At 37.4% G+C, this 144,179-nt stretch overlaps 2 protein-coding genes, 1 long non-coding RNA gene and 1 pseudogene across 8 annotated transcripts; 3 read left to right on the top strand and 1 right to left on the bottom strand.

Annotated features, from left to right (window-relative positions):
- The first annotated feature begins 6,377 nt into the window (after positions 1-6,377).
- Positions 6,378-7,678, top strand: LOC5565586. Its single transcript, XR_002501972.1, has 2 exons — positions 6,378-7,188; positions 7,246-7,678. It is a non-coding gene; the product is annotated as an uncharacterized LOC5565586 (long non-coding RNA).
- A 6,025-nt stretch (positions 7,679-13,703) lies between these two features.
- LOC110678829 lies at positions 13,704-23,455 on the top strand (annotated as a pseudogene).
- A 25,083-nt stretch (positions 23,456-48,538) lies between these two features.
- On the top strand, positions 48,539-74,236 carry LOC5565265 (E3 ubiquitin-protein ligase HRD1). Of its 3 annotated transcripts, none has more exons than XM_021852278.1 (7): positions 48,539-48,639; positions 48,771-49,096; positions 61,237-61,482; positions 61,551-61,930; positions 61,996-62,372; positions 72,941-73,143; positions 73,215-74,236. In XM_021852278.1, the coding sequence occupies exons 2-7, from the start codon at positions 48,968-48,970 to the stop codon at positions 73,698-73,700; spliced, it is 1,821 nt and encodes a 606-aa protein (XP_021707970.1). In that variant the 5' UTR covers positions 48,539-48,639; positions 48,771-48,967; the 3' UTR covers positions 73,701-74,236. The 3 variants fall into 3 exon arrangements, with proteins under 3 accessions (XP_021707970.1, XP_021707976.1, XP_001649607.2); XM_021852284.1 differs by having other exon boundaries at positions 48,615-48,669; positions 73,215-74,129; XM_001649557.2 differs by having other exon boundaries at positions 48,637-49,096; positions 73,215-74,129.
- A 6,481-nt stretch (positions 74,237-80,717) lies between these two features.
- Positions 80,718-143,263, bottom strand: LOC5565264 (cyclin-dependent kinase-like 4). 4 transcript variants are annotated; one of them, XM_021852262.1, is made up of 7 exons: positions 143,056-143,263; positions 95,662-95,730; positions 88,302-88,608; positions 83,941-84,106; positions 83,629-83,879; positions 81,188-81,283; positions 80,718-81,127 (listed from the first exon to the last, which is right to left on the bottom strand). In XM_021852262.1, exons 1-7 carry the CDS (start codon positions 143,058-143,060, stop codon positions 80,873-80,875), a joined length of 1,149 nt encoding a protein of 382 aa, XP_021707954.1. In that variant the 5' UTR covers positions 143,061-143,263; the 3' UTR covers positions 80,718-80,872. The 4 variants fall into 4 exon arrangements, with proteins under 4 accessions (XP_021707954.1, XP_021707965.1, XP_021707948.1 ...); XM_021852273.1 differs by having other exon boundaries at positions 95,662-95,715; XM_021852256.1 differs by lacking the exon at positions 143,056-143,263 and adding an exon at positions 127,161-127,864 and having other exon boundaries at positions 95,662-95,715.
- Between the last annotated feature and the right edge of the window lie 916 nt (positions 143,264-144,179).

The following is a 144,179-nucleotide window of genomic DNA, read 5'->3' as shown; positions in this document are numbered from 1 at the left end:
ATTACTATGGAGAAATTTTGAAAAATGTTCTACACGCGTTAGGACTGAATGTAAGTACAGGTTTATCATCCCATAGTGAAAACTCATTCTTTCAACTCTAATGCTCTAATTGCTGAAGAAGCAAATCCCCTTTAATCTAAATTTGTTTGGGATTTTTGTAGATGTTTGTAGGGCTATAATCCCATATAATAGCAAACAAATTCATGAATATCTTTTCTCCTATCCGTCGGATTGAGTTGCTTTCTTCAACAAATGTCTTCTTTATGGTATGAAGAATGAGTTTTCACTATGGGATGATAAGTTTGTACTAACATTTCAGTCCTGACGCGCTTGGACAATTAAACAAAAATCTCCATAGTAATTTCCATATAAACCTACATTGTCTTTGGGTTACCATTAAATCACCACCTAGAAAGCTGAAAATTTCACAGAATACTATTTTTATGATATGGATAGTAAGGGAGATCTAGGAGATTGGATTGTCGAACTTTTTTCAATTTTGAATCGCCCTAGGCAACACTTGGGAAAATCTGTAAATGCGGGAAAAGTCGTGAAATTTGCAGGGAAAGGTCAATCGGCAAATTCAGACAGAAATGAAGTTGCAGCTGAAATTTTTAGATCTTTCTGTGGAGTTTAAAGTCAAATAACCAAGGATATGACCAGGAATTCCACTAAAAATTACTCTATTTCCTAAGAAATTCCTACATGGATATTATGAAGTATTATGGCATTTCCCTGAAAATTCATCCGGAAAGTCTTTCATCCAAATCTCTTTTTTTTAGATGTTATAGAAATTTACCCCAGATTTCTAAAATATATTCCCTATGAAAATTTTCAAGGATCTGGCAGAATTCTATTTTTTTTTTAATTGAAAAAATTGATTTTGAAAATGCTGAGAAATTCTAGGCATTTCTTTAAGGATTTTTGTTTTTGGAGCTCCAAAAACAAAAATCCTTAAAGAAATGCCTAGAATTTTTCAGCATTTTTAAACAAAATCCACAATAAATCGATAGAACAACTGAGGGAATAGGTAATTGCTAAAAAAAATGGAAGAATACTGGTAGATATAGCACAGTAACAGTGCAATTTCGAAAATCCCTACTATTGTGTTTAAAAATATTTTCAGAGTGGTAATTTTCATGAACAATTCATCAAGAAATGCTTATGACTATTATAGGCCTCATTGTTTATCATGCATTCATTTAGGTTTGAGCGAGCAGGACAGCTCGCTGTAGCAATTCTCTAAGTAATTCTTGAATGAATTCCAGAAGGAAATTGCACGCTAGACAGGACGCAATCATCTACTCCACAAAACGAGTTTTGATTCTGCAGTGTAGCTGGCCAACCTGAAAATTAAATCTAGCACAACTCCTTTTGGAGGAACCATGAAGGAAATCCGAAGGAGAGCTACTCCTGAAGGTATTGCCAGCAGAGCTCCGAAGAAATAACCGGAAAACTTATGAAGCAATTTATGAAGGAATTTTCGGAGGAACTGTCACGGGAATTCATGAAGGCGCTCCCGGAGTTGTTCTTTGAGGAACTCCCAGTGGAATTCTTGAAAGAACTTACAAAGAAATTACTGGAGGAACTCTTAAAGAAATTCCTGTAGTGAAACCTGTAGGGATCCTTGAAGGGATACGATGTAATTGCTGCGGGAACTCAGGAGGAATTATTTATGGAACACTGAAGGAATTTCTGTAGGAACAGCGAAGAAAGCTTTGAAGAAATTTCCGGTCGCACACCAGAGGAATCCCTTGAGGAATTCTTGAAGAAATCACTTAAAGAACTTATGTAATAACCCCGGAATTTCTGGATTAATTACCGAGAAATGCCTCGTAGAACTCCTGGAACTTATCGTAAAAATCGTGAAATCTCCGGAGAAATTATTAGTGGACTGATACGAAAACTTAAGCAAATTTTGGGGAAACTCTCGGGATGGGATTCCTCAGTAATTCCTGAAGAAATTCAGAAGTATTTTTTGCAGGAATTCCCGGGGATGCCTAAAGGTACTTTGGAGAGATTTTTTAATTAACTCTGATGGAACTTCCGGATAAACCCCGGCGAATTTCTGGAGAAACTGCGGAGTAATTTGCGTTGGAATTACAGGAAGAACTTCTGATGAATTGCTGGTGGAGCTTCAAGTAAACTCCGAGAAAAATCACGAAGAAGCTGTAGAAAAACCCGACGGAAATTAGAAGAAAAATTCCCGTAGGAACTCTGAATTAATTCTCCGAGGTACTCCGGCCGAATTTCCAGGATGCAATCCAAATGGATTATTGGAGGAGCTCCGGATGAATGTCTAGACTCTAGAGGAACTCCGAAATAATTGGTGGAGAAATTCCGAAGTGTATGTTGACGCACATCGCGGAATTCAAATTTTAATGGATCTTCTTCACTTTTTCTTCAAAATTTCACGCAACAACTTCCTTGCGAATATAATGAGGAATTCCTAACAACAACAATTGCAGGGTTTGTACAGGATCATATCTCCTTCTTCTTCTTCTTGGCAATACTGGATCATATCTACAGTGATTAAATATTATGAAATTTTTATTCGGCAGCTTATATCTCTCAAATCTTTTAAAGGATTATTTACTGGATATTCTGTTCCTTGCAGAAATCCCTGGAGGAATTTTCCATAAAACTGCAAAAATACTAGAAAGAATCTTTAGAATATTTCTTTGTAAAATTCTTTGAGATTATCTGAAGATGTGATATTTCGTCGATGAGGGTGTGAATGAGTCAAAACGTAGTCTGAAATACTCAGCGAATATTGGAAAAAACAATGGTCAAGCTACCATTCACCGTGCATTTAAAAAAAATTCTGACCTCAAAAAATTGTATATGTTTTCCAAATTACTAGAAGCGAACTAGAATACCACTACGAAGCGTGCAATTATACCATAATTCAGGGAAAAATCTAAAATCAGTGATGCATAACAAAAAATATCACTGAGAAAAATTTACACGTCAAGGTCGTGTGTTTTACTTATAGATTTGCGCAAAGAGGAAAACCACATGATTTGAGTGTGGTAGCCATATGGATTTCATCATTGATTTCACGGTATAATAACATGTGTATCAACATTAGGTTGTCATGTGAAACAAACATGAATTTCCAAATATTAAATCATGAAAACCAACTGATTTGCTTATTGAATTCGAAATGTAGTAGCTTTAGATAGTCATGTGTGATAGAACATAAATGTCATGGGACTGAAAGAAGAAATTTGGTAGAAAAACTTTTGCTCCCCAAAATATGGATCCGAGGCTCATCTGCTTGTCGCAAGCTCTCTTGATTTTTTTTTCAAACCCGTGAGCCAGCAACAAGCGGGGCGCCACAAATCCATAATTTGGGAAGCCAGGGGTAAGCATATTCCATTTTTTTCGAAACTGAAAGCCAGGAAAATCTCTTAGTGGAATCCGATTTTTCTACTAAACTATACATTATAATCAATGTTTTCTTATAGAAAGGTAGAATTCTCGTATATCGGTCAACTTCACTAATAAAAGAAAAATCGAATTCACAAATTTTCATCTAACACTTTCAGCTTCAAAATTTGCTTCTTCTCTTTGGAAGCATGATGATGACTGTCGTTCGACACGAGGTCCAACCGCAATTCAGTTCACTATGCATCCCATGGGTTGATCACAAACAATTTAGAAGCTTTGAACATGGAAATCGATAGCATAGCTCATGGATTTCATCATAACAATCTCATTGCGCAAATCAATGAATCGACCAACTTGAACATGATGATTATGACACAAGATAACCATAAGCAAAACACACTGAATCCGTGTTGGGGTGATGATCTATGCGTCCATAGGTTGACACATACGAATCTGAAGAGAAAGCTTCGGGAACTTATGTGGAAAAAATATGGAATCCCTGTTGTCGGTTGATGAATCAATCCATGAAGCAAAACACAGGAATTTAATGTGTAACACACACGAAGTTTGCAAGAAAATCATAGCAAATCGATATGGACGTTCATGAATAAATCCATAATTTTAAACACACAGATCGAGCGTGTGGATTTTTATCAGTGTACTCAAAACTTGTGTTTACAAATATCATGTTAAGGTCGCCTCGTACCGTTCTATGTCACCATTCATCGTGCACGCTGGTGCACCGTTTACCGTGCGTATAGTTTTCGTCAGGATTTTATTTTGTATCTTGAAGAAACGTTGTTAGTGGAGCAAGTATGTTGCTAGTAGAAATCCTTTATAAGAGAGATTCGCGGAAGCTGACATTTCTGTCAAAGTGTGAGCCAATCGAGCAGCGAGAGCTGTCAAAGTGTGAGCCAAACGAACATGCGTTATGTTTGTTTTGAACTTTTCTTGAGGAGTAATGTTATCCACTTAAATTTATTTCGGTAGAAGTAATTTTGCATGAAGCAAAATAAATGAAATATTTTTCTTTTTTTAATTTTTTTTCAATGCGATTTTTAGTTGTTGATTTTTTGGGCTGTTTATTAGTTTGAATGTGTAGCTCAAAGATCTATAACGAAACAAAATAATATTTTTAGCGATGATAAAGTCATGTCCGTGTTACAATATTGTTCTCGACGCCGAGCAAAATCAGCACTGCTGGTCTGTTGCCAAATATTTCCATTTTACTTCCGCGTATCTCTCTATATAGGATCACTAGTTGCTAGTAGTGTGCACACTCATTTTTAAGGGTATTCAAATCTTATTTTACAATAAAAGCCATAGAAAGTTGAAAAAATGGGTGAATCATTATTTTTTCATAAAAATCGTTATAGGAGGTTTGACTGTATTGTCCAAACCATTTCATATTCGCTCAAAAACTAAATATGAAGTAGTTAAATCACGACCTAACAATTAATCCAATATTACCCAATAATTTCAAGCCTTTTAGGCGGCATCCACAAATTACGTAACGCTCTAGGGGGAGGGGGGAGTAAGCTCTAGCGTTACGGCTCATACAAAAATTTTAAATTTTTTATACAAAAAGCGTTACGGAGGGGGGAGGGGGTAAACAATTTCCAATTTTAGCGTTACGTAATAAATGGACGCCGCCTTATACTAATGCACGGTAATAGGAACCATAAGTATTGAAAAGGGTCCATTCTCCGTGCATTTGTGTTTCGACTGAAACACAATAAACAAATCTTAGGGCAACTTCACCGGTGGTCCATTTTTTGGTCCAAATTGATTCCAAAAATGGAACTGTCAAAATTTATTAGACCAGTAAAAATAGACCAAACTTCACGTGCATGCACCGGTTGTTTTATTTTCCTGCTCCATTTCGGACGTGATAAACAAAACAAATCGAAATTGTAGAAATTCACGTCGGAGCCATTTTTTTTTCATAGCTGTTCGCGTTAGAGTTATCAATTTAGAGTTTTTTTCGCGAATATATTGGAACACATTTCGAAAAATTAGTGCATTTATATTTCACTCCCAGTGGCATTTACTACGTCAAATCATTACTCCCAAGTTAACGCAACGATGTCGAGAAAGCTAGCCATTCTTGCTCCAAAGGATGACTGTAAGATTCTGCCCGTCCGTCTCTCTCCGTTGCCAGCAACACTATCCCGTCTCTTTGTTTACACGCTCGTTCAGATCTACTCAAAAGTGAGTAGATTTCGACTCACTTCGGAACAAAGTGGAACTGCTCAAAAGTGAGTAACACCATCGTTACTCACTTTAGAGTAACATAGTCAAATGTCAATATGGAAGTAACACTTACTCACTTCGTTTAATCTGAAATTTGCGAAAGTGAGTAGATGTCACTCACTTCAGGATATAATAATTTTGGAAATAAATGTATTATGTTATTTATAAAATCAGAAGAAATATACAAAGAACATAACATTTATTAATTATCTCATACATAATACATAATAATAATACATATTAACAAGTAAAAAAATTGTGATATTTGTGTTGAAATTTTCACTGCTCTGGAATGGATCCCCGGATGTTATAAATATCTGGGGCATTGATGAAAGTCATGGAGGATGTAGTTTGACCGATCCAGTAGCCTTCCCGGTTAGACTGTAAAGAATTGATAATTAGTCCAATAAAAAGAACGACGGTAAAACTTACAGTTTATTTTTTTTTTTGCGGTTATTTGATCAAAACCTTGGTAATTTTCAATCCGACCTCGCTTCACTTGATATCAGGATTATTGACTTCGCAGCACTAATCTGGAGTTCGCCGGTTGGACTTCCGAAGCGCTCTGCCGGCTCGGCTTTTATCTCGACTGTTTTTGAAAACAGTCCGACATCACGGCGACGGAAGAAATTTCACCCCGCATAGAAAAATACAGTTTGCTTTTCATTCCAAACAGTATGTTTATTTTAACTGTAATTGTTAATGTATCACAAGCAGTTGCTCTTATGTTGAACAATATAGAACCAAAAGCTTTTGACTGTATAAAATGATTTTTATAACGTATTCCAAACAGTAATCCTTTGTTGCAATGTCCACTTATTGTTGGATAATATGGAGCTCAACATTCGCGAAGTATAGTTGAAATGTAAGATAACAGTTTGTCTAACGGTTTGGGCTTGATTTTTCGTTACACACTAATACAGGGACATTTAACTATATTTTACTTTTTTGCAACAGTTTGGCAAACTGTTAAATACATTATTGCGTTCAATGTAACGCTTAAAAATTTTCACCAACAAATTATCATTATTATTACGACTATGAGATGCATATTGGCTGTGTAAATTTCAGAACAATAAAAAATACATTTGCTTTTTTACATAACTCGACCGATAAAGTGGGAAAACATTAATAATATGCGTTGTTCTTCTTTCTTTAAAAAATCGTTCTATGCAATAAAAACTTCATGCATTTAATGAATATGAAACTGTGTTAATTGTTTTGCGGGTGTATGTTTTCGACAGCCTGTGAAAAAAACAAAACATCAACCGCTTGAACGTTTTTGCGGTCGATTTTACAAATCCTAGTAGAATTAAGTTTTAAAGTTATCTGAATACATCTTTGTGGACGATTACGTGACAAACAGTATTTTGCTGAATTCCTCATCTCAAATGCAACGCAGGTACCACCGTTGGAAGCAAACAAATTGCTGCAAAACCAGCCTGCAAAATGACTTGTGTTGTCGTCTGCATGAGCTCTGTCAGCAACAAAATTGATCGTTGATAGGAAAAATGGAATTGGACCAACTAAAACCAGTGGCAGGTAATCACTTTGGTAACTTAGATTTTTGTAACAACTGATCATCTGTCGAATCCGCAGGACTGGTCCAGCTGGAAACCTTTTTGTGATGTATTCTGCCGGATGTCGTTCAAAGCTCATCTCGCCACACGGCTCAACTGGAAGTTTTATGCGCGCATCGACCTGAGATGTATGGCAAGAGTTTTACATGTCAGCCCGGCCCGGCGGAAGGTTTTCTCTCGAACGAAGAGCTACAGTGATGGTGCATCTGGTGCATGATAAATTTAGGATTATGTGATGAATAATAGTGTTTATGATGTTTTTATCACTACAGAGTGGTGAAAATAGTGTAATATAAATTAAAATAGTGACAGTGTCGGTCAGTTTTTTACTGCTATATATAGAAATAAATATATAAAAATTACTACGTCCGGAACGTGTGACAGAACCTAATAAAATGCAGTTATGTACTTAATATGATCGGATAATTAAATTGTGATAGATATTTTTTCGATCTATATGTATGTTTTATTGATTTAGTTCGAAATATTCGCGTAGGAAAATGGATTAATCAAAGTGTGAAAATTTATGTTTGATTGATTTTTTTTAATGTTTGCATTAGTACTGTAAAAATCGCTGCAATGTGGCAAAGTAATTAAAAATTGACTTTCTGCATTTTGATTTATCTATTTTTTATGCGAATCTGTATCCACCATTTATTTTCATATGATATAACCACAACAGAACAGTACAGCATACGTTAAAAATACCATACCATACCATACATCAACAACATAACGTACAGTGCACATTTCTAATTAAACTTTATTGTTCAACTTTTTTTTTTTTTTTTTTTTTTTTTTTTTTTTTTTTTTTTTTTTTTTTTTTTTTTTTTTTTTTTTTAAGGCACTCCGTGCTCGTGGCCACTGCTGTGCCGGAATCAGTTTTGTCTGTATCTCCCTTACCGATACAGTTCTATTTTTAACTAATCTATATTTACATCTGCTTTCACTCTCTTCTGCTCACCGAGCAGGTAGGAGAGTGCTCTGCTGTTGGTCCAATCGATTTCCATAAGCCATAGTCCATTGCTCTTGCGGTGGTTCGTTTTGCCGTGTTCCTGAGTCGTTTGAGGCTAGCTGCCTGCGAAGTGGGTCAATTTGTCTCAGTCACCATCCGATACTGACGGAGGATGGATGTGCTCCCCTATGCACGGTCCTCCGTGCGGCGTCTTCTGGTGGCTGGACGGGTTATTTTTTGGAGGGGCTGGGAATTGAATCCATGACCTTCCGCTTATGAAGCGAAAGCTTAACCTCAAGGCTACGGACCCCCCTATTGTTCAACTTTATCACGACTGTTTTGATAACAGTAAATTGGCCAATAAATGGATAGTATATCAACATCTTGGCAAACAGTAAATGAAAAATTTTGTTCGAGAAAATCGTCGTTTTCAAATGGTTACATAACTTAACCGCCTATTCCCCACATTGTTATTTTCCCAAATACCATTTCCCGAACTGTAAAAATCGTTCATGGTACGGTTGGTTTATTGTTACTTTGGATGTTATATAGAACTGTTCATAAATTGTCGCAAATAGTTGCGGATAGTTTCGGAAACTGTGGCTGTATTGTTCCGGTTTATGCGGGACCACAACGGAGGATTTGTCAGTTCGAGCGCGCGAAATTTTCACAAGTCTTTGACGTTTACAAAGTGAGTCAAATATGTTTGTGTTTACTCAAAAGTGAGTAAGGCCGTTTTCTTTCATGGTTGAGTAAAAAGTTACTCACTTTGATAAAATAAAGTTACTCACTTTTGACAGCTAACTTGAAACTTCAAAAGTGAGTCAAAGTTACTCTCTTTTGAGTAGATTTGAACGAGCGTGTATATCCCTCCTGTCAGTGCCATGCAAATCAAGGTTAATTGAACTAAAGGTATGCACCATTAGATGACGATGCGATACATCACAAGGTATATGCCAAAAGAGGTACTCACTCTTAGCACTCCTAGCAGTATACTACAATCTCCCCTTTTCAATAAAAATGCAAACAAACCTACTGGTAATATTTAAATAGACTAACATAATTTTGCACGTGTAGCTCAATATTATTTCCTATTGGTGCTGTGGTTACTATTGCCTCTTTAAGTTACATGCATCACTTGTACATGCGCTTCAGTATCTTCTGCTGATTGAAGTATGAACTCCTAATCATAAACAAGTTTTGTATTCAGGTGTGTATTATCTAAGAAGCATGACAAAAATCTGTCTATCTCTCTGAAGCAGTTCTCTACAGTACCTCTCTTATTTTTCATAGCATGCTATCCATAAGTCATAAACTCCAAACAATATTTGAAACACAAACACACAGACATAGCTCATGTAAAACAAATGATTCATCGTTTCACAATGAAAACATCGCACTAAAAATGCTCGACAAAGTTTAGTTCATAGTTTGCCTGATACGTTTAATACAATACAAACTCCCATGCAAGCCATGTACATTCGTAAGTTCAGTAACTTCACGTTAGTCAATGTAAAAATGATTATTATGGATCCGGCAGAAGTAAGGACAAACTTTTTTTTTTATTTGATTTTTATCAATCTCTAAGCATCGCGAATAATATTTGAATAGCGCGCTGTGTTCATAAGCATCGTGAGAATGCAGCGCCAAACTTAAAAACTGATTTTAAAGAGCGGCGAGTCACACTGGCTCGATCTGGTTTGGTGGCGGCGCGACAATACAAATCAAATTCATCAACCACGCGTTCCAAGCCCAGCTATATTGTGCTCTGCAAGATAAATCCACGTAATGCGTTTATCTGAAAATGTCGATATACCGTCGCAGTGATAATAAAAACCACCAAATGTTTCAGATTTAGCTAATTTGAAAAATTTGCGTCCATAAAGAACGACAAAATCCAAGCCTACTTGAGTTTTGACGTTGCGTTTGAATTGCGCGCATTTCTTCTACGCGTTACCGCCGCCGCTGGATGTGAATTTAAAATGAGCGCCGCAATAACACTTACCGACATCCAAACGCCATACATAGTTTGCTATTGATTTCTTTTGAGAAAAAAACAATTTCGAAACGCATATGTACTTTGCTCTGAAGTTCACTATCACATCCAGTGGAGGAAGACGGTGAACAAATTCTGTTAAAGTGTTGCAAAATAATGCTTGTTTTGCTCTGGTCTCCGATACATGAAATATTGAGCACATCGGTCGTTGTTTGGTCGGGAGCGTATGAGCGTTGTTCCAGCTTAACTTTGGTTTATTCATGGTTGATTTTCACCATTGATTACATCCACATAGTTTAAAATACAGCACCTTTTTGTCGCACAAGAGTATATTTACCAACATAAGCTTGATACTCTCCAACTTCCATCAATATTATTCAAACGCTATTTTGTAAAACATATCCCTTAAGCAAATGAACGTCGCTTAGGGTTCTGGACAACTAGATAATGCACATTCACTTGAAAATCACGCTTTTTTTTCTGAATAAAATCTCCAATACTTAACAGCCCACTAGTTCAACCAAAGTCTATAAGTATAATACATAATATTGAACGTCGAATGCGTAACCCGCTATCATGAACAACCTACCACAGACAAACAGACGTCACACTCTCATCATTGTCCATCGACCACCTTTTTAACGGTCGGTTCAAAAATATGTTAGGTGGCCAATCCGCCACCCGCAGCGCTTGCTTCGTTTTTGTTCGTGTTTGACGTTTACACACTACCGCCATCTGTTGGCCCGTCGGCCAAACACGCTGATTTTAGCATTGGGCGTACATGTCCTCGTGACTATGATTTTGATCGAGATTTGTTCTATGTGTTACGTCTGTTTGTCTGTGAACCTACTATAGATCTCTGTTAATAGGTTATTAATCACTTAACCATAAATTATCACATTCTGATTACTTTGACTGATTCTACAATTTTACCAGGAAGTTTTCTGAACTTTTCTTTGTACAACTTATTGGAATCCCAACTGAATACATAATAGTGGAAGATATTTTCGATTGAATCCAGGAAATAAACTTAAGTATGAATTAATATCGAAAGGCGTGCACATGTTGAAATTCTCATAGATACGAATGCAAGCTACTTTTTTACATTATGTTGTTTTTATCCATTGATCCTTATATCGGGTTTCGTTCAACAATCATTTGGCATTTCGTTCGATCAATGACTTGTAAATTAACTCCGTAATAACTTCAAACATGACGCCACCCTCGTTAAGTTTTTCTGTGAATTGATTGTAAGTGTAACTGATTATTTGACGCGTACATCAATTGGTAACCCCTACAAAGCCAACTCATGCTAATGCATCTACTGCGTGCCTAAACACCATTTATCTATATTTCTGAAGCAAATTATAAGAAAACCAATCAAAGCAATTATCAAATAGATAACGATCTCTCATAAGGGGCAGATGACTTTTTGACATCCTGCAAAAATCGATACTGCATCAGATCCTTCGACTGCTTTTAACATTACCACAACTATGAACAGCGTTTCAAATCTGTCAAATATTTTTATGCCTTCTCAAATTCAAGCTAATGAATATTTCAGCAATCAATAACAAAGCTTGTATTCGGTCTTCCCTCGACCCAGATACGACTTTGTCCATCTCACTTACATAATTACCTTACCTTGATTGCAACCAACCGAGCTTAGCTGTACAACTTTGCAACATAACTCAGGTGTTCTGTAATTGCTAACAACCTCAACTTCTTATCATCATTAAAGGAAATTCAGTCACGTTCGCCGTACCGAGTATTTGCTTTATAGAGGTCTACAAGCAAACTGCCACGAATACCAACGCACGATCCATCTTTCACAAGTCGATTTCCTGATAATGAAAACGTATCGATGTTTATACGACGTTCTTTGAGCTCTCGGTCAACGTCAGTCCAACAATGAAATGAATGTTCAGCAGTAATTCTGTATGTTTGCTTTTTCACAGCAAACAAAAGAAATGTGACAGTCCCACAGTAAACAAAGAGAATTGTTTTTACAACATTGCCCTACTACGCAGACATTTGACTTGGTATACAGAGCTAAGTAACATTTGAACTCACGAACACTTGTATACGCTCGTCATACACAGTTTGTTTTTGTTTTCCCCTGAGAAACTTGCACACGCTTTCCAGACTAATCGAAATGCAGTATTATTCAATTTAAACAATTTACACCCAGATTCTGGTTGTTTTTGAGACAGAGTGCATATTGTTTTCCTATGACTTTCACATCCACATCTACACTAGGGCACCCATACCATTAAACGTGATAACCACTATTACTGCCAACCATGTGGAAATTTATCACCTACCGCAACGTCTATGCAGTCAAATTACGCATAGCAACCGCTTTCTCAGTTAACCAATCAAAACTCTTCCTGTCCATGACCTTATTATCCACTGGAAACCACTCTTTCAATCACCTGTCCATCTCATTTTATTGTGCTAAGAGTACACGCTTTTAGCACAGACATAAAACTTTAGTACAAGGGACATCTTTTCCTTGATCTCTTTTTTCAATATGATGACTTGTATGACATATTACGTTCAGAGCTTTGAAAACGAAAAATATGCTTTTTCGCAACCCGTCATGTCGTCATCAAACCAAATATATCGATCATTGAATAAACTGGAGATCAACTGCGTACTGCAAAATATTTCGAGTGGACAAGTCTCTCCACATCACCGGTACTCAAACAAAGATCGCTACTTGCTCTCCCGCACGACTCCAGTACAAAGAATGTTCCTCTGACTTCCCCTACAACACAATTATAAAAACCATCCTCCGTCAAACAGACGCCCACGCAACAGAAGAAAAACCTTCTAGGTCCCATGCAATTCAGTTACATTCTTATAGTGGTTTTCACACAATTTAAATAAGCTATCTGTCTAACAACACATTCCTTTACAACATTGAAGCTCGCTATGCAAACAAAAACAATCTCACTCCAATGATAGCGTCCAACCATCCAAAAACTCAATTCGTTGTACTCGTTCAATTACACCTCTATGACAGCCAAATCGCGCTTCTGAACCTATACGCAACTCTGAACTATAATCTGCATCGACTCCGTTCAATTGTAACCCTCCGTGGAAAAAAACCGACTGTTCTTTTTCGGCTTCATTTCATCAAATTTATTAGATTCACAACGCAAGATACTTCATGTTATGCACGTCGTGAACTCTTGCATATTCTATACGAATGGCAATCAGCCATATGCATTCTCTGTATCTCTTTAGGAGCATTCTACCTCTTCTACCATTTAGAAATCCTGCTGATTTCCGCCATATAAATTTCATCAGAATAATTTCTGTTTTCCAAATATGCCATCCGGAGAATTCTACCAATTCTCGCAATTTACACCGGGAAATTCTTGCACATTTCCGCCAACGCCATGAGAACCAATCTGGTTCTCTCGAACTTTGCCCCCGGGAGAATTCTATCAATTCTCGCTTTTCATTCAAGGGAAATCCTACAGATTTCCGCCATCGCCATGAGAGTCACTCTGATTCTCGCAAAGTTCGCCCCCGGAGAAATCTGCTCAATTCTCGCTTCGGAAACATTCCGCATGTTTTCTGGCACTTTCTCACACCAGATTTGCACAAATCGCACACTCCTCCGACTTCACTTTGTGAATCCAATCACCAACAGTTAATTTTCTGCTAGGTAATTGCATATTTACCTCATTTTTTTTGTCCTCGTCGCCAGCTGTAAGATTCTGCCCGTCCGTCTCTCTCCGTTGCCAGCAACACTATCCCGTCTCTTTGTTTATATCCCTCCTGTCAGTGCCATGCAAATCAAGGCTAATTGAACTAAAGGTATGCACCATTAGATGACGATGCGATACATCACAAGGTATATGCCAAAAGAGGTACTCACTCTTAGCACTCCTAGCAGTATACTACAATGACAACGTCACCAAGATGATGGCCGCGACTACTCACTTCGGATGGAGTCGTAAGCGCCGCCCGGACGGAATACACATCATCAACCTGGGTCGCACCTGGGAAAAGCTACTGCTTGCTGCCCGTTGTATGGTCAGCATCGAGTACCCCGGAGAGGTCTTCGTCATATCGTCCCGTCCCTATGGACAGACGGCTTTCCGTGAACTGCGTCTGCTGATCATGACCAGCCTGTCATCGAATCTTCCTAAGTCAACATTCCGGTCATTGGCTTCTGCAACACCGATTCGCTGCTGAAGTTCGTCGACATTGCCATCCCGTGCAACAACAAGTCGCCGCATTCCATTATTCTGATGTGGTGGCTGTTGGCCCACTGCGACTGCGTGGCCAGATCACCCACGACAAGACATGTGTCCCACTTAGTGGGATCGACGACTATTCTTCTACCGCGATCCGGAGGAGGCTGAGAAGAAACAGGCTGCCCTGGAGGCCGTACCTGATACCAAGGATCTGTACCTGGAGGAACCGATCGTGGTCGATGAGACCAACTGGGCCAGCGAGGACGCCGCTTTTCCAGTTGCCGCTGCTGCTCCTGCCGTGGCCGCTGCTCCAGCTGCCCTGCCACAGTGCAGGCTGATGACAAACGAAGACAAGACCCAGACTGCTGGATTGTGGGGAGGCGGCGGTGGATTCTAAGTCATAGCGGATTGGGAAGGACACTACGTGTATTTTATGTAGGTGGTTCAGGTGGAGATTCGAATACAACAAAAGGGATTATGTGGTAAGTATCGGAGACGGCGCAAAAAACGATGATCTGAATCAGATAATTGTTTTGAGATATAGGGTGCCGGTGCCATTAGTGGACTACCTAAGCTATAAAAAATCATAACAAAATAACGAAAAGTCCTAACAGAGATCTTTTTACGTCAACAGATACCTTTCAACCTCCACTATATGGGAAAAATATAAAAAGAGTGATAAAACTAATATGTTAACATAAAATCGCTTGAGCCACTATTGGTGCACGTGTTCCAGTAGTTGCGCTAGTGCTCCAGTAGTAGACGTTCGGGAATGATACTAGGAATTTCAAACAAAATGGTAAATTTTTACAGAGGTTTAACATTTTTCCCTCGGAACAGCAATTAATATCTTTAGAATGAAGCATAAAGATCATCTCTAGGGCTTTTCTTCATTTTTATACATCCATTTTACAACTGCTTCCATCCGTTGATCCACTACTGGAACACGACGGCTACTACTGGTGCAAGGGAACAAACTTTTTGCATAACCTTAATTATTTATATGTCTTTTTGATATAATAAAAAGCTGAAATTTGGCAAATCGATTAAACTGGAGCCGATCTATCTACCAAAAATAGCACATGTCGTTTTTATCGAAAAATGTTCGTTTTATTCCATAGACCAATCTACTGGTACATTACAACCATTGGTACCGGCACCCTATTCAAAAATTACTACTGAATGTTTGGGACTCATAGGTGAATATTTGAGCTTACTATGAAATTCCCCCTTGATTAGCACGGGGGGACGCCATTTGGCTTAAAATAATTTGGAATAACGGTCGTTTGGCATAATAGTCATTTGGTATAATGGACGTTTGGCATAATCATTGAAAATTGAGTTGCTATGGTTTTGGCATTACCATTGCTAACATTCTCATATGTTATTTTCCCTTCTTTTGGTCATAGGCTGTTGTTTCTCATTACGTTGTTAAACTAGTGGTTTGCATTGTGACTACTAACATTTTCATTGACAATTTTGCCTTCTCTCCTACGTTGGCATTATAACTACTAACATTTTCATCGACGATTTTCCCTTCTTTTGATCACCAGATCTTCTTTTAAGTAGCACTATTGAAATTTATGATTTCTTTTCTTTTATGCCAAATGACCATTATACCAAACGACTTTATGCCAAATGGCTTTATGCCAAACGACTTTATGCAAAACGGGGTAGCCTCGAAGTCGAGTCTAGTACACTACACTGAAGACGGCCTTACAGTTGAGGTCGAAATACGCGTATCTGTCAAAGGATACAAACTCTAGTGGAATCAAATGGTATAGCACTAAATTCGGTTTTTTCATCTACTTATAGGTATTCTACTAAACAGCTCGAAGATTTATTATAACTATAATGTTTGTAAATTAAAAAAAACTGAAAATATTTCCTTGTAACTAATGAGAACTTAAAGCTTTTGGAAAAATACTCGTAGACATCAGCAAACGTTGAATGTTTTTTCGGATTTTTGAAATTCTTTGAATATTTCTAAACAGTTAGCGAGAAGAAAGAGAGAGAGAGAGAAAAAGAATCCGTTGATATAAATTTCAAATCAACTTCGTTCAATCTAAAATGTTTGCGAAGCATTTGAATACGTTTACATGTTTGGTGAGTGCTTCTCCGGTAGAATATTTGAGCTAACACAAATATTATATGTTGACTTGTGTGTGAATTAAATGCTGGTTCATTTATGAGTCCGAGGACTATTTGAAAAACATTTTAGCAATATGCGAATGTACAAATATTCAGAATATAAATACATGTTTAAGTTCTCAAAATGGATCTAGGAAGAATATTTGCGCAAAGTAAGACTGATTGTGAACTATTTCAAACTAACAATATTTTTCTAAATCATTTAAAGCATCTACCATGGAAGAATATCTGGATTTTCGATTTTGCAACATTCATGTTATGATATACATACATTGCTAGAGAATATTCGAGAAAAATATGGAGTTAATGTATTAAAAAAATAAAGGCATTACAGTCTCTATTTATGTGAACATTGAATCCCAGTAGCGGCTGCAAAGCTTGAATTTTGTTCAAATTTATATTTTTTATCGATCAATTGAAGCAAAATGAATATTCTGTGCGGTTGTGCTAAATAAATATGGTATTTATGCAGCAGTGATCAAAATAAAAAAAAAACATATGTGAGCGTTATATTCTCAATGCCTACTATTTCTATATTGGACAGTTTGCCTTTATGGGCAGTGATAATGTTTATGAATAATTTGAAATCCAGACAATATTTTATTATTTCAACGGGAAGCTTTTTAGAAAATATTTCTAATTTTTAAATATTTTCAAGTTAATGCAGTTGTGTCATCAAATTAAAAAAAGGAAATTACTCTTATAATCTATATGCAGATATATTTAAGGAAAAGTTCTAAAAATATGTATGTTGTTTTTTTCAGAAATTTCTTCATGATTTCTGTCCAAAGAATAAACTAGGAATTCCTCCTGGAATCCATCGATAAATTACTCAAGAAATATCTTCAGTCACATTCCGAGGAAAATGCTCTTATTATCCAAGAAAATTATGTTGAATTGATTACTGATGAAATCCATTCAAGTATTGCTCCAGAAATTCTTCAAGAGTTTATTTAAGGTGTATTTTTGGATTCATTCAGATTTATCTCTTGAGGGGCCCAAACGCAAAAGGGTGTAAGTGACATGTCGGTTCCAATTTGAGTACAGTATGGCCCATAAAAAATGCGAAAATTGTTTGAACGTGGATAAAGCATCCACAAGCGTAATTTTCATAGTTTTTGATAGTGAATGTAATTTCTGATTATTGTAGTATATTTTGGCACAACTTCGCTATCCAGGACCATTTTTGTCATATTTTTCTCACTGTATATTCAATGTATGTATATATGTAAGTGTCGATTTTAAGTTAAGTATATTCAAAAATTGTACTGTTTCGTTTCCAAGCTTTCCAACAGTATTTGTGGTGATTTTTACTTCCAATAAACAAATAACACAAATCAAAGAAAGCTTGTTTTGCCGAAAAAAAATTCAAAGCAAATTTTCTCAAAACTAGTTTTTCATCACTTACCAGGGTATGGATAGAACTATGTATTACAATTACAATTACTGGGTTTTTCTCACTTACACTTCTTTTCTTCCAACTCACTTCAAATATTTTAATTTTACCAAAGATTTATGCAAGAATTTCTTTAATGATAAAAAATGATTGTGCCAAGAATTTCTTTTATTATTCCTTACAATAATTTGGGAAGTAACATTTTAAGGAATCTATGAAGGACCATTTTGAGGAATACGCTTCTCTGGGTCCTGTTGTATGCTCAATTGAATTATTAATTATTAAAATCTTCGTTGGATTCTATAAACATAACATGCACTTCTTCCATTTCCGATTCCGTTAAATTTATTCCTAGAGTATTTTCTGCATAAAATGTTGGAAGAAATTCATCAAGACAAAATACTTCGAAAAACATGCGAGAAGAAACTTTTACACAAACCACTTATAGTTTCTAAGAGTTGGAAAAAGCTTGCAAAAAAACAGAATAAATATCTGAAACCCCTGTTATTACTGAGAACTGAGAACAAAAAATGTCCTTTACCCGTACGTACTTCATCTAGCGGAAATCGAACCCACGACCCTCAGCTTCGTCTTGCCGAGAAATTAATGGAAAATTTTCTTAAAGAATTTTAAAAGGAGTTCTTGAGTAAATACTAAAAGAAGTCAACAAATATTTTCAAAAGAAATTTAAAAAAGTGGGTAAACTGTGGAATATCTAGACTAGAAGAACCTTTTTAAAGATAATATTTGACGAACCAATCGCCTTATAAATGGCTTTGTATTGAGTAACTTAAACTTCTACAGGAAACATTCTGAACAGTTGCATAATAATTAATATTTGTAGAAGTCCTGTGAAGGTTCGATGTGTATTATTGACGAAATCTTCTAATTAATTCTAGTATGATCTTTACAAAAAGCCGGATTTTAAATTGGATAATTCTCAAGGAGTTTTATAATGACGCAATTTTTTTTTTAAATGTGAGTGCTGAAGACAGTATCTGAATATTTTAAACAAAATGTTAACTTTTGTATCAAATCAGATTGTATTTTCATTGATCAGGAGAAGAACAAGTCTTTATTTTTAATGTAATTTAGCGACTTTTAACTTTTTTTGTTTCTTTTTTTCCTTGTAGTGAATCCTAGATAAATTTTTTGGAAGCTTTTGAGAATCCTAAAAATAATCTTTACGCAATTATTCCACAGGAATTTCTTCTCTTTTTTTAAAGAAAAGCTCCGGAAACTCTTTTGGTGTTTTTTTTCCAGAGATTTCTCCTGAAAAACTGCTTTGGACTCCTCCAGGGATCCCTCTTAAAATTCTTCCAGAAATTCATCCATAAATAATTCCAGATTTGTTTTCCAATATTTTCTACAGAAAATTTCCAAGAGATTCTTTGAATTCTATGGTGATTACTTTAGCAAATATTCCAGAGAATTTAGAAGAGTTCTTCTAAGAAATTCCTCAAAGGTTAAGTCCACAGTTCTTTAAGAAATTCTTGTTGGAGGTTTTCCACAAAGAATACCTCTAGAAGTTCCGAAGACGTTTTTCTTAGTTATTATTTCAGTCATTTTCATATTGATTCCTTGCAGAATTTATCCACGGTTTCTCCCAGGAAGTGCTCTGCAAAAATGTCAGGATGAATTCAGACAATTTCCTCGAGACATTTTTTACAGAGTTTGTCGAGGACTTCCTGAAGGAATTTGTTTAAAGGGTTGTTAAAAGGTTTTTTTTTATAGATTTGATTAATATTTTGAAGAACATCTCTGGAAAGTTTTTACAGTTTTTACTACTCGATAAGTTCTATTTAAAAGTTTCTTAAATTCTTTCATCGATGCTTAGAAGAATTTCTCCAGAATTTGCTCCTGGAAATCATTGGTGCACAACAAAATTATCACAAGTATTACCCTGATTTTTCCAAAGGCAATTCCAAGATAACCTCCAAATATTTTTACACTTATTCTTCCACCAATTTCTCCAGTTTTTACTCTAGAAGATCCTAAGGTTTTTTTTCTGGTATTTTTTTAAAAGTTTCCAGAAATTTTGCATAGAGTTCCCCTCAAGTTCCTCTTCAGGATCCTATCGAAGGTTTCTACCAAGAGTTCTAGAACTTTTTCAGTTAGTTCTCCGAAGAGTTCCTTTAGGAATTTCCCCAGGAATTCTTTCAAGAATTTTCATTGGAGTTCTTTAATAATTCTACAATGAGTTTCTCTAGGAACTTCTGGAGAAAAGAAAAAAAAATCAGCATTTTTTCAAGGATGTTTCCAGGATTTGCTCTTTGGAATTTCTTCAGGTATTCACCCATAATTTATTCTAGGAATTCTTCCAAGAGTATCTTCAATTTCTCAAAGAGTTCTTCTAGGAATTGATTTAGAAGTTCCTCCAGGAATTTCCATACATTCTTAAAATAATTTGTCCAAGAATTTCCCATTGAGCTTCCACAAATTAACCCAGGATTTCCCCGCATGAAGTTCTTCAAGTATGTTAGCCTGGAATTTTATCAAGATTTCATGGATGATTACTTTCGAGAAGTACTGGAACTCATGGTGAAATTTCTGAAAGAAAATCTGGTAAAATTGGTAGAGGAGATTATGGGGAAATTCCGAAAGAAACTCTTGAGAAAGTCTTGAAATAACTTCTGATAACATCGTTACAAATCAATGGGGGAATTCCTAGGGATATTTCTGGAGGAACTCTTGGTGGAATTTCTAGAGGAGTAATTGGGATTATTCTTGAAAGATTTTTTGAGTGAATTTCTAGAACAATTTATTAGATAATCTCTTAAGGATCTCTTCAAAGTATTACTGGAGAAATTTCTTGAGAAACTCATGAGGGAAGGAACTCTTAATGAATTCCTGGAGGCACTACCGGATAAATTTCTGGAGGAAATCCTGCAAAACTCCTTTGAAAGTTTTGACTGGAATTCGTGAGAGAGAGTCTTGAATGAAGTCTGGGTAGTATTCCTCGAAAAGATCTTGAAGGGATTCTTTAGAGGGAACTTCTGGAATAATTTCTGAAAACTCCTTCAACAATTTCTGGAAGACGAACTGGAGAAACTACTATGGAAATTATTGAGGGGAAATCTTGGAGACATTACTCAAGGAACTTTTCGAAAAATGCTGAAGGAACTCTTGGAAGTATTTCTTTCAAATCTTGTTGTAGAAATCCTGGAAGAACTCCTAAGGAACTTAAAGAATTCATAAAGAATGCAAGATCTTTCAGAGAAATCCCTAGGAACTCCTGTAGAAATTCCTGTAGAAACTCTTAGAGAAATTTTATCTTGCTATTGGGGTAATATCTGGAGGAACTCCTGGAGCAATTCCTAGAGGAGCTATTAGGAAAATTCTTGAAGGGACTCCTGGGAGAATCCTTTCAAGGGGAACTCGCCGGGAAATGTATGGCAACTCATGAGGCAAATCATGGAAAAATATTGAATAGAAACATCTGGGAAAAATACCTAAAGTAATTCTTGGAGGACTTTCTTGAAGAAAATTTGAATTGCGCAGTGCAAGACAAAAGGGATAATTTGTTATTATTATTATTATCTTCTGAACGACACTGAAGACCGCCTCACAGTTGAGGTCGAAATACACGTATCTGTTAAAGGATACAAACGAAGAACTCTTGGAGGATAGATTTTCTGGAAGCTCTGAGAGAATTCCTGGAACAACATCTGGGGAAACTGCTGGGAAAATACTGGAGCATTTCCTTATGAAACTCCAGGTAGAATCCCTGATAAAATTATAGGGAAAACCCTTGAGATAATTTTTTAAAGTTTTCCTGTGAAAATTCCTAGAATAAATCATTGCAAATTACTTTGAACACCCTACCTGGGAAAATTTCCAGATTGGAGGCAGACATATGTCGGCATTATCTTAAAAAATCCATGTAAACTTCCAAACTAAACCGCTGGAAATTGCTCCAATTTAAAAAAATAAACATATATTATTTTATAAAATCTTAGCAATCTCACTCAAAGTTTTGAATCAGAGTTTCAAAACATCTTGCAGAAAGTTTAAGTACTCAAACATATTGGATTCATAATTTTCTTTAGTTGATCAATAATAATTCAATAAATCCGAAAACTCTTGCCAACAATGCTTCAATTTAGAACCTCTAATGTATCATTACTTATCAATTCGACTAAAACAATAATAAGTAAGGTGATAAACACGCTTCAACATGTGCGGCTTTTCTTCATACTTACGTTAAACTTATTTGCTTTAATGAACTATTCATTTTCATGAAGAAAAAAAATCGAAAGATTAGCAATTGAAATACTTTTAAATAGGGTAGTATGATGCACAAAAGGGGTATATCTATATAAATGAAAATGCAATAGTGTTTGTATGTCACGAGTTGGCTTGAGAACGGGACGATCGAATTGAACAATTCTTTCACTTTTGTTTATCTGAAGAGCTCTGACGTGTTGTGTGGAATAATATTTTTGAAAATCTTCCGAGAATGTTGTGAAAACGGAAAATGCAAATTTGACATAAATCCGGATTTTTTTTTCAAAGCCTCTGCGGCTGGACAACAAAACGTATGCCGGGACAGCTAGTTGTTCATAAATATGGGCTTGGTAACTTTTAAAACAAACATCCGTCGAAGTGAATCAAAACTGTCATTATTACGAATGAATACAAACCGTCCTATAGACATAACTGAGGGGGTGTAAGTGACAGAAACCCTCTCAGAAACCTAGTTTTTTTTTCATTCCATGCTTATTGTATGCAAGCCATTCCTATTGGACGGAGAATGACCTATATATAGGTACTGTTAAAAAGAGAAGAAATATAAATACCGAGCTCGCCCAACTCTACGGTGAACCCAGTATCCAGAAGGTGGTCAAAGCTGGAAGGATACGATGGGCAGGGCATGTTGCAAGAATGCCGGACAGCAACCCTACTTCGGATCCGGTTGGTACAAGAAGGCGTGGAACGCAGCGAGCTAGGTGGGCGGATCAAGTACGTATCGATTTGGCGAGCGTGGAGCAGAACCGAGGATAGAGAGATGCGGTCACGAACCGAGTATTGTGGCGTGAAATTGTTGAATCAGTGTTATCTGTTTAGATGTTAACTAAATAAATAAACAAATAATATATTTTTATCACATTCAATAAAAACGGCCAAAGGGTCACTTTTTTGTTTTAAAAGGCGGGAAAATTTTGAAAATTATACCAGAAAAACCGGGAAAAACGCGGGAATTTCAAAATGGATATTTTCTGGCCACCCTGTCATTTTATTCGTAATGTCACGAATGTCTTGAAATATCTACCGTATACGGTATATAATCTCTATTATGAAATTCCTCCAAAAATAAAAAAAAAGGTTCTACTGTACTACTACTAATATTTTTTCATATTCTTTTCATTTTCCAGATGAGGCAAACGGCTTTGGCTTTGAATCGATGCATCATCACGGAAACACTTTTGCGACTACGTTGTATGTGTTCTGATAGTCATTGCTTCATTATATAAAAGACTGGAAAAATTAATAAAAAAATTGTATTTTTGTTGAAAACTCCCTTTATTTTTTTCAAGTGAATTCTATTATATGGCTTATTAAAATGCATTTCAATTTTATCTTCATTATCAAGTCTGGAAGAATTCCTGGAGGAACTTTTAAAGGAACACCAAAGGAATTCCTGGAAAGACTCAAAAATTATTCCTGGAGAAACTTCGAAAGAAGTCCTGAAGAAACTCCGAAGTAAATCTTGAAGGAATTCCGAATAAATTCTTGGGGGTATGCTCGGAGTAACTCTGGAGGAACTCCCGGCAGAACTCTTGAGGATTTTCCAGAGGAAGTCTGGGATAATTCCTGGAGGAACTTTTAAAGGAACACCAAAGGAATTCCTGGAAAAACTCCGAAGGAAGTCCTGAAGAAACTCCGAAGTAAATTTTGTAGGAATTCCGAAGAAATTCTTGGGGGTATGCTCGAAGTAACTCTGGAGAAACTCTCGGCAGAACTATTGAGGATTTTCCAGAGGAAGTCTGGAAGAATTCCTGGAGGATCGTTTAAAGGAATACCGAAGGAATTCCTGGAAAAACTCAAAAATTATTCCTGGAGAAACTCCGAACGAAGTCCTGGAGAAACTCCGAAGTAAATCTTGAAGGAATTCCGAAGAAATTCTTGGGGGTATGCTCGGAGTAACTCTGGAGGAATTCCCGGCAGAACTCTTGAGGATTTTTCAGAAGAAGTCTGGAAAAATTCCTGCAGGAACTCCGTAGGGATTGCTTCGAACTGCAGGAACTCTGAAATATTTTTGGAGAAATTCCCAGAGGAACTCTTAAGGTATTCGTGGAAGAACGTTTAAAGGAACACCGGAGGAATTCCTGGAAAAACTCAAAAATTATTCCTGGAGAAACTCCGAACGAAGTCCTGAAGAAACTCCGAAGTAAATCTTGAAGGAATTCCGAAGAAATTCTTGGGGGTATGCTCGGAGTAACTCTGGAGGAATTCCCGGCAGAACTCTTGAGGATTTTTCAGAAGAAGTCTGGAAAAATTCCTGCAGGAACTCCGTAGGGATTGCTGCAGGAACTCTGAAAATATTCTTGGAGAAATTCCCAGAGGAACTCTTAAGGAATTCGTGGAAGAACGTTTAAAGGAACACCGGAGGAATTCCTGGAAAAACTCAAAAATTATTCCTGGAGAAACTCCGAAGTTAATCTTGAAGGAATTCCGAAGAAATTCTTGGGGATATGCTCGAAGTGACTCTGGAGGAATTCCCGGCAGATTTTTTGAGGATTTTTCAGAGAAAGTCTGGAAAAATTCCTGCAGGAACTCTGAAAATATTCTTGGAGAAATTCCCAGAGGAACTCTTAAGGAATTCCTGGAGGAACGTTCAAAGGAATACCGAAGGAATTCCTGGAAAAACTCAAAAATTATTCCTGGAGAAACTCCGAACGAAGTCCTGGAGAAACTCCGAAGTATATCTTGAAGGAATTCCGAAGAAATTCTTGGGGGTATGCTCGGAGTAACTCTGGAGGAACTCCCGGCAGAACTTTTGAGGATTTTTCAGAAAAAGTCCGGAAAAATTCCTGCAGGAACTCCGTAGGGATTGTTGCAGGAACTCTGAAAATATTATTGGAGAAATTTCCAGAGGAACTCTTAAGGAATTCCTGTAGGAACGTTTAAAGGAACACCGGAGGAATTCCTGGAAAAACTCAAAAATTATTCCTGAAGAATTCCCGGCAGAACTTTTGAGGATTTTTCAGAGGAAGTCTGGAAGAATTCCTGCAGGAACTCTGAAAATATTTTTGGAGAAATTCCCAGAGGAACTCTTAAGGAATTCCTGTAGGAACGTTTAAAGGAACACCGAAGGAATTCCTGGAAAAACTCAAAAGTTATTCCTGGAGAAACTGCGAAGGAAGTCCTGGAGAAACTCCGAAGTAAATCTTGAAGGAATTCCGAAGAAATTCTTAGAGGTATGCTCGGCAGAACTCTTGAGGATTTTCCAGAGGAAGTCTGGAAGAATTCCTGGAGGAGCTATTAAAGGAACACCGAAGGAATTCCTGGAAAAACTCAAAAATTATTCCTGGAGCAACTCCGAAGGAAGTCCTGGAGAAACTTCGAAGTAAATCTTGAAGGAATTCCTAAGAAATTCTTGGGGGTATGTTCGGAGTAACTCTGGAGGAATTTCCGGCAGAACTCTTGAGGATTTTTCAGAGGAAGTCCGGAAAAATTCCTGCAGGAACTCCGTAGGAATTGCTGCAGGAACTCTGAATATATTTTTGGAGAAATTCCCAGAGGACTCTTAAGGAATTCCTGGAGGAACGTTTAAAGGAACACCGAAGGAATTCCTGGAAAAACTCAAAAATTATTCCTGGAGAAACTCCGAAGGAAGTTCTGGAGAAACTCCGAAGTTAATCTTGAAGGATTTCCGAAGAAATTCTTGGAGGTATGCTCGGAGTGACTCTGGAGGAATTCCCGGCAGATATTTTGAGGATTTTTCAGAGGAAGTCTGGAAAAATTCCTGCAGGAACTCTGAAAATATTATTGGAGAAATTTCCAGAGGAACTCTTAAGGAATTCCTGCAGGAACGTTTAAAGGAACACCGGAGGAATTCCTGGAAAAACTCAAAAATTATTCCTGAAGAATTCCCGGCAGAACTTTTGAGGATTTTTCAGAGGAAGTCTGGAAGAATCCCTGCAGGAACTCTGAAAATATTTTTGGAGAAATTCCCAGAGGAACTCTAAAGGAATTCGTGGAAGAACGTTTAAAGGAACACCGAAGGAATTCCTGGAAAAACTCAAAAGTTATTCCTGGAGAAACTGCGAAGGAAGTCCTGGAGAAACTCCGAAGTAAATCTTGAAGGAATTCCGAAGAAATTCTTAGAGGTATGCTCGGCAGAACTCTTGAGGATTTTCCAGAGGAAGTCTGGAAGAATTCCTGGAGGAGCTATTAAAGGAACACCGAAGGAATTCCTGGAAAAACTCAAAAATTATTCCTGGAGCAACTCCGAAGGAAGTCCTGGAGAAACTTCGAAGTAAATCTTGAAGGAATTCCTAAGAAATTCTTGGGGGTATGTTCGGAGTAACTCTGGAGGAATTTCCGGCAGCACTCTTGAGGATTTTTCAGAGGAAGTCCGGAAAAATTCCTGCAGGAACTCCGTAGGAATTGCTGCAGGAACTCTGAATATATTTTTGGAGAAATTCCCAGAGGACTCTTAAGGGATTCCTGGAGGAACGATTAAAGGAACACCGAAGGAATTCCTAGAAAAACTCAAAAATTATTCCTGGAGAAACTCCGAAAGAAGTTCTGGAGAAACTCCGAAGTTAATCTTGAAGGAATTCCGAAGAAATTCTTGGAGGTATGCTCGGAGTGACTCTGGAGGAATTCCCGGCAGATATTTTGAGGATTTTTCAGAGGAAGTCTGGAAAAATTCCTGCAGGAACTCTGAAAATATTATTGGAGAAATTTCCAGAGGAACTCTTAAGGAATTCCTGCAGGAACGTTTAAAGGAACACCGGAGGAATTCCTGGAAAAACTCAAAAATTATTCCTGAAGAATTCCCGGCAGAACTTTTGAGGATTTTTCAGAGGAAGTCTGGAAGAATCCCTGCAGGAACTCTGAAAATATTTTTGGAGAAATTCCCAGAGGAACTCTAAAGGAATTCGTGGAAGAACGTTTAAAGGAACACCGAAGGAATTCCTGGAAAAACTCAAAAGTTATTCCTGGAGAAACTGCGAAGGAAGTCCTGGAGAAACTCCGAAGTAAATCTTGAAGGAATTCCGAAGAAATTCTTAGAGGTATGCTCGGCAGAACTCTTGAGGATTTTCCAGAGGAAGTCTGGAAGAATTCCTGGAGGAGCTATTAAAGGAACACCGAAGGAATTCCTGGAAAAACTCAAAAATTATTCCTGGAGCAACTCCGAAGGAAGTCCTGGAGAAACTTCGAAGTAAATCTTGAAGGAATTCCTAAGAAATTCTTGGGGGTATGTTCGGAGTAACTCTGGAGGAATTTCCGGCAGAACTCTTGAGGATTTTTCAGAGGAAGTCCGGAAAAATTCCTGCAGGAACTCCGTAGGAATTGCTGCAGGAACTCTGAATATATTTTTGGAGAAATTCCCAGAGGACTCTTAAGGGATTCCTGGAGGAACGATTAAAGGAACACCGAAGGAATTCCTGGAAAAACTCAAAAATTATTCTTGGAGAAACTCCGAAAGAAGTTCTGGAGAAACTCCGAAGTTAATCTTGAAGGAATTCCGAAGAAATTCTTGGAGGTATGCTCGGAGTGACTCTGGAGGAATTCCCGGCAGATCTTTTGAGGATTTTTCAGAGGAAGTCTGGAAAAATTCCTGGAGGAACACCGAAGGAATTGCTGCAGGAACTCTGAAAATATTCTTGGAGAAATTCCCATAGGAACTCTTAAGGAATTCCTGGAGGAACGTTTAAAGGATCAGGAAGGAATTCCGAATAAATTCTTGGGGGTATGCTCGGAGTGACTCTGGAGGAATTCTCGGCAGATCTCTTGAGGATTTTTCAGAGGAAGTCCGGAAAAATTCCTACAGGAACTTCGTAGGAATTGCTGCAGGAACTATGAAAATATTTTTGGAGAAATTCCCAGAGGAACTCTTAAGGAATTCCTGGAGGAACGTTTAAAGGATCACCGAAGGAATTCCTGTAAAAACTCAAAAAATATTCCTGGAAAAACTCCAAAGGAAGTCCTGGAGAAACTCCGAAGTAAATCTTGAAGTAATTCCGAAGAAATTCTTGGGGGTATGCTCGAAGTAACTCTGGAGGAATTTCCGGCAGAACTCTTGAGGATTTTCCAGAGGAAGTCTGGAATAATTCCTGGAGGAGCTTTTAAAGGAACACCGAAGGAATTCCTGGAAAAACTCAAAAATTATTCCTGGAGAAACTCCGAAGGAAGTCCTGGAGAAACTCCGAAGTAAATCTTGAAAGAATTCCGAAGAAATTCTTGGGGGTATGCTCCGAGTAACTCTGGAGGAATTCTCGGCAGAACTCTTGAGGATTTTCCAGAGCAAGTCTGGAAGAATTCCTGCAGGAACTCCGTAGGAATTGAGAAGAAAATCCGGGAGGATCTTCAAAGAAATTCCTGAAGGAGCTTGGAGGAATTCCTGGAAAATCTTGAAGGAATTGCTGTAATAAACCCCTGCAAAAATAGCTGGAGGTAATCCGTGGTGGAAATCCCATGAGAAAATGCTGGAGAAATATCTGTAAAAATTCCTGGTGGAAATCTTTAGAGGAATTCCTAAAGAATATCCCCGGATGAATTCATGGAGCAATTCTTCGGTGGAATTCCTGGAGGGAATCCCGGAGATATTTTGTAAGAAAACCTCGCAGGAATTCCTGGTTGAAATCCCATGTAAAATTCCAGGACGAAATCCCCGGAAGATTTTCTGGAGAAATTCCTGGTGAAAATTTCAAGAGGAAATTCTGCGTGAAATCGCCGGTAGAATTTTTGGGGCAAATCCCCAGAGGAACTCTTAGAGGGAATCCCGAAGGAATTCCTGTAAGAAAACTCCGCATAAATTTCTGGAGGAAATCCACGAAGTAAATTCTAGTCAAAATCTCATTAGGAATTCCTGGATGAATTTTTGGAGATAATTCTAATGCAAATCTTAATCTTAACCAGGAGGGAATCCCCGGAGGAACTCTTGGAAAATATCTTCGGAAGAATTTCTGAAGAAAATCCGCGGAGAAATTCAGAGATTTCATCCACGGGTGAATTTGCTGAAAAAATCCCCGAAGGATTTCCTGGAGAAAATGGCTGCAGGAATTGCATAATGAAATCCCCGAAAGAATTCAGAGACATTTCTGCAAAAAATCTCCAGATAAATTCTTTGAAAAAGTCCCTGGAGTAATTTCTGTAGAAAATCCTCGGAGGAATTCCCTAATGAATTTACAGACGAAATCCCCAGAAGAATTCTTGGACGAAATTCTCCGAGGAAATGCTATTGGAAATCCACATGGAGAAAATAACCAGAAGAGTTCTTGGAAGAATCTCCGGAAGAATTTCTGGAGAAAATCCCTAGAGCAAATTTCCGGAGGAATTCCTGGACGACATTCCGTGGAGAAATACCTGGTGGAAATCTCCAAATAAAATCTCTGAATAAATCCCCGAAGGAATTTCAGGATAAAATGTCTGGAGAAATTTCATAATGAAATCGCCGAAGGAATTTCTAGACAAAATCCCCGAAAACATTTATGCTGAAAATCCCTAGAAACATTCTCGGATGAATTCTCTGGAAAAAGCCCCGAAGCAATTTCCGGAAAAATGCCTGAAATTTCCGAAAGAATTCCTGTATAAATCCCCAGAGGAATTCCTGGAAAAAAATCCCCGGAGAAATTCCTGAATGAAATGAATGAACCAAAGCGGTTACCACCACCATTATCCAAACGAGGGAACTTATTCGCGTTCGATCGAGCCTGGTCCAAAGGTGTCAAACCGGTTTCTCGCTGAATTCCCTCATCGCCTGCACTGAACACGCACACTGAACACGTTTAGGTTTTGATAGCATTCTTCCAGCGCGTTGGCTTCTTCGGGATTTTCGGACACCCGGATCAAAAGATCCTGCAGCACTGCACGCAGGGTGACAATCAGCGCAGCCTGGTGGGGATCCATTTCAAAGTTCATCCAATCATCGATGCGAACCATGTTGTCGACCCATTCCACCTTCTTGCTACCGAACAGCAGGATATGGATCGGGGAAACCATGGGCATCTGCTTACAGAACACGGCTCTGGTACGAATCTTTTCCCGGAACACGTACATCGGATACGGGAAAGTCTGCAGTTGACCGAAGTCTTGTGGATCAGGGCGGCCTTCGATTCCGTGGTCAGCACCTTACGTTTCTCCTTGTGAACGCACACGTTCGGATACAGACCAACGCAAAGCAGCGATAGGGCCATATCTAGGCGGGGATCGTCATCGTTTTGATCGAAGCCCATCTCAACCATGGTCTCTTCGAGGAACCCAGCCTGCGATAGCAGTTCCAACAGTTGGCGCTTGGCTTCCGATATGACTCGGAGCGTCGATAGCTGCAGTCCCTTCCATTCGCACTATTGGATTTCCGCTTCCTCGCCCCACATCCGGTAAGCAGTCAACATGGCAACGTAGTCGGAATTCCTCTTTCCGCTTAGCGCCTTCTGGTGGATCATCAAACGGCGTTGTCCAACGTCCAGTTGGACGTTCCCGACGGAATCCTTGAAGGAAATCCACGGAAGGATTCCTGGTGAAAATCCTAAAAGGAATTTTTTGGGGGAAATCCTGAGAATTCGTGGTGCAAATCGACGGAGGAATTTGGAAGAAATTCACGGATAAATTTCTGAATAAAGTACATACCCGAAGGGATTCCTGGAGCAAATCCCTGGCGTAATTCTTGCAGCAAATCCCGGACGAATGTTTGGAAGAAAACCCCAGAGGAATTCCTTCTTTAATCACTTTTTTTCACTTCGTATATTATTCGCGACGATGAAGGAACAAAAGATTTCACATGTGCTTTGCAAAGTACACGCACCAACGGAAAACCTCGTAAGGAACTGTCATCGAGTGCGTGAAAAAAAGCAAAAATATCTCTCTCCTTGTTTTTCTGTGTCAAATCAGATTTGGAACAGCTCAAATCTTGTTCCAAATCCGACCAAAAATGGACCAGGCAGTTAGCGTGTTCCAAAAAAATAGACCAGAAAACTGGTATAAAATAAAATTGGAACATAATTTGCAACACCGGTGCAAGCTCCATTTTTGAAAGTGGTCCAAAAATTTGGAACCAACCGGTGATTTGGACCACCGGTGAAGTTGCCCTTATTTGCATAAAATCTCATGGTTCATACGATGAAATACATCTTGTAGATACTTCTATCTACAGCGAAAACTTGTTGAAGTTATGAAAAGTTTGATACTTTAACGTTAAAATGAAAAATGTTAATTTCTGGCGTTTCTACTAAGAGTCTACTAGAATCCCATTATTAAACAGAATTCACATGATTTTGACTACATAAACTAGGTTTTTCAAAATGTTTTGTGACAAGAACTACTTCATTACATCATCTTCTTCTTTCTGGCATTACGTCCCAACTGGGACAAAGCCTGCTTCTCAGATTAGTGTTCTTATGAGCACTTCCACAGTTATTAACTGAGAGCTTTCTTTGCCGATTGACCATTTTTGCATGTGTATATCGTGTGGCAGGTACGAAGATACTCTATGCCCTGGGAATCGAGAAAATTTTCTTCACGAAAAGATCCTCGACCAGCGGGATTCGAACCCACGACCCTCAGCATGGTCATGCTGAATAGCTGCGCGTTTACCACTACGGCTATCTGGGCCCCTACTTCATTACATCAGTTTTATCTTATTTTGCTGCCAAAAGAATAATTTGTGGAAAATGTATGAATATTCTGTAGGAATTTGTAGAGGTGCACGGTGAATGGAGGCCGCACGGTGACTGGTGACTTAACGGTACTATTTTAAAGATAAATTCTTCTCAGATTTCAAATGTTATAAACAAAATAAAATAATTTTAGGATAAGTAGCTTCTTTTAACAGGGTGTCGATTACCTGGAAAAACCTGGAAAGTCAGGGAATGTCAGGGAATTAAATTTCTGACCTGGAAAGTCAGGGAAAGTCAGGGGATTTCACTAGAGGTCAGGGAAATATATAAGGACTGTTCATTTTATAAAGTGGACACTTCGTTTATGCTATATCTTTTTCATTTATTTATAAAATCGAAATCGGTTTTCTGTGCATCGTTCAACTATTATTCTACAATGCTATGAAAATATAAGATCTTAGAAAATGCTTTTGGTTGAAGAGCTAAATAGTTTTTCCAAAAACTCCTAAGAAAAGTTGTTCGTCAAAGTTTAACATTATTTTTCGCAAAACAAAAATCCTCATTTTTATGAACACATTGCATGTTTGTATCCTTTACTACTCTACTAAAGGTACAGCTCAAAAAAAAAATCTATTATATTCCTATTATATTCCTAAATCGTGAGTTTAAACCGCAGTCTTAAGTATAAATTTTGCTCGTTATGGTCGTTTTGCTGAAAAGTCTCATACTTTTAAAATCATGTAAGCATATTTATCGATTTACAGCAAGTTGTGAACGTTTTTTTTCCGAATATTTGAATTCGAAATCTCAGAATAACATATTATGGAAATAATATGTGGAAAATAAAATCGATTTTAATACAGCAGTGTTGCTTATTTTGATGATTGTCAATGTACTTCGAAAGATCTTCTTCAAATAAAGCAATTGTTTTTCTATTGTGCTTTAAATGTGACGTTGGGACTAAATAAGTAACTCTGTGAAAGCGTAAGTTATTTTTCATATTAACCCCTCAACCGGCAGCTTCATTTTTTACCGCAAAATTCAAATTCAAATCGTTATAACTTTTTTGTTTTTCAGTATTTTTGCACCATTTTTTTACAAGCTCTCAAAAAAATCTTCTAGTTTTAGGATCTGTGTCGATCATTGGTCATCTGGTTTTCAAGATATTCCAAAATTCCTTGGGGGACCGACCCGTAACTAGAACCCCCCGTTAATTTCTCAGGCTAAATACATAATTTTAATCGTATTCGGATATTCACTCTTCGGAACAATACATTAATGAGAGTATGTTATGAATAAATGAAGCAATTTGGTGCAGCCGTCTTTAAGTAATGGCCATTTAGGTTCCTGGAACCACGCTGGTAAAATAAAGATCTTTAAAACTTATAAAAACATCATATCGTAATTTTCAGATATCTCCAAGAATACTGAACCGATTTGAATGATTTTTTCAGAGAAGCTCCTTATTACCTGGCATTATATAGCCCATATATTATTTTTTTGATAAATTGATCAAAAACAAAATGGCCGCCAAAGGCATTTTATATGGAAAATATCGGTCCCCCAAGGGACAACGGAATATCTTTAAAACCAGATCACCAATAATTAATATCGACACAGATCCTAAAACTAGGAGAGTTGTTTGAGAACTTGTGCAAAAATATTGAAAAACAAAAAAGTTATAACGATTTTAATATTTATTTTGCGGTAAAAATTAAGCTGCCGGTAGAGAGGTTAATACTATATTAGCACTTCCGTCAGGACGTAATTTAAACCAAAAAAAAACTATTCATATCAGTTCCCTTCACATTTAAAATAATTTTCTCAAAAAATATCGAGGAAAAATGATTTTATTATATCTGTTATATGTTTGCTCCAAAAATAACTTGATTTTTTCCATCAGGCTTCTGATTGATGATGCTTCCAAAGGAAAAGCCTTTTTTGAAAAAAAAAAAAAAAAAAAAAAAAAAAAAAAAAAAAAAAAAAAAAAAAAAAAAAAAAAATAGATTGTCGAATTTTCTAGCCAATTTATAACAATCTTTGATTTTCATAACCTCCAAACTCGACCGTTCTAAGCTTTGTTCCATAATCGTGTGAAATTTTATTATTTTGAAGATTTATTTATTATCACAAAATTGTACAATACTAGTCGAACGACGTACAGAAAACCGATTGAAATTACATTGATAAATTAAAAAGGATATAGCATGCACAAAGTGTCCACTTTATAAAATGAACAGTCCTTAAATACTACATCATCAAACAAGTTAATTTTCTGCAATTTAATTCGATGTCTGCATAAAGTACGATTAATGGAAAAAAATGTTATCAATATTTCAAAAAAGCAGTACATCGTTGTAGAGTGAACTGTACTTTACTACTTATACTTATCCCCAGAATCTAAAACATTCTGAAATAAAAAGCATCAATCTTCAAAGTTGACGTAGATTGCTCCAAAAATATTAAGTCTTAAAATTTCATAAATCAACTCATTTCCTAGTTCCGCTCATTTTGCTCAGGATCTTGAGAAAAATGGAACTCAATCCATCAAATTATGTCAATCTTCACGAGTTTGCTCAAAATATCTTAGCAAAATGATAAATAGAGAAAAACAATGAGGATTTTCATTTTCAAGAGCATATTAAGATAATGCCACAAAGTGCAATTACACAGATTTTTTTTGCATTTTGTTATCTATTTCAATTTTTCAGAAATATTCAAGTGTTACTTCAGGATTTTTACCAGGAGTTTACTCACAAATATGTACAGTTTGTTTTGCTAAGATTATACCCAGGATTTTTTTTCAGATATTCTAAAGATCATCAGATCAACCAAATTTCTTTGGGAATTCCAGAAAATGCTTGGAATCTAAAATTTCTGCTATTTGGTTTGTAGGATCTGCTCGATAATCCGTGAGATTACTTGCAGATACTCATTGAAAATTCTTAGAGGAGTTCCTCCGAGCTTTGCTAGAGGCACGACAAATTGAAGAGTAATATTAGAAAACTTATTTTTAGCGCGTTATTCAATCTTAGATAACATTATGTTAGAAAAATCTTGATGAATTCTTCGGGGGATAAATCGGATCGGAATCCTAATAAAATAAATAAATAACCTGTAACGAATCATCGTGAAAGGTTATTGGAAGTATTCTATGAAAAAAAATGAATACATCTTGCAAAAATTTCTTTGCGATTCCTGAAAAAAAAATCCTTTGAAGCATTCCTTAAATTAGATCCACAAAAAGGAAATAATTTTCAGTTATCCTCGGCTAGTTTTCAAACTTTAATTAGTAGAACGTTCTGCTTTCACCCATGGTGATGATAATTACAAAAAAATGTCAAAAAAACTAGATAAAAATTGGGTGGAAAAGGTATCGGGCAACATGAAAAGTTTTGCGAAATCTAGTGAATACAATATTCCTTATGGCTGACAATCGTTCGTATATGTTAAAAGGCTCTTCCTTGATTAACCTAGCAATAAAAAACTTCTCAGGGTTCGTTAATTTGCACAAAAATTAGATTCTTCCACTAAACAAAGTTAAGAAGTTTCGGGGAGAAATATTAGAAAAGTGCCTAAAGAAGTATTAGAGGAATACTATAAAAAATACGATTGAGTATTAAAAAAGGATTTTCTGAGAAATCTCTGTTGAATTTCTTGAAGCGATTCTCTAAGAAAGTCCTTTGATAATGGCTGGAATTTTAGGAAGGAAGCACTTGCACTACTAAAAAACATGATGGATAATCTTGATAGTGTTGCGTCGTATATACAAAAAATGGTATAATCAAAAAAGCGGAAGATATCAAAAATAGTCGTTTAAGCCAGAAATTTGTGAACTTATATCTGACGTAGTTCGCGTACATCCTGTTTTTACATTTTTAATGTATATTTTGCGCTTGATGGTTTCAAATGATTATGGTCATTAGGTGACTAAGAATTATCTGAGCTTATACTCATTTTTTACCGCTTTTTCCATACGAATCAAGTTTATATCATTTAAATTAAGTTTGAGAAGTGACTTAGAATTTCCTGAGCTTATACTAAATTTTTACCGCTTTATTCATACGAATGAAATTTATATCATTTAAATCAAGAATATCAAGTTTAAGAAGTAAATACTCAAGTGCTCAGTTTTATCATATCATCTTGAATAAACGCTCGAAAAAGTTATCTGTCAGGTTTATTTGAGTAAGTAAAAGCTTTTGCTCAGTTTATTCATACGATCTAAAACATACCATGGTCTGGAATTTTTCTGGAAAACGACTGGAAGGTCAGGGAAAGTCAGGGAATTTTATTTTCAAAATTGAGTCGACACCCTGTTTAATAAATCACCGAGAAAAACTTGAATTTTTTATTATTTTGTGTGTAGAAAAAACACGAAAAATGACCACGTGGTTTACGGGCAGCCCCAAAGGTATCTTTGAAATGTATTCGAATTATTTCTTTCTTTCCTGGTAGAATCATCTGAGAAAACCAAAAAGGAATTACTAGAATAATACTGGTATAACTTTTGTTGGGTTATTGTATGAATACCTTTAAAAGTTCCTTATGAAAGACTTGGAATGATTTCTGAGGGATTCCTTGATGAAAATTTGAGGAAATCCCAACACGTATTCCGAAAATTACAAAATTCTTGGTCCAATTAGTTAAAGGTAATCCTAGAATAACGTCTTAGGAACACTCCGGTATTAAAAGATTCAAATAAAACGATATGGCACATTGCAAAACAATTAGAATCAAACGAATAACTAGAGCTGCACTCACGAAGAATAGTAAACGCCGCGCGGCGATTAATTTGTTCCCCATAGGGCACTTCCTTAGCCGAGTGGTTAGAGTCCGCGGCTACAAAGCAAAGCCATGCTGAAGGTGTCTGGGTTCGATTCCCGGTCGGTCCAGGATCTTTTCGTAATGGAAATTTCCTTGACTTCCCTGGTCATAGAGTATCATCTCATCGTACCTGCCATACGACATACGAATGCCATTTTTCGCAACTTAGGCACAGAAAGCTCTCAGTTAATAACTGTGGAAGTGCTCATAAGAACACTAAGCTGAGAAACCGGCTCAGTTCCAGTGGGGACGTTAATGCCAAGTAGAGGAAGAAGAAGGGCACTTGCAAAGTTTTACGAGGCCTTCCTCTGAGGGAATGACGCGCCATCCTTGAGCAAGGAATGATTCAAATATTTCAAAATTTCCTTCCAGACCCCTCTTACGCACTTTTTTCCAATATGATCCTGATATGAACACATGTCACACTTTCGTAAACGAATCGCCCCACCACCCGCCAAATCATGGACGGCATTTTTGAATGATCCCCATTGTTATTCTCTCTTACGAATCAAGTAAACGGGGTGAAAAAAATGTGGGGACCAGATAGCCGTAGTGGTAAACGCTCAGCTATTTAGCAAGACCAAGTTGAGGGTCGTGGGTACGAATCCCACCGGTCAAGGATCTTTTCGTAAAGAAAATTTTCTCGACTTCTCAGGGCATAGCATATCTTCAAGATATCACATGATAAACACATGCAAAAATGGTCAATTGGTAAAGAAAGCTCTCAGTTAATAACCGTCGAAGTGTTCATAAAAACATCAAGCTGAAAAACAGGCTCTGTCCCATTTGGGACGTAGCGCCAGATAGAATAGAAGCGCGGCGCGTCATCCCCTCAGGGGGAGACTGCGCAAAATTTTGGCAAATACCCCAATAGATTCACCTACTTGGTAATGCACAAGCCTGAATTCAAATAATTTGAATGAAACTTACATCTTCACATGCATTTCTTAGCCAGTCGATAGGCCAGGACGTTACGACTCTCGTCGGGATGGAAAACTCACGAAACAACGACCACAGTCGATATACACCGACTCTCGGAATACAGCGAGAGTTCACTCGAGTTCATTCCTAGTGACCATTCTCACTGCATTCGACTGTCGGAATCGCTCACTCTAAGTGAGACGACTATTCTCCCCTCACGCCAGTCGTGGAATAAACACAAAAGTACAAGTGAGAGTGAGGTGAGAATTGTCGGTTTCGTATAGCGAGGTGACAGTTCTCGACTCGATTGAAGTGACTCTCCATTTTGGGTTTATTCTACGACTGGTGTGAGGTGAGAATTTTCGGTGTCGTATAGCGAGGTGACAATTCTCGACTCGAGTGAAGTGACTCGCCGTGTAAATCAAATGGAGAGTCACTTCCCTCGAGTCGAAAATTGTCACCTCGCTATACGACACCGACAATTCTCACCTCACGCCAGTCGTAGAATGGCATTATACTACACAAGAAAATATATTCTGTTTATTTAACCAAAGTTGTAGTATTTATGACTAGAAACATTCTAGATTTGACATTTTTGGCATTACCATGCAGGGTGTCTACTACCTGGAAAAACCTTGAATTATCAGGGGATTTCATTCAACCTGGAACCTGGAATTAGTAATCGTGCTTATTCTGCGCGGCGCGTGAGGTGAGACGAGTCGAATGAGGTGACAATTGTCGACTCGCTCCCATTTGATTAACATTAGTCGTCTCACGTCACTCGCGGTGAGAGCAAGTCGTCTCGACTCACACGCCGCGCAGAATAAGCACGAATACATGGTAGAATATGTTCTTCTTGTGACACAAAATCTTTGTAACCAAAAAAAAATACACGTTACTAACGATGTTAAGTCCTTTATGTGCTTAGCCATTTTTATGTATTCAGCATAAAGCATGTGCAATGAAGCAGAATTTAAGATGGCCAAATTGGTAAAGGCAAGTACAGTTTTCAGTTCCAGTTGAGTGTCATTAATAAGCTTATGAAACATTGTTGTGAGCATTCCAAATTTTCCTACATTTTTTTGTTGGCCTATTCTACAGAAATATTAAACTTTGTAGGGAAGAGCAAAGATTACAACATTTCTCACGTAAGCACTTTTTAGAGCCTTGGTTACTATTTTAAGTCTCTTAAAAGTATATTTCAAGCGTGTGCTAGAATAAGGGCGTAAGTCGCATGATCGATTTATCTTCGTCGATCCTCTCTTCTGTGAATAAAGGTGACAAGATGCGGGTTTGTTGACATTTTTTTACTTTAGGACGCTAGGTAGTAATGCAATCTTGCCTCCTGAGGTGAAAAACTGCTGACAAACTTGCGTCTTTTCGTCTTTATTAACGGAAGAGAGGATCGATGAAGAGAAATCGATCATGCGAATAGAAATATTAGTAGTAGAACGCTAATGGCGCTGTTCTCACAAAACTGAATAAGGTTATTATCACCTTTAACTGTATGTTTTCATTGTTTGTTCGATGCCATGTTGTAGTGGATGATTTTGAAATTTATTTGACACTTTGAGGACCGGTACTCAACTGTCAGCGCGTGGCAAACTAGATGTTGGTAACACGAACAGTAGCGACATTAGCATTCTTAGGTTAATGCTTCTACTATCATGCGACTTACGCCCTTATTGTAGCACACGCTTGATTTGTGATGTACGGTCTCAGTCTCAATTTCAATTAAAATGGTCTCTAAAGTCACTTTTTACCTTAATCTACTTGCAGTAGATCCTTAGACGCGACTATTTCACAAGTTATTAATAACTTTCACTCAGATCCCGAGGAATGATTCAAGAATTCTACACGGAGAAATATTTTTACCTAATTTTTGAGTTTACTTTACCCAAAATTAAGTATATCGATTATACTTTCAACCCAAAATCTCTCGGTTTTCTCTTTCTCCCACATGAATGTTGTCAAAAATAGAGAGAGCTGCATCTACCCAATGGGGGTACTTTGGCCCAATAAGCCAAATTTGGGTAAATGCAACTTTTCTATTGTTTGGGTCGAAAGAACTCAATTTTGCGTTAAATCAACCCAAAATTGAGTATATTTTTCTAATGGAATTAAAGCCAAACTACCTAGTGGGGACCTTGGAAATTTAGCCAAAATTGAGTTATTGGGCTCAACTACGGAATTGCGTTGAAACAACCCAAAATTGAGTTGAATTCCGTCTCCGTGTAGTGATTTCTCCAGGGATTTCTTCTGGAATACTTTCAGGTATTCCTTCAGGAATACCACCATCGATTTTTCAAGGGATGCTTAGAGGATTTTCTTCAGAATTTGGCCAGTAATTTTCGCAGATATTCCTTTATTAAAATCATAGCAATTCTCCCAGGATTTCTTCTACATGTTGTTTTACTGGTTCTTTCATTGGTTTCCAGTTGTTACTTCTAGGAGGATTCCGACGAATTCTACAGGAGTTCTTCCACAATTATTTATTCCAGAGTTATGAAAAAAATCATACTACTACGCATTTTTTTCTCATTTATTCCAGGAATTTTTATAAGGGTTATTTTAAAAACTCATTTATCATTACTCTGAATCGTATTAATTGCCCCAAAACCTTCTTCCGACAATGTTCGATGAAATCTATTATAAACTTTTCCAAATAATTTTCAATAAATTCAACCTGGTATTCCTCATCAAGTTTCTCTAGAAATTTATCTCGGCATTTTATCAAAATATCATTGCTATCATTTTTTTAAATAAAATTTCCACATCTTCGTGTATTCTTCACAACTGCATTCAAGGTTGCACACCAGTCAATAATATTATTACAGTCAAATCATTCATACATTAATTTCTTCGGTGATTGGTGCTTCAAAAAGTCATGTAGGACATTATTCAGAGCTTCGAATGTTTTTTCAGTTAGATTAGCAATTTATCAAGAAAATCCTAGAAATAATTTCATCAATGACGCGCCATCCTTGAGCAAGGAATGATTCAAATATTTCAAAATTTCCTTCCAGACCCCTCTTACGCACTTTTTTCCAATATGATCCTGATATGAACACATGTCACACTTTCGTAAACGAATCGCCCCACCACCCGCCAAATCATGGACGGCATTTTTGAATGATCCCCATTGTTATTCTCTCTTACGAATCAAGTAAACGGGGTGAAAAAAATGTGGGGACCAGATAGCCGTAGTGGTAAACGCTCAGCTATTTAGCAAGACCAAGTTGAGGGTCGTGGGTACGAATCCCACCGGTCAAGGATCTTTTCGTAAAGAAAATTTTCTCGACTTCTCAGGGCATAGCATATCTTCAAGATATCACATGATAAACACATGCAAAAATGGTCAATTGGTAAAGAAAGCTCTCAGTTAATAACCGTCGAAGTGTTCATAAAAACATCAAGCTGAAAAACAGGCTCTGTCCCATTTGGGACGTAGCGCCAGATAGAATAGAAGCGCGGCGCGTCATCCCCTCAGGGGGAGACTGCGCAAAATTTTGGCAAATACCCCAATAGATTCACCTACTTGGTAATGCACAAGCCTGAATTCAAATAATTTGAATGAAACTTACATCTTCACATGCATTTCTTAGCCAGTCGATAGGCCAGGACGTTACGACTCTCGTCGGGATGGAAAACTCACGAAACAACGACCACAGTCGATATACACCGACTCTCGGAATACAGCGAGAGTTCACTCGAGTTCATTCCTAGTGACCATTCTCACTGCATTCGACTGTCGGAATCGCTCACTCTAAGTGAGACGACTATTCTCCCCTCACGCCAGTCGTGGAATAAACACAAAAGTACAAGTGAGAGTGAGGTGAGAATTGTCGGTTTCGTATAGCGAGGTGACAGTTCTCGACTCGATTGAAGTGACTCTCCATTTTGGGTTTATTCTACGACTGGTGTGAGGTGAGAATTTTCGGTGTCGTATAGCGAGGTGACAATTCTCGACTCGAGTGAAGTGACTCGCCGTGTAAATCAAATGGAGAGTCACTTCCCTCGAGTCGAAAATTGTCACCTCGCTATACGACACCGACAATTCTCACCTCACGCCAGTCGTAGAATGGCATTATACTACACAAGAAAATATATTCTGTTTATTTAACCAAAGTTGTAGTATTTATGACTAGAAACATTCTAGATTTGACATTTTTGGCATTACCATGCAGGGTGTCTACTACCTGGAAAAACCTTGAATTATCAGGGGATTTCATTCAACCTGGAAAAAACCTGGAATTAGTAATCGTGCTTATTCTGCGCGGCGCGTGAGGTGAGACGAGTCGAATGAGGTGACAATTGTCGACTCGCTCCCATTTGATTAACATTAGTCGTCTCACGTCACTCGCGGTGAGAGCAAGTCGTCTCGACTCACACGCCGCGCAGAATAAGCACGAATACATGGTAGAATATGTTCTTCTTGTGACACAAAATCTTTGTAACCAAAAAAAAAATACACGTTACTAACGATGTTAAGTCCTTTATGTGCTTAGCCATTTTTATGTATTCAGCATAAAGCATGTGCAATGAAGCAGAATTTAAGATGGCCAAATTGGTAAAGGCAAGTACAGTTTTCAGTTCCAGTTGAGTGTCATTAATAAGCTTATGAAACATTGTTGTGAGCATTCCAAATTTTCCTACATTTTTTTGTTGGCCTATTCTACAGAAATATTAAACTTTGTAGGGAAGAGCAAAGATTACAACATTTCTCACGTAAGCACTTTTTAGAGCCTTGGTTACTATTTTAAGTCTCTTAAAAGTATATTTCAAGCGTGTGCTAGAATAAGGGCGTAAGTCGCATGATCGATTTATCTTCGTCGATCCTCTCTTCTGTGAATAAAGGTGACAAGATGCGGGTTTGTTGACATTTTTTTACTTTAGGACGCTAGGTAGTAATGCAATCTTGCCTCCTGAGGTGAAAAACTGCTGACAAACTTGCGTCTTTTCGTCTTTATTAACGGAAGAGAGGATCGATGAAGAGAAATCGATCATGCGAATAGAAATATTAGTAGTAGAACGCTAATGGCGCTGTTCTCACAAAACTGAATAAGGTTATTATCACCTTTAACTGTATGTTTTCATTGTTTGTTCGATGCCATGTTGTAGTGGATGATTTTGAAATTTATTTGACACTTTGAGGACCGGTACTCAACTGTCAGCGCGTGGCAAACTAGATGTTGGTAACACGAACAGTAGCGACATTAGCATTCTTAGGTTAATGCTTCTACTATCATGCGACTTACGCCCTTATTGTAGCACACGCTTGATTTGTGATGTACGGTCTCAGTCTCAATTTCAATTAAAATGGTCTCTAAAGTCACTTTTTACCTTAATCTACTTGCAGTAGATCCTTAGACGCGACTATTTCACAAGTTATTAATAACTTTCACTCAGATCCCGAGGAATGATTCAAGAATTCTACACGGAGAAATATTTTTACCTAATTTTTGAGTTTACTTTACCCAAAATTAAGTATATCGATTATACTTTCAACCCAAAATCTCTCGGTTTTCTCTTTCTCCCACATGAATGTTGTCAAAAATAGAGAGAGCTGCATCTACCCAATGGGGGTACTTTGGCCCAATAAGCCAAATTTGGGTAAATGCAACTTTTCTATTGTTTGGGTCGAAAGAACTCAATTTTGCGTTAAATCAACCCAAAATTGAGTATATTTTTCTAATGGAATTAAAGCCAAACTACCTAGTGGGGACCTTGGAAATTTAGCCAAAATTGAGTTATTGGGCTCAACTACGGAATTGCGTTGAAACAACCCAAAATTGAGTTGAATTCCGTCTCCGTGTAGTGATTTCTCCAGGGATTTCTTCTGGAATACTTTCAGGTATTCCTTCAGGAATACCACCATCGATTTTTCAAGGGATGCTTAGAGGATTTTCTTCAGAATTTGGCCAGTAATTTTCGCAGATATTCCTTTATTAAAATCATAGCAATTATCCCAGGATTTCTTCTACATGTTGTTTTACTGGTTCTTTCATTGGTTTCCAGTTGTTACTTCTAGGAGGATTCCGACGAATTCTACAGGAGTTCTTCCACAATTATTTATTCCAGAGTTATGAAAAAAATCATACTACTACGCATTTTTTTCTCATTTATTCCAGGAATTTTTATAAGGGTTATTTTAAAAACTCATTTATCATTACTCTGAATCGTATTAATTGCCCCAAAACCTTCTTCCGACAATGTTCGATGAAATCTATTATAAACTTTTCCAAATAATTTTCAATAAATTCAACCTGGTATTCCTCATCAAGTTTCTCTAGAAATTTCTCTCGGCATTTTATCAAAATATCATTGCTATCATTTTTTTAAATAAAATTTCCACATCTTCGTGTATTCTTCACAACTGCATTCAAGGTTGCACACCAGTCAATAATATTATTACAGTCAAATCATTCATACATTAATTTCTTCGGTGATTGGTGCTTCAAAAAGTCATGTAGGACATTATTCAGAGCTTCGAATGTTTTTTCAGTTAGATTAGCAATTTATCAAGAAAATCCTAGAAATAATTTCATCAAGCATCTAGGAGTTCTAGAACATCGTAGGGAATTCATCAAGACATACTTAGAATCCACGTAAATTTCATCTGATATTGCTGAAGGGTTTTCTTTAGAAATTCCTCCCAATTTTTTGCAAAATGTTCTCCAAAAATACTGAAAAAGTTCCTTGACATTTCTCTAGAGACATTCCTTGATAATTGATTGGGGAAAAAAAAAATCAATGAAAACTTCCTTGGAACTTTGAAATATAAATGGAAGAGTTTTAAAGAGCATCTTCAAGCGATCGAAAATGTTCAAAAAAGTCTTAGGGAAATTAATGCATACATTTTTGGAAGGCTTGGAACTTACTTAAAAAATGAAACGATCTTTGGAGGGAAATGATCATTACAAAAATACAGATTGAATTGATGAATGTATCTAAAACTAAATTCTTGTAATAATTGCTCAGAAAATTCGTGAAAAATCACACATCGAACACCTGAAAAAATGTCTTAGAAATATTATTTAAGAAATGTCTGTTTAAATGGTAAACTGAACTCTCACGTCGTGGATCCTGTTTGATTTCTTTCTGTGTTTTTTGGACTGTTAAGTTGCTGTTTTCAAAACGGCCAGTCACTACCAGCCCTGATTTCCCCAACATATTTTCTATGAAAAAAATCTCGATTATTTTTTCAAATCGGCGTAAGTAACTTTCATACGGTTTTGAGAAAATTAATTAAAAAGAATCATAACCTGTCTTCTAAAACTGTTTTAAAATGAATCCCCTTTTTAACATTTTTTCGCCGTGTACATCGCTCAAATTTTGCATGCAATCAGCTCGCGGTCAAATACTAGGTAATTTCTATCGTTTCCCACGAAAATTGTATGAAAAAATGATAAGCCGTTTCATTCAGTTACTTTCGACGTTTTTGTACCAGTGTAAAACCGACTCAAGTAGTGTTATGTTTTGATTCGTGGTTAAGTAATTTTTTTTAAGGCACTCCGTGCTCGTGGCCACTACTGTGCCGGAATCAGTTTATCTGTATCTTCCTTACCTATACAGTTCTATTTTTAACAAATCTATATTTACATCTGCTTTCACTCTCTTCTGCTCTTTTTGCTCTCACACCGAGCAGGTAGGAGAGTGCTCTGCTGTTGGTCCAATCGATTTCCATAAGCCATAGTCCATTGCTCTTGCGGTGGTTCGTTTTGCCGTGTTCCTGAGTCGTTTGAGGCTAGCTGCCTGCGAAGTGGGTCAGTTTGTCTCAGTCACCATCTGATACTGACGGAGGATGGATGTGTTCCCCTAAGCACGGTCCTCCGTGCGGCGTCTTCTGGTGGCTAGACGGGTTATTTTTTGGAGGGGCTGGGAATTGAATCCACGACCTTCCGCTTATGAAGCGAAAAATTAAGTCACTTTGTCTCTCCATACAACGGAGCGGCGAAAGTAGTGGTTAGGTTGGGTGAAAATCTTACTTTCGTCGTTTTGTAAATTTTGAAATGGATCATTAAAATAACCGAAACGGCCGCTATGGACAGCATAGATAGCACCACCGTAGCCTTGTGTGTTTGACAGAACAACAATGCTGTCACAATGTTAAATCCCATATACAGTGGCGCCTTTGTTTTGATGCGGTGAGCACTGACAAAAACTACATTCAATGATCCATTGAACGTTCTTAAAGTGAGAAATCGAGTTAGAGCGGAACGTGTAGAAATTCGTCTGCCAGACACGTAGGATTGATAAAGTAAGTTTGTTCACTTTTATCACTTGAGTCCGTTTGAATAAGGTTTCGAGAAATACAAAACGCGTGATGTCCATGAATCTGAATCCCATTTTAAGAGAAAGGCTATATGTAGTTCGAATATCGACTATTTTCTTCATATTTGACTTTGATGATTAAGGCATTTTCAGGTAATTTAATAAGCATTCCTGGTTTCCGTGGAAATTAAATCAAAATCACCCTTTTTTCTTAAGTCGTTTACACATTTAGAATAAACATATATTTTTTTTCATTGATGTGAAAAATAATTTTTTATTTATCGTTATTTTTGTTTAAGTGTTCTGAAGCCAAACTCCTATCTTTGAAAATAAAGTTTGAGTCATCAAAAAAGAAAAATTCGTCAATCATTTATGTAGGTATTTTGTAGAATTTCTTTACCCTGGAATTATTGTTTAAAACCTGGAAATATCAGGTAATTTCATTTCCGTGAATGAGTAGACATCCTGTTATACTTTTGACTACACTGTGTTGTACGGTGAGTGTCACGGATTGAAATATAATGCTTTGTAATCGAGGTTATGGACCGGAGGGGAGGGGGAGTCCACGATGTTGTCATTTATGGACGTTGAATTGAGTTGACAGGTACTGGCACCATTGTTTTCAAGTTTTGTTGAAGAGCGAAAGAGAGAAAATTCCGCCGTGAAATGTCTAATTTTATTGTTTTGTTCCATGGAATTATCACTGACAAACAGACGTCATACTCTTGTCGCTGTCCATCAACCACCTTTTTAACGGTCGATTCACATATACGCCAGGTGTTCAATCCACCACTCACAGCGCTCGCACCGTTTGACGTTTGCTCACTGTTGCCATCTGGTGGTCCATCGGCCAAACACACCTATTCTAGCATTTGGCGTACAACTCGTGCTTTAAATCATAATCCATGTTAATAGAAGTAATAAACCATAGAAGAAGAATGTCGCTGGCGTCGCAGTAGGAACATCTTTTGCTGGCGGAGATAGGCGGGGCTATAAATGTCAACGCGAAAATGTATGCAGTTCGGCACTTATGTACCCAACATGTTTCTGAGCGAGAACAAAGGGAACACCAGCGACATTGTTCTTCTATGGTTTATTATTTCTATTTCCATGTTCTTGTGACTACGATTTTAGCACTAGTTGTTCTATGTGTTACGTCTGTTTGTCTATCATCAATATCATCATGACGCAATGCTTACGGATCACTGCAGCAAATAGTCATCTAATGCTGGTTAATGGGTTACATACATGGTCTGATTCGCTACTCACCACATAGTAACGACCATGCACTAGTGTCTATGCACGAAAAATCGCTAAAAGGTAAAGCGAACAATATTGTCGCACCGCCACCAAACCAGATCGTGCCAGTGAGACTCGCGACGCGCCTTAACTCGCCGCATTTTGAAATCAGTTTTTTAGTACGGCGCTGCATTCTTACGATTTTTATGAACACAGCGCACTATTCACATATTAGCTGCGACGCACGGGGCCCGAGAAAACAATAATTATAAATAAATGTTGGTCTTGATTTCTACCGGATACATAATATTTGTATGGCGAAATGCATCTAACGAATTATTTCTCAAAATTGGGAACTTATTTTTGAAAAAAAAAAAAAAAATTTGGTACCGGTTGTGCGTAATGATGATGGCTATTACGCCTACCAAATATTTTTTCGATTAAGGTGAGGATAAATCGAAGCCAAACTTCATATTTTCAAGAGCACAAATCTGGAGAACCAAACACCCGTTTGAGCTGAAAATTTAATCGATTGGTCACCACCAGCTAGTGACCAATCGATTAAGTTTCCAGCACGGGAAAAAATTCTGTGGTAAAAATAACTATTTTAGCTGACTATGCCCATTCTTGAAACTACCATGGAAATTCAGACCAATTTACTATATTTACGGTACACCCCACCGCATTACTGGTAAATTTGACAGAAATAATTTACAACAATCTGATTCCGACTACAGACATGGTAAAATCAAGCGCATTTCTGGTCTGCTGAAAATTGCCGGTGCGAGCGCTTGAGTTAACCCCCTAAAATGGTAGTTTTTACCGCACAATTTTTTTGCGTGAGCTTAAACGGATGTTTGGTTCTCCAGATTTGTGCTCTTGAAAATTTGAAGTTTGGCTTCGATTCATCTTCACCTTAATGCTTTCATATACGAGAAATTTGAAGGTAGATGCATTTCGCCATTAAGATTAAACGATAAAACTTCTGCTGATAAACTGTAGGAAGATTGTTTATTTTGCATGGGGAAAGATATCTAACTTCAAATATCTTGTGAATGAAAGCTTTAATCGAAAATATTTGGTAGGCGTGATAGCCATCATCATCACGCACAATCGGTATATTTTTTTCGATAATAGTTAGATAAATAGTGTAAATTGTCTTCTTGTCTTCTTTATGCAACAAGTTGCAAAATGATGATTTTTTTCAGTACGAGTTGTACATTAATACATAAATACAACGAGTGCTGAAAAAATCGAGTTTTGCAACGAGTTGCATACAACATTTTTTGCTATTACGAAAAATTCCGTTTAAGCTGGATCATTTCCAAAAGCACTAACAAACATTTCAACAGAAACCACGTGGGCGTACATCCATATCATATTATGAAATAAAAACAAGATTTCATTCAACATTTTTGGACCCCCTTTGTGCTTCACAGCGAATAAATCGCAAATTTCGCCAAGTCATTGTTTACCAAAGTCAATGTGCCCTTTTCTAGTATTTGTCCAGAAATTACCATTGATTCACTTGTCAAAACCATTGTAGTGCCCCTCGTTTGGTGATTGTCATTTATTTTCTTTTATTCGTTAACGGATGACAGTCAAACGATAAATATCAGGAAAAATATACGATTCAGTGTTTCTCACTGTGTACGTGGAATTTAAACATTTGTTTTTTACGTGATTATAACATTTATTACTGCCTTTTTATACTTAAATGCGAAAAAACATCGTTAACAATTCGTCGGGCTGTTGACTGATAATGAATTTTATTCTTTCAGGCGTCGTTCGATTCGAGAAATCAGCATCGACTCGCTGAAACTGAAAATCAGGACACTTCCCAAAACGAATGAAAAGTTGATCGCAAGCAGAAGCAGAAGCAGCAGCAAGTGGTTAAAAAAATCTCCAGGCAAAGGTCGTCAAAATTAACATTTTTTTCGAAAGTATCAGCCAGCTGGCTGGGAGTTGTGCAGTGAAGATGCGTGCCATCGGAATATCGGTCATCAGCCTTGCGCTGACTGGCCTGGTTATCGGAAATGCGTACTATCAGAAGAAGCAGTTTTACCCATCTGTGGTCTACATCACGAAATCAAATCCAAGTATGGCGGTAAGTGAATGCCCAAATGCATAGGATTACTGTCAGAGAACTGTTTCGGTTGTCTTCTAAATCGAAAACAATGGGTTGCGGCAGGTAGGGGTAATGGGGGCAACATGAGCAACCCCATAAACACTAGGTTTTAATGTCCGGTGACATTGTGCCCTTTTAAAAGATACATGAAATAGCCAACAAAACGAAAACCTTTAAAATATTCGTTTCAACGCTCGAAATATTCACAAAAATATTCAAATTTGTCTTTTGCTGTGAAATTTTTTTAATTTTGACAGATTTGATTGAAGCTTTCAATGGAATTATACCTACTTATCAAAAAAAAAAAAATACTTCTGATATTAGCGAACAAACTGCGAATTAAGATAGATTTCTCGCGTTCAGTATAATAAGGGCGTAACTACAATGATAGATTTTCTCTTTAGCTAATAACTTGGCCAGGCGACTATTTTCAACTTATATTTTGGATGCAGTATAAACTACTTATCGTCCTTTGTCATGTTGCATCGTAAAATGTTATGATAATCGGTTGGATTATGTGTACTAATCCAAAGACAAAATCGACGATCTCCAGGGCTAAAGTTGTCTGCATCTATATCGACACGTATGTTTCTCGATAAATAGATGCAAATAAATTTCTTCCATAAAAGCATTGCCGGTTAGTGGGCGTTGGATTGTAAACACACTAAATATGATATGATACTAAACGCGAGAGTTTGTAAATAAATTTGTAGGAAAACTGATCATTAAAAAAATCAAGGGACTGCGCTAAATTAGCCTACATGATTAAGGTAGGGTGTCCATCCATCCGGGAAATCTGGGAAAAGCAGGAAAAAAACCCGGGAATCCCAAATGACCGGGAAAAATACGGGAAATACCCGGGAATTCAGAGAACAGACCGGGAAAATATGTATTTTAATTTTTTGGCATGTTCTAAAATGTTGTCCTCTAAATCAATGAGGACAGGTTCGCGTTTTCAGAATTGTACGGTTCGAGCACTTATTCGAACTATGATTTTGATTTTCTTTTGAGATAAATAGGCTGAAATCATCATTTTTCGCTACTGACCCCTTTTTACAAATTTGTATTTCTACTGTGTGAAGGGGTGGAGATTAGTGTACAATTCCAGGATTGGTAGCACTGTAGCACAGGCCTGCCCAACGTACGGCCCCTCGTTTTGTGCGGCCCGCGGAGGGTTAGAAGATTCTTCTCATATTTGGCCCGTTGACTTTTCTATCAATTCGAAGTTAGAACTTAGCTAGACTAACTGTTTTAATTTACAATTTGGTTTAGTTAGCTCGGTAATTGTTTATATTGTTTATTTTTTAATTTTTTGAAAATCTGATATTAAAAAAAAATTAAAAAATATAAATGAATTATTTAATTTTTTAATTTTAGAGTCTGGGCATTTTGCAGCTAGATTTAAGCATTGTCGATTGCAGTTTTTATTAAAGTTAAAATGGTTCTACGTATGCATCCGTCTTGAGATAACGATTTGAGGTTCATTATGAGAAAACTACACAAATATCAGATTAATATTATTGGGATAACAACAAAAATTTTCTACCATGCCTTCTTCCAACATTCAATGATCATAACTGAACATAACTCTTTGCCATGAGGCTTAATTTTCAAACATAATTTCACTAAACTAAAGGCTTAAGTTGTCACAGAACATTGGGAGCAAATTTTACTAACATCTGGGCGTGATTCACGCAGAATCCTTGGCATAATTCAAAACGTAATAATCTGAAATCCTGGGCAAGGTTACCATATAACCACAGACAAACAGACGTAACACTTAGAACAAATCGCGATCAAAATCATAGTCATGAGGACATGTACGCCCAATGTTAAAATCAGCGTGTTTGGCCGACGCGCCAACAGATGGCGGTAGTGTCTAAATGTCAAACGCGAACAAAAACGATGCGAGCGCTGCGGGTGGCGGATTGGCCACCTACAATATTTTTGAATCGACCGTTTAAAAGGGTGTCGATGGACAATGATGAGAGTGTGACGTCTGTTTGTCTGTGATATAACACTATGTAAGATTTTGACAGAATCTTAAGCGAAAAAATGATAAAGTTTTGAGCAGGTTTCTTTTGGAAGACTGATAAGCATTCACGAAGTTTTCAAGAAAAGATTCCGAAATATATATTGTGCGAGATGCTGAAGAAATCCTAGCCACTTCTTGTAAAATTCAGAAAATTCCAATCAAGCTTGTTCAGGGTTTTAAAACGTTCTGGGTCATTCTGATAATAGTAAGTCGGGTTCTGGCAGAATTCGGAGTATGATTTTCATAAAATCCTTGGCATTATTCTCACTGGGTTTTATATTTCTGGAGTAGATTCTTTAAAATATGCTGGTATAGATTATTTCATAATTTTGAAAGGCACCTTAACAATATCCAGCAGGAAGTTTTATCTGTTTTTCGAATTCTTTAAAATAAATTAGCTCCAATCACTGTGTTGCGTCCGCTTAGAGAGTAGTTTAGTGGAACTGGCGACACTGCCATCTGCAAGTCGGTTACTCGATTGTGCTTCAATTGGTAGGTAGTGTGAAGGAATCGGTTGGAGTGTAAGTGTCTCTGGAAGTGACGATTGTGAAACTATCATGTAAGCTACTAAATTGTAATATGAATGAAAAGAAATGAATTTAAATAAAATATTGCAGCATTGAAGCTGACGTTACGCATACGCTGTTCTCAATATGTGTTTGATCGAATTAGAGACGACTTCTCCCAACACACTGATTTTTGTCAGATTTCATGAACTTCGTTTACTGACTTTTGTCAGACTTCAAGCAAATATTTGAGCATCCAAAAATGTGGCCCGCCACACAATTTTTTTTCTTCTATTTGACCCGCGGTTCAAAAAGGTTGGGCAGGCCTGCTGTAGCAGGTCTCTTTTTAGAGACTTGGTCTCTATTTTGATACAAGTCTTTAAAAATAAAGATGTAGGGTTGTGAAGGAGAAAATGGGGTCGTGACGGACTTTGGTTTCTGGTTGGCCGATTGCGCTGCAGAATCGTTACCCGTTCTGTGGCGTAGTTGGTTAACGCGCCTAGTCTAGCGTATTGGGAGTCGTGGGATCGAAGCCCACCAGAATGATTCTATTTTTTTTTACAATTTTACATCTCAATTTGTTCAAATTGACTTTTGTGTCTACGACCTTCAGGTATTTTCAAAACACCGTCGGCTGGTTAAGCCGTAATAGACATGACAACCCTAGTTGAGTTTAAAAAGTCTCTATTTGCTCTTTCGACCTCGATACCTCAAATTTACAACCATGGCCGTAATATATTTTCTAGGAAGTAATGATTTTAGATATTTGATCGCTGTATTTTGTAGAGATGTAGCGAATATCACTATTGAGCTTTCGGTCGAATACCCAATAGTTGATATATTATTATTCGGCCAAATAATATCTCAAAATTCGACCGAATAACACCCTGATGTTCGTCCAATTTCTTGAAAACTACATCTTTTTCCTAAACTAAAATAAAAGAGCATGTTTTTTTTACAATAGGGAACGCTTCTACGGTGAAGAACTAAACGCAGTATGAATGGAAATAAATTATCGTTTTATTGAGCTTTTGAAACCGTTTCAAGAAATTACAAAAATCGTAAATTGTGAGGATTTGTATTTCTGAAATTAGGGAGTTGTATCTTATTGATGGCATTTTTTTAATTATTTCGTTTATTTGGCAGGCTCGGGCATTGATGGCATTTTGAATTGATTGTTTTTAGAAACTAGGTTAATACGTCGCTTGTTTCTTTATTCACCTTCTGGAAGTGCTTCATGTAAAGTGGAGCGAATAGATCGCAGACACTGACTGAAGAACTTGATCTGTAGGTGTCGATAAACTATCAAAAGTATGGAAAGTCCTGACAATTGATAGGGTTTAGAAGAGTATAAATTTCCAAGGCGTACCTTACAGCCCTTGCAAGATGAGTGAAAGGTAGATTTGCAGAGAATGGCTTGTGTATTGAACAGCACCGTAGACACCTTAATGCCGTAGAACGGAGAAATTCTCACATATTAATTCCATTAAAAGGAAAATTTTATGTTTCATCACTAGAATTAAATAATTAAATTTGAATTTTCCTTCGTGTGAAACATAATGTTTACAATTTCGTTTGTTTTATTATTATTCGGTCAACGGATTTCATTGTTCGGCCGACCTAATATACGGCAAAATGAAAATAATACAGATATTCGGCCGGCCGAATATTCGGTACATCTCTAGTATTTTGTAAAGTTGATAGAGGTTGTAGGAATTTCGCAACGATACGACAAAGTATTTGACCCACTGGAAATTGTGGCCTTGATAATATCAATTATCAATAACTTATTAGCTAATAAATAAAGTAAAATAATTCCTTATATATAACAAGCAGCAAGTAGCTTCACTGCTGTAATAAATTGAATACCTAGCGTGAATTGTCTATCCAGCTTTTTACGCTCGCCATAAAAACAATATGCTATAAAATATATGACAGATGCTGACTATCAGCACTGAACTGAAACTTGGAAATATATCCTCAGCATGCCTTGACGAACCGTCAAATTTCATTGTTTTTCTTTCTGTCAATCAAACGAAAATTTTGTTTCAATTTGCGGAAATAATCTTATTCGTTATTGATCTTGTCCTTTGGTTCAGAAAGGGGTATGGGCGCGTTCTGCCAACTCGGTCGAGGCAGATTTCTTGTGTGATCAAGTTACAGCATGGACGTTCTAAAGTTCCAGAATGAAGTGTTGTGCTTGTGGGGAGCACTTGAAGATAGGATGGAAGGTCATTACTTCGCGCGTTCGTGCTCTACTTCTGATTATCTTAAAAGCTTTATACAATAATCGACCCTTAGCTTTTCTATCTAAATTAACAGTTGCAAATATAATAATCGTTCTGAGCTTACTAACATGTCGTCGCGTTAATTCTATCATAATGATCTTTCATCTACATCAGTCAAACCATTCTGAATGGCCGTTGAGAGAATATCACCAAGAACTTCTCACATGCAATAAAGCTGGATTATCCTACATTGAAACATCAAGGTTTTCGCCCTTTCGAATTCATTTATTTTTGTTTATCATTAGTTTCAGGGATTGTTATAGTGGGAATCCAAAGAGCGAATTTTGTATGACTTCAATGTAGGCCAATACTGCAATAAAGCATGTAACAATCACTAACATTCCATCTCTCTTTATCCTTGTTTCCATAGCTAACCCAACTGTTTCAACTGTCCGCAGAGGGAAGACTGGAACGTCTGTTGAGTGCCTGCGATTTGGGAGACATGCGGCCAATGCATTTTCTCGCGAAAATGATGGAGTTCGAACTCTTAGAATTCAAGCGAATGCAGTTCGCTTAATGCACCGCCACAATCTAAATGAAACCTACAAAAAACAAAAGAGAATGATTATTAAGCGATTAAAGCATTAACTATGCAAATCGGAATTAGATTTTAGTTTGAGTGACAGAAAAGCAACGAAAATTATTTTACTGAGTGATGGGTTACTAAGGATTTATTTTCGATTTTCAGTTCAGTGGTGATAGTCAGCTTCTGTCAAAGATTTTATAGCATGGCTAGCGCAAAAAGCTGGATACTTTACCACTTTGTGAAGACAATCAATGAGTGTAGAACTACCTATTAGCAGGGAGTCCATCCATCCGGGAAAAGCGGAAAAAAAACCGGGAATTACATATGGCCGGGAAAAAAGCGGGAAATACCCGGGAATTTGTAGGACACACCGGGAAAATTTGTGTTTCGAACATATGAATACCGGTTTGCTTCAATTCCAAATAATACTAGAAAATTTTGACAGAAGGCTTTCACAACGCTGCCCGTCAACTTTTTTTGCATCATGACTAGTTGGACTGATTTGGGAGGGATAGAGTTAACAATTTCTGGTGTTTTGTTTTTATCGAAATTCTTTAAAATAATCGTTAATTTCCTGGGAAGTTGTTGGGTACATTTTCTAACAATTCTTATCGATTTCTTGTGAAATGTTTGGTATAGTTTTGGTGGCAAAATGCTATACAAATTCAAAGTAGATTTCATGGAATACCAATAAGATCCTTAAAACATCTCTAGAAGGGGTACATAGGGATTGCTGTCAAGATTCTTGGTGACATGCAGTGTTTGGATTTTGATCCGAATAAGCCGATCGAACCATATTCGCAGAGCGTTACAGTTCGTGAACCAACACAGGTCGTGGCACATCGCAATCGGAGAGCCCTATGAATGTGAACATTCACTCGTTTGGTACGTGGCACGAGAGCGTTCAAGAGCAGCAACTCTCACAGACTGAAACAGTATCGAGCCATACGGGTGATTTTTGTTTTACATAAAATTGGTAATAACTTTCATATTTTTTTATAATACAGCTTCGTGGCCGTGCCGTTAGTGCTACCAAGCATTTAGCCGCATCGAGTCAAGGGATGTGGGTTCGATTCCCGCTTCAGTCCGGAAAACTTTTCGGCAGAAATGTATTTCGACTGTGCCACTGGGCGTTGCATGCTAGTCCGTTGTCTAGTGTGGTGCTTCCTTCAAAGGGTAAATCGTCCACTGGAAGCATTAACGTTCTTCTTCTTTCTGGCGTTACGTCCCAACTGGGGACAAAGTCTGCTTCTCAGATTAGTGTTCTTATGAGCACTTCCACAGCACATTAGACCGACTCGACAATTTAGCCGGAAAAAAGTGTTATCTCTGTTCTCGTCGAATTTAGACGTTCGATGTCTTCAGAGAAGTTATTCGTAATTGAGTTTTGCATCTTTTAAGGAAAAAGTTAAATAGGGTGGCCCATATTTGAGCTAAAATTTTGACTCAAATATTTTTGTTTGATGAAATTTGTGGCTACGCTCTTCTGCAAACTTTTAGAAAATATTATTTTGAACAACTTTGTCGAATACACTTTTGATCTAACTCTTCATTTGAGCTAAGTAAATTGATTTTGAAAGTATTAACTTAGGGTGGACCCAAAAAATCAGTTATTTTGATCAAACTTTTTTGTTTTCAGTTTTACGTGAATGTGGTCTTTAGAAGAGTTGTAGAGGAAGTAGAGATACACGTTTTTGCTGAACATTGCAAGTTTGTAATTCTTGTGATTTTGAAGTTATAAGCAAATTTAAGTGAAAAACTATGAAATCTTAAGATGCCCATAACTCATGGAGTTGGTTCGATAAATTTTTTCTTTAGGTGGCATTCGAAATGCCATACAATAGGCAACTTTTGCTGCAAAAACTGTGAGAACGTATTTTTTGTAAATTGAGAAAATTCACTTCAAAGACACACTTAAAAAACACGAAATTCGCCTGTAACTCACAAGATTTTAAAGTTAACGGCGTGCTATCTTCAGCAAAGTTGAAGACTTTCATTAGATCTACAACTTTCCATACACCAATCTTAAGAGAAATGTGCAACAAAATATTAAGAAATGATGATACGATTCAGATGTAGGTCACCTTATATTTATTACTATAAAACATTAAGTTAGTATATCAGCAGTCGCTTTCATATACTTGCTGTTGTAAACTTTGTATGGTATTATGATTTTATTATTATTTTATCAGTACTCAGTGGTATAATTCACGTATAATTCAAAATGTAAAATGATGCCAATGCAATATAAGAAACTTTAACTGTTTCGTCATTGTGACTGCTATTATTGTGACTGAATACATACAATAGTGTCCTGCGATACAGAACTATGGAAATGGTGGAATAATCTAACATTATTGAAGAAGCCAAGGTTATCAAATAGTGTGCAGGTTTGGAAAATTATTGATAGAATAAAAGTACAATTATATTGCTACTACTTGAATAATTTTGTATTAACTAATAGTAAAATGTATTATAAGTTCTAATATTTTTGTTTCACATTTCTCCTCAAATTGGTGTATGGAAAAGTTATAGATCTAGTTAAATTCTACAACTTTGCTAAGACAGCACGCCGTTAACTTTAAATTCTTGTGAGTTACAAGCGAATTTCGAGTTTTTTAAGTATATTTTTGAAGTGAATTTTCTCAATTTACAAAAAATACGTTCTCGCAGTTTTTGCAGCAAAAGTTGCCTATTGTATGGCCTTTCGAATGCCACTTAAAGAAAAATTTTATCGAACCAACTCCATGAGTTATGGGCATCTTAAGATTTCATAGTTTTTCACTTAAATTTGCTTATAACTTCAAAATCACAAGAATTACAAACTTGCGATGTTCAGCAAAAACGTGTATCTTTACTTCCTCTACAACTGTTCTAAAGACCACATTCACGTAAAACTGAAAACAAAAAAGCTAGATCAAAATAACTGATTTTTTGGGTCCACCCTAAGTTAATACTTTCAAAATCAATTTACTTAGCTCAAATGAAGAGTTAGATCAAAAGTGTCTTCGACAAAGTTGTTCAAAATAATATTTTCTAAAAGTTTGCAGAAGAGCGCAGCCACAAATTTCATCAAACAAAAAAGTTTGAGTCAAAATTTTAGCTTAAATATGGGCCACCCTATTTAACTTTTTCCTTAAAAGATGCAAAACTCGATTACGAATAACTTCTCTGAAGACATCGAACGTCTATATTCGACGAGAACAGAGATAACACTTTTTTTCCGGCTAAATTGTCGATTCGGTCCAATGTGCACAGTTACTAACTGAGAGCTTTCTTTGCCAATTGACCATTTTTGCATGTGTATATCGTGTGGCAGGTACGAAGATACTTTATGCCCTGGGAATCGAGAAAATTTCCTTTACGACCAGCGGGATTCGAACCCACGACCCTCAGCATGGTCATGCTGAATAGCTGCGCGTTTACCGCTACGGCTATCTGAAGCATTGCCGTATCGGTGTATTTGAAAAAAATTAGGGCATGTGTAACATTAGTGGTGCACCTAAGGGAAAACTGCTAAAACATGGTGATAAAACCATGAAATATATGATTTTAATGTATCATTCGATAGATCTCAAATCCTTCTATCACTCAAATGTATAAATATCACGATTCATTTGAAACTTCCCTGCAAAAAGCCTTGCACCAATAATAGGAACACTGTTCCTTTAGTGGAGGTATGTTTTAAGAATGGTTCCTTTAGTGGCGCAAACCATTGATTTCTTATGGGACCCTCCACTATGGGTACTGATGCACCACTATAGGTGCAAAGGAGAAAAAAAATTAAGCAAAATAATTGTTTTAAATAGTTTTATGGTTAGAATTCATGAATATTATTCGATTGCTTGTATCATTTTCGCATCGTGCATCATAGAAAAATATCACATAATCATTTATTAGTACGAAACAAGCCAAAAAACACTACCTCCGTTATAGGAGCTACCTCCACTAAGGAAGCGTTTGCCTTATAATCTATTGGATTATCGAACACCCCATTGGTTGCAAACATAGCACAGAAAATGGAAAATATTCGCCTCTATTTCGTGATCAGAATGAGAGTGGATCAGCGAATGTTACAAGTGTTGACACTCAGTGATCGGCGCCAAACAGTGGGTGGTGTGTGTCTGTCTGTTTTCGTTCATGGCTCGTTATATTCCACGAACAATAAATGTAATGCGTGTAGTATGAATGCAGGCGGATAAATTGAATGAAATTATGGCTCGTGTGTTGATGATCGTTAAATCTTCCAAAGCCTGGTTATTCACGCCAATTTTTTAATGAGATCTTTACAGGAATACTAACGGGAATCAAAGCGATAATTGACCAATTTCTTGAAATTTTTTCGGGAGGTCGGCGAAAAGCTGAGTCAAAAAATGTTTGGCAAATATATTGAAATTCCGGACAAATTCATTGGAAATTCCACTTGGCAGGATTACTGGAGTTACTGGCCCGTCCCTGTCCTCGTACTTAGTATCTTTGCTTCTATCTTCCATTCTTAAGGTGAAGATGAATCGAAGCCAAACCTCAAATTTTCAAGAGCACGGATCTGGAGAACCGAACACCCGTTTGAGCTGAAAACTTAATCGATTGGTCACCACCAGCGAATGACCAATCGATTAAGTTTTCAGCCTCAACGGATGTTTGGTTCTCCAGATCCGTGCTCTTGAAGATTTGAGGTTTGGCTTCGATTCATCTTCACCTTAATCTATCACACTCAAACTATTCGTTCATAGCAAACGCTAGAACCAGAGACGGACGAGAAACCGTTTCCCTAACGCTTCTTTTCTTCCACGCGCATGCCTTTCCTTACGCCTGATACATAAGCAGTCTGCTAACCACAAAAGCAAACCTCTCTGCCATGCCTTTCCCCAATTCATACACTTCCGCATGAACTGGCGTAGATGCAGTCGGACTCCACGGTCTACAGTGGGTCAGTATAAGTGCAACATCATTTCCTCCCCCATCCCTACATTGGTCTGCATTCTGACGTGGCAGGCACCATTGTCGCCTAAAAATAGAAGATCGCCAGCACTTATACACTGAGGGTGTCTGTTAATCCCAAGCAGTCATTCGGTTGGTTACTTGTGTAAGTGCAGCTGATCTGGCGATACTGGAGTAGCATCCACGGGCGGCCAATCAAGCTCAAGTAAGCTCAAGGAATATCGTTTCTGTTAAAAAGATCTCTCCATGGCTACAAATGAGTATCACCAGTTCAAGATTTTTCCAGGACCATGTCTAACGCAAAAGTCCGAAGACATTCTTGGAAGTTGAAGAATTGGCTATTGAACTTTGTCCTTTCGTGGAAATATAGTATAAATTTAGATACACAAAGCAAATATTTGTTAATATATATTCTTCTTTGAACTTCCTATGCTTTCTAGGAGCTGGACGATGCTTTACATATTTCAACAAATATAAATCTATTTATCTATCTATCTATATAAACAAAAATGGAATGATATTTGTATGTCACGAAATTGCATAAGAACGGGGGGCAATGGGCTTACATGATTCTTTTGCCGTTGCGTTCTTCAAGTGTTACGACGTGTTTGTGTAAAGGAAAAGTTTTGAAAAAATCTCCGGAATAGCTGGAAAATCGACTGAAAACTAATCTGTCACTTTGTATGGGCCTCTGCACTATTTTGATTTTGTATGGGATTTTGACGTTTACTGGCCTTGTTGTTTACACAATTTATGGAAGAGTGAAAGAGAAAGGTTGAGTTTTGTGCAGAGCCCTATGGGAGTCTAGTAGCGTCTGTCTAGTGATCCTTTATAAGAGAGATACGCGGAAGCTGACATTTCTGTCAAAGTGTGAGCCAATCGAGCAGCGAGAGCTGTCAAAGCGTGAGCCAAACGAACATGCGTTATGTTTCTTTTGAATTTTTCTTGAGGAGTAATGTAATCCGCTTGAAATTATTTCGGTGAAAGTTGTTTTTCACAGAGCAAAAAATATGAAGTATTTACCTTTTTGAATGTTTGTCAATGCGATATTTAGTTAGTGTTTTTTTCTGTTGTTTATTAGTTTGCCACGGTGTAGTAGCGGAAATGTAGCTCAAAGATCTATAACGAAACAAAGTACACTTTTTAGCTATGAGAAAGTCATGTTCGTGTTACAATATTATTCTCGACGCCGAGCAAACTCAGCACTGCTGGTCTGTTGCCAAACCATTCCATTTTATTTCCGCTAATCTCTCTTATAAAGGATCACTACGTCTGTCAACAGCCTACTTGATAGCAAGACAATGTTTGCCGGGATCACTCGTTTTGTAATACAGTTAGCTCTCCCTTACTCGATATTCCGTATCTCGATATCGAGTTAGAGAACCATAGTAAAAGTTGGTTTTCATGGCTAACTCGATGGTCCCTTGGATCGCATTTGCACTGGATTTGTGTTCTGTAACTCGATACCTCCCTAACTCGATGGTCCCTTCAATATCGAGTAAGGGAGAGGTGACTGTATTTTTGGAATCCGTGAAAAATCCTAAAATTGGAAAACTGATTTTGAATGGACACCCTGTATTAGGAAAGTCCAAGAGATTTGACATAACGGTAAAAGGTGGTAAAAGATTTCGAATGCAAAAAAGCAGTTTTTCCTAAGTTTCTTACAAAAAGTAAAAGAAAGCTTTCATTTGACTCTGATCCGGTTTTTATAGAACACATAGTTAGACTAGATTCTCTATTGAAACAATGTGCGCCGAAATTTAAATCTCAATAATCAGTTAACAAAAAGGTGAAAAAAAACTTCTTCAATTTTTCCCTTCTAGGTCATCTACATCCAATCGCTTGTGCTGGTCCTCATGCTGGGGAAACTGATGAAGAAAGTTTTCTTGGGCACCTTGAGAGCGGCTGAATTCGAGCATTTGATGGAAAGGTTCTGGTATGCGCTCACTGAAACTTGCCTTGCTTTTACCGTTTTCCGAGATGACTTCAATCCGAAGTTTGTCGCTTTGTTCACTGTATTACTTTTCCTGAAGTCATTCCATTGGTTGGCTGAAGATCGTGTTGATTATGTAAGTTTTTGTGATGATATAATTGTTAAACATATGCAGTGAATTTGGAATCATTTATTTCCTTTCAGATGGAACGAAGCCCAGTCATTGGATGGATATTTCACCTAAGAGTGGCAGGCCTATTGGCCTGTTTGGGTGTCCTGGACTATGAACTCATCTCGTATGCATATCAGTCCACAATTGAAAAGGGAGCCACCGTGCAATTGGTGTTTGGCTTCGAATATGCCATTTTGATGACCATGGTGTTAAATACAGCCATTAAGTACATGTTCCATGCTGCCGAATTGCGATCCGACACTCCTTGGGAGAACAAGGCAGTATTCTTACTCTACACGGAACTTATTATTGGGTTCATTCGCGTGGTACTCTATGTTATTTTCGTCCTTCTGATGGTCAAGATTTACACACTTCCACTGTTTGCATTCCGGCCCATGTATTACACGATGAGGTAAGTGTTAAACGTTTTTAAGATTCACATAAATGCCTCACACCTTTCCTATTTATTAATTGCAGAAATTTCAAAAAAGCCTTAAACGATGTCATCCTGTCTCGTCGAGCTATACGCAACATGAACACTCTGTATCCTGACGCCACTCCGGAAGAACTTCAACTATCAGACAACATTTGCATCATTTGTCGCGAAGATATGGTTAGCAATTCGAAGAAACTTCCTTGTGGGCACATTTTCCACACCACATGTTTGCGATCGTGGTTCCAGCGGCAGCAAACTTGTCCAACATGCCGGTTGAACATTCTGCGAACACCCATCACGACCGCTGCCCCCGCCCCAGTGCAGCCAGTTAACAATGAAGCAGCAAATTTGGCCAATGCGAATGAAGGAAATCGCTCCAGCTCTGTTGGAAGTGGAACGGTGCCCCCACAATCGAATGGTAAGTTCAGTATAACTCGTATAGGTAATTTCATAAAAGGTAATTACAAAAAAAAAAACAAAAAAACTAACAGTCGCCCCACAGTTTAGGATAGCACACAGGTATGAATCAGAGTTGGATTAAAATGGGAATATCTCATGAAATAGAGTTGCAATTACAGGCAGACTCGATTATCCGGAGTATCGATTGTTTTTTCACTCCGGATAATCGAATCCTCCGGATAATCGAATCACTAGGAAAAAAATGTTATCTTCAATAAAATAACTTAAATATTATCTCTTTTCGTTATTTTATTTACATGATGCGGTGGCGTAGCTAGAAATTTTTTTCTGGGAACAGTAGGGGTATACAAGAAAAAAAAAGTAATTTAGACCAGCATACGCAAAAAAAACACTTTTTCAAACCCCCCCTTCCCTTAAATACGTTCTAAACTGCAAAACCATTCATATTGTATATTCCAATACCAAATTATCTCAGATTTATGCATAAAAATTGAAAAACAAGAACATCAAAAAACAAATTCCGGATAATCGAGTCTAAAATTCCGGATAATCGAATCCCGGATAATCGAGTCCCCGGATAATCGAGTCTCCGGATAATCGAGTCCGACCTGTACTAAGAACACATTTTACCTACGTGAACCAGATTTATATCTGTATAGCATCGCTATCAATTATAATATGCTTAAGCATATTTTTCCCGTCCGTAGGAAATAAAATGTCAACCGTTATCCCAGAAGCGTTGATTCATAACTGTGGGGCATTGAAAAGCATACCACAGTTATGAATCAAAGATAAGACGATTCCGAAACAAACGCCTAAACGTATGCTCACACTAGCACACCTTTCATTTACCTCGCAGATAAATTGCTTTTATAGTGTTTTGATTCATAATATGAGTCGATTTGATACATAGTAAGGATTAGAGATGGGCAAAACAGTTCTTTTCAATGAACAGTTCTCATTCGTTCCGTTCTTGAAACTGAACTAGTTCTTTTGAACCGTTCTTTCGTTCTTTTAGAAAAATCTTTTAATTTTCACCTCGAGAATAATCTACTACTATAACGAATGATAACAGATTTTTAAGTAAACGCCGAAATTTTCATCTTAATTTTGATTCAATTATTGTTTTAAAAATTTGGACTAGTGAACATTGAACAAAATGCATTTTATTTGGAAACAAATACTATGTCAGAGAAAACTTTCCGATACAATTTATATTCAACCGAAAACAACCGCAGCTGACACTACTGGTTTTCACTGAGGTATCACCAATCAACTTCAATGATACCTTGAACACCAAGATCATAGTTGTTGTTTTTAAGTCATTTTTTTTTCTACGAGCATACTATGCTTAAGTTGATTGAATCATTGATAGGATAATTCAAACAAGTTTTAGAGTGCAGAAAAAGTTTGATAAGAGTGTACGTTTGGAGCGGTCGTCTCGACGTATTTGGTGAACTTAATGATTGAACTACAAGGAATAAGTGCACCGAAGACACCATCAGGATTCGACGTTACCCTGAGCTGCTATCACACTTTGAAGGGGATCCAATTTGGGGTGAAATCAGCGATAGGTATATGAGTTCATTCACTGCGCTTTCATTTGCGCGCCAAGCCTTACCGTCCGCATTGAGCTAATCCAGACAAACGTTGAATCAATGAAATGATTGAAGCGAAGCGAAGAGGAAACATCACTCACACAAACGGATTTCATTCGTCGCACCGCATCGTAACCAGCATTTTGTGGTCGTAGGAGGGGCATGCAAAGAGCGGAGTGTAACGTTCTTCATTCGCTTCGTGTTTCTATGCCGTTCGTTCGTCGAGTCGAGACCAATGGAAGTATGCATACCGAACGGTTCTCTTACTCAAGTTCGATCATTTGCAGTTCGCGTTTCGCTGCCTTTTCTTTGTGGATTCGCTTTTCTTCGCATCTCGCTGCCCTGTGTCGCTCTCTGTTCTGCCGGATACGATACGATGCCGGATGCGATATTCTTCTCGCCTCTCACATCCTAGCACTCTTCATCGCTACTGGCGCATCGAATAGTTTTCGCCAGTGTTCTCTTCGTCATTGAAATGTGCCCGCGCCGTTGTTGTCACAGCTTCGTGGATCCTACAGACTGTTGACATCTTTTTTTTTTTAATTTCTTTATTAGTATCATTCCAAACATTACATTCATTTACTTACATTTACTTATATTTAGGTGTTCTGTGCTGTTAGACAACACTATCATCCTAATTTTGTAAAACAAATTTAAGATATTATTAACATTTTGTTAACAACATAACATTACATTTCATTTGCAGTTCAGATTTTGTTTACAGGTCAGTTGATTTCACCTGCTTATAAGAGAAAAAAAACACGTTTTCAATTTACTTAACCTAACTTAACCTAAATATATAACGCATTAATCGTGGCAATAGAAGATTGTAACGATGTTTGCCTGATATTAATAATTATTTATTTTAAACATTTGTTCCAATGTTTCAACATTGGGTATTCTATGTAACTCATTGGTACTATACCAGGGCGGAAGCTTCAGAATCATTTTCAAAATTTTATTTTGAATTCTCTGTAGAGCTTTCTTCCTGGTATTACAACAGCTAGTCCATATTGGTACAGCATACAACATGGGTGACCTTAAAATTTGTTTGAAGATCAAAAGTTTGTTCTTAAGACATTAATAAGGGGATAGAGACATTTCACATATTTGTTACATTTGGCATGAATGTGATTTTTGAAAGTTAAATTTTTATCTAGCATGAGCCCTAGATACTTATCTTCATCTGACCAATTTATTGGAACCCCTATCATCGTGACAACATGTCTACTTGGATACTTCAAATAGAGAGCTTTTGGTTTATGTGGGAATATTATTAGTTGAGTTTTGGAAGCATTAGGAGAAATCTTCCATTTTTGCAAGTATGAAGAAAAATATCCAAACTTTTTTGCAATCGACACGCAGACTTCGTCTTTTGGGGAAGAGGCCTGTGTCATCCGCAAACAAAGATTTTTGACATCCCTGAGGTATCTCAGGTAAGTCAGATGTGAAATATTGTATAATATTGGTCCCAAAATGTTGCCTTGAGGAGTTCTGATAATCAACCTGCAGTGTATTTTTGACAGATAACTTTGAATAATTCTAACAATGTATGTTGGAAAATTAAAGTTTTTTAGTTTTACGATGAAACCTTCATGCCAAACACTGTCAAATGCCTTTTCTATGTCTAGATGTAAAAGTTGATGTGTGGTCGAATGTCCATGGCGGAATCCAAACTGATCATTGGCAAACATTGAATTTTCGTTGATGTGGGCCATCATTCTGTTCAAAATGACCTTTTCAAAAAGTTTACTGATGGAGGAAAGCAAACTGAGTGGACGATAGCTAGAAGCTTTTACAGGATTTTTGTCTGGTTTGAAAATTGGTACAACCTTAGCATTTTTCCAGTTGTCAGGAAAATATGCTAATTGAAAAAATTTGTTAAATATATCATTTTATAATGACAAGCTACTTTCTGGAAGTTTCTTGATGAGGATGTAGAAAATTCCACCATCGCCAGGAGCTTTCAAATTTTTCAATTTTATAATAATAGTTCTCACTTCTTCCAAGTCAGTCTCCCAGGAATTTTCGAAAACGTTCTCTTGATTGAGAATATTTTCGAAGTCCTGAGTAACTTAATTTTCAATTGGACTAGTAAGTCCTAAATTAAATTTGTGCGCGCTTTCGTACTGTATAGCAAGTTTTCTTTTTAGCAATTAGTTAGTAATAACTTGTTTTCCTCTTTCAATGATTCTGAGGTTTTTTCAAAATTTTAGATAATTTCCAAAAGGGCTTAGAGCCAGGGTCCAATTCAGAACTTTTTATTTTTAATTTTTGTTTCTTAATTGTGAAAAACTTTTCTTGATTTCTTTCTGCAAATCCTGCCATATGATTTTCATAGCAGGATCGCGAGTGCGTTGAAATTGCCTTCTCCTCACGTTTTTAAGACGGATCAAGAGTTTAAGATCATCGTCTATAATCACGGATTCATCAGTGTTTCGTGAAGCCCAAGCAGGACAGTTCTGTTTTGCGTCGTCCGATAGATTAAGCTCACAGTTTCGCGCATGTTTTCGTCGCCGGAGATTTTTTTTTCCTGTTTTGGAGCGTCTTGCTGGGTAGTGTTTCGTGAAGCCCAAGCAGGACAGTTCGATTTGTGTCGTCCGATAGATTAAGCTCACGGTTTCGCGCATGTTTTCGTCGCCGGAGATTTTTTTTTTTTGTTTTGTTTTGTTTTTTCCTGTTTTGGAGCGTCTTGCTGGGTAGTGCTTCGTGAAGCCCAAGCAGGACAGTTCGGTTTTGCGTCGTCCGATAGATTTAGCTCACAGTTTCGCGCATGTTTTCGTCGCCGGAGATTTTGTTTTTTTCCTGTTTTGGAGCGTCTTGCTGGGTAGTGCTTCGTGAAGCCCAAGCAGGACAGTTCGGTTTTGCGTCGTCCGATAGATTTAGCTCACAGTTTCGCGCATGTTTTCGTCGCCGGAGATTTTTTTTTCTCCTGTTTTGGAGCGTCTTGCTGGGTAGTGTTTCGTGAAGCCCAAGCAGGACAGTTCGGTTTTGCGTCGTCCGATAGATTTAACTCACAGTTTCGCGCATGTTTTCGTCGCCGGAGATTTTTTTTTCCTGCTTTGGAGCGTCTTGCTGGGTAGTGTTTCGTGAAGCCCAAGCAGGACAGTTCGGTTTTGCGTCGTCCGATAGATTTAGCCCACGGTTTTGCGCATGTTTTCGTCGCCGGAGATTTTTTTTTTTTTCCTGTTTTGGAGCGTCTTGCTGGGTAGTGCTTCGTGAAGCCCAAGCAGGACAGTTCGGTTTTGCGTCGTCCGATAGATTTAGCTCACAGTTTCGCGCATGTTTTCGTCGCCGGAGATTTTTTTTTCTCCTGTTTTGGAGCGTCTTGCTGGGTAGTGTTTCGTGAAGCCCAAGCAGGACAGTTCGGTTTTGCGTCGTCCGATAGATTTAACTCACAGTTTCGCGCATGTTTTCGTCGCCGGAGATTTTTTTTTTCCTGCTTTGGAGCGTCTTGCTGGGTAGTGTTTCGTGAAGCCCAAGCAGGACAGTTCGGTTTTGCGTCGTCCGATAGATTTAGCTCACGGTTTTGCGCATGTTTTCGTCGCCGGAGATTTTTTTTTTTTTTCCTGTTTTGGAGCGTCTTGCTGGGTAGTGCTTCGTGAAGCCCAAGCAGGACCGTTTTTACATTCAGAAATGGAATAGTGAAAAGTGAAAAATGAAAAAGTGATTTGTTTGATTTGTGTCCTCAGTACTGTTGGTTTTTGGCTGCCCTAAGTTCACCGAACCATCCGGAAGTGACATGCAGCACATAAATTTAGAGAATCAATCCGGTGAGTTTGTTCCAGTATGATACTTTTTCTTTTGTGAGCCTTCCGGATCGTTTTTGTTCGCGTCGTGGAACTTCTGATCGTTTCTTGAACGGAAAATGTTATTTTCGGAGTTTGATAATTATGTTCAGATTGCGCATTCTGTCCGGGCGGGTGTAACGCAACTAACAATCGGTTGTGGATGCTTTTTAACTGTTCGATGACCCTGGAGGGATCGATCCTGCTTTTCGTATAATTTTGAGCAGAAAAACCGACTGTGTCCTAGGGTGTTTAGTTCGAACGCGCTTCCTTTCGTTTTTCGATTATCTAAAAATACAGTACCACCCAGTACAGTTTTTCAATGAGCACATTACAGTTTTTCAATAGGCGTGATTTTTTTTTACGCTTATCGTTACACAATCCGATGACCCTGGAGGGATCGGTTTTGCTTTTTACTGGTTGTTGAGCAAAAATATTACTGCACAATCGACAAGCATTTCGCGAAATACTATTTATACTATAAATAAGCTATTGTTTTCTCTTTTGATTGCCGGCATTCAAAAGATTAATTTGAAAACGCTTAAACAACAAATATTTATGGTCTATCGCCAGCTTTCTAGGCGAATCCTGACAATATACCTTCCCCAACCTCCAACTCCGTAGCACTTATGAGGGTGTCGCTGAGTCGGTGGCCTCTCATTAAGTAAGTGCTACATCAACATTTCCTTCCCCTATCCCAAGTTACGGTAAAGATGGGCGTGGCCGGGAATAGCGATATTCATGCTTTTAGTATTCTTGTTTATGATTTGAACAAGGTATACTCCCCTGCCTTGTTCTTGAAAGTAGTCAGGATGAGATTATTAAAAAGAAACATGAATGTTGCTAGTATCCAATCTACGAAGTATACCGTAACTACGCTAACGCTAACGCTAACGCTATCGTCTATAATCACGGATTCATATTTTACTTCACATTTTGGAATTTCAATGCTCCTGGCTTCAACAATGGAATTTGTAAAAGTTTCAAGAACACTGTCAATATCAAATTTTGTTTGTAAAGAAATGTTAACATCAAGATTAAGATTGTGGGCTTCGTAGCCGTGCGGTTAGCGGCGTCAGTCGTTTAGGCGTATTGTGCTACAGAGTGTGGGTTCGATTCCCGCCCCAGTCGGAGAAAACTTTTCGTCAAACGAAAAATTCTTCATTGGTCCACTGGTCGTTCCGTGTGTCCGTTGTCTAATGTAAGTTATGTTCAGTCTGTGCAGCCTATGGCTGAAGACGGTGTAAATTGTCTTTTTAAAGTCAATATATGTTTCATATATATTCCAGTCGGCTCGAAAATAATTGAAAGTGGAGCTGATAGGATTGAGAATCGCTTCATGGGATATTTGAAACGTAACAGGGACATGATCAGAATCAAAATCAGCATGAGTACTAACTGGCTACAAAGATGACTAGAGTCGGTTAAGACCAAATCAATCGTAGATGAATTTCTAGAAGTGGAAAAACATGTAGGACTGTCACTCATCAAATAAAATTCTTCCGTTGGAATTACTTTGGGAATTATTCCATGACCGAAGTTTGGCATTAAAGTCACAAATGACAAAAAATTTTGACTTATTGCGAATCAATTTTCGCTAGTCAGTTTGGAGCAAATGAATTTGCTGTCCAGAGCATTGAAAAGGCAAATAGGCAGCTATGAAAGTTAATTTACCAAGCTGTGTTTCAAATGAAACACCTAAAGTTTCAAAAACTTTAGTTTCAAATGACGAAAACAGTTGATGTTTTATACGCCTATGAATGATGATTGCAACTCCCCCACATGCCCCATCAAGTCGATCATTAAGATAAACATAAAATTTAGGATCTCTTTTTAGTTTGGATCCAGGTTTTAAATAGGTTTCAGTAATAACTGCTATATGCACGTTATTAGCTGTAAGAAAATTAAACAGCTCGTCTTCTTTACCATTCAAAGAACGAGCATTTCAATTTAAATTATTATTTATTGGATCCATTAGAAAAACGTAATCCAATAACAATTTCATTAGGGAATTTTACATCAACTTGGACTGCTTCAGTCATAGTGGTGGCTTTGAACATTGCATCAATCATTAGATTCAATTGTTCAGTTAGAAAATTAAAATCAGAGGCAGACATATCACTTGAAGTGGGTACATTATCTGATGATTTACCGTTAGAATTTTCGGTAGACGAAGAGGCGGAGTAGATGTTTCCTGTGGCGGCAGGGTTATTTTTCCATTTGATTAGAAACAATTAAAATGGGTACTCATAGTATGAAAAGGGAAGGAGTTCAAATTACCTGCTACGATATCGGCAAAGGATTTTCCTGGGGTAGATACATTCGAAATTAAAAGATTCTAACGGCTACCCGACGGATTAAAATTAGTTTGTGATGATTCCTGATGGGCATGATTCTTGATCAAGCGATCGTTAACTGAAAAATGAGCATTGTTCGATACTCTACCAGGGAAATTCCGGAAACGACCGTTATCGTAACGGATATTACTGTTTATCTGCCTGGCACGAGCATCGACGACTCGCCTACGCAAAGGGCAAGCCCAAAAAAAGGACTTATGATTACCCTTGCAATTCGAGCATATATACTTAGTGGTATCTTCCTTCACTGGACAGACGTCCTAAGCGTGAGAAGAACTTCCGCAAATCATGCATTTAGCATCAATGCGGCAATTTTTGTACCATGACCCCACATTTGGCACCGACGGCACTGAGTGGGGTTCTGGTAATTTCCTCCAGGTTTCTGGAAATGTTCCCATGCCACACGGACATCGAACATAAGTCTAGCTTTTTCTAAAGCCCTGATATTATTCAGATCTTTTTTGTTAAAGTGAACTAAATAATATTCTTGAGAAAGCCCTTTCCGAACAATGCCAGATTGGGTTCTCTTTTTCATAATTATTACTTGGGCTGGGGAAATTCCAAGTAAATCATTTATTCCATTTTTTAACTTTTCAGGTGATTTATAGTCACTTGAGAGACCTTTCAAGACGACTTTGAACAAACGTTCAGTTTTGTCGTCATAAGTAAAAAAAATGTGCTTCTTCTCTTCAAGATGTTTGAGAAGAAGTTCGCGATCTTTAAGACTTTCCGGCAAAACGCGACAGTCCCTTTCTTTGCGATTTGGAAGGAAACCTTGATTCCTCTAATGGAGTTCAAGATCTCCTGCCTAAATTCCCCAAATTCGGAACAACTGGCCACAATAGGCGGCACTCTTTGCTTCGTCACTTGAATCAAAGAGCAGTCTCTAATGCTTCGATTTGGTGTAAGGAAAATTTGTCTAGCTAGAGCATCGAACTGATTGCTCATTTCGATACAATTATCAACATTATTCATTTCACCCTTGGAAGAAAGTTCGCATTTCGGAGAAACGTCCTTTCTTCCATATCTGCCACGTTTAGTGACAGTTTTAAATCCCATTTTTTTGCAAGGAAGTTGTGAATTCAGAGATTCACCCTTCCTTTTGTTTGTAGTTGCAACCATGTTTAGTGAACAAACGGAGTTCTGTTTGATCTTCCGACCTTGACGCTTGCTCCTGCGGGAGCGGGTGACGAGGGCAGGATCAAACATGTCGCGCGTCGGTCGAGTAAAGTGAAAAAGTGCCGCGATCGGTTAGTTCTGTTTGATCTTCGACCTTGACGATTGCTCCTTGGCAGTGCGTCAAGAAAGCCCGAGCAGTCGTCAGTTGTTTTCCCTCTCGGGTCGTGCGTCTATTTTCTCTGAGTGCTTTTATATAGCCGAGCAAACGAGTTAAGCTGAATGTGGATTGTTGCTGATCAGTCAAGGATGACGGATCAATTGGTGAGCTCGTTCCATGCTACTATTTCTAATCTATAAAATATGTATGACTGCACATTTAATCGATACAACGGTAGGACGTAAATATGATTTTTCAACAAACTATGAATGGTTCGTCACTGTGAGTGTCGACATAAACTCTAATTCATGAATTATTTATGATTAAAATTTTTTTGTTTTCAAAACACCCCTTTCTTTTTATCTTTATTTTTGTAATTATATAAAAAAAACTTTGAATGGTTCGACACTACAAGTGTAGACTTGCGAAAGGTTCACTTTATTCAACAAACTTTGGATGGTTCGCCACTGTAAGTGTCGGCATAAGAATAAGAGTGTTCTATGATGTTCCAGCCAATCGAGTTTTTGTTTCTTTTCAAATAAGTAAAATATAATAACACATGCTTTCGTCCTGACAGCTGTAGGAATGTTACATTTAGATATTTGTTCAACAAACTTTGAATGGTTCGTCACCTCAAGTGTCGGCATAATTTTCCTTTACATAGAAATTGTTCATATCAAATGAAAATATTATATTTTCATAAAAGCATATTTATATTTGACAAAAAACTATTTATCATGGTCTAATCACTTATCAAAGTGAATCCTTTGACCCAACGATCCTCCCCATTAACAAACATCCTTCCCAGTAACCTTTGTGGAGATGCAGAGGCAAACACGGTCTCCAAACAGCAAAGGTTACACACTAACATTCCTTCCCCCAATTCCACCTGACTGCAAGGACGTGGCCGGCGCCGTTATTGACCCTGTATAAATAGAGGCACTGAATTATGCACACTGAAGAAGATTATGGCCAATCCCAGCCGAACTTCTAGTTGATTCTTTGTGCATTTTCACTGACTTCGGTCAATCACGGAATAGCAACCATTGATATGTGTAGTCAGTCTAAGCTAAGCTAAGCTAAGCAACCATGTTTAGTGAACAAACGAAAGAAGACGAGACCTCCTAAGAGGTATTTTTTCCCAAGACGGTGTCCAAGAAGGATTACCACCGTTAGCTTTCGCCAACGGGTCCAACGAAAAAAAGAAGGCACGGATCCAAACAAGGATCGTAAAGGGATCAATAGTAGAAAAAGTACCGAAAAGTACCGTTTTTAATTTTAGCACTGTTTTATTGCTTTAGGTAGTTTCTTTAAACTTGCAAGAGCAGAGAGAATTCGTGTACGCACAGCACGAAGGTACGATGCGCACTGTCTTCAGAAACGTTGATTTTTCCCAACTGCTCGTCTTGAAGCGCAGCGGAATTCTGCCAAACTACTCGTCTAGCGGATGGCGGTACTGTGTTGGAATTTTCCATATAAAACCTAATGCAGCATTGAATTTTGTTGAAAAATGCAAGACTAAGTTAATGACCACACTTGTTTTACAGCTTCCCCATTGCATGCTACGAACACTACTGCCGTACCTTTGTTACCGGGAGCGCCATTAGTACTTCCCCCAATTCCGTTTATGGGTATTCCACCGTACGCGATGCCCTTGCCACCGGTGCCACCCGCTTTGGATACGCTCACCGACGAAGAATTGCGGGCCATGGAAGGCAATGAACGACATCACGTCGAAGAACGAATCAAGGTATCATGCGCGAGATATTACAATATACATATCAAAAATGTTTACTAAAATCTTTTTCTATTGTTTCCTAGCATCTTCAAAATATTCGCACACTACTAGATGCATCGGTGGCACTTATGAATCAGTACTCCGCGTTGGTAGCACGTTTACCTCCGGTAGCTGCTCCTGCAGACGCCACTGCAAGTACCAGCCAAAACTCCACATCCGCTGTTCCGGTTCCAGATTTTGCTACTCTAATAAATCCATCTGCGTACAGTTCCAAACAAAACCAAACTACAACAGACAACACCCTACAACCAAAAGTTGTCCCGACGGTGGCAGCCAAGCTAGAAGATCTCGGTAGTGATGATGATTCTGTCACCAAGCTCAACAAAGAGCCTTTGCCGAGCACAAGCAAAGAATTTCTTATCACCCCAGATCAGCAGCAACCAGTGCCAAGCACTTCAGCAAATAGTAATAGTAATAGTAACGATGCTAGGCATACAGAAAGTTCAGAAATGAGTGAAATTCGTCGTAGACGACTGGAAAAGTTCGGTTCCAGGATGAGCTCTGATTAGATGACTAATTAACGGCAATTTATGAGACTGGATCGAGTTTGCTGATGGTTTAGATTGGTGATTAAAATAAAGAGAAAAAAACAGCTAAATTTTTGTAATTAGTCAGATATATTCAATCTACTTTATGTTCCTATACAAAAGAAGAAGGAAGAAAAAAGGGCTTATTTTATTTTCATTCAAAAAGCTTCAACATTTTAACTCGTTCCAAATTATTTGCATTTTAGTTTTATTCCTGTCGTGCAAATTTGTTATGAATAAGGGCTCGTTCAGCATCACTGCACTGTGCGTTTGTGCGCGTCGTATGCAACTCGTACAGCTGAGCCTCGAGCGGAGGTGTGTATCATAAACAACAGTGAAATTGATAATATAGATTGTAATCATATTTGTAACTGAATATGACACAAAGGTAATATAGTGGAGTAAGCAGCAGCAAAGCATATTGTTTATTTAAAGTGTACTAACTAGTACTGGAAGTCGTTCACTATTTGTATATGTAAATATTCCTACATTTCAATAAATGTATAAACAAAAAGAAATCGCCGTTGCTGATTTATTTTATGACCCTTTATCCTTAACCTTGATGAAGCGAGTTGAAAATGGCGTAGCCAATATGGTCTCGTCAATGCTCCAAAGAACTCAAAGAGGTAAGAACCAGTGTGTAAGTGTAGCTGTCACACCATACTTACATTCATGATAAACACAAATTGCAAACTCTTTGTGTTTTCCTGTTTGCACTGCGGAGATTCCAGCCCGGATCAACATTAACATTAACATGATATTTTACCAATCAACTTAAGGTGAAACAGCTTGGAATCAAAATTCAATAATGTACCAAAACTTTGAAGGCACAAATCTCGCGAAAGAAGCATCTAACTACAGTGCAATTTCTATTTTAGCTTTATTGTGCACCAGGAGAAAGCTTAAAATAAGAAGATTGACTTTGTACGATGATTATTTCAGCAGATTAGTGCCTTTGAACTCGTGAGTAGGTGCACAAGCCGGCCATTGAGCCTGCCATGTTTAGATTCCGAGATGTGTCACCTTAATAAAACCTCGCGTTTAGTATGACATAGACGTTATCTGCAGTGATCGATTTTCTTCTTGCATCAGTACCAGGGTTGGTAATAAAAGACAATTTAAAAGACAATTTACACCGTCTTCAGCCAAAGGCTGCACAGACTGAACAAATCACAAACATTAGGCAACGGACAACACGGAACACCCAGTAGTCCAGTGTTGAATTTTTCGTTTGACGAAAAGTTTCCACCGACTGGAGTGGGAATCGAACCCACGCTTCGTGGCACAATACGCCTAAACGACTGATGCCGCTAACCGCAAGGCCACGAAGCCCACAATCATCGGTTTTGTCACTGATCGATGACGAAAAATTAAAAAAAAAATCATTGAAAAAAGATTGTCTTTTTTTGTCTTCGATGATTGACACCACGACGAAACAAAGCTGTAAAAAGTCAACGAGTAATATTTTTCTCACTACTCCACACTTAACCAACATAGGTTTCTAATCGTCACCGAGCGCAAAATTGTCAAATCCGGTGACTAATAACAACTCTGATCAGTACATGAAATTCAATCGATTTTCGAATATTTCACGCTGCAGCATGACCTCATGAGCAGGAGAAGTGTCGTTAATCTATTAAAACATGGTCGATTTGTGATTCCGTCTACTGTTGTGACCTCTAGGCGTAAAGATACGGGAGTCTATGCAGGAAATTCTACGAATGGCTACACCAGTGTACAGTGCTTCCAAGGGCCTAAATTCGTGATCGAAAATGTTTTGCACCCGAAAAGTTGGTTTTAGAGATATGGTGTCTTCAGAGAAGTTGTTCGGGATGTTGAAGCCCTTCGAAAATATTATTTTTGTGATGAATCCACCTACACACTTAATTTTGAATGCCGCATCTCGGCTAATTTTAACCGAGATCCGCACAGCGAGTAGTCGGCAAACAAATTTCCTGGGATCTCAGCAAATAAAAGCCGAGTATCAGTAAATCGTGCTTCGTTGCTAAGCAACCGGTCGATTTGTTAGCTGAGTCTCAGTTAAAATCGGGAAACCGAGATTCGTACAGCCGAGCTCGTGAAAAAAATCTAAGTGTGTAGCAGTGAGACAGATATTCACTTTTTTGCAAAAGCTAAGATACACCAATGGTGTCTTCGGCAATGTTGTAGATAATTTCTGAATACACTGCGCTCTATCTATTGAATTTTAAGAGATATGGGTCATTTTTTGTGAACGACCCCTTAAAACTATTTTTTTGTTATATCTTTTTCTGGATATTTTTGAGATTTTTCTTATGTTCTACAAAGTTGTTTGAATCGATAAAATACGTATTTCTTTAGAAGACATAAAAAATGTATCACTTATATTTTCGGAGTTATATGATATTTTATATTGAAAAATCGACTATTTCACCTTCCTCTAACATTTACAGGGACAAATTGGGGCAACATTTTTAGCTTGCATATAAAAGAGTAACTCAACAGCTATCAAATCTATGATAACTAACACGTGGCACTGCTTTTCTTGACTTGAAATATGTTCTGTAAAATGTTTAAAAATTAAAATTATGCAGCTTTTAATACCGTGTATTTTTTAAATACGCCATTTTCAGGGCTAAGTGACAATTGTCAAGTCTTCTAGGCAATGATATGTTCGGTTTGGCTAATGCTGATATTGCTAAGATAGGATATCTTCATATCAAACGTTATACTTCTCATTTACAGTGAAAACTAGATGTATGAATTCTAAGAGAGATCCTCTATAACGTAACATCAGCTCTATTCTAAAGGTAGTATAAAGCACATTGAATAATGTTAGTAATATTTTTGCCTTAAAACGAAAGTCATCCTATTTCAGCTTAAAATAATAATAATAATCATAAAGGAAGGGATGTTTTCTTTAGCTTTGGTATTTTGCTTTTTTTAGAACTTAATCCATCTTGCTATATAAATAAAACTAAAGTGGTGTTCGTATGTCACGCAAGGGCTTTCAAATGGACTATCATCTGTTACCATGAACAAGCTATATATTTCGCTGTTGTGTGTATTTTTAAGATTTTAGATACTACTTTTTGTGAATGTGAAGAAGAAAATTTTAAATAAGACCCTTTTTATATATTTCTTATATTCTTTTATATGCGATAATACAGTCGCCTATATATGATAATTTGTAGTCGTAGATGAATTGATTACTTACAGTACCCATTGAGCTCAAAGTGGAATCTAGAGGTGGTCATCTCAATGGCCGACTTATGTCATGTCACTGTCCGCATTCTAAAAGCACAACTGAACAAATATTGAATTAACAAGCACACAAAGCTAAAATAAAAATCAATGTGGTTCGATGCCTCCTTCACCAAATTTGTGTCTTTAAAGTTTTAGTGCAATATTTTCTTTGGATTTCAAGCTATTTCACCTTAACAATATCCAAAAATATTTAGAAATTATTTAAGAAATCACATTTTTACAATCATAATTGAATACATCATTTCCTAGAAGATCTGAAAATTTTCCACTCAGCCATGAAAAATGGGAGCGGTTCATTTGGCATAAAGCCATTTGGCATAACGCCATTTGGTATAATAGCCATTTTTCATAACGGCCATTTGGCATAACGAACTAAATCCCTTCTTTCAAAATGTGCCTGTTCTTTAAAAAAAATTGTTCATGATAAATGACCATTATGCCAAATGACCGTTATGTCAAATGTATTTCATGCCAAACGGCGTAAAAATCAAATGACTTTATGCCAAATGACTTTATTCCAAATGACTCAGACCCATGAAAAATGGCGTACTTAAAGAATACCCGGTATTAAAAGCTGCATAATTTTAATTTTTAAACATTTTACAGAACATATTTCAAGTCAAGGAAAGCAGTGTCACGTGTTAGTTACCATAGATTTGATAGCTGTTGAGTTACTCTTTTATATGCAAGCTAAAAATGTTGCCCCAATTTGCCCCTGTAAATGTTAGAGGGGAGGGAAATGAAATAGTCGATTTTTCAATATAAAATATCATATAACTCCGAAAATATTAGAGATACTTTTTTTATGTCTCAAAATGAAATTCGTATTTCAAAGAACTTTGTAGAATAAAGAAAAATCTCAAAAATACCCAGAAAAAGATATAACGAAAAAACTAGTTTTAAGGGGTCAAAAAACTGGCCCATATCTCTTAAAATTCAATAGATAGGAGCTAGGTAGATTCATAACAAAAGATAATATTTTCTTAATAAGGGCTCCAACATCCCGAACATCTTCTCTGAAGACATCATACCTCCAAAAACCAACTTTTCGGGTGCAAAACATTTTCGATCACGAATTTAGGCCCTTGGAAGCACTGTGCAGTGGGGGCAGAAGAATCAAACAGTCGTAGGCCGTTCTCGTTCGTCAGCTGTTTGGTGCTGAACTTTCTAATCATCGGTCTGAACTCCTCTTGATCAACCTGATCGTCTGAATCTCCTATGATAAACAAAACGTCGTTCTTAGAAAGCGATTGTATTCACTAGCAAAAGAGTTCTATGGTAAAAACCAGGAAAAAATTAGGGACGAACGCATCAGATGCTCGTCATTAGTCAAGTGTTGCAGAAATGCCGTGAATGCAATGTGCCTACTTATTACCTCTTATTTTTCTTCTTCTTCTTCTTCTTCTTCTTCTTCTTGGCATTAAGGTCCCCATTGGAAGCCGGTTACTCAGCTTAGTGTTCTTATGAGCACTTTCACAGTTATAAACTCACGCAAAAAAATTGTGCAGTAAAAACTACCATTTAGGGGTTAACTTAAGCGCTCGCACCGGCAATTTTCAGCAGACCAGAAATGCGCTTGATTTTACCATGTCTGTTGTCGAAATCAGATTGTTGTAAAGTATGTCTGTCAAATGGACCAGGAATGTGGTGGAATGTACCGTAAACATGGTAAATTTGTCTGAAATTCCATGGTAGTTTCAAGAATGGGCGTAGTCAGCTAAAGTAGTAATTTTTACCACAGAATTTTTTCCCGTGCTGAGAGCTTTCTTTGCCTAAGTTGCCATTTTCGCATTCGTATATCGTGTGGCAGGTACGATGATACTCTATGCCCAGGGAAGTCACGAAAATTTCCATTATGAAAAGATCCTGAACCGACCGGGAATCGAACCCAGAAAACTTCAGCATGGCATTGCTTTGTAGCCGCGAACTCTAACCACTCGGCTAAGGAAGGCCCCGATTACCTGTTCGTCGTCAGCATTAATCTCGTTAATCAAGATAAAAAAAAAAGTTCGCAGTCTCACGAGCTTGACTATCTACAAAACGTTGATTAGACCGGTAGTCCACTATGGTCACGAAACGCGCTCCGTGCGTCTCGAGGAATGACGCGCGAACATCTACAGTGAAGTGCATATGGAAGACGGAACGGAGCAATGGCTTTATGTCGTCAAAAACGCTGCGCACTACGACTTTTCTACGGTGTCTCTGCGACTACTCGTTTTGCCCAATTGGCGGTTTAATCGCCGGGACTTTGGACAGCTTTCTGTGTGACGACGCATACTTCCCTTGGGCTGACCTCGTGCCAGAAACCTGTTGAACTTCTACTGGACGCTCATGTGCACTTCGTTGCTCTACGACGACTCGTTCTCCGCTGCTATCCGGGCAGATGCCGAGGTCGGTCCTGCGATTCCGGTGGTGGGAAACTTCCGGTTCACAGGCGCCCCGACGACCATTTGCCGGTGCTGTTTTGCAAATTACTCAGCTAGACCCCAGTGGTGGACTCAGCCTACTCCGACTCAACGTTGATCGGCCAAGTGCCGGTTCTGCAATTCCGGTTGGAGGATGGCTTTCCGGTTTCCAGGCGCCCCGACGACTTATTACCGATATTACGCTACGCCCGCTCTGCTTGGTCTGGTCTCCGATGGAGGATCTAGCCTACTCCGCTCACGACCCGGAGCTCTCTGGTCTTCACACCATCTCCTTTGTAGCAACGACATAATCTGTGTTATCCCCCTGTTCACCGCATTCCAAGTGCTTTCATGCTGGCACATGTTCTGCACGATGTTGTCCGGATTTAGGACGCTTGCGGTTTCTGGCATCATCTCGCTTCATATATCCCTGAATCGAGGGCAGTCGAATATAACATGCTTCGGTGTCTCCTCGATATTTGGACAGGCCGGACAATGTGAAGGGTCTGCGTGTCCCCTTTGCTGATAGCATGCGATGTCCTCAGCCAGAGTGATGCAGATGGGGATCATTCCGGAGATAACGCACACTGTCTCCGACGATATAGTGCGGTAGGCACTCGCCACCCGTACAGCCATGAGCCGGAACGCACCTGCCAGCTTATCTCGATTGCGTTTGGTTGTCAACGCAGTAGCCCAGGCCGGGACTCCGTATCCCAGTATGGACGATGATACGGTCGCCAGAAGACGCCTCGTACTGCTTCTTGGTCCTCCAATGTTGGGCATGGTCCTAGCTAGAGTGTTAGCAACTTACGCTGCCTTTTCGCAGGCATAGTCTACGTGGCTGTTGATATTCGGGAACCCGCATTCTATGTGGGGCTGCGGCGATAGCCTCCCAACTGGCACTGTTGAACGCGTTCTTAACGTCTATCGTTACCACTGCGCAGTATCATTTGCTTCTCCTCTTCTAGTTGGACGTTTTCTTCACGCACGAGATGACTGTCCGAATAGCATCCACCGTTGAAATCATTTTACGGAATCCGTACAGCCTTTTCGGCAATCCGTTCTCGCCTTCCGTGAAGATCGTCAGCCTGCCGAGGATGACCTTCTCCAGAAGTTTGCCAAGAGTATCCAGCAAGCATATTGGTCTATATGAAGCAGGTTCTCCTGACGGTTTTCCCGGTTTTGGCAGCAAGTTTCTGCAGCTTTTATCTGTCTGGGAAGCAGCCTTCCGCTAGGCACTTCTGCAACGCTGTCATGGAATCTGGAAGTGGTATCGAATTGAAACTGTACATATGATCTAAATTGAATAATAGTGTCATCATTTTCAATTCATCGTTAATAGTCAATATAGGGGTTTGTAAGTGATTTTTATGCTTCATATGTTCTATGAGTATTGGTACAGCTCTATATTCACTAAGCAATTGACAAAATAATACATGGCATACAAAATACATGAATTCTATAACCTATAACACCGCATAAAGTTACGAAAAAGCGTAATATCTAAATGGTTGGTAGGTGGTGATCAGAACGAAGATAGAGATTCTTCTGTGGTACTCGGGATTCTTGCGTGGCCGGCAATTGTGGTAACGAAGTGTTGGAAATTTTCGATTTAGAATCTCGACTACTCTGCTTCTGATTCTCCAACGTGATGGTTTGTTCAATCTCTTTCTGCTTACTAACGTAATCTTCGAAGTATGGATGCGTTACAAGCCTTTCGCATGACCATCGCTTGGCGGGGTCCTTATCAAGGCATTTCTGAAACATGGGACATTATTTAAAATGATTTGCAATTTTGATTCTAAAGAACACAAATACCTTCAGAAAGTCCATCATCATAGGATTTGAGAGGGTGCGTTGTGGCATCTTAGTTTCCAGTGGTTCGAGCGTTGGAGGAACTGGTAGTGTGATACCCTGTCGATAAAAAATACAATTACTTTTGTAATTCTTAGAATACCGTTTAATATTAGTAATTCAACATCTGCAGGATGAATACAGGTGTTGAAACTATGTACAACTGTTGTGAATTCCTAAAAAAATCTCAATGTTTAACCACCATACGACGAAAACATCCACTATGCTTCATCATCTTGCCACCAGATGGCTAAACAACCACCTCTTGGGCAGCCATGAAGAGATTAATGTAGCCGACTTCATCCTGTAAAACCGTGCCAAGTCTTAGAAACCCAACTCGCCACCTGGTTGAAATCGGGCTCTGAATATAGTCCCCCATGAAGGACTATGTTAACCCTGGCATGGCTTTCCGCGACCCAGAACGGCATTGCAGCAGCGGAGCGACCAATCCCACGATTAAGGTCAAGAAAACCAAGAAATAGGCCCCCTCGTTTTCAAAATGAAGCAGGCGAAATACTCCGAAGTTCTGAAGGCGATGCAATGCACGGAGAAGCTGCCTGATGAAATACAGCTGGCCCATAAGGCATGCAGATGGCGGCGAATGGAATACCGGTTGAAGATTCTAGCAAGGCGATGTAATTGGACATGCCTAGAGTAGACTGGTCGGAATGCCTGCTGAGCATACGGCAGCTTCTCGAAGTTTGATTCAGGAGTCATGGAAATGTATTGGCCCTGACGGTAGTAAGCTGTGTTACTAGTAGACCCATATCGCATCCCAGTTAACAGCGGGAACTAGGTAATGGGTCGTTCTAAGCAGCTATAGGGAGGCAGCACACTCTGTTTCCACAATTTAACTTTGAATGAGATATAGAATACTGGAACTTGCCTTCCATAATACTGAGATAGTTATGGTCAACAACCGGAAGTCTGAGGGAAAGTCCAAGCATCTAGTCTAAGCGATCGCTTAAACATATTGGGATAATGAACGACATCAAGCTCAGCTTCACTTGCCAAGTTGAATATGCTTGTTAAAATGTATCTACAGCTGTGGAAATGATGTCGAACAGATCTTCTGACGTGTGATGTATTCAGAACGATCAGAAATCTCAATCCGGTGGAAAGCATCACAAACTTATTTTCTAAAGAGTAGTAGTAGTCTCTTGCATGATTGCCACATGCGAAGAGGATACGCCACCAGCGTTTGCCAGAGAATGTGTGGGATGCCGAGTGCTGGAATGCAGTAACTTCGGCAGTTACTCAGATTATGTTTAAATTGCAGTGTCTATGGTGTTTAGGACTAGCCCTGCCGAGGCTACTTCTGCTATACAGTCGAATTTCGTTCGTTGCACTATCTTTAGGTGGACTTCGTTTTAATTGGGCTCCCGTTAGGTGGGCTATAGCCCACTTAAAACGAAGACAAAAGTCACTTTTTAACATAAAGCTCGATTTATCAATGTTGGTAGCTATGCATTTCTATTGTATTCGATATTTTGACAGCTGAAAACTCAGCCCGATTAGTGAAAGTCTTTCACTAAGTGGGCTACCGGTATTCGCGATGACGGAAGCAATTACCACAGTTGACCCTATGCGTGAAGCTCCGATTTCTTTACATGGCAAAGCATAGGAAGTCAATTTTCAAATGGTTCCAGAAAATTCAAAACATAATTTAATTAAATTCTTCTAAGTGTACGGGGTTAGATTGATGATAAGCTATAGAATCCGCAGAATATTGAGGAAAAAATATAAAAATAAAAATTGTGTGTCTAAAATGTAGCCCATCAAAAGTTTATCAACATGTACTGAAAAGATTTTAAATAGCTATTGTGGTTAATTTTATATAAGCATTTGAAATTTCATTTCCTATACCTTGCCGGGTAAAATTTTCGACGCTTCACGCACAGAGTAAACTTTTTCCAGATGGCAGCACCGTACCTCCGTCAGATCGAATAGTGCAACGAACGAAAGTTGACTGTATTACTCTTGTAAGGTTTTGAAGTTTTTACATGTACACGATGGAACATTTGTCAAAAGTACAAATTGAAATTGAAACTGCGAAAAGAAACCACGTGCTCCGGTGAGGATCCCCTTGAGAGACCCCGATGCTGAACTACATCTCATACATCCGAAGGAGGTTCACACTGCGAAATGATAATACCATGTACTTTGAGGTAATCGAGTTCAGTTCACCTCCAAGCGTCGGGGTGTCTCAAAAGGCTCCGCAGCTTGTATGTTGAAGCGCCCATCTAGCAAGTAAGCAGTCGTTTGCTCTATCCCCGTTTGAACACGTGGTTTCTTTTCGCAGTTTCAATGTCAATTGAATTTGACACGTGTTTCGTCGTTTACATGTAAAGATTTCAAAACTTACAAAGGTCTGTGTTTCATGGATTTTCGAACGGAAAGCTTACCTTGAAGAACTCATTTTGATTGAATATTGCTAGGTGCCGAGGTAGAAGATCACCGAGTGTGCGTCTTATCAGGTAGAGCTGATCGACATCACTTCTTCCGGGCCACAAGGCATCTCCGCGGACCAATTCAGCAAACACGCATCCAATGGCCCATACATCAACGGGCGTTCCATACTGGGTGTCACCTACGAGCAGCTCTGGAGCCCTGTACCATCTTGTGGCCACATAGTCGGTGTAGTTTTCTCCAGGACCTGCAAAGTATTAGTTGAAGCATTTATGCCTATACATTGCTTCATGCAAAGCCTTTCATACTTAGCATTCGTGCAAAGCCGAAATCGCACAATTTTACTTGACCCTGAGCTGTTAGGAGAATGTTTTCCGGTTTGATATCACGATGCAAGCATCCTTGCTTATGACAGTAGGCAACCCCCTGAATAGTCTGGAATGTGATCTGTTTTGTAAGATTATCTGGACAACCCTGAAATAAAAAAAATAAATCGATTAAGACTTTATAATATTATTTTAATTTATTTTGTTTCTACATTTTGTATACACGGACTCGAATCTGATAACCGAGGGATTTTATGGATTGTTTGATTTGAATTAGTTCAAAATACAGCCAAGTCTCCTATTAGACACATGGTTGGGGTTATGTGATTTCATCAATTCTGGGGTGTTGTTGGGTATCTCGTATATGTTAAGAGATAGCACAGTAATGTCTTTGGAAAAGTTTAAGTACTCAATGAAATCTAAAGGAGTTGATCAACCTTTTAGTTAAGAACTTGACCGGTAAGGGCGCTTTTTCTAACTTATCCCATATGGACCTTGAGGGATGAGGATGAAACATATGATATCTCTAGATCTTGATAAACTGGAATGTTAGTGTCTTCGGAAGATTCGTTGAGTAGCTGAAGGGTTGACATGCGGTGGTCATTCAGATACGGAATTTCGCTAACAGGCGACGCTGAGCAGCATGAGCATACAAATTTTGTTTTGCAGATATCTCAGGAGCCTAATAATTGTTTGTTTTGATAACAACTTCACATATAAGTTCATGAATGGCTGTCAACGCCACACCGAACATGATTATGGAATTTCATATTATTTCCACAGAAATAAACTTCGTTACGCTCGTAGATCTGATGACTTGTAATCCAAGTAGTTCTTGTATAACCTTAAACAGTCATTGTACACAAATCTGGGTCGAGTATGATTGAATAAGCCCAACCTCCTCCAGTATCAAGCTTATTCACAATCTTCCAAAAGATCACTTATTACGCTTGTAAATTTAAGGACCAGTACACAAAAAGTCTTGTACATCCTTAAACTAAAGTGAAAAATATTGTATTCAAAATAAACTGTTATTAAAAGCCCTCAGTCAGCGGGGCAGTTTTTCCAGTTTTTTTTCAAATCTAAACAAAGTCTGTTTATGCCTCGGTGTGATGCTAACGACATAAGTTTTTGCTAAGATGTTCATGTGAGTGTTTGAACTCATCACTAATATACAGTGGGCTATATGTCGTAAAGTAAGGTTTAACAGCAAATTCATTTATTTAAGGCACATCTAAACAGATAACACTGAATGAACAATTTCACGCCACAATACTCGGTTCGTGGCCGCATCTCTCCATCCTCGGTTCTGCCCCACACTTGCCAAATCGATACGCATTTGATCCCAATCTAGCTCGCTGCGCTCCTCGCCTTCTTGTTCTAACCAGTTCCGAAGTGAACACCATATTTACAGGGTTGCTGCCCGGCATTCTTGCATGCTCTGCCCATCGTATCCTTCCAGCTTTGGCCACCTTCTGGATACTGGGTTTTTACATGCTCTGCCCATCGTATCCTTCCAGCTTTGGCCACCTTCTGGATACTGGGTTCGCCGTAGAGTTGGGCGAGCTCGTGTTCACCCTTCGCCGCCACATACCGTTTTCCTGCACATCGCCAAAGATCGTCCTGAGCACCCGACGTTCAAAGACTCCAAGTGCTTGCAGGTCCTCCTCGAGCATCGTTCACGTTTCATGCCCGTAGCCTTATGAGTGTTTTGTACATGGTACATTTGGTGCGGGCGTGAATCTTTTTTGACCGCAGCTTCTTGTGGAGGCCATAGTAGACCCGACTTCCACTGATGATGCGCCTCCGTATTTCATAGCTAACGTTATTGTCAGCCGTTAGCAAAGATCCAAGATAGACGAACTCGTAGAACACCTCGAACGTATTCCCGTCTATCGTAACACTGCTACCAAGGCGAGTCCTGTCGCGCTCGGCCCCACCAACTAGCATGTACTTTGTCTTGGACGCATTCACCACCAGTCCAACTTTTGCTGCCGCGCGTTTCAGGCGGGTGTACAGGTCTGTCATCTTTTCAAATGTTCGGCCGATTAAATCCATATCATCCGCGAAACAAATTAATTGACTGGATCTTATAAAAATCGAACCCCGGCTGTTAAGCCCTTGATAACTTCCCACGAACTTGTTTACTACAGGTGACAGACGACGGAAGCAGATAAATGGCTAGTCTCATCAGGCTCATATTTATGAGTTCAGCTGCGATACCATCCTTACCAGCAGCTTTATTGTTCTTGAGCTGGTGAATGGCATCCTTAACCTCTCTCAAAGTGGGGGCTGGTTGGTCCGTCAAGATGGTGACGCTCGTCCGTCAAGATGATCGCATCCTTATCCCTGCACATCTCGGGTCGCGACACGAAGCCGTTGCGGGGTGCGTTGCGCTTCTTGCTTGTTTCTCAAGACCGGCTGTTCAATCTCCTCGCAATCCGTCTCCGTCAGGCGACGTTTTTTCGCCCGAAAGAGGCGGGTCTGCTGTTGCCATTTGCGTCTATAACGTTCCACGTTCTGGCGAGTCCCTTGTTGCAGCATGACCGCCCGTGCTGCATTCTTCTCTTCCAGAATCTGCCTACATTCCTCGTCGAACCAATCGTTCCTCAAGAGGAGCTTCATTCAGCTCATTTGTTTCCGGTAATGCAGCCTCGAGGTGCTGCGCGTATGCAGCTGCGACATCCGGTTGCTTAAGCCGCTCTAGGTAATACCGGGGCGGCCGTCGGTACCGTACGTTGTTAACGACGGAGAGTTTTGGGCGCAGTTTGACCATTACCAGATAGTGGTCAGAGTCGATGTTAGCGCCACGATAGGTCCTGACGTCGATAATGTCGGAGAAGTGCCGTCCATCAATCAGAACGTGGTCGATTTGTGATTCTGTCTGCTGTGGTGATCTCCAGTTGTATCGGTATGGAAGGCTGTGCTGGAAGTAGGTGCTACGAATGGCCATATTCTTGGAGGCGGTGAAATCAATTAGTCGTAAGCCGTTTTCGTTCGTCAGTCGGTTGGCGCTGAACTTTCCAATAGTCGGTCTGAATTCCTCCTCCTGGCCAACCTGAGCGTTTAGATCTTCTATCATGATTTTGACGTCGTGACTTGGGCAGCTGTCTTACTCGCGTTCGAGCTGCGCGTAAAAGGCGTCTTTATCATCATCAGTGCTTCCGGATGAGGGCTGTACACGTTTATTATGTTGAAGTTGAAGAACCGGCCTTTGAGCCTCAACTTGCACATTCTCTCATTAATCGGCCACCACCAGATCACGCGCCTCTGCATATCACCCATCACTATAAAAGCTGTTCCCATCTCATGTGTGTTGCCGCAGCTTTGGTAGATGGTATGGTTACCTCTAAACGTTCGCACCATTGATCCCTTCCAACACACTTCCTGCAACGCTACGATGCCGAATCCGCGGTCCTTCAGCACATCGGCCATTATGCGTGTGCTCCCGATGAAGTTAAGAGATTTACAGCTCCACGTACGGCTTCCATCGCTAGTCCCTTTACGTCGCTGTGGTCTTCGCCGATTGTCCCGGTTCGTATTCTCTCGTTGATTATTCGTTGCTTGATTTTTTACTACTGGCTTACAGGGCCTGACATCAACCCCCTAGATTTCCGGATGACCATTCCTTCAAAATGTTCGGAGGACCATAGTGCACAGTTTAGCTTAAAGTCCTTCTCTGACATGGGGAATAGACGCTGTTGTGAGCCGCTCCTAACATGGAGTACAGACGCTCAAGGTTTGCAGAAGCAACAGTAAGAGCAAACCCCCCTTTCTGTCAGCATACGATCTAATGACGTGTACTCCAAGCTCTTCTTAGGTAGCCTTTAACAGTCGTTGAACTCAAATATTGGTAGAGAATAATTGTATAAACCCGTAAAGGTATCAGACTTGTTCGTAATCCTCCGATAAATCACTGGTTATGCTTGTATAGCTGAAAGCCTGTAACACTAGACGAAATAAGACTAGATGGATATAAATATTGTTCATAAGCTCTCGAAAGATTACTAGTCACGCTTGTAGATCTGAAGCCTTACGAAGTTCGTGGATGACCTATAACACTAAGGTAAATTAGCATACAGTTGACATAGCTTGACGAAGGCTCTATCACACTAGTCGATTTGAGATTGATTTACGAAATTTCATACGAACATAATTATTAAAATAATTATTGTTATATATACCACAAAAACTTCTCAAATCATAAAACTGTTCATACTAGTTAAGGCAAACTACGTTCATGTACTACAGAATACATAAATTCTACGTCAGACACGGTGATCCATTTCCCTGAAATTTGCGGTATTCACGTTCCCATTATATGATTGAAAAACACTAATTACCTCCGGATGCCTCTCTAGCTCGTGTAGCACGGTATGCTCGCAAAATTCAAACACAAGATGCAGTCTTCGTTTCCGCCGGAAAACCTCCAGCAGGCATACCAAATTGGGGTGCTTCAAATTTTTCAGCAGCCGTATCTCTCGGAGAGCTATCTTCCGTATCGCTGGATCGTCTTCGGACTCGACGAATCGCTTGACCGCAACCAGTGATCCGGTGTCCCGGTCGCGGCACTTGTAGACAACTCCGTAGGAACCTTCTCCCAAACGGCTCAGTTTTTCGTATCGATCCATTCTGCTGCTTCCACGTGATCTGGAAAAGAGCGCCGATATAATGAACATTTTGTCAGCAACAAACAAATGTGCAACAAATTCGAAAGTTCTCAAAGCTAATGAAGAAAGAAAGCTAGTAATTGGAACCGGAGGGTCTCACAGACTGAACTGGCATTAGGAAAAGTTGACTAGCAAAGAGGGGCCAAAGTTTTTCCAGTAGAAACGGATCCTAATTGATAAATTGCCTTACTGAAGTGGCCGAAGGAGATGTATGTACGTGAAGGTAGCAGCAGCATTTCCCAACTTAATTGTGCACTAATTCTATCAGTGAATTTGATTTTGTCATTCTGAAGTTATCACATTATACTCTTAGCTAGTTCAAAGCTGGAAGTGACTAAACGTCTTAAAAAATAAGAACTTTGAAACAGACACCTAACATCAGTGCACCAGTATCCGCTCATGCCCCTATTTCCGCTCACTAGTGTAAAAATTGATTGTTCGTTTTAAAATCCAACTTTTTTCGCACGGATATATTCTAGCAATATTAACAACTTACAAATGAAGTCGTCTGACATTATTTTCATTTGATAAAATAAGTCTTTATATTGAAAACACAAGGCCTCGTGAGTGGTTATTGGAACACTAGGTATTTTTGTGTGTTCCAATAACCGCTCATGCGGAAACTTAAACAAAATTTTAAAGAAATGACGATTTTAGTATACAGCCTTCTTTATTGCAGTAGTAACTATGGTTTAACCATAGAAAAATATCAGGATGTGCTTTTATAGTGAGTTCGTCACGAAATATGTTTACCGTGAGCGGAAATAGGAACACTTAGATACAGTAACAAATTTAATTAAATAATGTGTTATGTAAGTTTCTCAAATTCTTTTTATTTTGCCGCTGATTACCTTTACTTGGAGCCACCACATTGCGGCATAAAAATAGTATTGATCAACACAATAGTTATTTTATAATAAACATTTGAACACATAACTACCCTTAAATGAGCAAAATCTGGTACACTGATGGTACACATTATTGCTTCCATGAGAAATTTCTGTCCTTGAAATGAAGCACTAGACAACGGATCAGCAACTTTAAAGATCTTTTGGCTGAAAAATACACCAAAAAGGAACGAAATTGGACACCGAAATACTCGCAAGATTTAATTCTATGATACCTGAATTGCTATATTCGATTTAAATATTATTTTTCGTTATTTTACGTTTTGGGCAATGATTTATTTTCATTCGCGAATTTATAAATTTTGGTTTTTGATTTTTATTATTTAAATTTTAAACATCCTTATCCTTTTTAATTTTTTCTGGTTACTGATTTTAAGCAATAATAAAAATTTGAGTTTAAACGGTCCTTTTGAAAATATATTTTTTTTTCTGGGTCATATTTTATTTTCCGTGTAACAAACGGAAAAGCAGGTTTGAAATTATTTTGATACCAACAGGCTATTATTCGTCTGCGATAGGTTGATTGTAGGGAAATAGAAAAGGATCGTTTTTTTGTAGGTATTAGGGAGAGAACCCCCAGTACCGGACACCTAAGCTGCTTAATTCGTAATTCAAAAACTATTTTTTTATACGGTTCAAACATAAATTTGTCAATGTAAATATGAATTTTGACATTGCATTTTATGATGTATTTCAGTGCCAAATTAGCCAATATTAAAATGTGGCACCCAATAGCGAACACGATCTGGAAATGCCTCGAATACTGTAAATTTCAACATCATTAAATGTTTTTACCCTAGGATTCGTATTTTACTGCCAATTCAATGAGTATGCAACATTCACAAGAGTGTTTTGAGCTTTACTTAGTGTGCTAGTGGTTCATCAAGAAACCTTCTTCATATATGATGAAAAATAACATATTGCACTATTGTCCAGAAAGCAGTTTTACGCGGAGAGATGCATTTTGAGCTTTATAATGAAACATTAGATGAAAACGGTCTTCTATAATGTTGTGTGTATTAGTTAAGCTCTTTGTTTGGTGTTATTGAAAATTAGGGTGGACCACATTTTCATAGAAATGGTGTATCTATCTTTGTTATATGTAGAAACTATACTATACATGCTTCAGCAAAGTTGTGGACCGTTCAATTTCAAGCAACGTAGCCAAAAAAAATTTTTTTTTGTATCTCTCAAATTGACCAATTTAGAGTTTTTTCATAGACAATGTTGACGAGAAGTTAATATTTAAAAAAAAAACTATAGTTGAAAAACTTACTTTTTGTTGGAACACTCTACGATGATGGATGAAATATGCTCTAGATTGGTCAAATTTTGAGCTACAGAAAAACTTTCTTTGGCAAAGTTGATCAAGATTTGATGTTCCTAAGAACATATACTAGACTGGCTCAGCTTAGTATGGGAGAAAAATAAAGTTGTATAGTTCCACGGGGCACCCCCAACGATTATTCTTCAGGGTTCGAGGAAGACTTCCTGAAAATTTCAGCTCATTCGATTGATTAATGAGCTGGCGCAATTGAATTGAAGTTAATATGGGATTTTCAGCTCAAACAGATGGGAAACAGCAAAACATCTCCTGTTTGGGTCAGGAAAATTGCTGATCGCGTTCAATTAAGTCCCAGGATGTCAAAAATACTACTTTATGCTATTGCGAACAATATTGTAGAAGCTTGTATCATGATTTAAATTGAGAAAGTTGGTGTTTTAAATGTCTGAAGTAGATTAGCAATACTGCTTAGTATTTCTTCAACATAGCTGGGTGGTAGCCACTAAGTGCATCATAGCCACCTATGACGCTGGGCGAGCTGCAGCACAAGGTGCATGCTTATATGCTGATCTAAGCCAAACCTTTAACAACTGAAAGGTTAATGAAAATGAGCCTATTTCCAGATACAACCTTCTGCAACTATGTTCATTAGGATATCAACTAGTGAATTTATCATTCTGGGCTCAATTGAACACGATTAGCTAGTATACGGAACGAAACTGTGGCATAGGGACAATTTTCAATATATTTGAAACTAATATTTCATACAAACCTCGAATTGAATGCGCCAGCTTGGGGAGCAACCCACCCTTACAACCAGAAGTTGCATCAATGTTCACGTAATATCTCGTTTATTCATACAAATTACATTAAACCCGCAAAACACGGTGGATAAAATCGTCAGATTGATGAGTTTCCTCGTATAGTACGCTCTTGTTCTGAGTTCATTTGTTGCGTCCCGTACACTCATACAAAGTAAGGCGAATCAATCCGTAGCAGCTGTCAAACCAACATTTGTTATCATAAGTTGAGTCGCATAAGATCACGAGTTAGTTCGGTAGAAAATTTATACACTCGCACTGTATGCTATTATTCATCACATAATATATGCACGTATAGCGCCTCCACTTTTGTATGTACAAGGCCTTTACGAGACATCTTATAAGTGAAATGCTGCACGTACAAAGCCTCCAGGTGATTTCATTATATGTACATTTTGGTTGTCTGGGCAATGAGTTCAAATTTTGAGAGAGCTTTTTTCTTACCCTAAGGAACATATATAGGGGGTGCCTCGTTTAGTTTTACAACTTTTTTGTTTAAGGGCCAGTCTAATATATACCATTACTTTTGCAAATAAGAAAGTTGATATTGTGGGCCACCCTAGTTTTAAATAACACAGTATAAAAGCTTACATTTTTATGAGCAAATTTTGTAGAAGATCATTTTTGTCTAAAATTAAATTTTCAAGCTCAAAATGCAAAATAATAAAAAAAAAATACATACGATGAAAAATTTTGATATCTATTTTAGTTCAAAATTTATTGAAGCTTTTTTTGCTAAAAATCCTTTGTTTTCCAGGCATTTAATTAGAGCTACATAAATAACACATCTGTAATTTTTTGATATAATATACAAATTTATTTTGTTTTTTGAATGCCATCAAAAGATATTTTTTTTATGTTTGCTCCAATCAGAGATATTTGCAATCAAAGTAGGCATGTTTTTTGTGAGAAAAACGAGAATAACTCCCAAACGGAAGGCGATAGCGAGTACGTTCACCAAATTACGTATTTTTCAAAGCTCTAAAAGTGTTTCATAGACCACTTTGATGATATATTTGAATTGAAACGCTAGAGCCAGAAAACCAGTTTTGTTTGGATCACCCTATGTCACCGTAGGAAAATAAGCTCTAAATCGGTCAATTTAGGAGATACAAAAATATTTTTTTGGCAAAGTTGTTTGAAATTGAATGGTCTACAACGTTGTTGAAGCATGTATAATATAATTTCTACAAATAAGAAAGTTAGTTACTCCATTTCAATGAAAACGAGGACCACCCTAATTTTCAATAACACCAAACAAAGGGCCTAACTAGTACAAACAACTTCGTGGAAGATATCATGCGAAACATCATTCTTATGTTTCGTCGGAAGGTCTTGTGATACATATTGAGTAGTTTTGCAAGGGACTGTCCATAAATTACGCACAATTTTTCCGCCGATTTTAGATTTTTTTCCTCCCTCGTAGCTTTTTGTCAAAAAAGTTAATACCCCCCTTGAAAAATACGTAGCACAACGAACAACCCCAACCCCTCTTCACAACTTTAAACAATTGAGTTGAAACAAGTTATTTAAATAAAAAATAATAAATTGGTGCTGTGGTAAAACTTGAAAGGCAAACATTTTGTCATCATTTTTATTCCGTTATTTAATTTTGATGTTCTGTAGATGAATCAGCTATAAAAATCTAGTACTGATTTGTTGAAGCTCAAAACTGGTTTAAAAATTCATGAACACAATACCTTTTTCTGAAATTATGATATTTTTTCAATATATTACGTTGATACATTGAACAAGTTAACTAAAACTATATCGTCACTAATGACAATTTTTTATATTAGGTTGGTTGAAATGAAGCCTTTTACCATATGTTGCATAGGCGGCATCCATTTATTACGTAACGCTAAAATTGAAATTTTTTGACCCCCTCCCCCCCTCGGTAACGCTTTTTGTATGATTTTTTTTTAATTTTTGTATGAGCCGTAACGCTTGAGCCTCCTACTCCCCCCCCTCCCCCTAGAGCGTTACGTAATTTGTGGACGGCGCCATATGAAAAAAAAACTCGCGGTTTCAAAATATTCACGGAAAACAAACAAATTTCAATAAATTAATCAACAAAATATCTTAAAGGTAAGATCTTTTTTATTATAATAGGTTTCAAATAATTTAAAATATCTATTTGCAGTTGTTCGACAGTGTTTTTTCTACAAATTTCCTTAAACATTTCAACTGAGGAAAGTACTGTACAGTTTTGTTTAAAGTTGAAATGCTACGTCATTTAAGGACGACCCCTAAACATAATTCCATTTAGAAGTATTTCAGAGACCCTGGAAAACTATGCTAAACCGAGAAATTTGTGAAGATACTGTGAAATGGTCTCAAAATATTTTTTGGAACCTTAAGGATTCAAATGAAAATTCATGTTAAGGATAATGGGAAAAAAGCTAGTTTAGAAACCATTTTCCTGAAAAAAAAAAACTTCGGAGACCTTCCATTTAAAAAGCATGTTTGCAAATGAAGCTAAGAAAAAAAAACAGTTATTTATGATGATCTTCATCGGCAATTGAAAAAAAATGATAACATTAAATAAAAACCTCAAAACCCTACGATTTTCATTTTTGTAAACAAAAAAATAAATAAAACTTTGAGTATTAAAGGATTTTAATGATAATGAAAGATGTCACAATAATATATTCAAATTCTTAACATTCGTAACTTCATTTAGCGTCTGAAAGGCTAGTTACATTTGCTGCGTTTAAGGCACTTGGAAAACCTCTGGTCATGTGTACGGATTTTGTATCGCCTCTGTTTTCGTCCTTATAGAGCAAAGGGGATAATGTGCTGTTGAACACCTTCCACATGGTGGTGGATTGATTACTAAAACAAAAGTTAAGAACCGCAATAAAGGGAGTTTTTTTAAGAGATGTAAGGAAATCGTTATGCTAATATGTACCGCTGAGGTTACACAATTTAGGGTGTTCCAAAACTTCTCTTTGCCTGAAAACTTTGGGGTTCAACATCCAAATTGTAGATAAGGAGTTACGGTTGCTCCGTAAAGATTATCTATCTGAATAAACATTCACTGTATATTTTCACGATAATTCAACTTATTTTTTTTTTTAATATTCGAAAACGATGATTTTTTCAGTACATTTTTTGTTTTAAACCATCAACAGTGGATATAAAATTACCCGTAATAATTTTTTCTTTACTTTCTTCATAGAAGGGAAATTTTGTGACTTTTGTTTCAGAATAGTGTTTTAAAAATATTTAAGAGATACTGAGGACAGAAATGTTACTTTTTTGTATTTATTGCTGAATTTTATACAAATGTGATTCGATATCCTAACTATAGAAACAAACTTATGGAAACAAACCGAACAAAAATCGTGTGATGAATTAATATTGATAAAACACTGTAGTTAAGGTCGGGTTGGAATTTTGTGGTCGGGATTTAGGTCCTATTTATTTACACTCACATCACTATCTGGATATTCGAAAAAATGAAAATAGTGTTGTATTATTGTTAGCTCAAATTGTTATTACATATCAAACAAAATAATAAAAAATAGTTATCTCTACAAGAAAACCATAGGTAAATGATTATAATAGCGTTAAGTTTGCTATCCACTGTTAAGGATTGTTAATTAAACTGTTCTTTCCCAAAATTCTTACCGGGGCAACATTTGCACGTCATTTCTTAGAATCCCCAATACAAAAGTTTGTTTGTAACATCCTTTTCTACCGTTTGGAGGTTGAGCCCTCAAACTTCTGGCAAAGTGAAATTTTGAAACACCCTATTCCATATATTCCATATATACATCCACCGAAGTAGCCGCAGGTAGTGGCCTCGAACCTAGGTAGGTGGCTACATCAATGTCATGGAAAGGGACGTAAGAAAATGGTGCAAGTAGCTGGTTCATATAAACTCGAGAGAGAAGAAGATTAATTTGAAATCAATAAATGTCGGTACAAAAAAAAAACTCGAAGTAAGTTTGTTTTTAAGATCTAAACACAGAACAAAAAAAAACGAAGTTGCCATATTAGTATAAACTACTTACCTTTCTGCTAATGCTTTCAGGGCACTTCCTGCGCTCGAGTCCCCAGAGGTCCATCTGAAAGGAATATTACTGATAAAATAGAACTTATTAGAATTTAAAGCTTGTGAGAGAAATAAAAATACTAAAAATGTACGTTAAAATTGAATGAAATACTGTGAAAGTAGCATTTCCATCGAATAATAACTAACTCAGATGTAATCCTAAAAAAAAACACACACAATTCTGTTAGGCAAACTTGAAAAGATCTATGTACATGGGTCGCTCAATACTATTAATCCAATCTATCTCAAAATAAATTGTACCATTTGTTTAAGAAACAAAAAAGTCAACAAAAAACTGTTTTGGATGAAATTTTATTCTACGGTGAAATCTTCATGAGTCGAGTTACTGTGACGTTCTAGAGATTTGGCATGTTGAGCAAAGTTGTTCATTTCGATGAAAATAAAAAATAAAATCGCGAAAACGTCGAAATTCCTCAGCTTACCATTTTCGAATTATTGGCAAAACAAGACGTTATAAGTGAACAAAAAACGTATTATCCACCGAGTTTGGCATTTTTTTAGAATTATGTCATATATTAATTTTTGCGGATAAGAATATAACAAGCACAAACTTTACTGAAAATAAATTAATAATACTATGCATAAAAATTAGGAAAAACTTGAAAATAGAGCAAATTTTGAGCCTTAACATCTATGAAAGCGCAAAAAATCGTAAGCTCAAATTTACAGGCAACATTGTGCAATACTAGATGAAATGGATGTCAAAATTTCAAAGTGGTATATTTTGGTATTTTTGAGATTTTTTTTTTTTTTGATTGCGCGATCATTATTTTCGTGACAAATATATAAGTTTAACTTAAAATTAGCGGAATTGTTTTTTTAATCAATTCATGAAGCTTTACGCGAAAGGAAATCTCTGGAATTTAAACACAAATTGAAGCTTGACAACCTAACAGTTCTCAAAGCCGAAGGAAACTGCAATAGGGTCCTAAAATGATTAATGAAATCTTGTTTTTGTTTCATAATACGAAAGAGCATGTTACTGCAACTACTTCAGCAATTTTTCCCACTCAAATAACGGCTATATCATATTTAAAATTTAATTTCAAAAATGGGTCCATGAATGAACCTTGACACTTTTGATCATGTTTGACGTTAGTTTTAACACTGGGGTTGTTCCTATCTGACATTTCGGAAGGGACGCGCAAAACAAAATACACCCAAAATTTGAGTTTAAGCCAAGGGGTGTGACAAAATCTTAGAAAAACATAAAAAAAATTTGGACTTAAACAAACGAAAAACATAAAAAAGTTGAGTAAACATGTGTTTCTGGCCAAAACTTAAGCGTTCGGCACTAAAATTGGGACAGGGCTTTAGGACCCTATTTGCTACCTTTGTTCTGAATCCTGTGTTTCAAAACAACCAAAGATCGATCAACGCTCTTTCCGCGCACAAGACTTGAGAACCAAGCAGCGCTCCGCGTTGAAAATTTATCCCATTTGTCATCAAGCAATTCGCATTGAAATTCATTGTTCATTGTTGTCAGATTATCCAGTCTTGTGCTCTTGAATATTCAAAGTTTGGCTTCGTTTTATAATCACCTTAAGCAATTTTTTCGTTTTATAATCACCTTAAGGAAATACCATGTCGTCCATTCCTATTACTAGAGAGTATATGACTGCACCTATGACCCTTCCCGGCTGCTATCTTTGGACACCGTTTAGCTACGAGTTAAGCAACTGTGATTCACACGTACTGTTGGTGTCAGCTCATGTCTCCCCGAATTTACAAAAGGATTACACAACGATTTGGAAAAAGAATGATTGATTCACCTACAGTGATTCACTTGAAGGTAAATCGAAGCACGTGGTCGTTGGTTCATGATTTCAACACAGACAAACAGATGTAACACTAAGAACAAATTTTCTTAAAATCCTGTGATTTGTTGAAACGCATTGCCTTGTTATTTCACCTCAATTTCACTGCTGAATAATTACTTTTAGTTGGAAACTCCACAATACCATCCCTCCAATTATTTCATCATAAGTTTTCAGTTCGATATCATGACCGCTCGACCCACCTTGTTATATGGCATTGGCCAAAATGATGAATGAAACTACAATGAAGCCATGATTGACAAAATATGATGATAGATATGTTCTCTATCACTGTGTTTCGTTATCAGTTGGGGTGTAAGATGCGATAAAATCGCGAATCGATTGGATATAAAAGATATCCACCGGCGACTTAATACAGTAGTCAGTATCATAGAATATTCTTAGCTGCACGACCTGTTCGAGCTTCCAACATGAAACTGATCGTGTGTCTTGCCGGAGCTTTGCTCGTGCTTTCCTGTGCGGAAGCGAGTCCAATCGTTTTGACCAAGAACTCTGTTGCCGTTACTGATCTGCCACCGGAAGTGGAAAACAACCCTCTGGCACACATTTCTATTGATGCTGAAACTATCAACCAGATGGCAATCATTATCGCTGAAGTGGTGAATATCAACGGCGATGGATCAATCGATGTGGAGAACCCAATTGTTACTCCCCCGCCAATCGTTACCACAACCTCACAACCTGGCACTGGTACAACGACTCAAGCCCCAATTGACACAACAACCTCAGGGGGACCCATTATTACCCCGCCTCCAGTCGGAAGAAAATAAGTTTCGAGCCATTCGATAATTCATGTGATTTTGTTTGATGATAGAAATAAATATTTTTCAAAGTTAATTACTGAAGTGGATTTTTCAAATTAGTTTCTTCCAAAAACAGATAGAAAAGAGAATGATCAAAAATAGTTGTAGTGAAGTATCAGCGTTTTTATATCACATCTAGCTATTCTCAGTGACTTCTTCATATGCATCTTCTATCTGGCGTTACGTTACAACTAGTACATAGCAACGGTGTACTAAATTAGGAAGGTAATATTTTCCGAAAACTGACAATTACTTGTCGACGTCATTCCTATCCACCTCAAACAAATTCGCGAAAAAAATGATCTAGTGGTCCGGAAGGTATATGGTACGATAGGAGTGACGTCACATGTTTACAATCAAACTTAATATTTACATCAGTAAAAAGCCTGGCTTGATAATTTTTATGCCGTGGTATATAGCTTTTTGCACAGCTAGCCTTCTATGACCACCACAAAAGTTATTATCAGTGTTTAATGACATAGTGATTTTCGGCAAGTGATACGGCAACCTTCTTTTAACCTTATAATCCTATTGGCCGTTAACTGTATATACATTATTGGGCACTACTGTTATTGTCTCTAGAATGAATAGTTTGTCTTTTTAAATTATGGTACAGATTGCTAACACTTCATATAACTATTTGAATATTGCACCAATTTGAATGGATTAACTGCATCAAATATATGCTTAAAGATGGTTTTGTTTTATGATAACAGCGCACAGTATTTCGATCGGCCGAAATCGTGAACTTAATTCTGTAGCACCTTTAAACGTGATTTTTTCGGGATGCTGTATTCGGACGAAAGTTTTCTAAGAATATAGCGCATATATTGACGGTAAATATTAGTTCGCAACTTTGCCACGGGCGGCGCTGCGAAACTATTTTTTTTTTAAATGACGATCTTTAAATATGATGTCTTCGGCAAAGTTGTAGATAATTCAAATACAAACAACTTTGCCAAAGACACCTAGTGTGTATTCAGCCGCATTTCCAAAATACGGGAGTGTTTTATGAACGACCCCCAAAACTAGTTTTACTCGTATATTTTAAAAAGGCGAAGTTTCCGGTAGCAACAATGTTCTACAAAATTGTGTAAACAGTCAAAATGAATCATTCTCTAGAAGACACTAGTTTTCTAAAGATCAAGGAAAAGCAGTTATATCCATTTAAGTGCAACAATCAGTCATGTTTGGGGTCCGTGTATTTATTCGGGTTGCAGGTGGTGGCAGATGAAACCTAATAGGATTCATAATACATCATTAGTAGTTGTAAATGTCGATAGTGTTATTAGTATCCACGAGTATCCCTTTTACTTAGAGGAAGTTTCATCAATGACTCTTATTACCCTGTAGTACTTAGATATATGATGGGTAGAGGGCTATATGGCTCCATACTTCTTCTTTTTCTTCTTCTCGACACATTTTTCATCATTACGCACAACCAATAGGTTCCAAATACATTTTTGAATAAAGTTCTCAATCTCGAGAAATGACGCTTTACGAAATGACTCGCCCTACAACTATTTTTTACTTGAGATTTTTGCGTTTTTTCGTACATTCCAAGTAACCAAATAGCACTTAAAATATAAGACTAAAAAGATGAATTAGGAGGCTAGTGTTTACTTGAGATAGACACTATGGCATGTGCAAGCACGATGCGGTGAGTAGCAAATTAAGTGATGTATCAAATTCAAATCCATAAATCAGGGAAGAGCCTCAATATCTGATCATTTTGTAAATGAGTGTTGCAACCATAAGAATTGCTTTAGCATTTAAACACTGATTTGATTCACACAATAGTGAATCAATGATTTAGTCTTTTCTCAACAGAATATTTCACCAAATTTGCATAGCTTGCACTTGCTATAGTGTCTATGTACGAAAAATAGCTAAAACTGCAAGCAAAAAACAGTTGCATGGCGAGTCATTTTGTAAATACTCATTGAGAACTTTCTTCATAAAAGTATTTGGAACCTATTGCGTGTGTGTATAAACATGAAGAATGCGTCAAGAAGAAGAAAAAGAAGAAGTTTGGAGTCATATAGCCCTCTACCCATCATATTACTAAGTACTACAGGGTAATAAGAGTCATTGATGAAACTTCCTCTAAGTAAAAGGGATACTTGTGGATACTAATAACAATATCGACAATTACAACTACTAATGATGTATTATGAATCCTATTAGGTTTCATCTGCCACCACCTGCCTCCCAAATAAATACACGGACCCCAAAAATGACTGATTTTTGCACTTAAATGGTTATAACTGCTTTCCTTGATCTTTAGCAAACTAGTGTCTTCTAGAGAATGATTCATTTTGACTGTTTACACAATTGTGTAGAACATTGTTGCTACCGGAAACTTCGCATTTTCAAAATATACGAGAAAAACTAGTTTTAGGGGGTCGTTCATAAAATACTCCCGTATTTTGGAAATGCGGCTGAATACACACTAGGTGTCTTTGGCAAAGTTGTGTGTATTTGAATTATCTACAACTTTGCCGAAGACATCATATTTAAAGATCGTCATTTAAGGTGAAGATGAATCGAAGCCAAACTTAAAATCTTCAAGAGCACAAATCTGGAGAACCAGACATCCGTTTGAGCTGAAAACTTAATCGATTGGTCAATTACTGGTGGTGACCAATCGATTAAGTTATCAGCTCAAACGGATGTGTGGTTCTCCAGATTTGTGCTCTTGAAAATTTGAGTTTTGGCTTCGATTCATCTTCACCTTAAAAAAAATAGTTTCGCAGCGCCGCCCGTGGCAAAGTTGCGAACTAACATTTACTGTCAATATATGCGCTATATTTTTAGAAAATTTTCGTCCGAAGACACCATTCCGAAAAAATCACGTTTGAAGGTGCTACAGAATTAAGTTCACGATTTCGGCCGATCGAAATACTGTGCAGCGTTTGTAAATTCTTCATTTCAGTAAACAGAGTATTGTAATGATTGGTATGGATGCGCTTGATTCTCACCATTCCGAAAAAATCACGTTTGAAGGTGCTACAGAATTAAGTTCACGATTTCGGCCGATCGAAATACTGTGCAGCGTTTGTAAATTCTTCATTTCAGTAAACAGAGTATTGTAATGATTGGTATGGATGCGCTTGATTCTCAAAAAAAAATATAGTATTAATTATCGAAAAAAAACCCCTAGCCATTCATATAAATAAACGGAATATTGTGCTTATTTGTACCGATGATCATGATTATCCAAGAACACCATCGAATATAGGTCTTAGATTCACAAAGGTCCGCGAAAGTGCGTGAAAGCCTGCAAAGGGTTGCAAACTGTCGCATAAATCTGCGAAAATCCACGAAGATCCGTGAAATTCTACAGAGATTTACAAAGATCGACGAAGATCTACAAAATACCACGGTAAGCTGTGGTCAACGTTTAAGTTCACCAAGGTCAGCAAGATCTGTGAAAGTACTCATAATCTGTTAATGTCAGCAAGGGTTGACGATTGATCTGCATAGATCCACGGACTGAGAACGCAAATTGTTGTTCACAGTGTTAGCCCAGATACGGATTCTTTGCGCTGGTTATAATCCAACAAATTGAGAGCTTTGTTTGACAATTAACCATTGCTGCTTTTGTATATTGTGTGGCAATGACTTTTCCCAAATTTCACCCAGCGCTGAAGATATGTCTAGGAATCTCTCAAGAAGTTTCAGCTGGAATTACTCGTGATACATGTCAGCCTGGAAACTAGAACTCCGATTAGATTATCATCCCAAAATTTCTTTCGAGTTTGTGGAACGAACTCCTAAAGGATTCGTTTTGAAACTTCAAGGATTTTTTTGGATTTATTCTAACGATTTCTCCAAATCTGTCTCAAGGAATTTTCAACAGATTCATTATTGAATTTTCAAAAAATATCAACAAAGAAAGTGTTCCTTAGAATATAAAATCTTCATGTAGAATTCTGTGACTTCCTATAGCAAGCAAAAAAAAATAACTTGATAGCTTTGAGGAGAATTTTCTAAATTTTTCGAATAAGTTTGTTATTTCAAAGAATAATGTGATAACCTTGAACAATCGTGTGACTCAGAACCAGTGCTGTTAAATGTCAAAATTTTTGAAAAATTGAAATGATGACAACGCCCTTCCATGCGAAACATTCTTCTTGGCATTCTTCAGCTTAGTGTTCTTATGAGCACTTCCACAGTTATTATTTGAGAGCTTTCTTTGCCAAAGTTGCCATTTTTGCATTCGTATATCGTGTGGCAGGTACGATGATACTGTATGCCCAGGGGAGTCAAGGAAATTTCGATTACGAAAAGATCCTGGACCGAACGGGAATCGAACCCAGACACCTTCAGCATGGCTTTGCTTTGTAGCTGCAGACTCTAACCACTCGGCTAAGGAAGGCCCCGAAATATAGCATTAGCAAATAAAGTCAATCGATAGTAGTTCGGAAAAAAATCACCGAGAAAAACATTTTCCGATTACTTTTTTCACGGGGAACGATGATTTTATTTATTTAGTTGGTGTTACATCAATTAATTTGATAAAACCTCCATTCGTTTTGGCAGCCATGTTGATATTACAGCTCGTAATTTCAAAATGATAAAACTCAGTCCTCATAGTTAATATTGATACGAAAAAGTATCACTATATATGCGTACATGCAAAACATATTGTAGCCTTTGCTCCATGTAAACTAAAAGTTGATTGAAATATAGTATATAATATCACTCAAAGTGTTCTAATCTTATGATCAACACTGCGCCGTAAAGTATACCGATCAATAACACAAATTTGCCGACATTTTGGTTACGGACGTTATTAAGAAACATATTCGGCCCTGAAAATTAGCTCCGAAGGTCAAGTTTCATTCGGAATCTTCGGAGAAAGTCGAGAGAGAAAAGGTCGCGGCCGAACGCGAAACCTGAGCGATCGGCCAGCATATTCTTCTTAATTACCGAACTATTTCGAAGAAGTTCGTGGGACATTTCGAGCTTCCGCTGGACTCGAACGAGGTCACCTTCCCTAATCTGAGGGTCACGGCTTCGATTCAATTTCGTCCGAACCGTCAACCAAAGTGGAAGTGTCGCGTGTGATCGTGATCGTGTCCTTAAACTTGTAAGAGAAAATTTAAGCAACGTGGTAATAGTGTCTTTTATTCAGAATATTTTCTTTGTTCTAGTCCCTAGTTTCATTGTTAGAATAGCAAAGTTGTGCGTTGTAGGCAAGTTTGTGCGTTTTCTTAATCAGAATAAAGGTATGTGCTCAGTGTGTCCGTCTCGTCCCCCAACTCCGTGCATTGTGTAATTCTTTCTTGTGACAGCCGTCAACCACGTGAACAACGCCCGCGATCGCGACATTGCCATCTTCGGGACGAAAGTCCTTGACAACCGTCATTCCGTGAGGAAGGAGGCGATCCGTCACCAAATCGCTTCGTAGTCAACCGCGGCTGCCAAGTGCCGCAAGGACTCAAGCTAACTACGAGCCCATCTTCCATCCAAATCCACGTGGATCGTCGACCGCGGGTCCAAAGGTCGTTCTCCACCGGCGTGGTCCGCGCGCGCTAGGACCAAGAGCGCAGAACCACCAACAGCAAACGATCGCCATCATCCACCGCTACCGTAGGTAACCAATACCAGCGCCTGCAGTTATCGGTGAGTCCGTTGCTTTTTTCATTGTGAAGGGCGGCGTCCGGTGAGGACGCCGCGGAGGATTTTTTTTGCCGACCAAAGGTCGTGTATTTTTGTTGGACTGCCAAGTCGCCTCGAGGCGCGTCCATGAAATTTTAAGGTTGGGTGCGATATGCTATAAACGTGCGCACGTAATTTTTGAATGACCACCCAACCAAATTTCTATTAGTCACCCGGGTGCCAAGCATTTTGTTCGTCTGCCGGCATCGTCGAGGGAAACCTGCATGAGATGAGAATGAATGAGAGGAATACACACTAGCACGAGCACAGGAGAACAGGATTAGATAGGAGTAGAAAAAAAAACGCACATAGAAGACTAGAACGATAGGTAATCGAAATACATACATGCATGTGATAATTATCCGTAATTAAATGATTCGTTTTTTTCCATTATACGTTAAATGTGTTGTTTTTGAATAAAGATGTGAAGCGCAAGACAAAATTGTTCCCACAACTAATAGTTTGGAGAAAGATTCTAGTTCCACGTTGTTTCGGTGCGTGTCCTCTTCGTTGAATGTCTTCCGCGTGTTGGAATTTGACTTTGTTTGAATTTGTCTCTTCCACTTTGGTTGCACCTCTGGCGGAAAGTAGTTGAAGCTGCCAATGATGAGAGCATAGCGTGCAACGTCACACCTTAATGTTGCATCGCCTTTAGGTGGTGGGTGATCTCTCACCGCTCTTTGGAGACGTAGTTTTGTAATTGAGAAGTTATGTTGGTTGTGTAGGGTAAAGTACCTAGTTTTGGTCTAGTTAGTAGGCACACTGGCTCGATCCCAATTTTCTTTGAAGATTTTGAATGGACTCGCCCTGAACGAGTCTCAACCGGGCAACATTAGACTTGTCGTGCGGTCTCCTCACGGAGTGGCGCAAAAGCCGCATGATTTATTCCAGATCGGCCAGTGTCGGCTACAATATTCTGATACTTTTTCAATTGCATCACTGCAATACCAACAAATTTGCTTTAATTCTAAATCAGTGATTCCCAAAGTGGGCGGATTCGTCCCCCTGGGGGCGATTTTCTGGCTCAAAGGGGGCGAAAATTTGTAAAACAGAATTTGGGGGGCGAAACATTCAGAAAGGGAGCGAAAAAGCTAAAACGGGAGCATTTGAAAATAATTACTCATAACCTTTGGAGGACTCACATCTGAAGGTTAATCAATTCCAAACGTAACTATTTCCAGGACTATTTTACCATAGATCGTTATATATCTCATCTAGGTCATTTTAAAATTACGATAGACAACACTAAGTGTTGTCAAGTCTTGATGTTGGTGTTATGCATTCCGGTATTTCAATATCACGTGAGTTTAAAAAATTGTCAGCATTTGAGATTTTCACAAGATTTTGCAGATGCATAATATTTTATACAAGGAACTTTTTTGTATGTGAACTTTGAGGTTAGGAAATTAATATTTCTGGCATCCAGCATTTCACAAAAAAAATGTAGTACTCATTTTGATGTTTTGGTTTCACTCTTTCTCATCAGTTATGGTACAAATCATTTTAGAAACAAACTTTGAAAAATTGAACAGGTATTTCCAACGAACTTCCAACGATGCCCAAGACAAAAACACTAGGGGAAAAGCACCAATTTTCGACCCATTCATACGATTTAGGCCTACTTTGTATGGAAATCCAAAAATTGGCACAGAATTCTTGTGGGTCGAAAATTAGTGCTTTTCCCCTATTTATAAATAGATTTGAAGAAATTTCAGAGATGCGTTGGATTCGAACTTTCAGAGCGTCCGAAAAAATAGGTTTTCTTGGTGTTAGAAAAAATACCATTTTGGTGAATTGCATTGAAAAATTAGTTTAAAAAATCTGGATTTTTATATAATATATTTTTCAGGGCTTTGAATTGGATCAAAAAAGCGTTCCCAGAACGCTTCAACCATTTATTATTCACAATTTATGAAAATTATTGCAGTAGTTTTAGAAATAGCAGATAAATCAGAATGAAATCACAATTCACGTAGTGAGATCTTCCACAAACGAAAAAATGCTAACAGAAAAACAGAATCAATGCATTTCACCCAAATATGACACATCCATTTCAAATGCGTTTGCTCGGAAAATATTGCATTTGGACCAGTTTTGAAGAACTTCGCCCCAACTACGTCACAAGGCGCCTATGCATACATTACATTTGATAAGTTGAAACTGGACCGAACTTTTATTGACTGATTCAGTACCCTGTAATGAACGCAAGATATTGTTAAAATTGACATTATAAATTACAATCCTATAAATCATTCCTAGTAATTGTAGTTTATTGATATTTAAGAAAATGTTTTGAATGTACATAAATGTTATTGTATTATAACTATATGGATATGCGACTCGAGGACATTTTTTGGCGTACAGCGTTTAATCAAAAAATTTGAATCACATATTAGGGAGGCGATTCCAGATAAATATTGGCCTCAAGGGGCGAAAGTTGAAAAAGTTTGGGAAGCACTGTTCTAAATTGTAACATGATTCAGCAAAAATCATCAACGACTTGTACAAATTTCAATGACGGCCTACTTCGCCTTAACGATGTTACGCCAATTTACTCGGTCCATGGTTGTGTCCCTCCAACTTCGATTTTGGTCCACGCTCTCCAGATCTTGTTGCACCTGATCAAGCCACCTGACCAGCGCACCCTTCAGGCTTTCGCCACCTTCTGGATACTTGGTTCGCCGTAGAGCATAGCGAGCTCGTGGTTCATTCTCGCCGCCACAAACCGTTCTCCTGCACACCGCCAAAGATGGTCCTGTTCCCGAAGGGAAACCAGAATTTTCGACAGCGGCTGATTAGTTTTCAGCAACGCTTAAAAAAGGAGTTGTTTCTTCTCTCACTATTTGCTCTTTATCTTTTCCCGTGGGTTGATGTTAGGTACTGTTACCCTAAACTAATTCCTCCGTTGATGCCTGTTGCTATTTACTATTATTACTCACTTACATTTGAGCAAGGTACCTTTCGGAAATAGTGGGCGGTTATCCTTTACATTGAAGGTGATTTACTGGGTGGGTATAAAATTCACCAACGGTAGCTTGTTATAATTGAAACAGAATCTGCTCTTCCTGCCTTAATTAAATTTGCTTTTGGATTAGCGCTCTGTTCACTGAAACTTTTGAACTAAGGACTGTTCATTTTATAAAGTGGACACTTTGTTTATGCTATATCTTTTTCATTTATTGATTAAATCGTAATCGATTTTCTGTGCATCGTTCAACTATTATTCTACAATGCTATGAAAATAAAAGATCTTAGAAAATGCTTTTGGTTGAATAATTGGTTGGCTAAATAATTTTTCCAAAAATTCCTAGGAAAAGCTGTTTGTCAAAGTTTAACATTATTTTTCGTAAAATTATTTTTATAAACAAATTGTGTGTTCTACTAAAGGTATTGCTTAAAAAAAAAAATCAATTATATTTCACCATTCTCTGACATTAGGTAACTTTAGTGATTTAACCATTTATGGTCAAATTTGCTGATACACCATCTTTTCGCTCCCAGCAAAAGGGAAATGTAAAAAGCGTGTTCAAAATTAGTTAAGAATATTAAAGAAACTATATTTGTATAAACGAGAGCTAAATCGTGAGTTTGGACTGCAGTCTTATGTATAATTGTTACTCTTTATGGTCGTTTTACTAAAAGGTCTCATACTTTTAAAATCATTTACGCATATTTATAGAACTACAGCAAATCGTAAACATTTTATGAAAATAATATGTGGAAAATAAAATCGATTTTATTACAGCAGTGTTGCCAATTTTGATGATTGTCAATGTACTTTGAAAGGTCTTCTTAAAATAAAGTAATTGTTTTCCAATTGTGCTTTAAGTGTGGCGTGGGGACTTTATAAGTAACTCTATGGAGATGTAAGTTATTTTTCATATTAAAACTATATTAGCACTTCCGTCAGGACGTACTTTGAACCAAAAGAATCTACTTATATCGGTCCCCTTTAAATTTAAAATATTTTCTCTAGAAATATCGGGGAAAAATTATTTTATTATATTTGTAAAATTGTTGCTCCAAAAATAATTTGAATTTTTCTATCAGGCTTCTGATTGATGACGCTTCCGAAGAACAAGCCTTTTTAGCAAATAAAAAATATAGATTGTCGAATTTTACAGCCATTTTCGAAAAATCATTGATTTTGATAACCTCCAAAAATCGACCGTTCTAAAAGTTGTTCCAAATTCGTGTGAAATTTAATCATTTTGGAGATTTTTTATTATCACAACATTGTACAATACTAATCGAACGATGTACAGAAAACCGATTGAAATTTCATTGATAAATTAAAAAGATACAGCAGGCACATCTATATTTTTTGTTTTGCCTTCTCTATCTACCTGTACCCTATTACTACCACTTCACGGGAGCTGTCATGTTGCGTTTATGCTGCGCCGTTAGGACTGTTCAGGCAGTAGACCTGTTCAAGCGGCGTCGCAATAGGTCATTAGCACCCTTCTTTCGAACACTCCAAGTGCTTGCAGGTCCTCTTCCAGCATGGTCCATGCTTCATGTCCATAGAGGACCTCCGGTCTTATTAGCGTTTTGTACATGGTACAACGTTTCTCGACCGCAGCTTCTTCTGGAGTCTATAGTAGGCGCGACTTCCACTGATGATGCGTCTCCGTATTTCACGACTAACGTTGTTATCAGCCGTTAACAAGGATCCGAGGTAGACGAACTCATCAACCACCTCAAAAGCATCCCCGTCTATCGTAACACTGTTTCCTAGGCGGGCTCGGTCGTGCTAGGTTCCGCCTACCAGCATGAACTTTGTTTTTGACGCATTCATCACCAGGCCGACTTTTGTCGTTTCACGTTTCACGCGGGTGTGCAGGTCTGCCACCGTTCCAAATGTTCTGCCGACAATATCCATATCATCCGTGAAGCAAACAAATTGTCTGGATCTCGTTGCTCTCCACATGACATTTTCTAGCGTGATGTTGAACATCAGCAACGAAAGTTCAACCCTGTCGAAGTCCCCGGCGGGATTCGAACGAATTGGAATGTTCGCCCGAAATCTTCACGCTATTCTGCACACCGTTCATCGTTGCTCTTAAAAGTCTTGTGAGCTTCCCGGGAAAGCTGTACTCGTCCATGATTGTTCATAGCTCTTCGCAGTCGATGCTATCATAAGCCGCATTAAAATCGGTCGGCGTCGATACCGTACATAGTTTTGGGCGCAGTTTCACCATCACTAGATAGTCATCAGAGTCAATGCTAGCGCCACGATAGGTTCTGACGTCGGTTATATCGGAGAAGTGCCGTCCATCGATCAAAACATGGTCGATTTGTGATTCCGGCTGCTGTGACGATCTCCAGGTGTTCCGATACGGGAGGCTGTGCTGAAGGTAGGTGCTACGAATGGCCATGTTATTGGAGGTGGCAAAATCTATGAGTTGTAGGCCGTTCTCGTGCGTTAGCCGGTGGGCGCTGAAATTTCCAATCGTCGGTATGAACTCCTCCTCCTGGCCTCAAATCACCTATGATGATCTTGATGTCGTGGCTTGGGCAGCGGTCGTACTCGCGTTCGAGCTGCGCGTAAAATGCGTCCTTGTCATTATCAGTGCATCCGGAGTGAGGGCATGCACGTTTATGATGCTGAAGTTGAAGAACCGGCCTTTGAGCCTCAACTTGCACATTCTTTCGTTTATCGGCAACCACCCGATCACGCGCCTTTGCATACCATTCATCACTATAAAAGCTGTTCCCAGCTCACGTGTGTTGTCGCAGGTCTGGTAGATGGTATGATTACCTTTAAACGGTCGCACCATCGAACCTGTCCAGCACACCTTCTGCAGCACTACGATGCCGAAACCGCGGATCTTCAGTACATCAGTGTGCTTCCGATGAAGTTGAGAGATTTGCAGATTTGCTCCGGGGGGTTTGAACCCACGACTCTTGCATGCTAGACGAGTGCTTTACCGACAAAGCTATTGAGCCACTTGGTGACCCAATAACTTCGAAGGTTACAAATTACGAATTCAAATCCCAACAGTTCGCGTAGGTCGTTCTCATAACCTATACCCGACCAGTGGATTACAACACAGTTGGAACAGATTTTGTTACCCAATAAGCACGTTTTTTTCTTATAAAATTTGTTATAATTTTGTTTGGTTAGTAGATTAAAAAAAGTATAACAAAACGACTCTGCATTTAACAAAATTAAAGCAAAATATGTTAACATTAAAAAAATAACTCACTATGTTTCAGAATGAACAAAAATGTAGTTAATTGTTTAATTCATCATACCTAAATTACAAAAAAAATATTATTTTAACTCGAATTCAAATTGCTTTTAGATTACTTGAAAGAAATTTTATGTTTAACTTGCTCGAGATTCTGTATCTCGATATCGAGTTAGAGAACCTTGGTAAAATTTGGTTTTTGCAAATTCTCATCACGTCAATCTGTCATGAAACGGTCTACTTTTCTACATTGAATTATGCAGTGCGATAATAGTTATTAGACTGCTGAAATCAGTTCGGTAATGAATATTTTGCAACGCCTTTTCATTAAGCAACTGTTTTAAGTTGTGTAATGAATCATTACATAACAATTTTCAAAATATTGGTGAATGCATCCCGTTATGATTTCTGATACCTTCAAGTAGTCTTCTACGAAATTGCAAAATAGTAGTTTACGGAACAAGTTACAGAATGATGATTTTTACAGCACGAGTGCTATAAAAATCGAGTTCTGCAACGAGTTACGTACAACATTTTTTGCAATTTCGTAGAAGACCACTTGAGGGTATCAGAAATTATATCGGAATGCATTCACCATCATTTTACAATTTCCGAAAAATGGTTGTGTAATGATTCATTACGCAACTCAAAACAGTTGCGTAATGAGAAAGCGTTGCGTAATGAATCATTACAAATCTGGTTTCAGTTGCGTAATGACTATTCCCGCACTGCATACTTCAGTGCAGGAAAGTAGGCCGTTTCATGACAGATTGGCGTGATGAAAATCAGCCTATTACGATGAGAAATTGCAAAATAGTAGTTTACGGAACAAGTTGCAGAATGATGATTTTTCCAGCACGAGTCGTAAAATTATCCTACGAGGCTTGCCGAGTAGGATAATTACGACGAGTGCTGTAAAAATCGAGTTCTGCAACGAGTTACGTACAACATTTTTGCAATTTCGTAGAAGACCACTTGAGGGTATCAGAAATTATATCGGAATGCATCCACCATTATTTTACAATTTCTGAGAAATGGTTGTGTTATGATTCATTACGCAACTGAAAACAGTTGCGTAATGAGAAAGCGTTGCGTAATGAATCATTACAGCACTGGTTTCAGTTAGGTAATGACTATTCCCGCACTGCATACTTCAGTGCAGGAAAGTAGGCCGTTTCATGGCAGATTGGCGTGATGAAAAACAGCCTATTACGATGAGAAATTGCAAAAAATGTTGTACGCAACAAGTTGCAGAATAATGACTTTTACAGCACATGTCTAATTATCCAACTCGGCAAGCCTCGTTGGATAAATGTACGACTTGTGCAGCAAAAGTCATTATTCTGCAACTTGTTGCGTAAATTATTACTTCATGGCCACCTTAAGGTGCAAGTAAAAATGAAGCAAATGTCAAAGATGAAAAAGCAGTTTTCACCCTTGAAATCATCAAGTTGAAAAAATAAAAACACACAGCCATTTTTGAAATAAAACAGCCGTGTGTTTTTTTCCATAATGTTGATTTTAACGGTGATAACTGCTTTTTCACTTTTGACATGTGCTCCATTTTTACTTGGGCCTTAATGGATCGCATTTGCACTGGTTTAGTGTTGCGTAACTCGATAGCTTTTTAACTCGATGGTACCTTCAATATCGAGTTATAGAGAGTTGACTGTAAAACAAATTTTGAATGGTCTTTGTCATTATAACTTATTTTGTTTTAATTGTGTTTCTTCGACGTACTCAGATCCACTGGTCGGGTATCTATCATGGGCGTAAATAGCCGTCAGACTTGAGGGGGGGCACGGCCCCTTCTCATGAGAGATAAAATTGTGAAGAATTTAGATAAGTTTACAGTGTTTGTTTCGATAATATTAGTGAACTGATTAAAGTGGCGCACTTTCATACAGATCTAGCTCTACCAAAACCTAAAAATCGTCTAAAATTGATTGATCAACTTTCCATGCTACCAAATGTCACTTTTTATGGAAAAATAGTAAACGTGTTCAAAAATCTATTTTTTTCCTGTTATATTTCCAAGATGACGTAGGTATTCAACTCAATCTCAATCAAGGTTCAAGATCAATGTGAAATTCTACCCTCTTGAAGCCAAAAAAAAAAACTAGCCTTTAAAGAAAAAAAACTGCTTGCTCGTTAGAAAATATGGATTATTTTTGCTCGACATTTTAAAATTGATTGATCAACTTTCCATGCTACCAAATGTCACTTTTTATGGAAAAATAGTAAACGTGTTCAAAAATCTATTTTTTCCTGTTATATTTCCAAGATGACGTAGGTATTCAGCTCAATCTCAATCAAGGTTCAAGATTAATGTGAAATTCTACCCTCTTGAAGCCAAAAAAAAAACTAGCCTTTAAAGAAAAAAAACTGCTTGCTCGTTAGAAAATATGGATTATTATTGCTCGACATTTTATTTCTCTAAACCTCTCGAAACCAAAATTTTAACATAGCATTGAATAATACCATTTTTTGTTAGAGTTAAGGACTTTACATCTTAAAGCTGCTTGGCGATCATCATATTGAAGGATTGAAAGTTTTTTTTTATTTTTTATTTTTTTTTTTTTTCAAAAAACTGTCTTTATTAAACTCGTTTGATTACAGTGGTTTGAAGAAAGCAAAATGGAAGCTATTTTGCTCAAAGATTTTATAATATCCAATTAGAGTAGAGTAGGGCAAAAGTACAAACTAAGTGGTATAATTATTTTTTTTCATAAGAACGATAGCAGTTGTAAATAAATAAATACCCACAGTGATCTATCATCTTATTTTTTTTATAATTTTGCTGAGCAAATTTGCATTAACATATTTACCCATTTTTAGTTATAACAATTTCAAAATTGATTGTCTTAAACGATCTTTTGCCCCACCGATGGAGCAAGAGTTAGAATCTAGTGTAAAGCAAAAGGCCGCTGGCCACACAATCAGGCAAATTTTGCTAAACTTAAAGATAATATGTGGATTTGGAGTAATTTGTAAATTTCTCCCCGAGTTTATATGTGGGTTGAACTTTTGCCCCGCTGATTCGAACTTTTGCCACACTATGGCCCAAAAATTGATTCCAAGCATTTATGTAGTAACTAATATACCTCAGAGCATCCTGATGATAGGCCTAGAAACGCCCTTACATAAAAAATCGAAGATAATTTTATCCTTATTTGTTTCCAAGCAAAGAAAGTTTGACCAAAAATTACAATTTTTACGTTAAAATACAACAAATAGCTATATTTTTTTCCAAATCTCGAACCTTTGGCCCACATTACTCTATTGTTCAACTTTGGGCTACTAAAAATCGAAAAAGAAATCCGGTTTCAAAATTAAAATGTAAGACTGAAAAATACTTATTTACTGAAAAATACAAAAGCTCATTCTTGAAAAACAATCAATTTTCATAAGGGAGACTGACATAGATGTAAGTGAATGTCTAACAAACGGCTGTGTCGTTTGACTTGGTAAAATAAGGAATCTGAGCCAAGAGAAATTAAAAAATATTTTGTGATTTTACATGCACAAAATTCTAATGTTAGTGTAACTTACAGAAAACCGTTTGCAGTTAGTCTTTCTAGATTTGTTCAAACTTGCAATAAAAAAATAAACATAAAACAAAGCAGTACATCGTCGATATTTCGTCATCAATCTAGAGGCAAGTTTTATCTAAGTAACGCAACATCTTCTAATTACAGAAATTTTACATGAATGCTGATATATTTAAAACAATAAAACAACTCTGAACAGGATTGATGTGGGGACGGACCTGGTGTAGTGGTTAAAACACACGCCGAGGACCTGGGATCGAATCCCATCCCCGAGATATTCAATTATGACGTCTACTTACCAGCAGCTAATATCTGTTCCTAACGACTCAGATACAAATTTATCGAATGGCTCCTGAATTTGAATACAAAATAATTCAAACTTCGTGAAAATCAAGTTTGATGCATCAATTTTTATTTTTGAGACATGTTTGTTTTAATTTACCATAACTCTCATACACAAATCTTTCCCAGTAACAACAATCGTTCAAGATAATGGATCACAAAATATCGCAGTTTGTTTTAAAATTTGAAGAGACTTTAGTTTTCTAATTGACAATAGAACTACAAATGGATCGAACCAGGTCTGCCAATTTTAAAACGTTCTTCAATGAATTTCAAATCGGGAAAGGGCGGAAAGGAAACAGTATGGCAGTATGTGACATTTTACAAGTACATATTGCTATTACCTGTCAAACAATGACCATCCAGAAATGTATATTCAATCAACATGCATTAAACGTGTTTAGTATCATAAGGGTATTTTTAATACTGAACACTAGTTTCAACTATATAGTCATTACTTTTCCATTTTTTTTTCGGGGGGGCCAACCCCATGATTCAGGGGGGCCCGGCCCCCCCTGGCCCCTCCCTATTTACGCCAATGGTATCTATCCATCTAATGTATAAGCACGCGCGCAGAGCGAGTGCGATTTATTTCTTTAGTGTTGTAACTGTTTGCCTATCATACCCACATCGCTTCCACGACAACTGTATTGTAGAAGTGGGGGAAGACTACCTAGTGGCTCGGTAGCTTAGTTGGTAATGCATTATTCCATTCCCGTTGATAGGAAATGGAGTATTCTGTACAGTTCTCGTTTTTATTTCTCAGAGATTGATAGAAAAATCGAATATGATGAAAAGGTCCCGCTAATTACACCCTTCATAGAAACTCGACTTGATTTCTGACGAACCAAATCGGCAGTACTGATATTTGACCATGCAATGGAACCGTAGTCTGATCCTTGTTTCGCTATTAGGTTAGTTCAAGTTGATTTAACGTAGTTATTTGAACTCACATAAGTACAGTCCAATTTATTTGTCTTCAAATCATAACTTGTTACATTCGTAAGCGTACCATAACCCACGTAAATTTCTTAGCATGCCTGCAGAATTTTCACTTCGAATATTCACTTTTCGGAACAATACATTAATGAGAGTATGTTGTGAAAAAATTAAGCAATTTGATGAAGCCGCCTTTGAGTAATGAGCATTTAGGTTTCTGGTACCACGCTGGCCAAATAAAGATCTTGAAAACTTCAAAAACATCATACCGTAATTTTCAGATATCTCCAAGAATCCAAAAACAAAATGACCTCTAAAGACATTTTGTATGGAGAATGTCGGTCCCCCAAGGAACATTAGAATATTTTCAAAACCAGATCACCATCAACTTGGTCCTACTCCATAATTGCGCGTTTAACGCTATGGGCCCCGTTTTTAAATGAAATTTTTGAATAATATTACAAATTTAAGTAAAAAAAACAAATAATGTTTTTGTCAAAATAACTCCGAAGTGAGATTAACCTCTCTACCGGCAGCTTCATTTTTTAACGCTAAAAAAATATTCAAATCGCGATAACTTTCTTGTTTCTTGACATTTTTACAATATTTTTTCACAAGATCTCAAAAACTCTTTTAGTATAAGAATCCGCGTCGATATTAATCATTGGTGATCTAGTTTTGAAGATATTCCGATGTTCCTTGGGGCGACATTCTTCACATAAAATTTCTTTGGAGACCATTTTGTTTCTGGTCAATTCATCAAAAAAAAAAATAAAAATAAAATGCGTACTATACAATGCCAGGTAGTAAGGAGCCACTCTAAAAAAAATCATACAACTCGGTTCAGTATTCTTGGAGAAATCGGAAAATTACGTTATGGGGTCATGTACAAATAACGTCACGCTCCAAGGGGGTGGTGGGGGGGTAGGTGGTCCAGCCAAGCGTGACAAGCCTTACAAAATTTTCGAAGGACTCATACAAAAAACGTGACAAAGGGGGGGAGGGGTCGAAAAAGTCGAAATTTAGCGTGACATAATTTGTGTACCATCCCTATGATGCTTTTTAGAGGTTTCAAGATCGTCATTTGTTCAGCGTGGTACCAGAAACATAAATGCTCATTATTGAAAGACGGCTGCATCAAAATGCTTCATTTTTCCACAACATACTCGCATGAATGTATCAGCGAATAGTGAATATCCGAATACGATAAAAACTCTGTAGCCTGAGATCTTTACGTGGGTTATGGCTACGCGTCGGTCCCCTAAGGATTTTTGGAATATCTCCGGATCCAGATGACCAACTATCAATATCGGCACTTATTCTAAAAAAAGAAGAGTTTTTAGAAAGTTTGTGAAAAAATAGTGCAAAACATCGAGAAACAAAAAAGTTATCGCGATTTGAATATTTTTTTTGCGGTAAAAATTAAGCTGATTTATAGAATTTCAATCAGACGAGTAATACAAAGTTTATTGAAAAACACTTTTAAATGTGTTTTAGGGGGTTACAATGGACAAATATTTTGTAAATTCATTTGAGGCTTGAGAACAGTTTTCTTAATGATTGAGACTTACATACAAACACAATTTGGAGCATAATTATTGCGTCACATTAAACATATTGTAGCCAGCTACACATAGCGGATGAAAAATAATCGTTCGTAAATTCTCGAGACCGAGGACACTGCAGGTTCGTGAACTTCGTAAGTGATTAGTTTTACAGTAGCACAAAAAAAAAAAAAAATGTCACTAATCATCGGGCGGCATTCATGAAACTAAACTGAGTCCCAGGTCGTAGGTATTAGCAGCGCCGCACTGCATTCTGTTTGTTTGTGCCGTGGTGGCAATGCCAGAAACAATAAATTATTGCAGGGAAACCATACAGTCAGGTTTTCATTCTGGAACAAAATTTGCATAGGGGAAGCATTTTCCTGAGAAAACTCAGTTTCAATAAAGTATTACAACAGCGCTATAGAAACGAGTGACGACGGCTGGGTACTGAAAATATCTACCGCAAAAAAAGTTTAACAAGCACGTCTACAGAATATAGGGATAGCGAAAATCCTTGAACGCCTATACTTTCTTTTCTCCAACCTGCACAATGCTTAATGGCTGTTTTGACTTTATGAAAGTTCTTTTCTACTCACGACCTAATTCGCAATGATGAAGGGAACCAACAGGTCGATTGCAATTATTGTATTATTTGATTTGAGATTAGAGCCAAACATTGTGTTTTGAGTTCAAATCACTTAGCTTTGTGAATTCACATTCGAAGTCACCATAGGAAATTTATATGTTACAGAATTAGACCAATACTTTTGGGAGGAAAGGCGACAATGAGTACTTTCGTAATAAGTTGTAACTTTCCCATATTTTCTAGCTGAGCCTTTCATTGACAGGTTTAGGAAATTTATGTCTTACAGTGCATCTTAGTAATTAAAGCAAGATTCATAAGTATTCATGTAGATACATTTCGACAGTTAAGCTCTGAATTTAGATGGGATGTGATGTAGAGGAGAATAATAAAACCCGATCAATTCATAGGAAACCCAAATTCCAGCATTCTAGTTTTTGCCACCTCACGCACGACTTTTGAACTTTGCGTGTCTGATAAACATTCAGCGTCTATTCTCTACTCTTGGATGGTTTGCCAACCAACCATTGCGAAGAAAATGTGAAACCAGAGCATATTGTACACGATTTTTGTATCCAGTAAGGAAAAGAGATGCGATATGTGTACAGTAGCAATGAAAAGTAACGTATATTCGGGTGAAATTGAACATTTTTCATGGTTTATCTTGTCTGTTTTCAATAATGTTGAACATGCCAAACAATTGAATGCAGGAAAGCAAGTACGACGGTCAGCCTCTTTGGCTCATGTGCCAAATTTTTTTAACAAATTTGTTTTTAGTGCTAAAAATAATCCCTTAAATAAAAAATCTGGGTGAAATTGATCACTTGTCAATGTGATTATTGTCATTTTTTTAAACGACTCTACATAATGAATATGAGCTCCCTGAATCCGAATATGCTTGCTGAATTCTTAATAATGCAATAATTAAAAAAATAACGAATAGTTAATTTCAAGAATTGCAATGAAAACGCCTAAATGTAGACAGTTTCCTAAGAAAATCTCTTATATCTAACAGCAATTTAATTATTTCAACCGTATGAGCTAATTGGTACGAGTTTGGAAGATGAAATCGGGTTCGGGGATATATTTTAAGCATCCTTACAAACTTTCAGGTTAATACCATGATTAAATCTTTGTTTAGAGCTACAAGTTTATAGATGTTTGTCAATACTACACCGTACATGATATTTAAATTTTACATTATTTTCATAGTAATAAACATTCTTTAACACAAAAAAAAACTTCATACCACACAATTCGACAATAGTTACGACAAACACCGTTGATTCCCTGCAGGTTGCATTGATATTTGTGCTCCATTAGGTAGAAATATAATTGTATGACACGTTGATCAATTTCACCCTACTGATCAGCTTCACCCGAATTTACGGTAATTTCTTTTAATAGTTTTTTTTTTCTGTGTTAGCTTCAACAACAAAATATTTTGTACACAAGAAGCCAAAGAATTTTCAAAAGCTTCTAATAAATGTACATCGTGTCCAATATAATCACATACACTTTCTAAAACATTGGAGTAATAACATTTTCAATAATATTTGACAAAGCTTGTTACAATCTTCTTTTGACACGATAAGTGCTAAAAAGTTTTCACACACGACAGGTGTGAAAACTTTTTAGCACTTATTGAACAAGAAATTGAAAAACTAACAGTTATATTCACGATTTCTATTGACTTCAACATTTGTGAAGGCGTCCTAATGAACAACAACATAAGTAACATGTAAACAAAGAACATTTTATTCTTGTCAATTCTTTTCAGTTACGTTTAATCTTACATCTTACATCATGGGACAGCAATTACGTTTCTGCTCTGTAGAATATCCAACGTTCGTTATTTGTTTTTAAGAAAGTTGGACATGACGTCAGATTATTCTTCGGGAGAAATCATTTCTTGGACCGGAGTCCTTCAATAAAGCATTTGGATAATTTTTAGTGTGGATATATCTAAACCCCATTTTTATTTTATGAACTAGCTTGTCATAGACATTCCACGAGATTTCCGTGCATTCTCTTATATTGCAACTTTTCAATCAACGTCCTCGTTTCAATCGGCTGTCCGAAGACACATTAATGGGATAGTACACAAATTATGTCACGCTAAATTTCGACTTTTTCGATCCCCTCCGCCCCCTTTGTCACGTTTTTTGTATGAGTCCATCGAAAATTTTGTAAGGCTTGTCACGCTTGGCTTGACCCCCTCCCCCCTTGGAGCGTGACGTAATTTGTGCATGATCCCAATCGTATTATTTGGCAACCTCTTTTAGAGAAATTCCATGATTTTAATAGCTTTTAACGCATTGAGTATAGTGTATTTTAAATTATCAGCACGTTCTGTTTTTTTTTTCAATGATAATTGCGAGCCTTGTTTACCAAAAGCTACTTAAAAAGACAACACAAATTCAATCTCTAATGAGAAACTTTTCACTTTCCCCACGTGATTAGAAAACTGACGGTGTTTCAATTTCGTGATTTTCGTCGAATTAATTCCAAAACATTTTTACTTTAGTTTGATAATGTCAGAGAGGACAGCTTAGATGTGGTAAAGAAATAGTAGTTTACGGAACAAGTTGCAGAATGATGAATTTTACAGCACGAGTCGTAAATAATTACGACGAGTGCTGTAAAAATCGAGTTCTGCAACGAGTTACGTACAACATTTTTTGCAATTTTGTAGAAGACCACTTGGGGGTATCAGAAATTATATCAGAATGCATTCACCATTATTTTACAATTTCTGAGAAATTGTTGTGTAATGATTCATTACGCAAATCAAAACAGTTGTGTAATAAGAAAGCGTTGCGTAATGATTCATTACAGCACTGGTTTCAGTTGCGTAATGACTATTCCCGTACTGCATACTTCAGTACAGGAAAGTAGGCCGTTTCATGACAGATTGGCATGATGAAAAACAGGCTATTACGATGAGAAATTGAAAAAAATATTTTTTTCAATTTCTCATCGTAATAGGCTGTTTTTTTATCACGTTATCAAAACCTATACATTTACAGTTTACGAATTCTGTAAGCTATGCAGAGCAACTTCGTAAATAACCTATCATATAAGGATGATTTCAACAAGCTTTTAGTTTTAATAGGGGAAGTCGCCAATTTGCCCTGTAAATAAAACACTATACTAAACAACGTATTTGCATGCAATATCCAGTGGCATGGTCGAAATATAGCGTTCCAATATGGAGCGGAAATCTAACGCACACTCTATAACACAATACGCTTAGTGCCCGACGAGGCCGCGAAGTTTCTCGGAAATGACAAAATATCATAATTGTTTACCACTTAATAGGATTACCACTAAAATGATCAATGGCTTCAAAACCATTTTCAAATAAAAGAATCATTCCAACTCTTCAAACATTTTACCAGTGTGATCAAGTTTTGAAAAGAGTATAAAAAAAAATCCCATATTTACATTAATACGTTGTCATCAAGATTTTCCTACCAGTTTCACCGATTTTCGACATCAGACATTTTTGGTGAAATTCAACTACAAACAAAATAAACCCCTTAGCTATTACAATGCAGTTTTACTTCCCGGAACAAGCCAAAAGTGTATTGGAATATATTACGGCATTAATCGAATAACTTTAGTAATTTGGAAGACGTAGAAAAGAAAATCCCTTAACACCCCACTTATTTTCAAAAAGAGTCTTATTCCATAAAAATATTAAAAGTCAAAATCTAGATAAAACTTTTAAAAGTTTTTGTCTGCGTAATGATCTCAATATAATATACTTACCTTCTAAGTTACTCTCATATTTTTCTTAATATTGTTTTAAAGTTTTGTAGTTAAATGTATTTAGCCTATAAAATTCGAACAAAAATGTTCTGTTAAGATTTTAATATCTAGATTCCACAATACTTTATTTTGATAGACATCCCCTATCACATAATGTAGCTCACTATCCTCCGAACAAATGCAGCATTTCAGATGACCGATATATCAACTTTCGACGGTTTTGTGGCTTGTCAAACTTGATGGAGAAGTTCAATCCCTTAAACCCCCACGAGTCCTTAACACCCCATTTTACGGTAACTCGTTTCAGAACTCGATTTTTGCAGCACTCGTCATTATCACTCGTGCTGTAAAAATCATCATTCTGCAACTTGTTCCGTGAACTACTATTTCGCTATTCCGTTGCATATCACCCTACTTTTTATCAAGAGGATGAACATCAAAACGGCCTACTTTTCCTAACAAAAGAAACATTATCGAAAAGTGTCATTAACGGTGCTGAAAAGTAGCACTTTTCAGTTCTGTTTTTGGAATCGTCAATTAAAGAACTGATTTCTTATTAACTTATTAACTTAGTCCATTAGCTTCACATTCTACATTCACTGAGAGATCCGGACATTTCTCAGGTCTTTCTGATATGGAATCAGAGCTTTCTTCGGACGTAGTGAAGGCAGAAGAGTTAGCTATTTTAGTTTCAAATAAAAAAAATGCCTATCAACCCGACGGTTTGATAGGCATTTTGGTACATGAAAAGCAACATTACAATATGATTGAACATTACTTGTGGCTTCTCACCTGGTCGGTCCTCGAATAGGGCTAACGTTTAGATCAATGCAAATGTGAAAATGTGTGACAGTCATACCACTGCACAGTGCCGGGCCTTCATACAAAGGTCGGACAAAACCTCCAATACGCCCAAAATCGCTTGATAATGGTAATCTATTAACTATCTTGGATACCTGATACCATCCTGTTGAATATAACTGTCAAATTGAAAATTAGACTATCTAGTGAAATTTGTCCAAATTATTTTTTTCCATCCATTCGAATAAAAAGGCTATTATAACAAAAAATGGCTTTAATGCGGAAATTTGCGCATAAATCTGAATCAGAGATACATATTTAAGTTCCTTTTAGCAAATTCAGTAAAGTTTTAAACATGTTAAGGCACATTATACGGATTTGAATGATGAAATAGATAAATTATAATAAAAAAATGGAATTTTCAACTCCAGAGGCAAAGAGGGGCAAGAAAAACTGTTGCACCTCATAAAGTATGGATGATTTGCTGCTTCATAGTGAGTGACTCATTTTCCCCAAAACACTTCACTCAAAATGGACGAAGTTTTGAAAATTTACCAAAATTTTGAAGAAAGATTGCGATAAACATTTTTTGCTACAATAACAACTCAATGTGTTAAAAATTATGTAATTATAATCAAATCAAAGGCTTAAGACTACGCTTTCAAATGAAACTTATTAAGCTTTAATCGGTTTTCGTTGAGATACAGCTGTTTGAAGTTTGGTAGGTAAACCATAGTTGATGAATTTTATGTAGTCCAATTTTGCTGACTTTCTCGCACTTACGATGCTGCCAAAAATCGAAAACAAAACAGATCACTCTCAAATTTTGAGAAACGGTCACTGAATGATAAAGAATTCTATAAGAAATATTAACAAGTGATTTTGAGAACATTAATTTTTGAGGTTTTGCCCGGCCATGCGCCACTGTGCACTGCACTGTATCACAGCCTACATGATGGAAAAATAATGTAACGATACTACGCAAGGCTACCCACGAGTATGCTCTTGAAAGGGGTCGTCCATTAATCCATTAATCACCCCCTGATTTCCTACTCGCCATATACATTTTATTTAATTTTCATACATCATACATTTTATACATAAAATCTTACTGTGGGGGGAGAAGTCGAAAAACTGCCAAAATTGTCTTACGTGATTAATGGATCGCCCCAAACATGTTTGTCCTAATAGAAATAATCCAACTGAGGCAGCACTTTTCGTAGTAGCAAAAAATGTTGTATGCAACTCGATTTTTTCAGAACTCGTCGTATTTATCCAATTCGGCAAGCCTCGTTGGAGAAATGTACGACTCGTGCTGAAAAAATCTTCATTTTGCACCTTGTTGCTTAAATAGGGGAAAAGCACTTATTGCTCTCGGGTCGAACTTTTGCCTCACCTTATCTTCTATATTCTATATAAATATAAATGGAATGGTTTTTGTATGTCACGAAATGGCTTGAGAGCGAGTCAACGGATTTGAACGATTCTTTCTTCGTTTTATTCGCCAAGGTTTGTGCCGTATTCGTAAGCAGAAATAGTACACACACTACCCGTCATACGGACTCGCTTGAAAAGTATTGCAACACTCAGCTGAATATTGAATCACCCTGAAAAGTTTAACATCACCTCAAAACAGGAACATTCATGATGCGATATCTCGAGATGCTGATGATCTATAATGGTGCGGTCTTCAGCAAAGTTGTTCAGAAGGTCAAGAACTGGGAGGGAGAAACTAATACAAAATTTGTCTACGTCACAGTGAGCCGAGATTTTGCTGTCACGAAATGTCACTGTGAGCCCGGATCTTAAACAATGGACAAACATGACAAAAGCGCGTAATTAGCCTAAGCATATTTTTGCATTTCATCAAAAGTAGTAAAAATCTAATTAGAATCAATTCATGCACATTTAAAAGTAACGTCACGAGAGCACCGTTAATTCTTAATGAATGTAACGTATTGGAATTAGGCTTTTTTTTACTGTTTTAATTAAAACTGAAAATTAAACGCATAGAAAACTGTGGCCCTTTTTCAATGTTTGTCCAGGAAGATCGAAGGCACACAACAAATGAAAACTAGCGATTTTCACTAAGGCTGCCTTGATTGTCGTTGGCAAACTGGAGTTATCTTGCAATTTGGAAAACAATTGTATCCAATTTCGTGTGTAGTATCGGTGCCTCCCTCCCAGGTCAAGAACATTCGGAAGACAGACAGTTTATTTCGCCATTTTGCCGCTAGGTGACACTAGTCAGTATGTAAAATTGAGCACTTCAAGCAAGTTCTATCTCGTGAACCGTATGAAATAGAAAGCTCAAGTCTTAGGCAAAGTTATTCAGAATGTCAAAGACATCCGGAAAACAGATAATTTGATTCAAAATTTAGCCACTAGGTAGCGCTAGTGTGAGAAATGAGGTAGCGTTAGTGTGAGAAATGAGCATCTATCTCATCATCCAGATGAGATAGAAAGTTCGAGTCTTCGACAAAGTTGATTATAAGTTCAAGGACATCCGAATTGCAAACAATTTGGTTCTAAATGTTGTTGCTAGGTGGCGCTAGTGAGCATGTGGAATTGAGCATTCTAGTTTTTTCTTTTGATCCAAATAAGATAGAAAGATCGAATCTTCGGAAAAGTTGTTCAGAAAGTCAAGGACATCCGAAAAGCAATCTGTTTGGTTCTTAATATTGCCGTTAAACGTAAACCTATTTCATCAAATCAAGACTTTACGAAATTTGTTTAAGCGATACGCTCATAGCCAGAGCCAAATTCAATCTGCAGAAATCGTACATAAGGACTGTTCATTTTATAAAGTGGACACTTTGTTTATGCTATATCTTTTTTATTTATTGATAAAATCGTAATCGGTTTTCTGTGCATCGTTCAACTCTTATTCTACAATGCTATGAAAATATAAGATTTTGGAAAATGCTTTTGGTTGAAGAGCTAAATAGTTTTTCCAAAAACTCATAAGAAAAGCTGTTCGTCAATGTTAAACATTTTTTTTCGCAAAACAAAAATCATAATTTTTATGAACAAATTGTATGTTAGTATCTTTTACTATTCTACTAAAGGTATAGCTTTAAAGAAATCAATTATATTCCACAATTCTCTGACATTAGGTAACTTTAGTGATATACCCATTTATGGCCAAATTTGCTGATACACCATCCTTTCACTCCCAGCAAGAAAGAAAAGTAAAAAGCGTGTTCAAAACTAGTTTGGATTACTAAAGAAACTATATTTGTATAAACGAGAGCTAAATCGTGAGTTAAAACCACAGTCTAAAGTATAAATTTTACTGTTTATGGTAGTTTTACTAAAAAGTCTCATACTTTTAAAATCATGAACGCATATTTATCGATCTACAGCAAATTGTAAACAATTTTCTCCGAATATTTCAATTGGTAATCTTAGAATAACATATTATGAAAATCATTTGTGGAAAATAAAATCGATTTTATTACAGCAGTGTTGCTAATTTTGATAAACGTAAATGTACTTTGAAAGGTCTTCTTAGAATAAAGCAATTGTTGTTCTATTGTGCTTTTAATGTGACGTGGGGATTGAATAAGTAACTCTTTGAAGGCGTAAGTTATTTTTTATATTAATACTATATTAGCACTTCCGTCAGGACTTACTTTTAACCAAAAAATTCTACTCATATAAATTCCCTTCAAATTCAAAATATTTCTCTCTAAAAAATATCGGGGAAAAATGATATTATTATATCTGTAGAATAGTTGCTCCAAAAATAACTTGATTTTTTCCATCAGACTTCTGATTGGAAATGCTTTCGAAGCACAAGCCTTTTTTGAAAATAAAAAATATAAATTGTCGAATTTTTCAGCCAATTTCTAACAATCATTGATTTTGATAACCTCCAAAAATCGACCGTTTCAATCTTTGTACCATATTAGTGTGAAATTTGATTATTTTAGTGATTTTTTATTATCACAATATTGTACAATACTAGTCGAATGATGTGCAGAAAACCGATTAAAATTTCATTGATAAATTAAAAAGATACAGCATGCACAAGGTGTCCACTTTATAAAATGAACAGTCCTTATTTTCAATGAGAACATTAAAAAATAATGTACTTCAAGAGAAAAATAACCATTATAGTTTTATAAGTTTTCAAAAACAAAATGAAAATCCTTCATTACATTGCACTTGCTACCTGTAATGCAGTGATAGATTTTCATAAAGATATCTTTAAAGTTGAACAAAAAAAACTGGTTTTTCATTTTTTGATGATTGCTAGTGATAGAATGATGAATTCTTGAGCCGTAAGAAACAAAAAAATAAAATAAACAAAATGTTAGGGACCAAAAGTTCAAACATTCATTTGAAGTGCAAAATATGCTTTTAATGTTAACAGTCGACTCTCCATAACTCGATATTCAAGGGACCATCGACTTACAGAATTATCGAATTATAGGACTTACCAATACCAAAAATTTTAAAATCAAAGGTTCAAATGTATTTATTTCCAATTCTTTTATGATCACTTCTGCAACATTTTGTTGATATCATTTTGAAAAAAATATCTTTGGACACTTTTTTCAAAATGTTCGAAAAATCCCTTATTTTTACTATTTTTTTTTTATTTTATGTTTTTAAACTTTTATTACAACCTGCAAGTCCTTTATTCCCTGCCAAACCAGAAATGGTCCATGTCTCCCTGTATAAAAAGGGTTTTTAGACGGATATCGAGTTATGGAGAGAAATTTTGCTCCCAAGTGGCATCGACTAGTGGAGACATCGAGTTGTAGAAATATCGACTTATGGAGAGCATGATGTATGGGAATTTGAAGGAACCGCAAAATCCATCGAGTTATAGAATATATCGAGTTATAGAACATCGAGTTATGGAAGGTCGACTGTATTTTATTTTATATGATTAGCAATTGATTTTTCTAATTCATCAAACAAGCTTTTCTACGTTTCTCTTATACTATCAGAGTGCAATGAAATAGGCATCAAAAATAAAATCATACCACACTCAGTAAAATTATACCGAAGAAAAGAAAGAGTGTGAAAAATATATTGTTTGCGGTGTTGTTATTTGGCAAAGAAAGCTCTCAGTTAATAACTTATGAAGTGTTCACAAAGCTGAGAAAAAGTCTTTGTCCTTGTTGGAACGTAACGCCAGAAATGAGAACAAGAAATAGAAAGGGTAAACGAAAAGCAAGAATAAAATTGGAATCGACCCTTATTTTCACACACAGAACCTGTTCGAGGGAGACGATGTAACCATTTCCGGTGTGTCTGTCGTTCGGGCAACGTAACGCGGTATCAATCAATAGCAAACAATTTTGCGTTTTTTTTTGGCAGAACAAAAGCATGAATAAATTGTCAAGCAAAACCGAATAATCCTTTCCATGCGTGAATCCCTCACCTTCGAGGTAGTAATGGCAAATGGTTACCAAACAACCACAGTCGTTTTTCTCCAAACCATTTGTCCATACAGCCCGCCACAATGGTTTTGGCTTCGATCGATGGCTGGTTTCGTAGCTTTTCTGTTTTTGTGACCGAGGGAGAACAGTTCTGCGGAGGATTCAATCTTTTCACGTTTAACATGTAGATGCTTTCTCCAACACGCCTTCACATCCACAAAAAAATCGCATCGATGTATTGCCCTATAGCGCAACTAATCACTTCCACTCATTTCAATATATTCAGCATGATCACATTTTGATTTTGCGTAAGGTAACGAAAACTTTTTTAATTTGCACATTATATCACTGGGCATACTAAATTAGGGCTTTCATCGTAAATTGTTACTGATTGAAAATCGATAGCGGAACACGTAAACACCGTGGAATTAAAACGCGTAATTGTAGTAGGCCACTTTGCCTATCGCGCAACATTTACAGAGTATTCTAAAACTTTGTTCAAATTCACAGAATATTTCAGAAACCAGATGCTCACTACATGATTAAATTTTGCCAAAGTTTGTAGGAATAGTAGGCTTTGTGTGCTAAACGATGTTATACCGAACAACGAAACATGTAAAATGTGCTGAAACCTAAACTGTTGGGTTGGACACCGCTAAGCGGTAACTCCTAGTAACCGCCAAACAAAACAAATGCCAACTACACAATTTGGTTTCGATAGTAGCCCTACGCTGGGAGTACTGCAACTAGGTACCTAGATTATAGATACAGAACTCTACCAAATACGAGATATCCAGTCTTGGAATAAATGAACAAATCGGATCTAAAAAATGTTAGGGGAGAGTGGAGCTTGGCCGGGCTTTGCTCTTGGGTTTTAGCTTGCATAGAGTAAAGAGGAGCAAAGTATTATAGAAATCGATTGCGATTTGGCAAAATTATATTGGTTTTATGGAACAAAATTAAAACAAATCTTATTCGATTTTATGTGTAAGGGCGATTCTTGGTTTATCATAAGGATGCTTTGATGCGAATCAATGAATTTTCAAACAACTTTCGTAATTTGGTTTGAAATGTTCTTCTATTATTCAGGATCAATAACCCTCGAGCAGCTTTTTTTTCGCTAAAAAATATTCATATCGCGATAACTTTTTTGTTTCTCGATATTTTTGCACCATTTTTTTCCAAGACCTCAAAAAACTTTTCTAGTTTAAGAATCCGTGTCGATATTAATCATTGATGATCTAGTTTTGAAGATATTCCGATGTTCCTTGGGGGACCGACATTCTCCATATAAAATGTCTTTGGCGGCCATTTTGTTTTGGTCAACTTATCAAAAAAAATAAAAATAAAATAAAATATGTGCTTTACAATGCCAGGTAATAAAGAGCTATTCTAAAAAAAAACATACAAATCTGAACCAATTCTTGGACAAATCTGAAAATTACGATATGAGGTTTTTTAGAGTTTTTATTTGTCCAGCGTGGTACCAGAAATGGTGTGGGCTGTGAAATGGTGAGCCGACAACTAGGAAGGAGCGTCCAACATAGCTCTGGTCCTCACAAGTCCCTACCTTCCACGGGTCAAACAATGACAAAGACCGCCAGCTAAGGGTTGCGTACTTAGCTAGTAGTGCGCCTGGGCACTGTTGTCCTTTTGACATCAGCTAGAGTGAGGAGGTGCGTCTCGAGCGTCTGTCCACCAAGGAGGTGCGGCTCAAACAGCGTCTGTTCTGGCATCCAGCGGCTGAGTATGAAATGCTGGATCACGTCAGCTACAGCTAAGGTGACAGCCCCACCATCGTGATGTAGGTATCGCGACCCTGGTAAGGTAGGCAACCGACCTGGCAACGAAATAAGGACTATGATTGGAAACTCGGTACCTGGAATATCAGGACGTTAAATGAACCCGGACGAGTGAGCCTTTTGGCTCGTGAATTGCAGAAGGTTGGAGTGAGCGTGGCTGCTATTCAGGAAGTAAGATGGCCTATAACTGGAGAACGCGAATTCAGGGCGGTGGATCCCGTCGCCAACACAGCTTTCAAATACAACATCTACCATAGTGGCAGCGATAAGGAAGAGCATGGTGTCGGATTCATAGTGATCGGGAAATAGATGAAGCGAGTTATGAGGTGGAAATCGATTAATGAACGAATCTGCGTATTGAGGATACGGGGCAAATTCTTCAACTACTGTCTGATCAACATCTATGCGCCGACAAACGATAAACCCGACGACACGAAGGATGCGTTTTATGATTGTCTCGACAAGACCTACGAAGAGTGCCCAAAACATGACGTAAAAGTTGTTATCGGGGATGCCAACGCTCAGGTCGGAAGAGAGGATTTTTTCCGCCCAATAATTGGTACGGAGAGCCTTCACTCCGCCACCAATGACAACGGCCTAAGACTAATAACTTTCGCTGCAGCTAGAGGGATGGCCATCAGCAGCACCTACTTTGCACGCAAAGACATCCGAAAGCACACCTGGATGCACCCAAATGGCGAGCTCTGCAACCAAATTGACCACGTTTTGGTGGACGGTCGGCATTTCTCGGATGTCATCGATGTGAGGACCTTTAGAGGCCCAAACATCGACTCTGATCACTATCTCGTTGTTAGTAAAATTCGTGCACGGTTGTCTACCGTGGCGAACACAAGAACACAGCGACCGTTGCGTTTCAATATCCAGCGCTTATCAACAGAAGGTGTAGCAGACGAGTACCGCCGGCAGCTTGATGAGCGGATAAGGGGATACAACGTAGGCGACAACCTCAACAATCTGTGGGAGTCTATCCACGGTGCGATGAGCACAGCAGCGCGAGAGGTGATAGGTACTGCTCAGAGACGACCCAGAAACGGATGGTTTGATGAGGAGTGCCAGAATGTGACGGATGAGAAGAATGTTGCCAGAAGCCGGATGTTAGTGTCTGGTACCCGGCATAATAGAGAGCGGTACAAGGAAGCTAGAGCAGCCGAGAAACGAATTCACCGCAGAAAGAAAAGGCAGTATGAGGAAGACATCATTATTGAGGCACGAAAACAGCATGGAACAAAACAATATACGGAGATTTTACGAAACTGTCAATGGCGTACGGAGAAAAACTGCGCCTTCTCCTGTCATGTGCAATGACCGCGAAGGTAACTTGCTGACAGACAAACTCTTGGTGGCTGCCAGGTGGAAAGAACACCTCGAGCAATTGTTGAATGGAGAGAACACTAGCGCGTCTGAGAACAGATTAATCATCAGCAACTATGGACAAGCTGTGGAGCCCCCGACGCTAGATGAGGTTAGAAGAGCGATTAAGGAGTTGAAGAACTATAAGGCTGCTGGAAAAGACGAGCTCCCGGCCAAACTTTTCAAGCACGGTAGTGAGCAGCTGTACGAAATACTGCACCGTACTCTGTTAAGGATATGGGAGGAAGAAGAATTGCCTGCTAGCTGGCTGGATGGTCTCATCTGCCCTTTGTACAAGAAGGGCCTTAGACTGGAGTGCGCAAATTACCGAGGAATAACGCTCCTCAATTCGGCGTACAAAATAATGTCGTGTGCAAGGCTGGTAGCGAGTCACTTTTTAGTGACTTGGTTACTTTTTTTAAGCCAGTCACTTTAAAGTCTCTTTTTTGAAGCCGTTTCAACTAAAGTCACTTTTTTCGTCAGAAAGTCACTATTTTCAACTATTTTGAGCTAAATTTTCGGGACAAAGTTATGAATCGACCTTTTTTAATTTACGCTAAATTTAGTTCAACACCAGAACAACTTCATGTTAGTATCAAAATATTGGCTCATGGTTTTCTTGTGAAAAAAAACTTGGAAAAAACTTTCATAGAGATCCACATAATTGTAATATTATTTAAGTTATTATCATTATGCTGTAAGTTTATTACAATTTTATAATAATGAACTAAAAGTTTATATTTTTAGTATTATTTTTGAATATCTCGTGCATTCTCTTTTAAAAGAACTTTTAATGCCTCGTGGTGGATAATAAGATGTTTATCTTCTATTGTCGAACACTACGTTTTAAAATATGCATCCTTATTGTTCTCTTTGCACTCCAAATACGTTTATTAACTAAACCATCCTGGTATAAAGTACATTAGCTATTTAAAATTTTACGAAATCCTAAATATAGGTATTTGACACTAAAACGCAAAACAAATAATAATTATTTAATGTTCTATTTGAGAGTAAAAACTTATCATACTTCTTAGGACATACTTTATTTGCAAACTAAACCTTAAAAAATGGCCGGAATAGAGTATACATTAAGGTTTTTTTTTACGTTGGTCGACGCAACGCGTAAAAAAATCGCGTTATTTCAACAAATGACGCAAAAAAACCTAGTGGTTTTTGACGTTGCATGACCATACGAATCATAACAAAACATTGTTTTACACGAAAAAAAGGATTAGGGTTTTTACGTCGTTCTTTGAAAAAACGCGGGTTTTTATGCGGTAGCGCGTAAGAAAAAATCAGTGTCTCTATTTAGGAATGTGTTTTATCAATTGTTACTAAACATAAATTTTTAAAAAATCGCTTTCTAGACTCAAGTCTAGTACACGACACTGAAGACGGCCTTACAGTTGAGGTCGAAATACGCGTATCTGTCAAAGGATACAAACTCTAGTGGAATTAAATGGTATAGTACTAAATTCGGTTTTTTCATCTACTTACTTTAACAGCATAACTCAGAAGAACAGCCTATTAAGCCTATCACCTTATTAAATGTCCATTCGGCCAAACTTTCTTCCCATTAACCCCTCTACCGGCAGCTTCAATTTTTACCGTTAGATAAAAATTCAAATCGTGATAACTTTTTTGTTTCTTGGAATTTTTGCACCATTTTTTCACAAGTTCTCAAAAAACTCTTCTAGTTTGAGGATCCGTGTTGATATTGATGATTGGTGATCTAGTTTTAAAGATATTCCAATGTTCCTTGGGGGACCGACATTTTTCATACAAAATGTCTTAGGCGGCCATTTTGTTTTACGTCAACTTATCGAAAAAATAAAATGTGGACTATACAATGCCATGTAATAAGGAGTTACTCTGAAAAAATCATTCAAATTGGTTAAGAATTCTTAGAGATATCTGAAAATTACGATATGAGGTTTTTTGAAGTTTTCAAGATCTTTATTTAGCCATCGTGAATGCTATACATGAATGCTCATTACTCAAAGACGGCTGCTCCAAATTGCTTCATTTTTTCACAACATACTCTCATTAGTGTATTGTTCCGAAGAGTGAATATCTAAATACGATAAAAATTCTGTAGCCTGAGATGTATACGTGGGTTATGGTTGAGCGTCGGTCCCCCAAGAAATTTCGGAATATCTCTGGATCCAGATGACCAATGATCAATATTGACACGGATCCTCAAACTAGAAGAGTTTTTTGAGATCGCGATTTGATTTTTTTCTTGCGTTAAAAAATGAAGCTGTCGGTAGAAGGGTTAAACTTACAGATGGAAAATTTCAATGTCACTCAGGCTTAAGTCAACCATTTGTTCTCCCTTAGTCGGCGTTCGAAGGAACCGTCTATGGTACATTGGTTTTAAGCTGTATTTCAATCACATTTGATCTTCTATCATCATTTTTGATTTGAAATATTGATTAATGCTCATGTATTACATTTTCCGTAATCTTGATCTAGTTACACAAAATATTGACCTTATTATGTAGAAGCTTTAAATAATCTAATAAAGCTAAATAAAAAGTATTTTTCTGTCAATATTACATTTGACGAAACTTCATCTATACGCTTATATTTTTTTAGACTGAATCTTAAATTCTTATCGACTTAAAGTCATTGAAAAGTATTGGGATCTACACAGTTTACAATGAATTCAATTTTAGCGGTTCTTAGATGTCATTTTTTGGGGAGTTTGGATGGAAATGTTCCAAATTCTATTTAAAATTTACTAAATAAAATACATGGATAATATAAAAAAAACATATTTTTGAAAACATTTAAAATCTGATAAGAAGGAATATTTACGTAAATATTAATGTTTATGTTTGAAATAAAATGTAGACAATAGGGTGCAGAACCACTTGGCCGCTTCCATGATTCACTTTGGCATGGGGGGTTTTTCTCGGCCAAATTGTCTGAAACTTTGCAGTAAGAAGCGCTTCAGTACAACGCATATGGTGACCAAATATGAGTTCTGTAGCTTTTAAAAAACCCCACTGCCCAAGTGAATCAAAAGTGCCAAGAATAGGATCCGGCTCCCTATCTTGAAATTTTTGAAGCATAATAAAAATTTTGGAAATATGATACTCAACTAGACCTACTACCTGCAGTAGTCATATTGAATATTTCCTATTATATTGGATAATGATCGTAAAACAGTATAATAAAATTGAAATAAAACTGGTAACGGTTTGATATTTAAGTCACTTTTAGTCACTTTTTTAAGAATCGAGAGTCACTTTTTAGTCACTTATTTCTCAAATCTGGTCACTAAAATAACTTTTTTCGGTACCACTTTTTGCTACCAGCCCTGCGTGTGTTCTGTTCAACTGATTGAGACCGCTGGAGGAGTCCTTCGTCGGCGAATACCAAGCTGGTTTTCGTTAGGGCCGATCAACGACGGAACAAATGTTTACCTTGCGACAAATCCTTGATAAGTTCCGGGAATACAACTTGCAGACTCACCATCTGTTAATTGATTTCAAGGCGGCGTACGATTCAGTAAAGAGAAATGAGTTATGGCAGATAATGGTAGAACACGGTTTTCCGGCGAAACTGATTAGACTGATTCGTGCAACGTTGGATGGATCGAAATCAAGTGTGCGGGTTGCGGATGAAACTTCAACCTCCTTCATAACCTTAGATGGATTGAAGCAAGGAGATGCGCTTTCGAGCCTTTTGTTCAACATTGCTCTCGAAGGAGCTATAAGGAGAGCGGGCGTGCAAAGAAGCGGTACCATCGTCACCCGGTCGCATATGCTCCTGGGTTTTGCGGACGATATCGATATAATCGGAAATGATCGTCGAGCCGTAGAAGAGGCATTCGTGCCTTTTAAAAGGGAGACAGCGTGGATTGGACTTACCGTCAACACCAGCAAAACTAAGTACATGATCGCTGGTAGACAGCGTGGTTCCAATCGTGACGTTGGTAGTGAAGTGGTGCTGGATGGTGAAAAATTTGAAGTAGTGGAAGAATTTGTGTATCTTGGTACATTAGTGACGTGCGATAATGATGTTACCCGCGAGGTGGAAAGGCGTCTATACGGCCATGAATCCTGGAAGTTAAAAGAGGTAGACCGGAAAGCGTTTGGAGTTTTTGAGCGTAAAGTGCAGCGAACTTTTCACGGGCTCCGTAACCAGCTTAAGTCCCGTAGCCTGCAGACGAAAACAAAATTCGCGCTGTATAGGACACTTATCCTTCCGGTTGCTCTATACGGCCATGAATCCTGGAAGTTAAAAGAGGTAGACCGGAAAGCGTTTGGAGTTTTTGAGCGTAAAGTGCAGCGAACAATGCTCGGCGGTAAACAAGAACATGGCATCTGGCGGCGTCGCATGAATCATGAGTTGTACCAAGTATAAGCTCATTAAACACGGCAAGCTGCGTTGGGCTGGTCACGTGGTCCGAATGTCGGAAGAACGACAAGCAAAAATAATATTTAGTAGAGAACCCGGACGAGACTGTCGGCTTCGTGGTAGGCCGCGCACACGTTGGTTTTTTGCAGTTGAAGAGGACTAAAGGGCACTTAACGTTCATGGCGACTGGAAGCGATTGACTCTGGATCGAGCCCAGTGGAGAAGAATTATCCATTCGGCGTAGATTCAACGTAGCGGATTGTAGCCCATCAAGTATCAAGTATCAAGGTACCAGAAACATGGGGCTTTCCTTAGCCGAGTGGTTAGAATCCGCGGCTACAAAGCAAAGTCATGCTGAAGGTGTCTGGGTTCGATTCCCATTTGGTCCATGATCTTTTCGTAAAGGAAATTTCCTTGACTCCCTGGACATAGGGTATCATCGTACCTTTCACACGATATACGAATGTGAAAATGGCAACTTAGGCAAAGAAAGCTGTGGAAAGAAATTATTGTGGAAGTGCTCTTAGAACACTACGCTGAGTAGCCGGCTCCGTCCCAGTGGGGACGTTAATGCCAAGAAGAAGAAGAAGCAGGAGAAGGAGAAGGTACCAGAAACATAAATGCTCATTACTCAAAGACGGCTGCACCAAATTGTTTATTTTTTTCACAACATACTCGCATTAATGTATCATTCCGAGAAGTGAATATCTGAATACGATAAAAGTTCTATAGCCTGAGACATTTACGTGGGTTATGGCTACGCGTCGGTTCCCCAAGAAATTTTGGAATATCTGAGGGTTCAGATGAGCAATTATCAATATCGACACATATTCTAAAACTAGAAGAGTTTTTTGAGAGCTTGTGGAAAATGGTGGAAAAATATCGAGAAACAAAAAAGTTATCGCGATTTGATAATTTTTTAGAGGTAACAAATGAAGCTACCTCGGATTTTATCTCGCTAGCTATCAGTATTTGGTATATAACTTCAAAATCGGAAGGTTTCAAAATATTCTATCGGTGCATTTTTTTTCATACATTTGATATGGGCTGAAATGTGCAGGAAAACATGATTTTATTGATTTTCTTAGGCTGTAGAGTAAGGTGGGGCAAAAGTTCGACCTTAGTGGTATAATCAAAGTTTCCAGGAAAACAATAGCAGTTAAAACAAAACAAATACCATACAGTGAACCTTCAACATATTGGCTATAATTTTGCTGAACAAACTTGTGTCAAAATATTTACCCATAACAGTTTTAACAGTTTCAAAATTGATTGTCTTATTCGAACTTTTGCCCCACCGGTGGGGCAAGAGTTCGAATCTAGCGTGGGGCAAAAGTTCGCTGGCTAAAACACAAAACATCGATCCTTTTATGACAGGCATACTTTACACCAGCCGTAAACTTAAGTTTAACGAAAAATACAAACTAAATTTTCATCAAAAAATTTCCCAAAACCGGGTTGATTGTAATATACTCAAAAATAGCAGTTTTTCGCAAAACTAAGTGGAAATGTAAAATTTTGGTGACAGTTTTCACACGATCAGACAAATTTAACTAAATTTGAAGATAATATGTGGATTTTGACCAATTTGCAATTTTTTCCTTGATTTTGTACATGGGTCGAACTTTTGCCCCGCTGATTCGAACTTTTGCCCCACTATGGGCCAAAAATTGTTTCCAAGCATTTATGCAAAAACTTATACACCTCAAAGCAAGCTTATGATAGGCCTAGAAACGCCCTTACATAAAATATTGAAAAAGATTTTATCTGCAATTGGTTCCATGCAACGAAAGTTTGACCAAAAATTACAATATTCACGTCGAAAAACAACAAATAGCCATAACTTCTCCAAATCTCAATCGATTTTTATGATATTTGGATTGAAAGTCTCTTACTTGAATAGCATTCGAACCACCATGACATTTATAAGATTTGTTTCGAATTGAGCTACAAGTCTTAAAAAGAAACTCTTACCCCACTCGAACTTTTGCCCCACTTTACTCTATATGAAAAAAAAAAATCAAAATCAATCAAAATTTCACCGATGGAATATTTTAAAACTTTCCGATTATGAAATTATAGACCAAATACTAATATTTAGCGAGGAAAAATCCGAGGTACATTCGATTTCCATAATCTGCTGGTTTAGATATAGCGTGTGATGGGTGTTTAATCCGTTTTTTGCATACTTCAAGGCGTTTAGTGCATACTTTCAGGCATTTAATTATTGACCAATGAATGATTAATCATTAATCAATGATTAATCATAACACCAATAATGATTAATGCCATAAACAACTTGAAGTATGTGCCTTGAAAATGATTGATTTTAATATTAATTAATGGGGATTATACACCTAGAAAGAAAAGTAATCGCCAATCTCGATGCGTGGGAAATTTCTTGCAAGAAATTGTAACGTTTTACGTTTTTTCTTGAAAAAATATAGTGTAAAGTTAGTGAACTTTTGACGTTTTTATCTTTTTAAGCAAAATCACTTGACTTTGAATTCGATTGAGCTGAGTGGTACGTAAAGTATCGATAAGGTTTGTGTCTTGGCTAAATGTACTAAATTGACGTCACCCAGTATGGGATATGTGTAGTGATGTGAAAACCTTTGTAATGTTTTATTCTTTAGCTTGTTCGTTTACCGAAGGCGCGAACTATCGCCATTTCAAATTTAATTTGGGCGCAAAAAGATTAAAGAATAGGCTCTTTATGTAAGTACCATAATCCGGGGTATCATTGATCAGCGGGGGTAACATTGATCGGAATGACTCATCTCGTAAAAAGTTCGTATCATCATTTATTGATGGAACATTTTCAAATCACGAATGGTGCTTCCCTTTCTTATATTCATAAGCTAATGTAAGTGAGGATTATTGCGAAAATTGCGTTTACATTATGCGTAAATTTGTCATCTTTTCTAAACAATGATTTCAATGGGTAAGGATAACACTACCGAAGATTCATGTCTCACATAAGTTCTGCAAACGATATGAGCAAGGAAAATGCGTTTCTTACTAAAAATCACATCGCCGAAAACGATTTCGTTGTCAAAACTTTCATAAGTATCCTCAATTTGGCAACATTAACGAATTACTGTGAAGAATATAGAAATCCCTTAGTAAATTGTCTACCTTTAGGCGTATTCCGTGGTTCGAGGTGTTTTTAATTTTAAAATAACTCAAAAAGTAAATGACTTGTAAGCGTTTGGCCTTCATATTCGGCTTCAGGGGCCATGATTTAATCTTCCAAAAAACAAAATGCAGTATATAGTCACGAGCTATAGGTGGCAGTACTTGTTTTAAAAATGTAAAATTTGCAACATTTGCATTTTCAAACGAAATATTTAAGAAATATTCAAAAAAATGATCAATGTTGCCCCGGATTACGGTAGGTTTCTTGTATTTTGTTCAACTGAGACTCGGTCATTTCGCTTCCAAATCGGCTGGTATTCAGAAGTTTCGCGAGTTTAGGTCAAAATTTCAATTTCTATTAGTAGTGACCTTTGTTAAAAACGTTTTTCTGTAGAGAGATTCGATTGTAGTCGGTGAGTCCGATATTCGCGACTTTTGATTTTCTTAGTGCAAGTTTACACTCAAAAAGCGCTTAGTGCTTTTTGGGTAGGGCTGGAGTTCGTGTGTCGACCGGAGTCGACGAAGATTATTTGTGGAGTTTCCTGAGTTCGTGCAACTGCCAAGGCCCGCCCTTAGGGGTAGCTAAACGGAGTGTGGTGTTTCGCCAGAAAATGGAACGAAGAACGACCGTCGATCGCCAATCAATCGACGGAGGTCCCCTTTACGTCAATTCTAACGGACCACAATATTGGAGAGCGCGGATCGTCCGTTGCGTCGCCAATTGTTTTTTTATTTTATTTATTTTATTTATTTTATTTATTTTATTTATTTTATTTATTTTATTTATTTTATTTATTTTATTTATTTTATTTATTTTATTTATTTTATTTATTTTATTTATTTTATTTATTTTATTTATTTTATTTATTTTATTTATTTTATTTATTTTATTTATTTATTCAATTATATTCATGTAGAGTAAGGTGTTTTCCTTATAAATTTCTACATTTGGAGGAGAATAACCACAGTTAAATGTAAACAAAAACTAACTCTCTCGCCTATCAATAATCAATTCTTTTGTTCCTAATTTCCTTCATTCAACCAACTGATGCATTCGTTCTGAAATCTCCGTAAAGAATCAATGTGTTTAATGTCAGCAGGAAGTTGATTCCAAAACTCAATTGCACGAACAAAGAAAGAGCTGCCATAATGTGAAGTTATAAACTGAGGAAATGTATAGTTTCTGACTCTAATACTTCGAAACGAAACCAATTTATCGGCAAGATATTTTGGACCATTTTGAGATATTTTAAACAACGCTAGACAACATCTTAGTTTAATGAAATTATTGAAAGAACATCCAAGTATTTCTTTGTGTAGGTGGCTCGCACTTGAAAACCTTGACAAATTGAAAGCCCAACGAATACATGCATTCAAGGATATTCGCAGTCTGTGCAGTGCTGCATTAGAAGCATTAATGATCAACTCAATACCATAGAGAAAGTGTGGAAGTAGCAATGATTTAATCAACATTATTTTGATAGATCTAGGAACCATCTTCTTCTTCTTCTTCTTTCTGGCGTTACGTCCCAACTGGGACAAAGCCTGCTTCTCAGATTAGTGTTCTTATGAGCACTTCCACAGTTATTAACTGAGAGCTTTCTTTGCCGATTGACCATTTTTGCATGTGTATATCGTGTGGCAGGTACGAAGATACTCTATGCCCTGGAAATCGAGAAAATTTCCTTTACGAAAAGATCCTCGACCAGCGGGATTCGAACCCACAACCCTCAGCAGGAACCATGTGACTTGTCAATTTCAAATAGCGTAAACCAGCATAAATCTTACTACATTGGTTATTGATTTGTATGTCCCATTCTAGGTTTGACTGAAAAACTATACCGAGATTGGTGGCCTTATCAACATAATCTAGTTTATTATTTGAATACTTTAATATCAGGTAGAAATTGAGGTCGGTTACGTCGACTGAAATACATTACTTTTGTTTTAGTAGTATTGATAGGTAAAAGGTTCCTAGTTGACCATTCGGCAATATTACGCAAATCAATATTTACAAGCCGTGCAGCATCATCCAAGGAATATTTCGTAGAACATAAGTAAAGTTGCACATCGTCGGCAAAAATATGGATTTCACAGTGTTTTAAAACATTTGGAAGATCATTAATAAATAATGAAAATAAAAGGGGTCCCAAAACCGAACCCTGTGGCACACCAGATATTATATTTATTTGATCGGACAATTCGCCGTTAGCAACTACAATTTGATTGCGACCAAGGTAAGAACTGATGAGTGTCACTGCACTACGAGCAAAACTAAACTTGTAGGATAGTTTTCTCAATAATTTGACATGCGAAATTCGATCAAAAGCTTTTGAAAAATCAATCAAAATAAGCATTGTTTATCGATGACACGATGAATGTCATCATGCACTTTTAAAAGTGCGGAAGTAGTGCTATGTCCGGATCGAAAACCGGATTGATGCGGATTCAATAAATTATATCTAGAGATAAATTGTTGTATTTGATTCTTAGCAATTCTCTCGAATACTTTAGAAAGCGAGCACAATATACTTATAGGACGAAGGTTGTCTAAATCAGATGATCTCAACTTTTTACGAATAGGTATAATCTTAGCAGTTTTCCAGGAGTATGGAAATTTTGATGAGGCAAAAATTACATTGAATATATAAGTTATTTGAGTAATAACACATGGAAGAATCAACTTAATAAATTTCAAGGGTATCCCGTCTACTCCAACAGCATTAGAGGTGATTGAGTTAAGAGCAATTATTACATCAGATTCATCGCAAGCCAAAAACTTAAAGCCATCAGCGTTAGTTGGTAGAAATGGAAGATTTTCTGAGGTTTGAGTGAAATTTTCTCCAAAAAACTCATTAATTTCGTTAGCCGTATGAGCAAAATCGATATTATCATTTTTGTTTGGTTCAACGTTAATTTGTTTAAATTTTTTCCAAAGCTGTTTGTTAGATGTCGCATTCCGAAGTGTAGACGATAAATGATCACGTTTTGCTTTATTGATAAGATGGGAAACTCGATTTCGAAGCCGCTTGTATTGAGCATTATGATGTTCACTTCTGCTTTGACGCCAAATTCTATAAGCCACGTCTCTTTCGATCATTGCAAAGCGAATATTGTTATTGAACCATACAGCATCACGCTGAGGATGGTAAATATGTTCTGGAACGAAAGTTTCATACAACTCTCGAATATGCAGTGCGAAAAAATCTAATGCGAGATCAGAGTCATTTATAGCATATAGTTGGTTCCAGTCAATGGAACTCAAAGCAGACTGCAATTGCAAATAGTCAATACGACTGTAATCTCTAAACCGGTGATAGCTACTATTATTCGATCGAGAATACTTGAGCGATGCAAAAATTATATCGTGCTTGGAGAAACTACCAGCAGCCACTTGATTAAATGTTACTATAGAGTCTTCATTGTTTGTTATTAATAGATCGATCAAAGAGCCTCCATCTAAGTGAAAATGCGTCGGTTCTTGATTAAAACATTGCAGTCCAAAACTGTGATCAAGAACATTATTTTTCTTTAATCGCAGTACGCAGTTGAGATGAAATGTCGTTTCAGATGAAGCTTGCAGTAAAAAATTTCTTGACCAATTCTTTTAAATAAATGATTACTTTTTTGACAGATATATTACGTCATGAGAGACATGCATTCTTAGCGACCGGTTGCGAAAATAAAATGCACAAGAACCAACAGATGAGGTGGAATATAATTTCAGTGTACAATAGGTCAAACCCGCCAATTTGAGTGCAACGCTTAAGTTAGGTCAAAACATATGTTTACCAATTTCATGTTTTCGATAAGTCCAACATTTTTTTAAGTTTTTTTTTTTATTTGCACACCTTTGGTTTAACTCAAATTCTGGGTATTTTGTTTTCCGTGTCCTTCCAAAATGTCAGAAAGGAACAACCCGGTGTTAAAAAGTTGACCCGTGGTATTTGTCGACTAAGCGAACTCAACAGATCTCAGTGTCAGGTTCATTCAGGGATCCATTTGAATTAAGTTTAAGATTATCGTTTTGAGCGGAAAAATGCTAAAGTAGTGCAGTTAACATGTCTTCTGTTAAAAAACAAGATTTCATTACATTACATTTTTCGTAAATTCAAAACATACAAAGTCAATAACGGCAACAGCCACCGGAGAAGGAAAGTGTGACATGCAGGGCCGGATTTACATATGTGGGGGCCGTGGGGCCATGGTCTTGTGGGGGCCCTTTTTCCAGAAACACATTTTGATAGTTTAGAATATACTAGATATTTTTAATGTTCTTTGAAGCTCTTTATTATGAGAAGTCAAACCATTATATGGTCGGCGTTAAGTCAGAGTGTAAAACTTGGGAAAATTGGATTATTCTTTCATTTTTCACGGTATATCTCGATCAGTGGATTACAACAGAGTTGTAATAGATTTTATAACTGAGTAAGCATTTGTTTCTCACAAATATTGTTAGAATTTTTTGCTGGCTAGTAGTTAACATAACAAAAAATATTACAATATTTCCTCAACATTATTCAATATTAGAACAAAATTTGTTATAATTTAAATATAATTATAACTCACTGTATTTCAAACTAAACAAAAATATAACTCATTGTGTAAAGTTCCATACCTGAATTATAACAAAAAAAAAAGTTTTATTCGATTTCAAATCCATTTAAGGTTATTCATAACAAATTGTGTTATATTAATGTTTTGAGATAAAAACAAATGAATAGACCTTGTTATTATAACTGGTTTTCTTTAAATTGTATTACAATTTCTTATCAGCATGCTCCTAATGAAACAAAATTTGTTATTTGTAACAAATTTTGATATAATTTTGGTGTTTATTGTAATCTACTGGACGGGATTCCTTCATACTCCAAAAATCATTGATGTATATTGTTCGAAGGCCATTATAATATTAGCTTAATTAAAATTACTCAGATTTTGCGATTCATCGTTATATGATGCACCAACAACCGCAGCACTATAAATTGATTCAATATGATTCCAAAACTTACAGCAATAACGTTTAGAAACAGTTCCAAAGGCTTTTCCGGTATAGTGAATGATAATCGATCATTCTTTTTAAATATTTTAAATACAAGAAAAACTGTATGACCTTCAATGTAACTCTTCCGTGTAAACTTCAAAGTCAATATGACAATCGTAAAGCAAACGGCATACCATCGCTCAAAACAGATCCGCTCAATTCAAAACTTACCCCATTTCACGGAACTGACCACAGCATACCGAGAACGCGCCTTTTCAATTACATATAGACCATGTACGGTGCAGCTCCAACTATGCTAAATATCTCTTTTTTTTGCAAAAAGAAGCAAATTGAACTAGTTTTCCGCAAATGGAACACGATTTTCCAACATAATTGTTTTCCACCTCTTTATGTACGCAACGAACCACTGGAACTGACCACAACAGGCATGTCCTTTGCTTTATTGGCCGTAGTCACAGTAATAAATGGCGTAAACAAAAATGTGTCGAGTGATTCACTGTACAGCAATTGTGGTGGACAATGTGGTTCTGTTGAACTTGCATTTCCTTGATTCGATTTGAGACATGGTCGAAAATGCCCTTTTTCTTTTCGAGAGCTTCGCAGTTTAATTTTTGTTTTTGCAGAAAAATGCGAATGAGAATAAATGAATTTAGTAAAAAATAAAATGAAATTTAAATTATTTAAATACTACACTAATCTTTACATGAACTGTTAATTTTGAAATCATGAAGTATTAAAACTTAAATTCCCTGAATTCAGATTTACAGTCTAATTCATTTGAGTTATGACTTTTTGTCGAATCAATCAACTGTACTGAACTGAATATTAAAAATTGTATTGTCATTCCTTAAACTAAGAGAAACATAAAATGCTTATCAGGGCACAGGATCTACGGTTCAATGACAATTTCTGTTTGCCGGCTTTACAAGCTTTGATACGGAATGCGATATTGAAATAAATTTCGGCCAGAATACTAGTGGGTCAAAAGTAGCGTACGCATATCACAACGGGATCGATTCTTGTCCAGTCCAGGATCTTTACGGATGAAAAATCTAAAAGATATCCTGGGCATAGTGAATCATTGTGTTCATTGTTTCTCCTTCTTCTTCTTGGCATTGACGTCCTCACTGGGACAGAGCATTGATTCTCAGCTTAGTGTTCTTATGAGCACTTCCACAGTTATTAACTGAGAGCTTACTTTGCCAAAGTTGCCATTTCGCATTCGTATATCGTGTGGCAGGTACGATGATATTCTATGCCCAGGGAAGTCAAGGAAATTTCCTTTACGAAAAGGTACTGGACCGACCGGGATTCGAACCCAGACACCTTCAGCA

The sequence above is a fragment of the Aedes aegypti genome, chromosome 1 (assembly GCF_002204515.2).
Source record: "Aedes aegypti strain LVP_AGWG chromosome 1, AaegL5.0 Primary Assembly, whole genome shotgun sequence".
Classification (NCBI taxonomy): domain Eukaryota; kingdom Metazoa; phylum Arthropoda; class Insecta; order Diptera; family Culicidae; genus Aedes; species Aedes aegypti.
Note: the sequence above shows the minus strand (reverse complement) of the source record. Positions and strands in the feature narration are given on the sequence as shown.

Excerpts from the sequence above, each read along its gene's own strand:
- LOC5565264 (XM_001649558.2), bottom strand. The coding sequence starts at position 127,342 with ATGTTAAACGTGAAAAGATTGAATCCTCCGCAGAACTGTTCTCCCTCG. Across the intron at positions 84,107-88,301 it reads AGCTAGAGAGGCATCCGGAG|GGTTGTCCAGATAATCTTAC; the intron begins GTAATTAGTGTT and ends TTTTTATTTCAG. Across the intron at positions 83,880-83,940 it reads CGGCTTTGCACGAATGCTAA|GTCCTGGAGAAAACTACACC; the intron begins GTATGAAAGGCT and ends AATACTTTGCAG.
- LOC5565265 (XM_021852278.1), top strand. The coding sequence starts at position 48,968 with ATGCGTGCCATCGGAATATCGGTCATCAGCCTTGCGCTGACTGGCCTG. Across the intron at positions 49,097-61,236 it reads AATCAAATCCAAGTATGGCG|GTCATCTACATCCAATCGCT; the intron begins GTAAGTGAATGC and ends TTTCCCTTCTAG. Across the intron at positions 61,483-61,550 it reads CTGAAGATCGTGTTGATTAT|ATGGAACGAAGCCCAGTCAT; the intron begins GTAAGTTTTTGT and ends ATTTCCTTTCAG.